The sequence below is a fragment of the Lampetra fluviatilis genome, chromosome 37, assembly GCF_964198595.1.
Source record: "Lampetra fluviatilis chromosome 37, kcLamFluv1.1, whole genome shotgun sequence".
Lineage (NCBI taxonomy): Eukaryota > Metazoa > Chordata > Hyperoartia > Petromyzontiformes > Petromyzontidae > Lampetra > Lampetra fluviatilis.
The window spans coordinates 7,416,939-7,538,252 of record NC_136311.1 but is presented as its reverse complement, the minus strand read 5'-3'; the positions used below and the strand labels follow the sequence as shown (position 1 = coordinate 7,538,252).

Here is a 121,314-nt window from a genome sequence, read left to right as displayed (position 1 = left end):
CCATCTCGCCCGTCCATCTCCACTCGCGTGCGGTGAATGGAGCGCTCCACTCACCACTCCCACTCCCAACCCGGCTCCTCGGTATTAAAGAGCTTTATAGATCATCGGATTCCTCCAACAGTAATATTCTGATGCTGATAGTCCGGGCTGTGCATGATTTATCGCGATACGGGTGACGCCAACAACAACAACAACCACAACAACAGCAACAGCTACGTTGAGCGATGCCTTAGACGAGCTCGCTTGTTGTTGTTGTCGTGGTGGTTGTTGTTGTGGTGGTGCTGGTTGTGGTGATAGTTGTGGTGATTGTGGTGGTGGTGGTGGTGGTTTTGATTAAGGTTGTGGTGGTGGTGATTGTGTTGGTGGTTGTTGTTGTGGTGCTCGTTGTGGTGGTGGTTGTGGTGATTGTGGTGGTGGTTGTGGTGGTTTTGATGAAGGTTGTGGTGGTGATTGTGTTGGTGGTTGTTGTGGTGGTGGTGCTGGTTGTGGTTGTGGTGGTGGTGATTGTTGTGGCTGTGGTGGTGGTGGTTGTGGTGGTGGTTGTGATGAAGGTTGTGGTGGTGGTTGTGATAAAGGTTGTGGTGGTGGTTGTGCGCGCGTGTCTCCTGCCTCCGCAACTTTTCCCCTCGGCATTTAGTGGGATGGCAATTCGTAAAATAATTCATTACGCGCAGTTACAGCGCTAATTACGGGGATCGCGCGCCCGTAATTTGACTCCCAACGACTCTGCGGTCCACCCCCCCCCCGTCTATTGCAGCTCGCCCCGCTCCTGCGGGATAATTGGTTATCGAAATGTGAATTTCCTCAGCACCCCCCCCCCCCACTCTTCTTCGGACTCCCCCCCCCTACCAACCACTTTGACCCCACCCCTCGAGCCTGTGGATTGAATCCATCTGTGCGGAGCTTGCAGGTGCTATGCCACTCCGGTAGCCGCGCATTGCCCAAACATCCCAATGCAATCCACCACCACCGCCACAACCACAACCACCACCACAACCACCACAATCACCACCACCGCCACCAACTAACCCGCACCCAGTCGTGGATGAAACTTGTGCGGGGCCTGTAGCATTTGTTATAAAGGGGCCCTAAATAAATAAATAAAACATAGATATTAAAAGACTTTTTTTTAACTTGCACAGTAAAGTAATTTTATATTTTTACTTGCTATACAGCCAGATAATACAACAAATCGCTAACCTTAAACACCAAGTCGTTCATAAAAGTCGAAGGCGGTATAGTACTATAGCAATAGAGCAAGTGCAGAATCACTGAACCGGAATTGATAGCTTGAAAGCATTTAGCGCGGGGCCCTTGAAAGTTCGGGGCCCGTAGCTACTACACGTGTTGTAGCTACTACACATGTAACTACTACATGTGTAGCTACTACACATGTAGCTACTACACATGTAGCTACTACACGTGTTGTAGCTACTACACATGCAGCTACTACACGTGCAGCTACTACACATGTAACTACTACACGTGTTGGAGCTACACGCGTAGCTACTACACATGTAGCTACTACACGTGTTGTAGCTACTACACATGTAGCTACTACACATGCAGCTACTACACGTGCAGCTACTACACGTGTTGGAGCTACACGTGTAGCTACTACACGTGTAGCTACTACACATGCAGCTACTACACGTGCAGCTACTACACGTGTTGGAGCTACACGTGTAGCTACTACACGTGTAGCTACTACACGTGTAGTAGCTACACGTGTAGCTACTACACATGCAGCTACTACACATGCAGCTACTACACGTGCAGCTGCTACACGTGTAGTAGCTACTACACGTGTAGCTACTACACATGCAGCTACTACACGTGTAGTAGCTGCTTTTGCTACGAGGATAATCCGGCGTTGCCCGCACCTCAGCGCCAACGCTTCCTTCCCTCTGCCAGGTCCCGTGCAGCTGATGCGCGTGAGACACGCAGCTTCTCTTCCGCGTTGCTGACGAGTGTGTTGAGTTTGTTGTTGTTGTTGTTGATGTTGTCAGTGTGGTGGGGGGGTGGGAGCGGCTGGGATGGAGAGTGAATGCGAGGGAGTGTGCGAGTGTGGGATGGAGAGTGAATGCGAGGGAGTGTGCGAGTGTGGGATGGAGAGTGAATGCGAGGGAGTGTGCGAGTGTGGGATGGAGAGTGAATGCGAGGGAGTGTGCGAGTGTGGGATGGAGAGTGAATGCGAGGGAGTGTGCGAGTGTTGGATGGGGAGTGAATGCGAGGGAGAGTGCGAGTGTGGGATGGAGAGTGGATGCGAGGGAGAGTGCGAGTGTGGGATTGAGAGTGAATGCGAGGGAGTGTGCGAGTGTGGGATGGAGAGTGAATGCGAGGGAGTGTGCGAGTGTGGGATCGAGAGTGAATGCGAGGGAGTGTGCGAGTGTGGGATGGAGAGTGAATGCGAGGGAGTGTGCGAGTGTGGGATCGAGAGTGAATGCGAGGGAGTGTGCGAGTGTGGGATGGAGAGTGAATGCGAGGGAGTGTGCGAGTGTGGGATCGAGAGTGAATGCGAGGGAGTGTGCCAGTGTGGGATGGAGAGTGAATGCGAGGGAGTGTGCGAGTGTGGGATGGAGAGTGAATGCGAGGGAGTGTGCGAGTGTGGGATGGAGAGTGGATGCGAGGGAGTGTGCGAGTGTGGGATGGAGAGTGAATGCGAGGGAGTGTGCGAGTGTGGGATGGAGAGTGAATGCGAGGGAGTGTGCGAGTGTGAGATTGAGAGTGGATGCGAGGGAGTGTGCGAGTGTGGGATGGAGAGTGAATGCGAGGGAGTGTGCGAGTGTGGGATCGAGAGTGAATGCGAGGGAGTGTGCGAGTGTGGGATGGAGAGTGAATGCGAGGGAGTGTGCGAGTGTGGGATCGAGAGTGGATGCGAGGGAGTGTCCGAGTGTGAGATTGAGAGTGGATGCGAGGGAGTGTGCGAGTGTGGGATGGAGAGTGAATGCGAGGGAGTGTGCGAGTGTGGGATGGAGAGTGAATGCGAGGGAGTGTGCGAGTGTGAGATTGAGAGTGGATGCGAGGGAGTGTGCGAGTGTGGGATCGAGAGTGAATGCGAGGGAGTGTGCGAGTGTGGGATCGAGAGTGAATGCGAGGGAGTGTGCGAGTGTGAGATTGAGAGTGGATGCGAGGGAGTGTGCGAGTGTGGGATGGAGAGTGAATGCGAGGGAGTGTGCGAGTGTGGGATGGAGAGTGAATGCTAGGGAGTGTGCGAGTGTGGGATGGAGAGTGCATGCGAGGGAGTGTGCGAGTGTGGGATGGAGAGTGAATGCGAGGGAGTGTGCGAGTGTGGGATGGAGAGTGGATGCGAGGGAGTGTGCGAGTGTGGGATGGAGAGTGAATGCGAGGGAGTGTGCGAGTGTGGGATCGAGAGTGAATGCGAGGGAGTGTGCGAGTGTGGGATGGAGAGTGAATGCGAGGGAGTGTGCGAGTGTGGGATTGAGAGTGAATGCGAGGGAGTGTGCGAGTGTGGGATTGAGAGTGGATGCGAGGGAGTGTGCGAGTGTGGGATGGAGAGTGAATGCGAGGGAGTGTGCGAGTGTGGGATGGAGAGTGAATGCGAGGGAGTGTGCGAGTGTGAGATTGAGAGTGGATGCGAGGGAGTGTGCGAGTGTGGGATGGAGAGTGAATGCGAGGGAGTGTGCGAGTGTGGGATGGAGAGTGAATGCGAGGGAGTGTGCGAGTGTGGGATGGAGAGTGAATGCGAGGGAGTGTGCGAGTGTGGGATGGAGAGTGAATGCGAGGGAGTGTGCGAGTGTGGGATGGAGAGTGGATGCGAGGGAGTGTGCGAGTGTGGGATGGAGAGTGAATGCGAGGGAGTGTGCGAGTGTGGGATCGAGAGTGAATGCGAGGGAGTGTGCGAGTGTGGGATGGAGAGTGAATGCGAGGGAGTGTGCGAGTGTGGGATGGAGAGTGAATGCGAGGGAGTGTACGAGTGTGGGATGGAGAGTGAATGCGATGGAGTGTGCGAGTGTGGGATGGAGAGTGAATGCGAGGGAGTGTGCGAGTGTGGGATTGAGAGTGAATGCGAGGGAGTGTGCGAGTGTGGGAGGGAGAGTGAATGCGAGGGAGTGTGCGAGTGTGGGATGGAGAGTGAATGCGAGGGAGTGTGCGAGTGTGGGAGGGAGAGTGAATGCGAGGGAGTGTGCGAGTGTGGGATTGAGAGTGAATGCGAGGGAGTGTGCGAGTGTGGGAGGGAGAGTGAATGCGAGGGAGTGTGCGAGTGTGGGATTGAGAGTGAATGCGAGGGAGTGTGCGAGTGTGGGATGGAGAGTGAATGCGAGGGAGTGTGCGAGTGTGGGATGGAGAGTGAATGCGAGGGAGTGTGCGAGTGTGGGATGGAGAGTGAATGCGAGGGAGTGGGCGAGTGTGAGATTGAGAGTGAATGCGAGGGAGTGTGCGAGTGTGGGATGGAGAGTGAATGCGAGGGAGTGTGCGAGTGTGGGATCGAGAGTGAATGCGAGGGAGTGTGCCAGTGTGGGATGGAGAGTGAATGCGAGGGAGTGTGCGAGTGTGGGATGGAGAGTGAATGCGAGGGAGTGTGCGAGTGTGGGATGGAGAGTGGATGCGAGGGAGTGTGCGAGTGTGGGATGGAGAGTGAATGCGAGGGAGTGTGCGAGTGTGGGATGGAGAGTGAATGCGAGGGAGTGTGCGAGTGTGAGATTGAGAGTGGATGCGAGGGAGTGTGCGAGTGTGGGATGGAGAGTGAATGCGAGGGAGTGTGCGAGTGTGGGATCGAGAGTGAATGCGAGGGAGTGTGCGAGTGTGGGATGGAGAGTGAATGCGAGGGAGTGTGCGAGTGTGGGATCGAGAGTGGATGCGAGGGAGTGTGCGAGTGTGAGATTGAGAGTGGATGCGAGGGAGTGTGCGAGTGTGGGATGGAGAGTGAATGCGAGGGAGTGTGCGAGTGTGGGATGGAGAGTGAATGCGAGGGAGTGTGCGAGTGTGAGATTGAGAGTGGATGCGAGGGAGTGTGCGAGTGTGGGATCGAGAGTGAATGCGAGGGAGTGTGCGAGTGTGGGATCGAGAGTGATTGCGAGGGAGTGTGCGAGTGTGAGATTGAGAGTGGATGCGAGGGAGTGTGCGAGTGTGGGATGGAGAGTGAATGCGAGGGAGTGTGCGAGTGTGGGATGGAGAGTGAATGCTAGGGAGTGTGCGAGTGTGGGATGGAGAGTGAATGCGAGGGAGTGTGCGAGTGTGGGATGGAGAGTGAATGCGAGGGAGTGTGCGAGTGTGGGATGGAGAGTGGATGCGAGGGAGTGTGCGAGTGTGGGATGGAGAGTGAATGCGAGGGAGTGTGCGAGTGTGGGATCGAGAGTGAATGCGAGGGAGTGTGCGAGTGTGGGATGGAGAGTGAATGCGAGGGAGTGTGCGAGTGTGGGATTGAGAGTGAATGCGAGGGAGTGTGCGAGTGTGGGATTGAGAGTGGATGCGAGGGAGTGTGCGAGTGTGGGATGGAGAGTGAATGCGAGGGAGTGTGCGAGTGTGGGATGGAGAGTGAATGCGAGGGAGTGTGCGAGTGTGAGATTGAGAGTGGATGCGAGGGAGTGTGCGAGTGTGGGATGGAGAGTGAATGCGAGGGAGTGTGCGAGTGTGGGATGGAGAGTGAATGCGAGGGAGTGTGCGAGTGTGGGATGGAGAGTGAATGCGAGGGAGTGTGCGAATGTGGGATGGAGAGTGAATGCGAGGGAGTGTGCGAGTGTGGGATGGAGAGTGGATGCGAGGGAGTGTGCGAGTGTGGGATGGAGAGTGAATGCGAGGGAGTGTGCGAGTGTGGGATCGAGAGTGAATGCGAGGGAGTGTGCGAGTGTGGGATGGAGAGTGAATGCGAGGGAGTGTGCGAGTGTGGGATGGAGAGTGAATGCGAGGGAGTGTACGAGTGTGGGATGGAGAGTGAATGCGATGGAGTGTGCGAGTGTGGGATGGAGAGTGAATGCGAGGGAGTGTGCGAGTGTGGGATTGAGAGTGAATGCGAGGGAGTGTGCGAGTGTGGGAGGGAGAGTGAATGCGAGGGAGTGTGCGAGTGTGGGATGGAGAGTGAATGCGAGGGAGTGTGCGAGTGTGGGAGGGAGAGTGAATGCGAGGGAGTGTGCGAGTGTGGGATTGAGAGTGAATGCGAGGGAGTGTGCGAGTGTGGGAGGGAGAGTGAATGCGAGGGAGTGTGCGAGTGTGGGATTGAGAGTGAATGCGAGGGAGTGTGCGAGTGTGGGATGGAGAGTGAATGCGAGGGAGTGTGCGAGTGTGGGATGGAGAGTGAATGCGAGGGAGTGTGCGAGTGTGGGATGGAGAGTGACTGCGAGGGAGTGGGCGAGTGTGAGATTGAGAGTGAATGCGAGGGAGTGTGCGAGTGTGGGATGGAGAGTGAATGCGAGGGAGTGTGCGAGTGTGGGATTGAGAGTGAATGCGAGGGAGTGTGCGAGTGTGGGATGGAGAGTGAATGCGAGGGAGTGGGCGAGTGTGAGATTGAGAGTGAATGCGAGGGAGTGTGCGAGTGTGGGATGGAGAGTGAATGCGAGGGAGTGTGCGAGTGTGGGATGGAGAGTGAATGCGAGGGAGTGTGCGAGTGTGGGATGGAGAGTGAATGCGAGGGAGTGTGCGAGTGTGGGATTGAGAGTGAATGCGAGGGAGTGTGCGAGTGTGGGATGGAGAGTGAATGCGAGGGAGTGTGCGAGTGTGGGATGGAGAGTGAATGCGAGGGAGTGTGCGAGTGTGGGATCGAGAGTGGATGCGAGGGAGTGTGCGAGTGTGGGAGGGAGAGTGAATGCGAGGGAGTGTGCGAGTGTGGGATGGAGAGTGAATGCTAGGGAGTGTGCGAGTGTGGGATGGAGAGTGAATGCGAGGGAGTGTGCGAGTGTGGGATGGAGAGTGAATGCGAGGGAGTGTGCGAGTGTGGGATTGAGAGTGAATGCGAGGGAGTGTGCGAGTGTGGGATCGAGAGTGGATGCGAGGGAGTGTGCGAGTGTGGGAGGGAGAGTGAATGCGAGGGAGTGTGCGAGTGTGGGATGGAGAGTGAATGCGAGGGAGTGTGCGAGTGTGGGATGGAGAGTGGATGCGAGGGAGAGTGCGAGTGTGGGATGGAGAGTGAATGCGAGGGAGTGTGCGAGTGTGGGATGGAGAGTGAATGCGAGGGAGTGTGCGAGTGTGGGATGGAGAGTGGATGCGAGGGAGAGTGCGAGTGTGAGATTGAGAGTGAATGCGAGGGAGTGTGCGAGTGTGGGATGGAGAGTGAATGCGAGGGAGTGTGTGAGTGTGGGATTGAGAGTGAATGCGAGGGAGTGTGCGAGTGTGGGATGGAGAGTGAATGCGAGGGAGTGTGCGAGTGTGGGATGGAGAGTGAATGCGAGGGAGTGTGCGAGTGTGGGATGGAGAGTGAATGCGAGGGAGTGTGCGAGTGTGGGATGGAGAGTGAATGCGAGGGAGTGTGCGAGTGTGGGATGGAGAGTGAATGCGAGGGAGTGTGCGAGTGTGGGATGGAGAGTGAATGCGAGGGAGTGTGCGAGTGTGGGATGGAGAGTGAATGCGAGGGAGTGTGCGAGTGTGGGATGGAGAGTGAATGCGAGGGAGTGTGCGAGTGTGGGAGGGAGATCTGCTCCGTCTCGTCACGCTTGCCCCCTCCCCGCCCAGTAATGATTCTTCAACTCTGCTCCGCTGACTACGCTGAGCTGCGTGCCCCCTCTCACCTCACAGCCCCCCCCCCTACCCCCACTACACTCAGCCCAAGTGAAAGAGGTATGTTGTGTTGTGTGCGTGGTATTTTCCTTCGTATGATGTCCGAGAATCATTAAGGATCGTGGTTACTGAGTAACCGCGCCGCCAGTCACGCGAGACGAACCCCAGACGCGAATTGTGACTCCAGTCGTGACTCTTATTATCTCCGACGTGTGTGTGTGTTCACGTGTGTGTGTTCACGTGTGTGTGTTCACGTGTGTGTGTGTTCACGTGTATGTGTGTTCACGTGTATGATCATGTGTGTGTTCACGTGTGTGTGTGTTCACGTGTATGCGCGCGTGTGTGTGTTCACGCGTGTGTTCACGTGTGTGTGTGTTCACATGTGTGTGTGTTCACGTGTGTGTGTGTGTTCACGTGTGTGTGTTCACGTGTGCGTTCACGTGTGTGTGTTCACGTGTGTGTTCACGTGTGTATGTTCACGTGTGTGTGTGTGTTCACGTGTGTGTGTTCACGTGTGTGTTCACCTGTGTGTGTTCACGTGTGTGTGTTCACGTGTGTGTTCACGTGTGTGTGTTCACGTGTGTGTTCACGTGTGTGTGTGTTCACGTGTATGCGCGTGTGTGCGTTCACGTGTGTGTTCAAATGTGTGTGTGTTCACGTGTGTGTGTTCACCTGTGTGTGTGTTCACGTGCATATGTTTACGTGTGCGTGATCACGTGTGTGTGCGTGTGTGTGTTCACGTGTGTGTGTGTACGTGTGATAACGTGTGTGTGTGTACGTTTGTGTGCGTATGTGTGTGTGCGTATGTATGTTCACGTGTGCTTCTGTGTTTATGTTGGTGCGGTGGTGTAGGGGTCAACGATTGACGTGAGATGTTAACTCCCTCGCCTCGTATGCAGGAGGGCGTGGGATCGATCCCGACCCCTTGACGCCTACTGCTGTGTATTTGGAGTTTGCGTCTCTCTCTCTCTCTCCCCGTGATCGCGTGGATTTTTCTCCGGGTCCTCCGATTTTTCCCACCACGTTCAGAATCAACATCACCACGCGTTTAGAGTATTTGGCTGCTATACATTTCCACACGACGATGTTCAGCCACTTCGTTGAGCTATCATTTGTGGCCAGGTCGCTTCTGAAAAAGAGCCATTTTTTGGGTGGGCCTTACCTGGTAAAATAAAACAAAAGTTAATAGTTCCATAGTTTGTAGCATCCCACATCATCATCAGCAATCACGGTCAATTCACTTTCCGTGGTAGTGTGGAGTTTTTTTCCGGATCCTCCGGTCTTTCCCTCCACGTTAAGAATCAACAACATCACGCGTTTAGAGTATTTGGCTGCTATACATTTTCACGTGATAAGCCAGATAGTAACTGTCACCCGGCTACGGTAAGTCCTCGCTTAACGTGTGGTGTTCACACTACAACGCGTTTGCACCTACAACGCGGAATGCGCCCTCTGTTATAACGCGGTTTCTGAGTGGTCGACGACGAACTACTTTCTTGAGCTGAGCAGTAGTGATACGGTACGCGGAATGATACAGCAAGGCAGCAGCGTACCCTCAGCTGTTTGTCCCGCCATCTCACTGTGCGTGTGCGTGCGCCATATCTCGCCAAACGTTATCGTTGCATTATTTATAGGGGAAACAATTTTCGCTTAACGCGTCTTTCGCTCAACGCGGCACTTGTCAGGAACGGATCCGCCGCGTTAAACGAGGATTTACTGCGCAACCCAATACGCACGCGTGGACGTTGAACTTCTTTCGCACCGTACGTAGCCAACCGCGCGAATAAATTGTAACAAAATATTCGCCCCTCTCCGTAGCTGCGACCACCACCACGCGCCCATCCAATGTGTGTGGGGGGGGGGGGACGAGGACTTTCCCGTCAGCCCCCGCGCCGGGGCCGTCCATAGGACAACGCAGCACGGCTCGGGTCCCGTCTCCACTGACCGTGGAAACGCGGCATCTGCTGCGAGGCGGCGCTGATGATGGGAGGCGGTGGCGACGAGGAAGAGGGAGGAGGAGGGAGGAGGAGTGAGTGTGGTAATCACGGAGACGGAGTGATTTACAATCCCCGCTGCATAATCGGCCGGGGCCTAATCGATGCCTCCATCTCGCGCTCCGGTATCCGTTTTGATTTGTCCCCAAAGAGCGACGCTGCGCGCCCGGCGGGGACACGAGGAGCAGTGGGGGGGGGGGGGGGGGTGTAGGGGGGGAGGAGGTGGGGGCGGGTGGAGGAGGGGGGGGTACAGGGACGTGGCGACCACGAGAAAGCACGGGCAAGTGGGGAGACTGGAACACCACGGGGATGTGGGGGGGGGGGACACGGGGACACGGGGACACGGGGAGACAAGGAGGTGGGGGACACGAGAGCGGAGACGCATCCACACACTTACGTGAACATGACAGGCGGCCACGTGCAGAGGCGTGGCCACCACCACCACCGCCACCACCACCCTCACCACCGCCACCGCTGCCACCACCGCCACCACCACCACCGCCACCACCACCCTCACCACCGCCACCACCACCGCCACCACCCCCACCACCACCGCCACCACCACCCTCACCACCGCTACCACCACCACCGCCACCATCGCCACCGCTACCACCACCACCGTCACCACCACCCTCACCACCGCCACCACCGCCGCCACCCCCGCCACCACCACCGCCACCACCACAACTGTCACCACCACCATCGCCACCACCACCATCGCCACCACCACCGCCACCACCACCATCGCCACCACCACCACCACGACCGCCACCACCACCATCGCCACCACCACCGCCACCACCACCACCGCCACCATCACCACCACGACCTTCGCCAGCCGGCTCAGTGACGGGCTCGCGATTCTCAGTCAGGCCGAGCGCGAGAAGAGCGAATGAACTCGTGGATGTTGTTGCGTGGGGCTCGGGTCGTCAGACTGACTGACGCATCATCTCGAGCAGTGGCTCTTGACCTCGACTGCAGCCTGCTTCTCAATCGTAAGACAACAAAAATAAGTAGAATGTTTCGATGTAAAGCTTTCGTGACTGCAGGGATTCATCTTCTTGGTTCTTTCGGTAAAGTCACGTAGAAGGGAAATAATAAAATAATAAAAATACAATTCTCACGACGTTTCGGCCACAATGCAAGCAGCCGTCCTCAGGTGAAGAACAGGGCTGTCGGAAAGACAGCGTCCTAATGACAGCCCTGTTCTTCACCTGAGGACGGCTGCTTGCGTTGTGGCCGAAACGTCGTGAGAATTATTTTATTATGTTTTATTTTTATAATTGTATTATTTCCCTTCGACGTGACTTTACCGAAAGAACCAAGAAGAAGTTTAATGTTAATAAAAACATGGGCTTTGGTGAAACAAAGTGAGTTGTAACGGACGTGCCCCGCGCTTAATTTGTGTTTCCGATTATTTGCCTTCCTGGCCACGTCTCGCAACCCCCAGAAAAGGCATCTCGCACCCCCAGGGAGTGAAGCGTGCACTCCCAGGTTGAGAGGAATAAGAAGAACCACTACCCTTGAAGATAAATAAGTGCATTCTAGATTTGAAGCTTTCGTGACTGCAAGGATTCATATTCTTAGGGTTTTTTTCGGTAAAGTCACGTAGGTAAATTTTTTTAAAATAAAAATAAAATAAAAATCACGACGTTTCGGAGGCAACACAAGCTTCCGTCTTCAAGTGGAACCGTCACAGCACGATAGCTGTATCAAGTGAGAAAAAACCTAAGAATATAATTAAGTGCAGCCAAAGGCGAGAGATCTCCGCCCGGACGACAACCGCGTGGCTTGGAGCCAGTCCTGAGTTCAGCTCCGTCATGAAACAAACAAAAAATTAACCCGTAAAAACAAAGTTTTTCACTATAAATCCTTTATATGCGTGGCGGCTAGTCCTCTCGTCCTCTGGCTTGAGATGGCTGCCACCTATGGGTCAGATGATTGCATGCCACCATTAAGCAATTGGTAATTAAATATAATATTTTTGTCCTAAAAAGTGTAAAATTTTGGAAAAAAAATTTTCACGAAAAGTAATTGTCACGCACAACGAGTCTGTGTGGAAAATGTCAGCTCGATTGGATCACGGGAAGTGGGTTAAAAAACGACCGAAAGATTTACACGGTCGTAAGCAAGCAAGCATGCACGCAAGCAAGTGAACTTAATATAAAGGATTTAAATAAGTATGACCCGTAAAAACGAAGTTTTTCACTATAAATCCTTTATATGCGTGGCAGCGAACTTAATATAAAGGATTTAAAAATATATTCGCCTGTGGAGGACACGGGGATCGATCCCGCGACCTTTGGCATGGGCAGCGAGGGCGCTACCAACTGCGCTACTCCGCCACGGCCTGTGGAGGGGTTACGCTCTGGGCTCTTACACTGTGCGTTCTATTTGAATATATGTAAAATAAAAAAAATTTGCCTAAAAAGTGTAAAATGTTGGGAATTTTTTTTCACGAACATTAATTGTCACGCACAACGAGTCTGTGTGCAAAATGTCAGCTCGATTGGATCACGGGAAGTGGGTTAAAAAACTACCAAAAGATTTGCACGGTCGTTAGCAAGCAAGCAAGCACGCAAGCAAGCAAGCACGCAAGCAAGCAAGCACGCGAACTTAATATAAAGGATTTTAAAAAACCCGCGGCCGGGCGATGTGGGCCGTGGTCTCGAAGCGTCTCCAACTTGCAACAAAGGCGGCACCGGGACGTGGAACCGGTCCTACTCACCGCACCCCGTCCTAAGCAGATCCTCCTACAAGCGTGGGGGGGGCGGGGTGGGGAAATAACTTTGTCGCTCATCGGATTTCTCCGGTAGAAATAGAATTTCTGGTTAGTCTAATAGGTGCTACTCGCCGCTTTACAGTCTGTTCAAGATACACCGGGAAACTTCACGTCTATATTTGTAAAAACGTATTTTTTACTTCACCAATGCAAACCCATATTCTTATGATTATTAACGAAGCACTCCCTCGTTTGGGAATATTTATTGGGGGGGTTTGAATGGGGGTGGGGAGGGGGGGGTAATCCTTAAACTTTGTGGGTGCCCCAAAAAAACCCGGTGGTGGTTGTTTGACCATACTTCACCACGCTGCTGGGCAGCACGGGACCCGGTTGATGGAATCTTTGTTGAGTTGTCCAGGGCCACGGATACTCGCCGTTGTCAAGGAATCTAATCCGGGTTCAAACTCGTGGCTGGGAAACGAACTCGTGGCCAGGAATCGACCTGGGATGGCTATTGCGGTCCAGGGATCGAACTCGTGGCCAGGATAAGAAGTTGTGGCCAGGTATCGAACTCGTGGCCAGCTATCGAACTCGCATGGCTATTTCAGTCCAGGGATCGAACTCGTGGCCAGGAATCGAACTCGTGGCAGCTATCGAACCAGCATGGCTATTTCAGTCCAGGGATCGAACTCGTGGCCAGGAATCAAACTCGTGGCCAGCTATCGAACTCACATGGCTATTTCAGTCCGAGGGTTCAGAGCGCAGTGCGCCGACCGCTGCGCCACCGTTCACTCCCGAGAATGAACAGATCGGAAGAGGGCAGAGTGAACAGATGAGCAAGCAGCAGTGGCAGCAGAACGACGATCCGACAACAACAAAACAACAACTCTAGAATTCTACAACATTCTAGATTTGAAGCTTTCGTGACTGCAAGGATTCAAACTCTTAGTTCTGTCGGTAAAGTCACGTAGGTAAAAAATGAAATTAAAATTAATAAAAAAATATAAAAAATTGTTTGTTTTTTATTAATTTTATTAATTTAAGTAGGTAAAAAATGAAATTAAAATTAATAAAAAATTAAAATTTGTTTCTTTTTTATTAATTTTATTAATTTAGGTAGGTAAAAATGAAATTAAAATTAATAAAAATTTGTTTTTATGTTTTATTAATTTTAATTTCATTACCTACGTGACTTTACCGAAAGAACCAAGAGTATACAGTAATTCTACAACAGATGCGAGGTTGGAGAACGGCTTTGAAAGACGCGCACGAAGTTTGTTACGCGTCATCGTCTGTAGCCTTCGTCGTCGGTGTCTGTGCGGATAATTATAGGAACACATCCCCCGGTGATGGGGGGGGGGGCAGAAGAGGTGGGGGGGAGAGGGGGGTACAAATGGTTTGAGAGTAAAGTGTGAAGACTGTACGAGAGATTGACAGTGGGGGGCACTTTTTGACTCGGTGGTATGGGGGGGCTGCGGCGGCTGTGGCTGTAGGATTCAATCTTAATTTTAGAACTTTCGTGACTGCAGGAATTTTTTTTTAGGATTGTTGATTGAAGGTGCATAGAGATGGTGGCGATGGGAGCAGGAGGATGTGGGGAACGCGGTAGATGGAGGAGGTGGCTGGAGGGAGGTGGAGGAAGAGGGGGTGGGGGGGGGAGCTGGGATAGGGGGAGGGTTTATAAGGAGGGGTGGATGGAAACGGGCGGGAGGGGTGGTGGGGGGGGGGCAATGAGTAGGATAGAGGGGGGGGCGGTCGAGGTTTGTTTTTATTGGAGGGGGAGAGGAGGGTGGGGGGCGGGGCTTGAGGGGGGCGGAGGGGAAGTGAAGGGGGGGGGAGCTGGAATAGGGGGAGGGTTTATAAGGAGGGGTGGATGGAAACGGGGGAGAGGGCGGGGTGGTGGGGGGGACACTGAGTAGGATAGAGAGGGGGGGAGGACGGGGGGGCGGTCGAGGTTTGTTTTTATTGGAGGGGGGGGGCTTGGGGGGGGCGGAGGGGAAGTGAAGGGGGGGGCGGAGCAGGGAATTTACATTTTAATGAACTCGGGCATCTTACAGCTGCGCTCTCGCTCGCTCGCCCGCGTCTTATTTATAGCCCCCCCCCCCACCAGCCACCCCCCCCACTCCAGCCTCGCACAGATGCGTGCGTGCACGTGGAGGCGTAGGGAGAGTGGGGGGGGTGTGACGGGAGGGGGACGAGGGGGGGCTGGTGGATGTAAGGGATTAAGGTAGAGAGGGGTCACTCCGTGGGCTGCCGCGTGCGCGTTGTCGAGATCGCATTGAGACATCGAGACGTCATCGTCGTCGTCGTCATCACGTATGCTCGATCCACTGCTAGATGAAGGCCTCGCTCCCCCCTCCTCACCCCCCCCACCCACCCCCCGCCAAAGCCTCGGGCCATCACTCGCAATCCACCGAATCCACTTGCACACGAGATTAATGCATCGCTCCATCTCCTCCTTGTACGTACCATATATACACACACACGCGAAAACGACAAAGATCCCCCGTATAGCCTTAACAGACTGCAGGGGCAAGTGCTGTTAGCAAGCACCTATAAAGGCCGGCAAGGCACACGAGGGGGTGGGTGGCCAGCACCACGCCCGGTCGCCTTTGTCTCCCCAGTGGCGATGTTTACACACCACACCAGGTTACTCATCTGAGGCTGAGTCGACCTAGGGGAGGCCCATGACCGGTTCAGATCATCGTCACCGGTATTGGGGGTGTGTGTGTATTTGCGCTGCACGTGCTTGCTAAATTTGGCTCAACTTCGGAACGTGAAACGAAGGATCACAGAATGTCCACTCGTCAGAATCGGAATATTTATACTCGAGAAATCCGATGAGCTATAAAGATCTTTTTCCACAGAAGTCCAGTCGGGGTCGGTCAGGACGTTACAACAACAGACAAAACAAACACACGATAGGAGTCCAAAGTATGGAAAAGAAAAGAAAATCACTTTTTTTTAAATATTTAAAAAAATACGACGACACTATTTATTTTATCTAATAAATGATGATTGCTTGTGTTGCAGTCGAAACGTCGTGAGAATTTTTATTGTTTTATATTTATATTATTTTATTATTTTACTTTCTACGTGACTTTACCGAAAGAACCAAGAATATAGATACTGAGCTGTGAGCGACCTGGCCACAAAATGATAGCCCGACGGAGTGGCTTATCACGTGGACATTTATAGCAGCCAAATCATCTCTAGAAATCTCAACCAATGACCTCTGATTGCCTGACGACCTTTCCAGATCGTGAACTGGTACTGGTTCGGAGTGTCCTCCTCATTCCTTCCCCCGCACCTCCGATCGGCAACGTACGGTGCGAAAAAAGTTCAACGCAGAAACATACCACATCAACATTCTACAACTGTTTTTGTTTTATTTTGCCAGGTAATGCCCACGGCTGAGTTATGTTAGATTTGTTTTTATTTCAGAAGCGACCTGGCCACAAATGATAGCCCGACGAAGTGGTTTATTATCAGTTTAACACGGAGGCTTTCGCGACCAGTATTATTCATAATAAAGGTTTTTTGGGGTTAGATCCGGCAAATCGCCCGAAGATGCTGGATGTAATTACGAGCGAAACGTCGTACTACTCAAATTCTAAATGTTGTAGATTCACTCTTCAAACACACCGGTGGGCTGAATAAGTAACTAATTGGCGTTTTGTTAACGTGACATATTTTTTACTGATTGCTCATGTCGGGTGGTGGAGGATTGCGACACATTTATAATAACGCGATCGAACCCAACAATATTTATCATGGTGTATTATCACTTGCAAATGCAGAAGAGCGGCAGTCAAATACTCAAAACGCACGTTGATTCCTAGTGTGGAGGGGGAGAAAAGCAGAGTAAATTCCAAATATATATGAGTTAAGGGTCGGGATCGAAACCCACGACCTCATGTATACCAGGCGAGGTAGTTAACATCTTAGTGTACCCAGTCACGTGAGCGATGCCTGGGGAAACCAAATCTGCAGCTCGCTGGCAGAATCGTCGTGATCCCGGCTAAATAAACAAACAAGTTCACGTCTCGGCACCCCAGCCCACGTGTGAGTGAGTTGGGGACGGGGCGGGGGGGGCAAGCTACGGAATTCAACCTCTGCCACGATTCATCTTCTTGGTTCTTTCGGTAAAGTCACGTAGAAGGGAAGTAATAACGCAAGCAGCCGTCTTCAGCTGAAGACGGCTGCTTGCGTTGTAGCCGAAACGTCGTGAGAATTATTTTATTTTATTATGTTTTATTTTTATTATTTTATTACTTCCCTTCTACGTGACTTTACCGAAAGAACCAAGAAAATGAATCCTTGCAGTCACGAAAGCTTTAAATCGAAACTCTGCCACAATTGTCTGAGAAATGCTGCGACCAAAGCCCAGTGGGGGTCTCATCAGCTGCACGCACGGCGTATTTGCATGAACGTCGGCGATGGGCTTACTTGACACTTGGCGTTGATTTGTATCTTAACACGGTGGGTTATTGCTGTTGTTGTTGTTGTTTTGCGGTGCGTTCTGCCGTGGGTTTCGTGGTAAATATTCTGTCGTGGTGTTGTGCTCTGTGCTATTTTTTCACATACCCCCCCCCCCCCCAGCTGCCGTCACTGAACACGGTCTTGAGGCCGTCGTCTGTGGGTCTCTATGGGTCTCTATGGGTCTCTGCGTCACTCTACGATCCTCCGTGTAACTCTAATATATCTCTATGTAACGATGTGGGTCTCTATGTAACTCTATGGGTCCCTATGTAAAAGCTGCGAGTTTCTAAGTAATTTCATCGATCTCTACGTAGCTCTAAAGATCTTGATGCAACGCTTTCTAACTCGGGCCAAGATGTCTCAAGGATGAGAAGGTGATGATGATGAGAGGATGATGAAGAGAGGGTGATGATGAGATGATGGTGGTGATGATGATGAGAGGGTGATGATGATGATGATGATAATAAGAGAATGGTGATGATGAGAGGGTGATGATGATAATGAGATGATGGTGGTGATGATGCGAGGGCGATGATGATGAGAGGGTGGTAATGAGGATGAGAGGATGGTGGTGGTGGTGATGATGACAGGGTGATGATAAGAGGGTGATGATGATGATAATGAGAAGATGGTGATGAAGAGAGGGTGATAAAGATAATGAGATGGTGATGATGATGATAGGGTGATGATACGAGGGTGATGATAATAATGAGATGATGGTGGTGGTGATGATGATGACAGGGTGATGATAAGAGGGTGATGATGATGATGATAATGAGAGGATGGTGATGATGAGAGGGTGATGATGATGATTATGAGAGGATGGTGATGATGATAGGGTGATGATGATGATAAGAGGGTGATGATGATGATAATGAGAGGATGGCGATGAGAGGGTGATGATGCTGATGATGAGAGGGCGATGATGCTGACGATGAGACGAGCGAGGGAAGAGATGGAGAAGGAGCGCGCAACAGTGAGCTGCACCTGAGTGGCGTCTGCTTTCACAGGGGGCGTGGTTTAGAGTGGGTGTGGTCACACGGAAGTCACGTGGCTTACGTGTTGCTTGAGCTGATTTAGATATCGATGTTATTGTTATAATGCACGCTGTTTTTTATTTTCACGGGTTTTTGTATTTTCCCATCGGCAGTGCTGTCACTCTTGGAACGGGATAACCAATATAATTACAGAAAATAATTAGATATTTTAATCAATTAGTGAACAAACTACTACCACGGCTACAACAACGAAATACTACCGAACTCATGTATTACCCCTTTTTATCTTTAGAAAAAACTTAAATCAAGAGGGAGTCGTTACACGGAGCTGTATTTAATTATTTCATTCAACGTGGAATACACACTTACACAGTGGTAATAATCATTAGCGAGTGTTTGTGCCTGTGCGCGCACGTGCGTGCGTGTGTATGCGTGTGTGTGCGTGTGGCGTGCGTGTGCGTGCGTGTACGTGTGTGTACGTGTGTGTGGCGTGCGTGTGTGTACGTGTGTGTGCGTGTGTGTGGCGTGCGTGTGTGCGTGTGTGTTGTGTGTGTGTGTGTGGCGTGCGTGTGTGTGGCGTGCGTGTGTGTGTTGTGTGTGTGTGTGGCGTGCGTGTGTACGTGTGTGTTGTGTGTGTGTACGTGTGTGTGCGTGTGTGTGGCGTGCGTGTGTGCGTGTGTGTTGTGTGTGTGTGAGTGTGGCATGCGTGTATACGTGTGTGTGCGTGTGGCGTGCGTGTGTATGCGTGTGTGTGCGTGTGGCGTGCGTGTGTGTGCGTGCGTGTACGTGTGTGTGCGTGCGTGTGTGTGCGTGTGTGTACGTGTGTGTGCGTGTCCGTGCGTGTGTGTACGTGTGTGTGGCGTGCGTGTGTGTACGTGTGTGTGCGTGGCGTGCGTGTGTGCGTGTGTGTTGCGTGCGTGTGTGTGTGTGTGGCGTGTGTACGTGTGTGTGCGTGTGGCGTGCGTGTGTGTAAGCGTGTGGCGTGCGTGTGTGTGCGTGTGTGTGCGTGTCCGTGCGTGCGTGTCCGTGTGTGTGCGTGTGTGTGCGTGTCCGTGCGTGCGTGTCCGTGTGTGTGCGTGTGTGTGCGTGTGTGTGCGTGTGTGTGCGTGTCCGTGCGTGCGTGTCCGTGTGTGTGCGTGTGTGTACGTGCGTGTGCGTGTGTGTGCGTGTCCGTGCGTGCGTGTCCGTGTGTGTGTGCGTGTATGTGTGCGTGTGTGTGTGTGCGTGTCCGTGTGTGTGCGTGTGTGTAAGTGCGTGTGCGTGTGTGTGCGTGTCCGTGCGTGCGTGTCCGTGTGTGTGTGCGTGTATGTGTGTGTGTGTGCGTGTGTCCGTGCGTGCGTGTGTGTGCGTGTGTGTGCGTGTGTGTGCGTGTGTGTGCGTGTGTGTGCGTGTGTGTGCGTGTGTGTGCGTGTGTGTGCGTAGTGTAGCGGTTAGCGCGCTGCGCTATGAACCTGGCGACCCGGGTTCGATTCCCGCTCACGGCTAACACCAGTGACGATTATCTGAACCGGTCCTGGGCCTCCCCTAGATCGACTCAGCCTTAAATGAGTACCTGGTGCGGTGTGTAAACATCGCCACTGGGGAAACAAAGGCGGTCGGGCGTGGTGCTGGCCACCCACCCCCTCGTTCGTGTACCGTTCCGGCCTTCATAGGTGCTCGCTAACAGCACTTACAGTCCGTTGAGTGGCAGCGTCATTCTTAGCGCAATGCCATGCGAACCCCGCCCTGCCTGAGTTCGATTCCCGCTCACAGTCAACATTGGCGGCGAACAATATCTGAACCCCAGTTCTGGGCCTCCCCTAGGTCGACTCAACCTTAAATGGATACCTTGGTGCGTGGAAAGGAAGCATTTATTCCTGAATGCAAATAAGTCTGGATATTGTTGATGGTGTATAAGGATGCAAAACATTTCTGTGTATATATGTGTGGTGTGCGTAACGGTATTACAGGTGGAGTGTGAGTGGATTCATAGCAAGTACAATAATGAATAAGCATTAATACAAATACGTATCCAACACACACAATCACACACGCTGTCATGCTGTCTATACTTTTGATATTTTCTGATATTTATTCACCATTGTCACATGGGTGGAAACGTAATATTAAGTCAAACAAAACCAGTTTGTCAATAACACTGTGTGGCTATGAAAGAAAAGTAACAAATATAACATCGAAGATTATATATTTTAACACATTCGTGAAGAAGGGCCATTGCCCGAAACGTCGAGCACTGCTGTTGTTGACGAGTGTGTTGAGTTGTTTGTTGTTGTTGTTAATTGTGCTAAAGATAAAAAAAAATTGTGCTTGTGCACAATTAACAACGCAGCAGCAGCTGCACCACCACCACAATAATAGGACACTAAGTTGTGCATTTTACATTCTAATTTATTGTGCGTGAATGGACTGATGTGAACGTTGATAATGTTCTGGTCGTAGGGGACTAGAGAGAGAGCTGACATTTGAGTGTATAAGTCAACAAAAGTTAGTCCACTATTAGCTGATATTTGGGAAAAATCCCAAAAACCAAAATGTTGGGCACCTCCCCACCCACCCAAACAAAAATATCCTGCGCGGAGGTTTGCCCCGCGGTTGGCTACGTACGGTGCGAAAGAAGTTCAACAGACAAACTCACATTGGACTGAGATAGCGACAGACGGTACAAAGATATCCCATGCGACGAGAGAGACCGAGGGCCGCCACAGGCAGAGACACAGGCAAACAGCCGCCACGGTTAGACAGCGAGGACGGATGAGCGTATTTGTGTCGATGAGCAAAGCGAGAGACGCACACCGGTTAAGAGAGAGAGAGCGAGAGAGACGAAGCGACACGCAGACTGGCAGACAGACAACCAGACAGAGAGACACACGGTGGGTGAGTGGGGTGAGTGGGTAGTTTGGGTGAATGTTTGGTTCGGTGGGTGTGTGGGTGGTTGTGTGGGTGGGTGTGTGGGTGGTTGTGTGGATGGATGAATGTGTGGCTGGATGGGTGTCTGGTTGGATTGGTGGTTGGGTGTGTGGTTAGGTGGTCGGTTGGGTGGGTGTTCGGTTGGGTGTGTGGGTGGTTGTGTGGGTGGTTGTGTGGGTGATTGGGTGGTTGTGTGGGTGGTTGTGTGTGGGTGATTGGATGATTGTGTGGGTGGAGGTGTGGGTGGTTGTGTGGGTGGTTGTGTGGGTGATTATGTGGGTGGTTGTGTGGGTGGTTGTGTGGGTGGTTGTGTGGGTGGTTGTGTGGGTGGTTGGGTGGTTGTGTGGGTGGTTGTGTGGGTGATTGTGTGGGTGATTGTGTGGGTGGTTGTGTGGGTGGTTGGGTGGTTGTGTGGATATGTGGGTGGTTGTGTGGGTGGTTGTGTGAGTGGTTGTGTGGGTGATTGTGTGGGTGGTTGTGTGGATGTGTGGGTGGTTGTGTGGATATGTGGGTGGTTGTGTGGGTGGTTGTGTGAGTGGTTGTGTGGGTGATTATGTGGGTGGTTGTGTGGGTGATTATGTGGGTGGTTGTGTGGGTGATTGTGTGGGTGGTTGTGTGGGTGGTTGGGTGGTTGTGTGGATGTGTGGGTGTGTGGGTGGTTGTGTGGGTGGTTGTGTGGATGTGTGGGTGGTTGTGTGGGTGGTTGGGTAGTTGTGTGGATATGTGGGTGGTTGTGTGGGCGGTTGTGTGGATATGTGGGTGGTTGTGTGTGTGGGGTGTGTGGGGTGTGTGCGGTGTGTGTGGGGTGTGTGCGGTGTGTGTGGTGTGTGTGTGGGGTGTGTGTGGTGTGTGCGTGCGGTGTGTGTGTGCGGTGTGTGGTGTGTGTGTCTGCGGTGTGTGTGTGGTGTGTGTGTGGGGTTTGTGTGGTGTGTGGGCTGTGTGTGGTGTGTGCGTGCGGTGTGTGTGTGGTGTGTGTGGTGTGTGTGGTGTGTGTGTGGTGTGTGTGTGGGGTTTGTGTGGTGTGTGGGCTGTGTGTGGTGTGTGTTTGTGTGTGTGCTATGTGTGTGGAGCGGTAGTGTGGGGGTTAGCGCGCTGTACTACGAACCAGGCCACCCGAGTTCGATTCCCGCTCGCGGCCAACACCAGTAACGTCCCGGGCTTCCCCTAGATCGACTCCGCCTCAAATGAGTAGCTGGTGCAGCGGTGTGTAAACATCGCCACTGGGGAGACAAAGGTGTCGGCCTTCATAGGTGCTACCTGCCCAACAGTCTGTTAAGGCGATATGGGGGATCGTTATGTTGGTCTCTTAAAGAGAGCCCCACGCCCGCTCGCCTTCGTCTCCCTCGTGGAGACGTTTACAAATCAGGCGACGTATTTTTTTAGCAGGGTGCTAACCGTTGCACCACCGCTCCCCATATAAGACACCCCCTCGTATAGCCTTAACGGATTAGCTACGTACGGTGCGAAAGAAGTTCAACACACGTACAGACTTGTTTGGGGCCACATCGTCACGCACACATAAACATAATCGTGCATATGTGCGTTATTACGAATACACACTAACGCGCAGATTACATGCGTGCATTCCGTACAGGTAAACACAGATGCACACGGAGAATACGTGTACATATGTACACACACACATTGATAACTGTAGATAATACATGACGCCTGGACACCTGAGTTCGAGTCTCGACAACGGCTAACACGAGTGGCAAGTGATATGCGAATTGCTTCTTTTCCAATTTTGAAGAGGGCTATGAATACCGCCACGGCACGCGAGGGTGTGGTGGGTGGACAGCACCACGCCCGGCCGCCTTTGTCTCCCCAATGGCGATGTTTACACATCGCATCAGGTACTCATTTGAGGTCGAATCGACCTAGGGGAGGCCTAGGACCGGTTCAGATAATCGTCACTGGTGTTGGCTGTGAGCGGGAATCGAACCCGGGTCGCCAGGTTCGTAGCGCAGCGCGCTAACCTGCTTCACTACCGCTCCCCTTACACACACACACACACGTGCACACACACGCGTGCACACACACAAACACACACACACAGACACACACACAGACACACACACACGTGCACACACACAGACACACACACGAGCACACACACACGTGCACATACACAGACAGACACACACACAGACACACACACACGTGCACACACACACACGTGCACACACACACACTTGCACACACGCAGACACACACACGTGCACACAGACACGCACGTGGATCGACAGCTGTCGTCGAGTAAAAGTAAAGGGATGTTCGCCCTGGCCGGGAGTCGAACCTGGGCCTCCGGGAATGTGCGAGTTTGTCTGTAAAAAGCACTGGTCAACGATCCGAGTCAAAACATCACCATTGTTTCCTCCAACTCCTCCTCCTCCTCAAATGAGCAATCAGCCCTGAACCAGTGGCGGACATTCCACGTTCATATGACGGGCGGCGAGTCCGTCCAGAGAACATAACCAACGTTGAACTTCGCCACGAAGTGGTACGCGCGCTTATTTTTGTATCGACCCCTGCAAGGGATGATGGGCTTAGAATCCAACCACCTACCCTCGCCCTACCAGGAGTTGAACTCGCATCATCTTGCAGTTCGCCAGCCGCTCGCTCTCCTGCAGAGGAAACTCGGCCCGGCAGGTGATGCGGTCCGTGACGTATCACTGATCCCCAACACATTCCTGCGGAGGGAGCTGGTAGGAACGTTGGGTTGCTCGGTCAATGGCCAGGGTCAACGGCGGCGTGGTGTATTCCGCAAATATGCCCGACTGTGAGGGCGGGCACAAGCCGGCGTGAGTAGGTTAAACGTTGAGTTTTATAAGGGCACCACGGGGTGACCAGCCCCTCCCCACCCAGCCCCACCCCTCCCACACCCCACCCAGCCCCTCCCCACCCAGCCCCTCCCCACTCAGCCCCTCCCCACTCAGCCCCTCCCTCCCCACCCAGCCCCTCCCTTCACGACGGACGGACACAATAATCCCCTGTGGGCTGGTGTAACCAGGAGGTTCCTACCAGTATAAGGCATCCCCCACTATGCAACGTGCATACAGCTCTCCCACACACACACACACAGGCGCATTGATGTTAGCGAGCACCTAGTGATGTTGCTGAATTGCACGCGAGGTGGAACTCTGAACCGCCGTGCCCGGTCACCTTGATTTCCCCCCATTCCTGATGGCTTTGTGTTCATATGTAAATATATATACTCATTAAAGGCTGAGTCGATCTAGAGGAAGCCCAGGACCGATGTAGACATTCCGCCACTGGTGGTGTTCGCGAGCGGGAATCGAACCCGTGTGGCCGGGTGCCCGTCTCAGTGAGCTAAAGCTCCCCACGTTGCACACAAACGCACGCATAACAATCCTTGATTTGATCATGCACACAGTCTGCACATTTACGCCGCAGTAAATACATGTGCACATACTCGCAAGTAGCGTGTTACAATTGTGCAAAGACAAAGGTCCCCCGTGTAGCCTGCACAGACATTTGGGGGCAAGTGCTCTTCAACGGGCGCCTATGAAGGCCGGCACGGCACACGCAGTCACGCGCGCGCAACAGAGACATAACACAGACACACGTGAACACACACACACAACAATATTGTACGCAAATACACGTACGTACGTGCGGTAACATGTTTAGATTATATACACGCAGACCCACCCTAGTATGAACACCAAAGAAAAAGACCTCCCGTATAGCCTGGAACAGACTGTTGGGGCAAGTGCTGTTAACGAGCACTTATGAAGGCCGGCACAGCGCACGAGGGGGTGGGTGACCAGCACCACGCCCGGCCGCCTTTGTCTCCCTCGTCGCGATGTTTACTACACGCCGCAGCGCGTGTTCATTTTGAGGCTGAGTCGACCTAGGGGAGGCCCGGGACCGGTTCAGATAATCGTCACCGGTGGTGGCCGTGAGCGGGAATCGAACTCGGGCGGCCGGGTTCGCCGGGTTCGTAGCTTAGCGCCTAACCGCTACCCCACCGCTCCCCCCACACACACACACTTATGCACACATACATACATAAGATAAAGATAAAGATCCCCTGTATAACCTTAACAGACTGTAGGGGCAAGTGCTGTTAGCGAGCACCTATGAAGGCCGGAACGGTACACGAGGGGGTGGGTGGCCAGCACCACGCCCGACCGCCTTTGTCTCCCTAGTGGCGATGCTCACACACCGCAACAGGTACTCATTTGAGGCTGAGTCGACCTAGGGGAAGCCCAGGACCGGTTCAGATCATCGTCACCGGTGTTGGCCGTGAGCGGGAATCGAACCCGTGTCTCGCCGGGTTCATAGCGCAGCGCGCTAACCTCTACACTTCCGCTCCCCACATGATGATTATAATCATCATCACACACACACATACATACACACACATACACACACATACACACACATACACACACATACACACACATACACACACATACACACACATACACACACATACACACACATACACACACATACACACACATACACACACATACACACACATACACACACATACACACACATACACACACATACACACACATACACACACATACACACACATACACACACATACACACACATACACACACATACACACACATACACACACATACACACACATACACACATATACACACATACACACATACACACACATACACGCACACACACACATACACACATACACACGCACACACACACATACACACATACACACACATACACACATACACACACATACACACATACACACATACACACACATACACACATACATACACACATACACACACATACACACATACACATACACACACACACATACACACACCCCGGCACGTGACCCCCACCTGAGTGGGGGAGCGAACCCAGTCGTCTGTCCCTTCGCTGTCGCCCTGCTGCTCCCGCAGACGCCGCCGTTGTCTCTCCGCTCTGCGACCGGCGCTTTGTGCCCGAGTCTCGCGTCGAGTTGTAATGAAAACAATACAAATAGACGCACGTTACAGGCCTTGCGCATACACACACACACATACACACACACGTACACATACGTACACATACGTACACATACGTACACACACGTACACACACGTACACACACACACGCACATACACACATACACACGCACATACACACGCACATACACACATACACACGCACATACACACATACACACGCACATACATACACACATACACACGCACATACACACGCACATACACACACATATACACACATATACACACATATACACACATATACACACACACACATACACACACATACACATGCACACACATACATACATACACATACATACACACACGCAAAGAGAATGATCACCTGTGTAGCCGACGCAGACGATTGGGGCAAGTGCTGTTGGTGGCCGTGAGTGGGAATCGAACTCGGGTGGCCGGGTTTCGTAGCTCAGCGCGCTAACCGCTACACCACCGCTCCGCATCGCATGGACACAGGCGCACATGCACACGCACACACACGTACACACACACGCGTACACACACACGTACACACACACACATACACACACGCACACACACGCACACACACACGCACACACACACACTTACACTCACGCACACACACGTAGACACACACACGTACACACGCACACACACACACGCACACACACACACGCACACATGCACACGCACAAATGCAAATATCTCCGTATAGCCTTAACAGACTGTTGGGGAAAGTGCTGCTATAGCGAGCACCTACGAGGGCCAGAGACGGCACACGAGGAGGGGTTGGTGGTCCAACACCACGCCCGGCCGCCTTTGTCTCCCTCGTGGCGACACACACACACACACGCGCGCGTTGGCGGTGTTTATCGCACTGCGCAACGGATGTGTCCGCTTCTTCGTGTAATTCCACGCAGATGCTGTTCACAATGACACAAACATTGAGTTGTGAAAGCGCGTCCCGAAGCAAATCACGACTTTTAGTTTTTCACAGCCGTGACCCACGGCCACGCGCAGTGGTTGGAGGGCTTCTGTGGACGACCTGATGGGTTCACATCCCGGACCGGCTACAGCGCTTTGTGGTGTTCCAAAAAAACATGCACTGCTTTCCACGTCGAGGGTGATGATTGTGATGATGATGATTATGGTGATGTTGATTATGATGATGATTATGATGATTATGGTGATGATGATTATGATGACGATTATGATGATGATTATGGTGATGATGATGATTATGATGATTATGATGATGATTATGGTGATGATGATTATTATCAAGATGATGATTATGGTGATGATTATGGTGATGATGATTATTATCAAGATGATGATTATGGTGATGATGATTATGGTGAGGAGTGTGATGATTATGATGATTATGATTAAGATTATTATGATGTTGATGATGATTGTGATGATTATTATGATGATTATGATGATGATTAAGATGATTATGATGTTGATGATGATTATGGTGATGATTATGGTGATGATTATGATGATTATTATGATGATTGTGATGATTATGATGATTATTATGATGATGATTATGATGATGGTGATTATGGTGATGATGATTATGGTGATTATCAAGATGATGATTATTATGATTATGATGATGATTATGATGACGACGATTGAGATTGTCTTCATCACCGTCACCGCCATTGTCATCACCACGTATTCGGGTCGATAAAGTGAGCAAAGCACCCTTACCGAAGGTTCGGCATTCGGTTCGTGTTGTGGGTTAGCATCGCGCTTGCCATAGGAACGTGGACATTTCCACCGCACGATACGTACACCACCGCATGTACGTGGGACATAAATAATGCCCCTAATACGCGCATGCAAATAAACACATACTGACAGCACGTGTACTGTATAAACACAGACACACGTGAACACACACACACAACAATATTGTACACAAATACACGTACCTACGTGCGGTAACATTTTTAGATTATATACACGCAGACCCACCCAAGTATGAACACAAAAGACAAAGATCCCCCGTATAGCCTGTGACAGACTGTAGAGGCAAGTGCTGTTAGCGAGCACCTATGAAGGCCGTCACGGCACACGAGGGGGTGGGTGGCCAACATCACGCTGAGTCGACCTAGGGGAGGGCCAGGACAACGGTTCAGATAGTCGTCACCGTGTTGGCCGTGAGCGGGAATCGAATTCGGGTCGCCGGGTTCATAGCGCAGCGCGCTAACCGCTACACTACCGCACACACAAACACACACACAGACACACACACAAACACACACACACACACAGACACAAACACACACACAGACACACACACACAGACACACACACACACACACACACAGACACATACACAAACAAACACACACACACACACAGACACACACACACACAGACACAAACACACACACACACAGACACACACACAAACACACACACACAGACACATACACAAACAAACACACAAACACACACACACACAGACACACACACAGACACACACACACGCACACAGACACACAGACACACACACAGACACACACGCGCGCGCTAAGCGAAGGTCCCCCGTGTAGCCCCACAGACCGTTGAGCCAAGTGCTTTTGGCCCGAGCTCCGCGCTGAATGCGTTTCAGAACGAGCACATCGGTCGGGTGGCGTGGCCGCGTTTGTCTCCCCACCGTTGATGTTCAGCATTACTCGTCGGGCCCAGCACGTGTATCGACGGCCGGGTCTCGACCTCGGGTTGGTCGGCTTTTTGTTGTTGTTGTTGTTGTAGCGCAGTGCGCTAACCGCCGCGCCACCGCTCCGCACACGCGGACAGATGCACAAACCGCATTCGCGCTCCGATCGGGAGCGAGAACGAGATGCCGACACCGCAACCACCACTATCACCACCACAACCAACACCACCATCACCACAATACCATCACCACCACAACCAACACCACCATCACCACAATACCATCACACCGCTACATCCATCATCATAACCACCACCACATCACTACCACCACAACCACATCACCACCATGTCACCACCACCATCACCACCACCACCACATCACCACCACATCGCTACCGTTCCCTGCGCTACGCCGCCACGACAGAAATAAGAACAGGATGATGCACGCTGCATTTCTTTCGCACCGCACGTAGCGAACCGTGTTGACGGCTGGATGAATGAATGAATGAACGAACGTTGGAACGAACGAACGAATGAGAATGAGAGAAAGAGACCCTGGGACTCACGGCATCCGCCTCTGCCGACCCACGGGGCCGCGGACTTGGGAGGCGAGGCGAGTCGGTGGGGGGAGAGGGAGCGGCGCGGGGTGGGGGGGGGCACAGACGCCTGGTGCGTAAGAGCGTGAGACGAGCGTGAGACGAGCGTGAGAGAGAGACAGAGAGTGAGTGAGTGAGAGAGTGAGTGAGAGAGAGAGTGAGAGAGAGAGAGGCGATGCTAAACTGGAGGTGGTTCAATTATCGCGTTTCCATGGAGTCAGCCACAGCGCGACATTGCGAGCGGACGACCGTGGCGGCCTGGTCTCAAATCCTGACCGCTCCTCCATCTCTCGCCCTCTCTCTCCATCTCTCTCTCGCTCCCTCCGGTTTCTCTGCCTACCTCGTTCACCCCCCCCCCCCCCCGTTCTATTTTGCATTTCACGTCGCGTCCCCGAGACCCCTTCACCCCCCCCACCCACATCACCCCCACCCCGCGCCCCTCCCAGCCCTGCCACCCTCCCTCCCTCCCTCCTGCCCTCCCTCCCTCTCAAACCACCCACCCACCCCACCCCCCAACTGTCCCCTACCTACTCCTCCCTCCTCCTCCCCCTTCATTCTCCCTCCCTCCCTCTCTGCTCCCCCACCCCCCGCACCACTCCCAACCCCTCCACGTACCCCTCCTCCCCCTCTAACACACCCATACCCCCCCCTCCCTTGCGCGCGCACACACAGCGAGATATACACGTGCGTGTGCCAGTCGCGGGACACTGACTGCCGAGTGAGAGAGGGGAGGAGAGAAGCTGGGGAGAGCCACAGAGAGAGAGAGAGAGAGCGAGCAAGCGAGAGACAGAGCAAGCGATAGACGGAGCAAGCGAGAGACAGAGCAAGCGAGAGAGAGAGCCAGAGAGACGCTCCACAACACAGAAGCATTTAGAGAAGCGACCAGATTCAATAATCGCGTCTCTCCCGAAGACGTGGAGCGTTGACGGGAGGAGAGCGCGAAAGACGCCGAGAGCCGAGACGAGCGAGCGAGCGAACATCTTCCTCGATTCGGGGTCCTATTCAAGGGAAGCTCGTGTAGAGACTTCAGCCGGCCCACGTCAGCCGTACGCCGCGCGCGTGCTCGTTACACGGCGCGCGTGCGCGTGAACACACCACGTGAACTCACCGCGTGAACTCACCGCGTGTCCACACGGGCAACGCGCGTGGTTCGTCGCGTACGTGGCCTTGAATCCGTCTTGCCGCTTCTGTGCCATCGCTCTCGCTCTATCTCGTGCCACAATCTCTCTGTGGGGAGGAACTCGAGCGAGAGGAGGAGAAGGAGGAGGAGAAGGAGGAGCGATGTTGCCACGTTCCATCGCCCCCACCATCACCACCACCACCATCACCACCACCACCATCGCACCGAACCGCGCCACGCTGCCGCTTAGCTAAAACTCAAAGCGCGAAGAGAGAAGAGGAGAGAGGGGGGCGAGCCAGTTTGTTGGGAGAAGCGCTAGAAGAGAGTGTCGATCCGAGCGCGCGCGAGAGAGAGAGAGAGACGCCGACATCGTCAAGAGATCTACTCCCAAGACGCTCCGTTGCTCGCCGTACTCCCGGCCCCAGACATCTCCTTGAAGTGTCGCGTCCGCGTCGACTGCTGCTCACTGCTGCTGCTACTGCTGCTGCTACTGCTGCTGCTGCTGGCGGGGCCGAGCCGGGCTACGCGGCCCCGCTGTACGGACAGAATGGTGCACTGCGCTGGCTGTGAGAGACCCATACTCGATCGCTTTCTGCTCAACGTCCTCGACCGGCCGTGGCACGTGAAGTGTGTGCAGTGCTGCGACTGCAAGTGCCACCTGAGCGAGAAGTGCTTCTCCCGCGATGGGAAACTCTACTGCAAGAGCGACTTTTTCAGGTACGGGGGGTCGTGGTTGGTGGGTGGTTGGTGGTGGTGATCAATGTGGTGGTGTTGTTGGTGATGATGGTGGAGATGATCAAGGTGGTGGTGGTTGTGATCAAGGTGATGGTGGAGATGATAAAGGTGGTGGTGATCAAGGTGGTGGTGGTGTTAATGGTGGTGATCAAGGTGGTGGTGGTGTTGATGGTGGAGATGATTAAGGTGGTGGTGGTTGTGATCAAGGTAATGGTGGTGATGGTGGAGATGATCAAGGTGGTGGTGATCAAGGTGGTGGTGGCGATGGTGGTGGTGATGGTGGTGGTGGTGATGGTGATGATCAAGGTGGTGATGGTGGTGGAGATTATCAAGGTGGTGGTGGTAGTGGAGGTGGTGATGAATGTAGTGTTGGTGTTTGTTGTTGTTATTGTGGTGATGATGGTCTCAAAGTTCACCTGGCCTGGCACAAGTGCCGTGGTCACGTCACCGCCACTTAGTGGCGAATGACAGCTGTTGATGATCATGGTGGTGAATGTGGTAGTGATGGAGATGATTTAGGTGGCTGTGGTCGTGGAGATGATCGGTGTGGCGGTGGTGGTGGTGGTGGTTATTATTGTGGTGATGATCGAGGTAGTAGTTGTAGCGTAGTTATAATTGTGATGATGATAGTGATGATGAAGTTGGTTGGTGGTGGTGGTGGTGGTGGTGGTCGTGATAATAATTATGGTCGCGTGATGATCACGATTATGATCAATGTGCAGCTAGTGCTCGTGATGAGTCTGGCTCCTGGTGCTACTGATGATGATGGTGCTGATGAGTGTTCTGATAAGAATGATGATAATGGTGATGATGATGAGAATGCCGCTGAGGATGATGATCGTGGTGATTTTTCTGGTGCGTATGTTGGTGATGATGATGATGATGATACTGATGAAGGTCGTGGTGGTGGTTTTGATGGCTATCCTGGTACAAGCTCCGTCTCGTAGTCTCCCGCCGCTTGCCACTGACGACCGGCCGCGCAAAATTCGCCGCGAGCCTCTTTCCCCATCCGATCCCAATCGCCAACCCGCGCCACTGCGGCACGGCAAGGACTGTCAAAGGGTTTAAACATCTCCCGTGTAGCCCCCAACGCACCGGCGTGGGGCCTATGGTGCGTTCGCGTTCATCGACGCCACGCACGGCCGCCTTTGTCTCCCCGCAGTGTACTTTTGTGTCGAGGTTAAAGAGGAGAAACACAGGGCCCGGTCGTGAGCGGAGCCATCTAGCTCGGTAGAGCGGTGCGCCGGCCGCAGCAGCGATGTTACAACCTCGACACACAAAGATCGCCCCCCACCCCGTATCGCCTTACACGGACTGTTGGGGCGAGTGCTGTTAATGAGTAGCACCTATGAAGGCCGGCACGGCATCGGTCTCTGCACAACGCACAGCACACACACACATCACCTACACACCGTTACCAGCGACACACACACACATCACACACACATCACCTACCCACCGTTACCAGCGACACACACACATCACACACATCACCTACCTAACGTTACCAGCGACACACACACACATCACACACACCACCTACACACCGTTACCAGCGACACACACACACATCACACACACATCACCTACCCACCGTTACCAGCGACACACACACACACATCACACACATCACCTACCTAACGTTACCAGCGACACACACACACATCACACACACCACCTACACACCGTTACCAGCGACACACACACACATCACACACACATCACCTACCCACCGTTACCAGCGACACACACACACACACATCACACACACCACCTACACACCGTTACCAGCGACACACACACACATCACACACACCACCTACACACCGTTACCAGCGACACACACACACATCACACACACATCACCTACCCACCGTTACCAGCGACACACACACACATCACACACACCACCTACACACCGTTACCAGCGACACACACACACATCACACACACATCACCTACTCACCGTTACCAGCGACACACACACACGCACACACGCGCGCACTTGCATTATCACATAAACAAAGACATACGCACACACACATATACATACAAACACACACACATATACATACACACAAACACACACACATATACATAGCGATGCACGACGAGCGAATATCGTCCCGCTACCTGTGGGCTTCAGCGTCACACTCCACGGGAAGCGAACAGTCGACATGGTCGGCTGTATTTATGGAATCGATGCGATTTTATTATTTGTACCTTCTTGTCGCATATACATGTATATCGGAGGGTTAATGTTGGGCGTCAATTGCTTGACGAAGAGCATTTGCAACATTCATATAATTGCATGGTCGTGAGTTCCATTCCCGCTCACGGCCAACGCCCGGCGACGTTGATTATGTGAACTCGTCCTGGGCATCGCCTAGGTCGACTCAGCCTCAAATGTGTGAGCATCGCCACGAGGGAGACGAAGGGGGGGGGGGGGCTCGTGTAGCCGTGCCGGGTTCCATTTACATTCACGAGTGCTCGCTAGAAGCGAGTGCCCCAACAGTCTGTGTCGTGAAGGGCGCGATCTTTGTCGATAGGCTGAGTCTTTGTCTTTTCTTGTTTAACATACGCATGGATACTGCATGTTGCGCGCCCGAGCATGTAACATATATGTTCACGGGTGTGTGCATGCGCTTTTGTTGAGCGTTGTGTTGTTTGCGTGCGCGCGTGTGCGTTTGTGTAGAGTTTATTGTGTTGGTTGCGTGTGCACGTGTGCGTGTGTGTACAGTTTATTGTGTTGGTTGCGTGTGTGTGCGTGTGTGTAGAGTTTATTGTGTTGGTTGCGTGTGCGTTTGTGTGTAGAGTTTATTGTGTTGATTGCGTGTGCGCGTGTGCGTTTGTGTGTAGAGTTTATTGTGTTGGTTGCGTGTGCGCGTTTGTGTGTTGAGTTTATTGTGTTGGTTGCGTGCGCGCGTGTGCGTTTGTGTGTAGAGTTTATTGTGTTGGTTGCGTGTGCGTTTGTGTGTAGAGTTTATTGTGTTGATTGCGTGTGCGCGTGTGCGTTTGTGTGTAGAGTTTATTGTGTTGGTTGCGTGCGCGCGTGTGCGTGTGTGTAGAGTTTATTGTGTTGGTTGCGTGTGCGCGTGTGCGTTTGTGTGTAGAGTTTATTGTGTTGGTTGCGTGTGCGCGTGTGCGTTTGTGTGTAGAGTTTATTGTGTTGGTTGCGTGCGCGCGTGTGCGTTTGTGTGTAGAGTTTATTGTGTTGGTTGCGTGCGCGCGTGTGCGTGTGTGTAGAGTTTATTGTGTTGGTTGCGTGTGCGCGTGTGCGTTTGTGTGTTGAGTTTATTGTGTTGATTGCGTGTGCGCGTGTGCGTGTGTGTAGAGTTTATTGTGTTGGTTGCGTGCGCGCGTGTGCGTTTGTGTGTAGAGTTTATTGTGTTGGTTGCGTGCGCGCGTGTGCGTTTGTGTGTAGAGTTTATTGTGTTGGTTGCGTGTGCGCGTGTGCGTTTGTGTGTAGAGTTTATTGTGTTGGTTGCGTGTGCGCGTGTGCGTTTGTGTGTAGAGTTTATTGTGTTGGTTGCGTGCGCGCGTGTGCGTTTGTGTGTAGAGTTTATTGTGTTGGTTGCGTGTGCGCGTGTGCGTTTGTGTGTAGAGTTTATTGTGTTGGTTGCGTGTGCGCGTGTGCGTTTGTGTGTAGAGTTTATTGTGTTGGTTGCGTGCGCGCGTGTGCGTTTGTGTGTTGAGTTTATTGTGTTGGTTGCGTGCGCACGTGTGCGTGTGTGTAGAGTTTATTGTGTTGGTTGCGTGTGCGCGTGTGTCAATAATTGATACACACGTGTTGGTTGTAAGGACGCGCGTCTTCACGTGTGTGATTATGTGCACACACACACACACGTGTGCACGTGTGTTTAGACAATATTAGTGGCACATTTTAACTGCGCAGCGCACACGAAACACGCGACGGCAACGCTTGCATTTTCCCCCGATGCATCTGCTGTTTAAAAGATACCATTGTCAACGATAATATTACCGACGATAATAGTACACATTAATTTACATTTTCAAGTGCCAGCGAAGCCCAACAATAAATATGATTAGCGCTGCTGCGTGTTGGATGTGCCGTTTTGTGTATCAGCGAAACACACAAATCGTGTTAAATCGTTTTTTTTTAATCATATTTGTTGCTCGTTTCATAACTTTTTTTGTTATTACAAAATTAAGTCCGTATTACGACAGCAACAACATGCGTGTAAACACACGTAGAAAGATAATGGTTTTAAAATGTCATTTAAATATACAGTACACTATATATGCATATATTTAGCAGATTAACCAAGCACTGATTTCCTCATACAGCAGTGGATTGATCATGGCTGATGATGATGATTGATTGATGATTGATGGACGATGTGATTAAGAGAAACCCGGACATGGATTTAAAACAAACGGGCTTAATATTCACTTCTAAATTTTATTCCGCTTGTTTTGTACGCACATAGACGAAGCGAGGTTAATTTCGTTAATTAAGTGTGCGAGTTAGCAGCGGTTACCATGGTGTGAAAGTTTACAGAAGTTACCATGATGTGAAAGTTAACAGCGGTTACCGTGGTGTGGGAGGTAACAGCGGTTACCATGGTGTGAGAGGTAACAGCGGTTACCATGGTGTTGGAGTTAACAGCGGTCACCGCGGTGTGAGAGGTAGCATCGTCGTAGTAAACATCACCCGCTAGGGAGACAAAGGCGGCCGGGCGTGGTGCTGGCCACCCACCCCCTCGTGTGCCGTGCCGGCCTTCATATGTGCTCGCTAGCAGCACTTGCCCCAACAGTCTGGTGAGGCTATCCGGGGGATCTTTGTCTTTGTTTGTTTGTTTGTTCTTGTTGTGTATTGTTATGTATTGTGTTGTTTATTTGTACGTACGTGTGTACATTCGCGTGCACGTGCGTGCGCGCGTGCGTATGGAGGCGTCGGGTGTAAGGGTGACCGTGGGGAGCGGTGGCGCGGTGGTTAGCGCACGGGCGCTACGAACCCGGCGTGCCGCGTTGGATTCTCGCTCGCGGCCAACAACAGTCGCGGGTGTTAGGACCGACTGCGCACCTACCCCAGGTCGACTCAGCGTGCGAACACTTTAGCATTGAATAGGGCGACCGATTCGGTCGGACGTGCTGTGCCAGCCTCTGGCGTGCCGTGCCAGCCTCTGCCGTGCCGTGCCACCCATTGGCGTGCCGTGCCACCCTCTGCCGAGCCGTGCCAGCCTCTGCCGTGCCGTGCCACCCTCTGCCGTGCCGTGCCACCCATTGGCGAGCCGTGCCACCCTCTGCCGAGCCGTGCCAGCCTCTGCCGAGCCGTGCCAGCCCCTGGCGTGCCAGCCCTTGGCGAGCCGTGCCACCCTCTGCCGAGCCGTGCCAGCCCCTGGCGTGCCAGCCCTTGGCGTGCCGTGCCACCCTCTGCCGAGCCGTGCCAGCCCCTGGCGTGCCACCCCCTGGCGTGCCGTGCCACCCGTAATAGGCGCTCGCTAACACGTTCCCCAACAGTTTGTTAATGGCTCCACGGGGGACCTTTGTCTTTATGTAAGTGTGTGTGCGTGTGTACCCCGAGGCGTGGTTCACGCGTGTGTGTGTGTGCGTGTGAGTGTCTTTGTCTTTGTATGGGGAGCGGTGGGGTAGCGGTTAGCGCGCTGCCCCACGGGCCCGGCGACTCCTCGAGTTCGATTCCCGCACGCGGCCAACATTATCCGACGCTCATCGGGAACGGCGATTCTTCGATTGTACTTATCGGAACCGGTCCTGGGTCTCCCCGAGGTCGACTCGGCCTCAAATGAGTACCTGACGCGATGTGTAGTCGTAATTGACTCGCTCACGGTACTTGACACAAAAGCCCGTGAAAGCTTTACGGGGATATTTGTCTTTACATTTTGAGTGATTGAAAAGGCGTCACGTGTCTTAGGCGGGGCGGGCGGGGGGGCGGGGGGGGGGGTGCGTTCGGTTTGCGATCCTGCTGCAGCCGAAACGTCTGACATCCCCCGCGGGCGAAAGGCAAACGGGGCCGCCTTTGTGTTTTGTAACTCGCAGGATAATTGTAGGGCGCGCAAACCGATTACGCGAGACAAAGCCGCCGACGACGCCGCCGACGACGAAGATCCCTCTGGGAAGGCGACCAACACTGCTCCGAGCAGCGCGCTCGACTTACGCACACAGACAAAGGTCCCCCCGGAATAGCGCCAACCGACTGTTGGGGCAAGTGCTGCTATTGGCGAGTAACAGGCGCGAGGAGGTGGGTGGCCAGCGCCACGCCCGGTGCCGCCTTTGTCTCCCCAGTGGTGCGCTCGACACAAAGATACGCAACACAGGCACGCACGTACGCGTGCGAGTGTTGACTTACGTATGTACGCACATACCTACGATGGGACATCACGTACACGTGATGAGTCGTTCAGTATGTACTATGTACTATTTAGATATGTAGGTACATGTAGCACTATATAACGTACCTGTGATAGGTGTACGTGCTTAGTAGGCACTAACGTGTGTATTTGTGCGTTCACTTGTAATGCAATATTACGTAGGAATGCAGGACGTGCTGTTTATATAGTAGGTATGTACGATTGATGCGTGTGTATGTGTGCGTGTACTTGTAATGCAGGACGTGTTGTTTATATAGTAGGTATGTACGATTGATGCATGTGTATGTGTGCGTGTACTTGTAATGCAGGACGTGTTGTTTATATAGTAGGTATGTACGCATGATGCGTGTATAGCACACACGGCACGGGTACTTCATAGCAGCAGGATAAGGGACTTATGGCTATCAAGGTGGGACTCCAGATTCAACTTTTACTTTATCTCCTGCTTAATTGTTCTAAACTAATTTTTTTGTTACCAGGTAAGGCACCCTGGGCTATAATAGCGATTTTTTTTTTTTCAAGCGACCTGACCATCGCAAACGATAGCTCAACGAAGTGGCTTATCGCGTGGACATTTATAGCAGCCAAATGGCCGGAACGCCGCGATGTTGATTCTAAATGTGGAAGGGAAATACCGGAATAGGAACCGGAGAAAAATCCACGCGATCACGCGGAGAGAGAGAGAGACACACCACAAACTCAACATATACAGCAGCAGGCATCGTCAGGGTCGGGATCGAACCCACGACCTCCTGTAGACCAGGCGAAGTAGTTAACATCTCCTGGCCACAGTGATGATAATGAGAGAAAGAGAGACACGCAAACTCAACATATACAGCAGCAGGCATCGTCAGGGTCGGGATCGAACCCACGACCTCCTGTACACCAGGCGAGGTAGTTAACATCTCCTAGCCACCGCGATATACGATTACAGAGAATGGTGCCGCGTGGCTGATGGAATGTGAAACGAAAAAATGAATTCTCGTTTGCGTATACGTGAAAAGCGGCCGTGTGTATTGTCCGTCTGCGAAATCGTATTACTTGTGATTCTCTACCCAGCCTGTTTCCCACGGGAATGGCCGTTCGACCTCGATATTCCTGAAACCTTCCGACACTGATTGGAGCTCAAATGCAACGTTAACCCAGGGAACTACTTCCCCTTAATAATGACGACCCCCCCCCCCCCCCCTATCGCTACGAGTATATGATGTAAATATTTTAGTCTTGGTTATTCACCTATGTCGACGCATTTGCGCGAGTACTTCACATCAAACGATAACGCCCGCGTCTCTGATGACCATGTGTAGCTGTGCCGCGCGGGCAAAAGTATTCGTCGGAGTGGCACGGGTGCGCATCACGACAGCGGTCACACGGAATGGCACGTGTAGTCATCACGACAGGGTCACACAGAGTGGCACGTTTAGACATCACGACAGGGTCACACAGAGTGGCACGTGTAGTCATCACGACAGGGTCACACAGAGTGGCACGTGTAGTCATCACGACAGGGTCACACAGAGTGGCACGTGTAGTCATCACGACAGGGTCACACAGAGTGGCACGTGTAGTCATCACGACAGGGTCACACAGAGTGGCACGTGTAGTCATCACGACAGGGTCACACGGAATGGCACGTGTAGTCATCACGACAGGGTCACACAGAGTGGCACGTGTAGTCATCACGACAGGGTCACACAGAGTGGCACGTGTAGACATCACGACAGGGTCACACAGAGTGGCACGTGTAGTCATCACGACAGGGTCACACAGAGTGGCACGTGTAGTCATCACGACAGTGGTCACACAGAGTGGCACGTGTAGTCATCACGACAGGGTCACACAGAGTGGCACGTGTAGTCATCACGACAGGGTCACACGGAATGGCACGTGTAGTCATCACGACAGGGTCACACAGAGTGGCACGTGTAGTCATCACGACAGGGTCACACAGAGTGGCACGTGTAGACATCACGACAGGGTCACACAGAGTGGCACGTGTAGACATCACGACAGGGTCACACAGAGTGGCACGTGTAGACATCACGACAGTGGTCACACAGAGTGGCACGTGTAGTCATCACGACAGGGTCACACAGAGTGGCACGTGTAGTCATCACGACAGTGGTCACACAGAGTGGCACGTGTAGTCATCACGACAGGGTCACAGAGTGGCACGTGTAGTCATCACGACAGGGTCACACAGTGGCACGTGTAGTCATCACGACAGTGGTCACACAGAGTGGCACGTGTAGTCATCACGACAGGGTCACACAGAGTGGCACGTGTAGTCATCACGACAGTGGTCACACAGAGTGGTACGTGTAGTCATCACGACAGGGTCACACGGAATGGCACGTGTAGTCATCACGACAGGGTCACACGGAATGGCACGTGTAGTCATCACGACAGGGTCACACAGAGTGGCACGTGTAGTCATCACGACAGGGTCACACAGAGTGGCACGTGTAGACATCACGACAGGGTCACACAGAGTGGCACGTGTAGTCATCACGACAGGGTCACACAGAGTGGCACGTGTAGTCATCACGACAGGGTCACACAGAGTGGCACGTGTAGACATCACGACAGGGTCACACAGAGTGGCACGTGTAGACATCACGACAGGGTCACACAGAGTGGCACGTGTAGTCATCACGACAGGGTCACACAGAGTGGCACGTGTAGTCATCACGACAGGGTCACACAGAGTGGCACGTGTAGACATCACGACAGGGTCACACAGAGTGGCACGTGTAGACATCACGACAGGGTCACACAGAGTGGCACGTGTAGACATCACGACAGGGTCACACAGAGTGGCACGTGTAGACATCACGACAGTGGTCACACAGAGTGGCACGTGTAGTCATCACGACAGGGTCACACAGAGTGGCACGTGTAGTCATCACGACAGTGGTCACACAGAGTGGCACGTGTAGTCATCACGACAGGGTCACAGAGTAGCACGTGTAGTCATCACGACAGGGTCACACAGTGGCACGTGTAGTCATCACGACAGTGGTCACACAGAGTGGCACGTGTAGACATCACGACAGGGTCACACAGAGTGGCACGTGTAGTCATCACGACAGTGGTCACACAGAGTGGCACGTGTAGTCATCACGACAGGGTCACACAGAGTGGCACGTGTAGTCATCACGACAGGGTCACACAGTGGCACGTGTAGTCATCACGACAGTGGTCACACAGAGTGGCACGTGTAGTCATCACGACAGGGTCACACAGAGTGGCACGTGTAGTCATCACGACAGTGGTCACACAGAGTGGCACGTGTAGACATCACGACAGGGTCACACAGTGGCACGTGTAGTCATCACGACAGTGGTCACACAGAGTGGCACGTGTAGTCATCACGACAGGGTCACACAGAGTGGCACGTGTAGTCATCACGACAGGGTCACACGGAATGGCACGTGTAGTCATCACGACAGTGGTCACACAGAGTGGCACGTGTTAGTCATCACGACAGTGGTCACACAGAGTGGCACGTGTAGTCATCACGACAGGGTAACACAGAGTGGCACGTGTTAGTCATCACGACAGGGTCACACAGAGTGGCACGTGTAGACATCACGACAGGGTAACACAGAGTGGCACGTGTTAGTCATCACGACAGCGCTAACACGGCCCCTTGCATATCTGCGGTAATCCGCGGGGAACAGCGCATGCATCGCGATGCGCTACCACCGTTGTTATCCGCACCGCTTGCAAAACGTCTCCGATCCACGCGTCCTTGTGCGTACGCGGGTCACGTCCATGAGACGAAGATCCCCTCTCGCCACGGCCTTCGACACACACTGCTGGGGGCAAGAACTGTCGGCGAGTATCGCCGACGGAGGCCTGCACGGCGCACGAGACTCTCCACTCGCGCTGATATTTGTGTCCACACCGCAGCGGCTACGAATGTGCACGCCGCGACATCGCACACGCACACACACACAAACATATATATATGATGAAGCATATACATCTATACAGGGTAAGAAAGCAGCGAGCCGATAGGGAGCACACACAGGGAGCGAGAGTGAATCGCGATGCGCGGCCTCAAAGCGAGATTCACGTTTTCTCTCTCCCCTCCGCACAACGCGGGCGGCGATCGTCTCGGCAGAGGGCCTGACTTGCGTGCACTTGCGTGTAGAACTTCGTGCGCACCGCGCGTAGCACAACGCGCTCATCAATACTTCTCATCGCGCGCACGCACACACACATGCATACGCACGCACGCATACGCACGCATACGCACGCACGCACACATACACAAAGTCATAGATCCCCCGTATAGCCTTAACAGACTGTAGGGGCAAGTACTGTTAGCGAGCACCTGTGAAGGCCGGAACGGTACACGAGGGGGTGGGTGGCCAGCACCACGCCCGACCGCCTTTGTCTCCCCAGTGGCGATGTTTACACACCGCACCAGGTACTCATTTCAGGCTGAGTCGACGTAGGGGAGGCCCAAGACCGGTTCAGATAATCGTCACTGGTGTTGGCCGTGAGCGGGAATCGAACCCGGGTCGCCAGGTTCATAGCGCAGCGCGCTAACCGCTACACCACCGCTCCCCATACATACACACACACACGCATGCACGCACACACGCACCTCATGCGTACACACACGCTATACACATACGCACACGCGAAGACAAAGATCCCCCATATAGGCAGTAACAGACTGTTGGGGCAAGTGCTGTTAGCGAGCACCGGCTAACGCAGGCACGGCGCACGAGGGGGCGGGTGGCTAGAACCACACACACACACGTGCATACACACACACACAAGCATAAACACACACGCTTACACACACACACACGCGCATACACACACACGCCCACAAGCATAAACACGCACACACGCTAACACACACGCTTACACACACGCATGCACACATACACACACACACGCGCATGCACACACACACCCATACATACACACATACACACACACACGCATACATACACACACATACACACACACACGCGCACACACACAGGTTCGTTCTTTCGTCCGCCCGTGAATTCGTTCGCGATTTTGTTCAACAGTCGGGCATAAGTTATTCCGTCCGTCTGTCGTTCCATTCCCTCTGTCCGACCGTTAGTAACCCGTGTCCGACAATAATAACGACACGAATTGTATTGTATTAACACACACATTTATATACTACATATATACTACACTATATATGTGTGTGTGCGCGCGCGCGTTCTGCTGCCCAGCGCAGAATTTGTCTTGCGCCGCGGGCAGGGAAGGGACAGTGGGAACAACGCCGGATGTGGCGCTACCAACAACTATCCCCGGAGCTCTGCGGACCCATAGGCTGGGGGATGCTTCAGCGACCGACTCCGTCTCTCCCCTCCCTCTATCCGTTCGGTCGTGTTCTCTGCGTCGGTAGCCGTTCGGGTTTTTTTGTTTGTCGTGGAACGCCCGCGGATATTTAAACGCGGAAGATTCCTCTGATGGTGTCGCCTTGGCTGACTTGTTTTGGGGGTAAGTCCTGTTAGCGAGCCCCATCTGTTACCACGCCCGGCCGCCTTTATCTCCCCAGTGGACGAGGTTTTGCGTCACACCGCACCAGGTACTCATTTGAGGCCGAGTCGACCTAGTGGGATACCCAGGACCGCTGCTTCAGGCGCTCGTCACTGCCGTTGGTGGCCGCGAGCGAGCGGGGAAACGGAACTCGGGTCGCCGGGTAAACGTAACGCAGCGCGCTAATCGCTGCGCCACCGCTCCCCCGCACACGCCTTAGCAAGTACACGCACGAACACATTTGTGGGGAGGAGTGGGGGGGAGTTTGGTGTTTACGCAGTGTTACAAAGAAACCTCAAGGTCCGTGGCGTGAATCCACGGGGCCTCTTAAATCGTCGAGTCGCTCATCCAGTCTCGGCGGCGACTCCATTGTTCTATACACCACGCGGCGTTGTGCTTCGTTCGCTGTCCTGCCCCACCCGCACCTACGATTAGCACGCTTGGCTACGTACGTTACGAAATTATTTCTACATGTATACAATATTGTGGGGGGTGGGGGGGGGTTGATATCACCGCCGCTGTCACCAGCAATAAGATGGGCACGCGCATCCTGTCTGCTGCGCGCATTTGAATTGGGTTGATGTTGCATGGCGCTCACCGCAGTGGCGATGGTTGGTGCGGGGGTTAAACCGGGGCTGTGTGTCCACGTGTTCGTAGCATGGAAACGCGCGCTGAAGAAGCTCCCCTGATGAAGGTGGTTGCGACGAAACGTCGGACATCATCTCGAAATCACCACATGGGAGGGCTTTAATCGAGGGGGGGGGCGGGGGGTGGCTGGAATGTTTTAGCCACGGCGTGAAATGCGTTACGGTCAGAGATGGATTTTCATCTCTCACGCTCGATATCTTCCCGGAACGCTGCGAGGATGACCGCTTGGAGCATGAATTATCGGCGTAAGGCACTACCACTAGAGTTACAAGGTTACGCCTCTCCATAATAATAGTACCCCTATATGACTGTACCCTATATGCGCCTGTGAGCCTATGAATTAATACATTTTAAAAGAATATTCATTGTGCCGGAACAGCTTTCTGCACTCTCCCGGCGGAAAACTGAGCCAATGCCTGACAACGCACGCGACACGATGTTGCTACCGGTGCACAAGCGGCTCTCTCGCCAATCCACTGCTGGATGAGGGCCCCCCCCCCCCGCGCATGGTGGTCGTTGCACGAACCACGCTCTCGTACCCCACGCTGGCTTAGCAATGGCTTGAGTGCATTGCGGGGGGAGCCATGTGCGTTGGAGCGTAGTACAGTATAATAACTCGGCGGTGAGACAGCAGATGGCGGTACAAGCAGCGTCACCGCGTGGTGAGACACGTGGTGGACCACTTGATGAGCCTATGACGCCTGTCATCCACGTAGAGGACCACGTGATGGGCCACGTGGTGAGGCTATGACGCCTGTCATCAACGTGGCCCACCACGTGATGGGCCTATAACGCCTGTCATCCACGTGGTGGGCCACGTGATGAGCCTATGACGCTTGTCATCCACGTGGTGGACCACGTGATGGGCCACGTGGTGAGCCTATGACGCCTGTCATCCACGTGGCCCACCACGTGATGGGCCTATGACGCCTGTCATCCACGTGGTGGGCCACGTGATGAGCCTATGACGCTTGACATCCACGTGGTGGACCACGTGGTGGACCACGTGGTGAGCCTATGACGCTTGTCATCCACGTGGTGGACCACGTGGTGGACCACGTGGTGAGCCTATGACGCTTGTCATCCACGTGGTGGACCACGTGGTGGACCACATGGTGAGCCTATGACGCCTGTCATCCAGATCGCTCTCCAGACCCCTGCTGTGCCTTTACAGCTCTGTGACGAGATCGGGTGCATTGTGGGTGATTTTTGTCACACGCCGCATATACAACAGTGTTGCTTATATGGATAGACTGGCGCTCGTCATGGTAATGTGGAATTCAACTCACTGCTTGCTCGGAGATCCAGCGATGCGCGCCTCTATTGCTCCACGCTTGGATTGTGATGGGAGGGGGGGTAATCTGGCGTTTGACCGAAACGTACGGACATGTAATTTGCATATTATTTGCATACCCATTTACATATTCTCGTTATAATTTTTTCCTTTGATGTGATGAAGCGTAAGTCAGGAGAGTTAATTTGGCGCGTTGGCAGTGGTGGAATGTTAAGTATAAAGACGTACAATTTATCACGATCACCATCATCATCATCATTGTCACCATCGTCATCATTGTCATCATCATTTTCCATCATCATGATGACTGGATCAACTTTACGATCATCATCAACACCGTTATCAATGTCATCATCATCATCTTAATCATCAACATCGATGTCCACGTCATCATTATCATCGTCAACACTGTTATCAATGCCATCATCATCATCATCATCATCTTAATCATCAACATCGATGTCCTCGTCATCATCATCATCATCGTCAACACGGTTATCAATGTCATCATCATCATCATCTTAATCATCAACATCGTTGTCCACGCCATCATCATCATCGTCAACATCGTTATCAACGTCATTATCATCGCCAACATCGTTATCAATGTCATCATTATCATAATCAACATCGATTTCAATTCCATCTTTATCATCATCAACATCGTTTTCAATATCATTATCATCCAAATCGTTATCAACGTCATCACTATCATCATCAACGTCAGTGCATCGACAAATTTTCGCGTAATTTTCCCTCTCTGTCCTGAATAAGGGTCATTGCTCAAAACGTAAAACAATATATGTGATGCAATAACCCGGTGTACCCCCCTCCCCCCCCGTCAGTCCACGGCCGAATGAAAGCCTTTAAATACCGCGTAGAGTCACGTGGGAGGTGGTGGAGCCATACTTCACCACACCGGCCAATGCCCGTTGGTGATGGACGCTGGGTTCAGATGTCACCCCTCGCCATGGTTGATGTCCGTTGGACGACGAGACCAGGAGTCGAACGTCACCTTCTCTCTCTCTCTCTCCCCACTGCACCCATTACCATTGCGGAAGATTTAACTTGTAACGTGTAGAGTGTTTAATTACGTCACTAAACATATACCGGATATACATATGAAGTTGTATTGACGGGGAACGGAAGATGAAGGGCGAACAGAATTATAATTGTAAAACAACATTCACGTTTTGCACACGCGTGTTTGTGTTTTCGTACTTTGGTGGGATCTATCTTTGATGGGCTATATCACGTGCGTTGCTCAGCATGACGCCCGACGTTTCGCAGCCGGGTGCGGTACAAACACGAAATCGCATCGGAGAGTTCCATTCGTGTCCGACACGGCCCTTGGAAACGTACGCGGTCGACCAATCACAAATACGATTCAGCAGACGGAGAATAAATCCCTCAGATTTCCCGTATCCGTGGAAAGTAATTGTTTTGTGCGCGTCCCATCAGCACTACTCTCTGCGAGTGTCAAATGTTTGACGAGATGTTTACTAGCTCGCCTGGTATACGGGAGGTCGTGGGTTCGATCGATCCCGGACGCCTGCTGTGTGTATTTGGAGTTTGCGCGTGTGTCTCTCTCTCTCCCCGCGTGGTCGCGTGGATGTTTCTCCAAGACCCTCCCGGGTTTTCCCCTCCACATTTAGAATCGACGTCGCCCGTCTCGAGTATTTGACCGCTGTACATTTCCACACGCTGATGACGAGCAACTTCGTTGAGCTATCATCTGTGGCCCAAATCGATTCGAAGCTCTGATTGGCCTTACCTGGTAAAATAAAAATAAAATAGCAGTATCACAGAATAACGTCAGCAGAATTTGATAGGCTCGAACCTACATCCGTATCGGTTTCGACATTCAACGTCTCATCGGCTTGCATAGGGGACTGCCAGGATGTTTATATATATAGACCCACAGTGTGTGTGCGTGTGTTAGATATGGGGGTCTCCGATTTAGACACAAAAGAGCAACCAAATACGGCAAAGATATCCGATTGACGTTGAACGCGGCGCGTTTGATTCGAGTTGGGTTTCCCCGTTTGCGGGATTCCGATATTGCAAGAGCTGTGATGTTATTTACGCAACACATTATTACAAAGATCACCCATATATATAGCTTCCACCGGTCTGTTAGGGCAAGTGCTGTTAGCGATTGAAGGCCAGGCAAGGTAGGGGGGGGGGGTGGCCAGCACCACGGCCGGCCGCCTTCGTCTCCCCAGTGACGACGTTTTAAACGTCGCAACAGGTACTCATTCGAGGCCGAGTCGACCTAGGGGAGGCTCAGGAACCGGTTCAGATAACCGTCACCGGTGTTGGCCGGGTTCGGAGCGCAGCGCGCTAACAGCCACACTACACACACGTGTACACACACACGGCGCTTGTGCCAGGCGAGGTGCAGCTCGAGTACAAACACACACACACACGCGCGCATTTCATGACTCTCGGCACGTTGGAGGTAGCAGCAGCAGCAGCAGCTGCGAGGGTTGGTGGATCACGCAGAGATGTTGCGAGACCGTCGTGGGAGGCGGTGCCGTACCCTTGGCTCGCCAGGAGAAGGCGGTGCAGCAAATGGCACCAAAGTCGGCGTTCGTTTCCATCGGAGTCGACCTAGGGGAGGCCCGGGTGGCCGTGAGCGGTAATCGGAACTTCGGGTCGCCGGGTCTACGCTGCGCTACCGTTCCCCCCACCCCGCAAAGACAAAGATCCCCCGTGTAGCCTTAACAGACTGTTGGGGCAAGTGCTGTTAGCGAGCACCTATGAAGGCCGGAACGGCACACGAGGGGGGTGGGTGACCAACACCACGCACGGCCGCCTTTGTCTCCCCAGTGGCGATGTTTTTACACACCGCACCATGTACTCATTTGAGGCTGAGTCGACCTAGGGGAAGCCCAGGACCGGTTTAGAAAATCCTCACCGGTGTTGGCCGTGAGCGGGAATCGAACTCGGGTCGCCAGTTTCGTAGCGTAGCGCGCTAACCGCTGCACCACCGCTCCCCACAGCCATACACACACGCGCACATAACGCATGCATATGCGCATACACACACAAAGACATAGACCCCCCCTCCCTCCCTCCGTATCGCCTTAAATACATTTAAATACGCGCACTCGCGCACACAAACAAAGACTTAACGCGCGTTCACAATCACATACAACAACTCACCGCACAAAGACAAAGATCCCCCCGGATAGCCTCAACAGACTGTTGGGGCAAGTGCTGATCGCGAGGGGCAACTTTGTCGGGCTGCAACGGCACACGAAAGGGGGTGGTGGATGGTGAACACCACGCCCGGCCGCCTTTGTCTCCCCAATGCCGATGCTTTTACACACCCCCCCCCCAAGCGCAACCGGGGTACTCGTTTTAGGCTGAGTCTACCCATGCGAGGTCCGGAGCTCGGTTCAGATATTCGCACTCGGGTGGCTGGGTCCGTAGCGCGGGGCGTTCGCATTTAACGCGTTTCTTCTTGTTGTTTGGGGCTCGCTATGTTTTATATATACATCTATGTACGTCACGCAAGGTGTGTGTGTGTATATGTGTGTGTGCGTTGTATACATGCGCGTGGTTATATTTATACGTGGGGGTTTATGTATGGCGAGTAGAGTGTGTGGGGGGGGGGGATCACGAACACGTTACACATTCATCAGTAACACGCGCAGACACACACACAGACACGCAGTCGCTCAGCCACTCTGACAATTGCCTCCTGTCATCGTCCCGTTAAGACGGAACGAAATGCCCCGATAGATATTTCTGTATGTACAGGGAACATGAAAAATAAAAACCGGTAACCGTTTTTTTTTTGTTTCCTTGTGGGTTACCGGTAATGGAAAAAAAAACGATTCGTGTGTCTGTGTGTATATATATAGGTGCTCGCTAACAGCACTTGCCCCTGCAGTCTGTTAAGGCTATACGGGGGATCTTTGTCTTTGTATAGATATAGCGCTACGAAGCTGGCGACCCGCGTTCGATTCCCGCTCACGGCCAACACCGGTGACGATTTTATCTGAACCCGTCCTGGGCCTCCCCTAGGTCGACTCAGCCTCAAACGAGTACCCGGTGCGATGTGTAAACATCGCCACTGGGGAGACAAAGACGGCCGGGCGTGGTGTTGGCCACCCACCTCCTCGTGTGCCGTGCCGGCCTTCATAGGTGCTCGCTAACAGCACTCGCCCCAACAGTCTGTTAAGGCTACACGGGGGGTCTTTATCTTTGATGTACACACGTTATGTTGCTGATGCAGCTATTTCTAGCGTTCGCAGTGGGTGCACAAGCACAATGAACAACAACAAACTCAACACGTGTGTCAATAACAACAACAACAACGCCGTGACATTAAAAGAAGGAAAGTGATGTTTCGGTCACAAAATATGAAGGGGCATTGCCCGAAACGTCGTCAGATTATGTGCCGTCATGCTCGTGGTCTTCTCGCGATCCCGTCTGTACCCTGGACACCATCTGCTAATTTATGCACGAATATATATTCTGTAGAAATAATTCGCTTAATCACGTAAATAAGAGCACGCATTTAAATGAACCGTGGGTCAGTCCTCTGCATGAATCACTCCCGTATCTTCCGTGTCGTTATCTATACATCTATTCTTCAATTCAATTCAATGTTCATTTTGTTACACGGACAAAAACCAAATCGCGTGTAGCCAGTTACCCAGCTAGCTTCGGCGGTGGTGGTGGGTGAGGAGTCCAGTAAGCAGCCAGCCAGAAAAACTCGAGGCACAGATTATAACATTCTCACAACACAATATATATGTATAGACACATACGTGTGTGCTACTGACGAATACAACATGTACGCTTTCGCACACGCGTAATGCATGCACGTGCGTATTACATATCGGTGTGTCGATGAACGCGTGCACACGTGTGCATTTGTAAACATCGCCAATGGAGAGACAAAGGTGTCCGGGCGTGGTGCTGGGGACACGGCCTTCATAGATACTCGCTCCTACTAATTGCCCCAACAGTCTGTTAAGGGTGTACGGTAGACTCTTGTTTTCTGTATACACACACACGCGCGTGCGTGTACATGTGTGTGGATATAATTAATGCGTATACATACACGTGTGCAGGCATGTCGGTATATTCAGGAATGCATACACACACGTGTACGCGCATGCATTCATATGCATGAATGCGTATACTGTACACACACACACACACGTGTACATGCATGTAGGTATATTCAGGAATGCATACACACACACACGTGTACGCGCATGCATTCATATGCATGAATGCGTATACTGTACACACACGTGTACAGGTATGTAGCTACAGTATATGCATGAATGCGTCTCCACACTGGGGAGACAAAGGCGGCCGGTGCGTGGTTGCTAGTCACACCACCCACTCGTGCGGCGTTGCGGCCTTCAATAGGTGCTCGCTAACAGCACTTGCCCCGACAGTCTGTGAACTGCTACACGGGGAAAGGGGGAGGAGGAATCATTGTCCTTGTGTGTGTGTGTATGTGTGTGTATGTGTGTGTATGTGTGTGTGTATGTGTGTGTGTGTGTATGTGTGTGTATGTGTGTGTGTGTATGTGTGTGTGTGTATGTGTGTGTATGTGTGTGTATGTGTATGTGTGTATGTGTGTGTATGTGTGTGTGTATGTGTGTGTGTGTGTATGTGTGTGTATGTGTGTGTGTGTATGTGTGTGTGTGTATGTGTGTGTATGTGTGTGTATGTGTATGTGTGTATGTGTGTGTATGTGTGTGTGTATGTGTGTGTATGTGTGTGTGTGTATGTGTGTGTATGTGTGTGTATGTGTGTGTATGTGTGTGTATGTGTGTGTGTATGTGTGTGTGTGTGTATGTGTGTGTGTGTATGTGTGTGTGTGTATGTGTGTGTATGTGTGTGTATGTGTGTGTGTATGTGTGTGTGTGTATGTGTGTGTATGTGTGTGTGTATGTGTGTATGTGTATGTGTGTGTATGTGTGTGTATGTGTGTATGTGTGTATGATTGTTATGTGTGCGCGTCCGTGTGATGTCAACCCCCTTCAAACAATTATTCACAGAGCCCTGGTGAATTGTGGGTAAACACTGGCGGGGTACATCTACCCGCGATGACAATGAGATCGATGGATCAGCAAGATCTGATTTGACAGATTGACTCAATCCCTATAGACCCGGGGCCTATGTATATGTAAGTATATATGTATCTACATACTGTTTACGTGCGCATCGCGTATGTGAATATATTATGGACGCGCGCGTGTCTATGTGTATCATCAGCTATGCTCAATCCACTGCTGAGTGAACCCCAACGCCGTATAAGGAAGGGGAACAAATACAAAAATCCATAAAGCGTTCTGCAACGGCGAGCGAAATCTCTATCTACGCCGCGATTGATGGCCCTCATCCCTTTGGCTGCCACTCCGATGTTAGTCTCGGCCACCGCTTCATCATCATCATCACCAATCCGCCGCTATAGCGGACGAGTCACAAGATAAAAGTTCCCCCATGTCGCCTGAAGTGTCGTTAGCGAGCAGCACACGAGCGCGTGGGTGGGTGCCCAGCACCACGCCCGGCCGCCTTTGTCTCCCCCACCCCCCGCCGCCGCCCCCCAAGTGGCGGTACACACCGCTCGCATGTGAGGCTGAGTCGACCTAGGGGAGGCCCAGAACCGGTGCAGACATTCGCCGCCGGTGTTGGTGGCCGTGAGCGGGAATCGAACTCGGATCGCCGGGTTCGTAAGCGCAGCGCCGCTCCTCGCCACGTGCGGGAGATCGCAATAGCAGCACCGCTGCCAACGCTGATTACAAATTGATCGTGGGACGAGAGCCACGAACGAGCATGTGGTGGTGGTGAGAGGGGGAGCGGTGGCGCAGTGGTTAGCGACACTGCGCTACGACGCCGACGAGCCGAGTTCGAGTTTAGCTCACGAACGAAAACGAAGAATTATTGAACCGCTCGTACAGAGGGGGAGGAGGGGGGGGGTCTGCTCCCCTCTTAGGTCGACTCAGCCTCACTAGGGCTAGAGAGACAAAGGCAGCCCTCGCGAACAGCACTTGCCCCAACAGTCTGTCGAAGGCTATCCGGGGGAAGCTTTGGCTTTGCATGAACAACACGTGCCACGGCTAACGCCGGTCTCTCAGCAGAAGCGGCAACAACAACGAAGCCAATTTAATCGCGGCAGTCTATTTAAAAACCAATTAAGAGTGCTAATTATGCCCGTCTCCACCATCGTTTCGCGTGAAAATAAATGCCTCGCTGTGGATTCGTGAATCCGTCTGTTCGGATCTAGGTAGTATTGTTAAACCCTCCCCTCCCCCCCAGTGTGTGTGGTGGGTATGGGTGGGTATTCTACGGGTACCCTCCCTTCGTGTATATCTGATTCAGCCGTCTATGACAGTGCACGTATCCACACATATGTGCACGCGTGTGTGTGTGTGTACTAGTGTGCTGTGTGTGATTCCTGGGGAGGCCCAGGACCGGTTCAGACAATCGTCACTGATGTTGGCCGTGAGCGGGAATCGAACTCGGGTTCGTGGTGTCGCTACGTGTCGCTAATCACTGCGCCACCGCTCCCCCGTATTAGTACAACAATACACAGACAGCTGCCACACACCTGCCCACATGCGCGCGCGCGCCTGCCACACGCAACAAAGGCAAAGGTCCCCCGTGTAGCCCTAAACAGACGGTTGGGGCAAGTGCCACACAAGACAAAGAGCCCCCGTATAGCCTTAACATGCTGTTGGGGCAAGTGCCTTTAGCGCGCGCACACACACACTAGTGCACACACACAGCTAGTATGCACACACACTAGTACACACACACTAGTACATACACACACACACACTAGTACACACACACACTAGTACACACACACACTAGTGCACACACACACTGGTACACACACACACACTAGTACACACACACACTGGTACACACACACACTAGTACACACACACACACTAGTACACACACACACTAGTACACACACACAGCTAGTACACACACACTAGTACACACACACACTAGTACACACACACACTGGTACACACACACTAGTACACACACACAGCTAGTACACACACACACTAGTACACACACACTAGTACACACACACAGCTAGTACACACACACTAGTACACACACACACTAGTACACACACACACTGGTACACACACACTAGTACACACACACAGCTAGTACACACACACACTAGTACACACACACTAGTACACACACACAGCTAGTACACACACACACTAGTACACACACTAGTACACACACACAGCTACACACACACACACACTAGTACACACACACACACTAGTACACACACACACTAGTACACACACACACTAGTACACACACACACTAGTACACACACACACTGGTACACACACACTAGTACACACACACAGCTAGTACACACACACACTAGTACACACACACAGCTAGTACACACACACACTAGTACACACACTAGTACACACACACAGCTACACACACACACACTAGTACACACACACACACTAGACACACACACACTAGTACACAAACACACTAGTACACACACACTAGTACACACACACACTAGACACACACACACTAGTACACACACACACTAGTACACACACACACACACACTAGTACACACACACACACGCTAGTACACACACACACTAGTACACACACACACTAGTACACAAACACACTAGTACACACACACACTAGTACACACACACACACTAGACACACACACACACTAGTACACACACACACAGCTAGTACACACACACACTAGTACACACACACACTGGTACACACACACTAGTACACACACACTAGTACACACACACTAGTACACACACACACTAATACACACACACAGCTACACACACACGCACTAGTACACATACTAGTACACACACACACTAGTACACACACACACTAGTACACACACAACTAGTACACACACACTAGTACACACACACACACTAGACACACACACACACTAGTACACACACACTAGTACACAAACATACTAGTACACAAACACACTAGTACACACACACTAGACACACACACACTAGTACACACACACACACTAGACACACACACACACTAGTACACACATAATACCATCGCGTTGGGAACCGGCATGGCCGAAGAGGGCGAGTAAAGGATTCCTGCGCGCTCCGAGCACCAACCACAATCACAACAACTACGACAGGCAACCTCGTACACTGGGACCACCACCACCAACAACAACAACAACCACCACCAATACCACCACCAACACCACCACCAACACCACCACCAACAACAACAACCACCACCAACACCACCAACAACAACCACCACCACCACCAACACCACCACCAACAACAACAACCACCACCAATACCACCACCAACACCACCACCAACACCACCACCAACAACAACAACCACCACCAACACCACCAACAACAACCACCACCACCACCAACACCACCACCAACAACAACAACCACCACCAACAACCACCACCAACAACAACCACCAACAACCACCACCACTAACAACAACAACCACCACCACCAGGATCATCGCAACCACTTAGAGGCACCATTGCTACCGCTATTGTCAGCTCTATTGTTCCCCCACGATATAACGAGAGCTATTGCCCGGCGCTGTTAGACTATTGCCTGGCGCTTTCACAGCCTGCAGCAAACCCGGCCCATTCCGTGCCGACCCATACGCTTCAGCGCGCATTCTTGTCCAGGGAAACTGAGTTCTTAGGTCCGCACGGCGTACAGACGGCTTCTATGCGGGCCACATAACACGTTCCTACGGAGTGGGCAGGTAGCAACCTGGTTGGACAGCGCATTCGTGCACGGCAGACCAAATATGCAGAGAGGGCGGGTGGGAGAGGGGGGGGGGGCGAGAGGGGGGGGGTGAGGGTGAGCGAGAGGGGGGTGGGGGTGAGCGAGAGGGGGAGGTGGGGCGAGAGGGGGGGGGTTGGGGGGGGGGGCGAGAGGGGGGGGGTTGAGGGTAGCGAGAGGGGGGGTGGGGGACGAGTGGGGGGCGAGAGGGGAGGTGGGGCGAGAGGGGCGAGGGTGGGAGCGAGATGGGGGGGAGCGAGAGGGGGGGTCAGACTCCACCAAGGTCACGCACGTGACACGTTCCGGTCATTTTCCGCCAAGACGCCGTAAACACAAAGACAAAGATTCTACCCCCCCCCACCTCCCGTATAGCCTTGACAGACTGTTGGGACAAGTGCCGTTAGCCAGAGCCTATGAAGGGCCCGGGACTGCAAGCGAGGGGGTGGGTGGCAAGCAACCACGCCCGGCCGCCTTTGTCTTCTCCCAAGTGGCGATGTTTAATACCACGCCGCTCACTTTAACATTACACTCGTTTAGAACATGACACTCATTGCGTCACCCGTACGACATCGCACACATGATAACGGCAGACCCATTGTAACGTAGCACTCATTATTACATCACACTACAACATCACATTCATTATGACATCACACTCATAACATGACACCAATTATAACGTCACCCTCATTTTGACATCACACCCATTATCCTATAACACCACCGGTATTGCGACAAATACACAGCGTGGACACACACACGCACGCATGAACACACACACACACGTGAACACACACACACACGCACACACGTGAACACACACGTGAACACACACACACGTGAACACACACACACACGTGAACACACACACACACGTATGGACAAACGTTTGCAACATCAGTAGTGCCGCTTGCTCCTGGCCGCTCGGCGCTTTAGGCGGTCGTGACAATGTTTTAGTAGATCTAACTACAATATTACACAGTCTATGATGTTCTAGAAGATCTAACTACGATATTACACAGTATATCATTTTATACAAGATCTAAATACGATATTATACAGTATATGATGCTCTAGAAGATCTAACTACAATATTACACAGTATATGATGTTCTAGAAGATCTAACTACGATATTACACAGTATATGTTGTTTTAGGATATCTAACTACGATATTACACAGTATATGATGCTCTAGAAGATCTAACTACGATATTACACAGTATATGTTGTTCTAGAAGATCTAACTACGATATTACACAGTATATCATTTTATACAAGATCTAAATACGATATTACACAGTATATAATGTTTTAGAAGATATAACTACGATATTATACAGAATATTATATTTTAGAAGATCTAACTATGATATTATACAGTATATGATGCTCTACAAGATCTAAATACGATATTACACAGTCTATGATGTTTTAGAAGATCTAAATACATTATTATACAGTATATGATGTTCTAGAAGGGCTGTGCGACGTTTCAGACAATGACCCTTCTTCATAGCAGATTAATATCGGAGGGCCATTGCCCGAAACGTTACATGCACGTACACATATACAAGTATTTCCTTCCAAGGCCACAGTGTTGTTATTGGTGAACGTGGTAAGATTCTTGTTATTTTCATTGAGTCTTTCGTTGTCTGTACGTGAGTCGATCAAACCCACGTGTCGTTGCAGAGCATTGTGGGTAAGCGCATATTACGTCTCAACATGTAATAATAATTGTAATATATACATAACGTTTTCCTCCATCAGCCTATTTATTGGCTTCCCAGGCCAATATTACCCAGCAGCATTTGTCTTAAGCAACCAAACTGTGGAACGGTTTCGACATTTATGGGTTTCATCAGTAGTCTGAGGCTTATTTGAAGAAGAAGAAAGCATCCGTCGGTCTGGCATTTGTTAGTGGCCAACATCACGCCCAGTCGCCTTCGTCTCCCCCCCTCCCCCCAGTGGCGATGTTTACACACCGCACCAGGTACCCATATTGAGGCTGAGCCGACCTAGGAGAGGCACAGGACCGCTTCAGATAATCGTCACTGGTGCTAGCCGTGAGCGGGAATCGAACTCGGGTTACCGGCGTTCCGAGCGCAGTGGGCTGGGTGTGTGTTGTTTATTAATTATCCTTAAACTTGATCTGGAGCTTTGTAAGAACGCAATCAACCAGATCGGGTGCTGACCGTTATGTTAGCCGACTCTCTTTGTTATATTTCATTATATTTCTAAGTTTACTAGGTTTTGTTCCATTCATTCGTACCTGATGATGATTGCCCGTGTTGCAATCGAAACGTCGTATTCTATTATTATTATTATTTTTCTACGTGACTACTGAAAGAACCAAAAAGTGCATTCATTATCCTTGTTGCACCTCTGCCCAACAACGCAACAGCAGTAACAGCGACAGCCACGGATCTTAATTTGTAACGCAATTCCTTCCGTCGCCAAATGTATCTTTGGCGTCTTCGTTATTGCTGCGTGTGATTTGCTAGTGCTCAAAAAAGCTCGCCGACAATTATACATTTTGCGTTGTCTTTTAAAGGCCTCGGCATTGTTCATGCCACTCTCATGCACGTCAAACCGTCCATGCGGACCTTTAAGTGTGATTGGCCAGAGGAGGGTGGCGAAACATCCCCAGATGCAGGATCATCCTGCCAAAGGGAGTCTTGAGACTCAGCTCTTTCCTGGCTCGGCATGATTCCTGTACACACTGTTATGTGTACACCATCGCTGTCAACCCCTTATCAGTGCCCTACCTCATTACGGACCGATTCAGACATCGCTGGTCACCCCGTGCCCCCTTATAACTCTCAACGTTCATCCTACAAATTACCATCTCAAGTGAGAAACACAAACACATAGACAATGTGTTATTGCCCGTATTGAAACGGCTGCACTCCGTATTGACCTGAAAACTCAATTTCCCTGTACAAGAATACGGAGTACGGATAACAACTCTATGCATTCTTGACGAATACGGCACTGTACGTCGAGTGTGTTGTGCGAGTAAACCATCGATTGGTTCGTTTGTGTTCTGCGAAGTGTCTCGTCGCTTGTCTGGACACGGGATGGAATCGTTTCACCATTGCGCCCCAATTTCCCGAGCCGTGAGTCGTTCATTCACACCGAGACGTGGAGACTTCACGGTCGCCTGTGCGCTCCTCTTGGCCATGATGCATCGTCACCCCGTTGGCGCGACACGATTCGAACAGCGGCGTAACGAGTGCGACGAACTCGGCGTTATAACGAATTCGGCGTTATAACGAGCGCGACGTTCAAACGAGCGCGCGTTATAACGAGCGCGCGTGTCGTAACGCGCGCGACGTTGGAACGCGTGCGTTGTCATCTCGAGAACAATGTAACGATCAAGCGCCGTTCCCCCCATACGATCTATTTATACGGCACATCTCTCCGCATACCGTCCCATCTGCACTGCTGCGCTTGTGCTGTGCGTGCTGCCACTTCGGCTCGATCCCGTTCGCGCCCTGCCTTGTCCCTACGTCGAGCGCTGCGCTGTGCGTGCGGACTGCCCCGACCGTCACGTCTCGTCTGCGCTGAGCAGTTCCCATCGTGCTCTCGAGTTGCGCTGGGGCGATCATAGTTCGCCTCGGGCTAGTCCGTCCCCACACCGAGAGACAAAGGTGCCCCGTGGGGCGAGTGCCGCTAGCGAGCGCCTTTGAAGGCCCGTCACGGCAAAGGGCGGGGTGCAGAGGCGTAGCTAGGGGGGGGGGCAGGTGGGTACATATGTCCCCGGGCGCCAAGGTAAAGGGGCGCCATAATGAGGCTTGCAACGTTACATTAGAACTTATTGCGGCGGGCGCGGCAGCCTGAAACTGCTGCACAAATCTACACCTCAACCTAAACGTTTATATATCCCGCCACACGCAGCCTACATGTCATGTAATTACATTTTGGTATGTGATTAAACGGGAGGGGGGGCGCGCCAATTTTATAGTTCGTCCCCGGGCGCAAAATATCCTAGCTACACCACTGGCGGGGTGGGTGGTCGGCACCACGCCCGGCCGCCTTTGTCTCCCTAAAAAACCCGCGTTAACCCACGTGAATCGGCGCTATGACAATCTCGCCCCGTCTCACGAAGCTCGATTTTTTTTTTTGGGGGGGGGGGGTCTTTGTTGTTGTTTAAATTGAGAGAGGGTGGGGGGGGGGTTAAGTGGGGGGGGAGGTGGGAGAGGCGGGGGGGGGGGGCTTAGAATCGGTGCCACGGGGGGAGCTCTCGGGAGAGATTCCGTGACGGGCGAGGGTCGTGGCGGTCCAGACCTCCCTTGCCCTGGCGACAGACTCTAGCTCTACATTGCTATATACTGCTACACTATACACTATACTGTACACTACACTATACACTACTGTACACTATACACTACACTATCCACTACTATACACTACTATACACTGCTACACTATACACTACTATACACTACACTATACACTACTATACACTACACTATACACTACTATACACTACACTATACACTACTATACACTACTATACACTACACGATACACTACTATACACTACAGTATACACTACTATACACTACACTATACACTACTATACACTACTATACACTACACGATACACTGCTATACACTACTATACACTACACTATACACTACTATAAACTACACTATACACTACACTGTACACTACACTATACACTGCTACACTATACACTACACTATACACTACTCTACACTACACTACTATTCACCACGGTAAACTACGATACACTACACTATACACTACTATACACCACGATACACTACTTTACACTACGCAATACACTACACTATACACTACACTATACACTGCTATACACAGACTCTGTCTCTTCCTGTTTAACTCCCTGGCGTTGCCCAGGCCAGCCGAGCGACATCGCCCCGCCAGGGGCCTCGTGTCCTGGGCCGGTCACATGCAACGTGGCGAGTGCGAGACCGCGTGGCACCTTCACGAATACATAGTAACGTGACGCAAGGAGGTCCCTAAAGAGCCGCACGCAGCTCCAGTACCGCACGATTTGCCGACCCCTGGGCTCGATGCGTCGCGCGGTTGTTGTTGTCGTTGTTGTTGTCGTTGTTGTTGTTGTTGTCGTTGTTGTTGTTGTTGTTGTTGTCGTTGTTGTTGTTGTCGTTGTCGTTGTTGTTGTTGTTGTTGTCGTTGTTGTCGTTGTTGTCGTTGTTGTCGTTGTTGTTGTTGTTCGACCCGCACCTCCAATTAGCACGGTTGGTGCGAAAGGAGATCCAACATTTCGATTTAAAGCTTTCGTGACTGCAGGGATTCATCTTCTTGGTTCTTTCGGTAAAGTCACGTAGAAGGGAAGTAATAAAATAATAAAAATGAAACATAATAAAATAATATAATAAAATAATGTAACATATTTTATTACTTCCCTTCTACGTGACTTTACCGAAAGAACCAAGAAGATGAGATCCAACATGCATACACATAGTAATAGTGATAGGTTTATACCCTTTCAACTGGTACAAAAACTGACACCTTTATACAAGGGATCATGTTTGCAATAACCACAACACAAGCAGTCAAAATGCAAACAAAAAGAAACAACTCTGATAATGATATGCACTATCTTTGAAGTTGATTGGTCCACACCCAAGACAGCTTTTCTTAGAGCAGAGTCTCCATTGGTGTTGGACCAGATGACGCCAAAAGGCGTACACATACATACGTACAGATAGACATACCGATGTATTGTATTGGCAAGGTTATCATAATAACAATACTGTAATCATCAATGGTATATATATTGTTTTTGAATCTCGTTTTATATTTATAGAGTGACTTTGATCAAGGCGCTTAGCATAATAATTAAAACAACGGTATATACAGAGATGTTATTTAGATGGCAGGGGCGTGACATTTTTTGAATCAGAATGTGTATTTATACTGGAGGAATCAGAAAAGCTATAAAGCTCTTTTGCACAGATATCCAGTCGGGGCGCGCCAGAACGTTCCAGCAACAAACAACACAAACGCAGGGAGAGGGTGTTCACAATATATAAATGTAAACAAATCACTTTAAAATATACAAATTAAACTCAACTCATTTTACTTGAACAGGTAAACCCCGCTGAGCGATTAGCTTCTGTTTGTTGAGAAGCGACCTGGGCCACAAAGAAAATTGGCAGCGGCCAAACAATCTGAATGATCAAAAGGCACGTTGATTCTAAACGAGTGATGGGTGACCCCGACAGAAGGGTTCAAGTTCATTTCAAGTTCATTTATTAGGTATAGCCCTGTGAGCCATTCGGCTCTTGAATCGGGTGCAACCGCAACAAACAAAACAACAAAAACATGAACAAGAAAACATCTTAAAGTGACTATGTGACTGAGTGCAAACAGAAAATCCAAGAAAAGACAGCAAAATATTGCAGAAAAAAGCACCGTGCACCAACGCTGTGTGCAAAAATCCCAGTGGGATGCAAGTCAAACAACAACAACAACAACAACCACAAGACAACTTAGATTAAGGCCATCAGTCTTACTCCGTACTACAACAAACAAAACATAGCCAAACCAGTAAACTTTTCGAAATCACCAAAATAAAGCAATGAAACAGTGATCATAGGAACTGACGGAATTTTCACAATAAACGACAAACAACATGTACCACCAAAACCCTGCAGCCACAGCTGGCTGCACGAGTCACTCCACAACAGCAGGAGCATCAGTCGGAGTATTATCATTTTTCAATGCCCCTTTAAGATCAGCGCACTAAATCAAAACACAGGTCATAGTGTTAGTTCGGGGAGGGCACGTGAGCGGGGGGGGGGGGCAGGAATGAGTGGAGAGGCGAGAGGGGAGGGAGGGGGGAGACAGCGGGCGATGGAGAAGAAGTGATGGCTTCAAGAGAGAAGCAGCGGAACGAGGTTCGGGAGGGGAACTGCTTCATGAGAGCCACTTGAGTCGTTTGGGGGGGGGGGGGGTGGTTACGGTGGCGTGATGTTAACTACCTCGCCTGGTATACAGGCGGTCGGGGGTTCGATCCAGACCCCGACGCCTGCTGCTGTATATTTGGAGTTTGCGTGTGTCTCTCTTATCATCATCACGGTGGCTAGGAGATGTTAACTACCTCGCCTGGCATGCAGGAGGTCGGGGGTTCGATCCAGACCCCGACGCCTGCTGCTGTATATTTGGAGTTTGCGTGTGTCTCTCTTATCATCATCACGGTGGCTAGGAGATGTTAACTACCTCGCCTGGCATGCAGGAGGTCGGGGGTTCGATCCAGACCCCGACGCCTGCTGCTGTATATTTGGAGTTTGCGTGTGTCTCTCTTATCATCATCACGGTGGCTAGGAGATGTTAACTACCTCGCCTGGCATGCAGGAGGTCGTGGGTTCGATCCAGACCCCGACGCCTGCTGCTGTATATTTGGAGTTTGCGTGTGTCTCTCTTATCATCATCACGGTGGCTAGGAGATGTTAACTACCTCGCCTGGCATGCAGGAGGTCGGGGGTTCGATCCAGACCCCGACGCCTGCTGCTGTATATTTGGAGTTTGCGTCTCTCTCATTATCATCATGGTGGCTAGGAGATGTTAACTACCTCGCCTGGTATGCAGGAGGTCGTGGGTTCGATCCAGACCCCGACGCCTGCTGCTGTATATTTGGAGTTTGCGTGTGTGTCTCTTTCTCATCATCACAGTGGCTAGGAGATGTTAACTACCTCGCCTGGTATGCAGGAGGTCGTGGATTCGATCCAGACCCCGACGCCTGCTGTTGTATATTTGGAGTTTGCGTGTGTGTCTCTTTCTCATCATCACAGTGGCTAGGAGATGTTAACTACCTCGCCTGGTATGCAGGAGGTCGTGGATTCGATCCAGACCCCGACCCCTGCTGCTGTATATTTGGAGTGTGCATGTCTATCTCTCTCTCCCCGTGGTCGCGTGGATTTTTGGCCGGGTCCTCTAAAATCAACAGCACGCTATAAATACCCACATTGTGAGCCACTTCGTTGGGCTATCATTTGTGACCAGGTCGCTTCTGAAAAAAGAGCTACGTAGCTCAGTGGGACCTTAGCTGGTAAAATAAAATAAAACACTTTTATAGTTTTGTTGTTGTTGTTGTATGGCTCGTTGTCAGGAGGGTCCTGCCTTTGCCACCCTGGCTGTTTCAGTGATATATTTGTAAGACGGTTTGATTTGTAAGATGTTTTCATTTGTGTTCAGCCAATTAACGATGAGGATTTGTGTTGATCGTTGTTCATGTGGGGAGGGAGCCAAACCAACCGGCGAAATCCCTCCCCACGCGCCTTGCGCGACCGAGGGTGGGTGGCAGCAGCAGCAGCGGTCCTGGGCCTCGCCTAGGTCGACTCAGCCTCAAACGAGGGAGACAAGCGCGGTCTGGCGTGGTGCGGGCCACCCCACCCCCTCGTGTGCCGTGGCGACCTTCCTAGGTGCTCGCGAACAGCACTTGCCCCAATAGCCTGTGGAGGCTATCCGGGGGATCTTTGTCTTTGTGCGCGCGTGTATATAAATGCTTGCGCGTGTGTTAACCCATGTGTGGGTAAATCAGTGGAGATGCTCTATATACTGTGTGGCATGTCGCTATCACTTCCCCTACAGTGCTGTAAATATATGCAGCATATATGTGTGTAGAGGCTTACACACTCCTATCACATTTTATACCATTAGCACACGCATGTGTGCATGCGTGTGCGTGGTATGCTCTTGAATGCCTTCATAGATTAGTGCAGAGCACACACTCCGCTCGAATGTCGATTAATTCCGCGCAAGGACAAAGATCCCCCGTATAGCCTTCATAGACGTTTTGGGCAAGTGCTGTAAGCGAGCGCGCAGGTATGTACACTTGCATTTATAGAACTACAGCCAGTTATTGTAGGAAGATTACGCGCTTCGGTGTTTTGTATTTGCAAGTGCTGCTATGCGAATCGCTACGCACACATGGCGATGTTGTTTATAGTGATTATTAACTGTGTGTGTGCTATAGCGGCAGTGTAGCGGTTAGCGCGCTGCGCTACGAACCTTGCGACCCGAGTTCGATTCCCGCTCACGGCCAATACCACCGGTGACGATTACTTTAACCGGTCCTGGGCCTCCCCTAGGTCGACTCAGCCTCAAATGAGTACCTGGTGCGATGTGTACACGTCGCCACTAGTGAGACAAAGGCGGCCGGGTGTGGTGTTGGCCACCCACCCCCTCGTGTGCCGTTCCAGCCTTCGTAGGTGCTCGCTAGCAGCACTTGCCCCAACAGTATGCTAAGGCTACACGGGGGGTCTTTGTCTTTGTGTGTTATATATATGTGTGTGTGCATGCATTGCGCGTTTGCGTGAATGCGCTATATCCACAGCACTTGTCCCATAGTCTGTCAAGGCTATACGGGGGGTCTTTATCTTTGATGAACACACGTTATGATGCTGATGCAGCTATTTCTAGCGTTCGCAGTGGGAGGAGGGGGAGCGGTGGCTGAAGAACACGTTTTGGCCCAATGAAATTCCATTTCCGACGATTGGGCCCAGCAGCGTCAGTAGACCGTCTGTGAATGACCCATCAACGTGGAGGCGGCGGCAGCAGCAGCAGAGGCGAGGGTTGGTGGATCACCGCACAGATGGGTTTGCGAAACCAACCCTTCCTTCACCACGTGCGCGTCGAGGAGGGTGCAGTCCGTCTGGTCTGGCCAGGCGGTGCGGCGAAGTCGACGACATCGCCATCGGTTTCCATCTGTACGGGGTGGGAGCGTGGCTCGCGCGTGGCGTGGTGGTGGGGTTTCTCTCCGCGGTGCTTCTGTTTGCTCGCCACGTGAATGATAAAAATAACGATCAGCGCGGTCATCTCCGAAGCGGCAGCAGCAGCAGCAGCTTCTGGCTCGCCGTCGAACAAAAGAAGGGTCACCGCATCGCGCGGCGCTTTCGTGTGCGCTTTTTGCGGCCGTCTGGAACGCTCTTCCGTTCTATTTTGCGAAGCCACTGGAGCTACGCACCACGAGGAAGCCACTGGACCTCATGCACGTCGAACTTCTTTCGCACCGTACGTAGCCAACCGCGCTCATCGGAGGTGCGGGGGAAGGACGACAACGAATAGAAAACACAGAAAGCAGTTCTAAAGAATTGAGTTCTCAGTCTGGGTGATTTAAAAGTGCCAGAGCTCCAAAGTCTTCCTAACAGCGGAAGGGCAGAGCGTTCCAGACGGCCGCAGAAGCGCATCTGAGAGCGCGCGGATGCGGTGACCTCCGCCTTTGTTCGATGCTGCTGCTGGGATGGCTGGCGGTCACGTGATGGCTGGCGGTCACGTGGCGGCTGGAGTTCGCGTGGTGGTTGGAGTTCACGTGGTGGTTGACGCTCCTCGGTTCCCTCGCTCCATGCCGGTTCGGTATCTGCGATATATATAGATACGGCAGAACGTATTTGCGAACCGAAATTCGCTCTACTGTGCGGCTTGAATTCACTCAACATACGGCTATGGGGTCGGACGTGGGGACAACGTTGTGTGTGTGTGTCCTGTGTGTGTCTGCTGTGTGTGTCCGCTGTGTGTCCTGTGTGTGTCCGCTGTGTGTGTATACTGTGTGTGTCCGCTGTGTGTGTCCTGTGTGTGTGTGTCCGCTGTGTGTGTCCGCTGTGTGTGTCCGCTGTGTGTGTCCGCTGTGTGTGTCCTGTGTGTGTGTGTCCTGTGTGTGTGTCCTGTGTGTGTGTCCTGTGTGTGTGTCCTGTGTGTGTGTCCTGTGTGTGCACTGTGTGTGTCCGCTGTGTGTGCACTGTGTGTGTCCGCTGTGTGTGTCCTGTGTGTGCACTGTGTGTGTCCGCTGTGTGTGTCCGCTGTGTGTGTCCTGTGTGTGTGTCCTGTGTGTGTGTCCTGTGTGTGTGTGTCCAGTGTGTGTGTCCTGTGTGTGTGTCCTGTGTGTGTGTCCTGTGTGTGCACTGTGTGTGTCCGCTGTGTGTGTCCGCTGTGTGTGTCCTGTGGGTGTGTACTGTGTGTGTCCGCTGTGTGTGTCCGCTGTGTGTGTCCTGTGTGTGTCCTGTATGCACTACTCGGCAGGCAGCTGTCTCGCACAGAGATACACGCAGAAATGCATACATAGAAATACATACACGCAGAAATACATACGCGCAGAAATACATACGCGCAGAAATGCATACACGGAGAAATACATACCCTCTCATCATCATCATCATTACCCTCTCATCATCATCACCGGTACCCTCTAATCACCATCATTATCATTACCCTCTCATCATTATCACCCTTTCATCGTCATCACCACCTCATCATCACCCTCTCATCATCATCACCGGTATTCTCTCATCATCATCACCACCCTCTCATCATTATCACCCTCTAATCAGCATCATTATCACCCTCTCATAATCATCATCATCATCATCCTCTCATCATCATCATCACCACCCTCTCATCATCATCACCATCCTCTCATCATCATCACCGTTACCTTCTAATCACCATAATTATCATCACCCTCTCATCATCACCACCACCCTATTCTCATCACCCTCTCATCCCCGGGACCGATCTTGGCCCAGGTGATGCCTGTGCCAAGTTGTCATGACCCCTTGGCTCTCGTCTCTCCGTTCCTTTCCCATTCTTTTTCCTTCTCTCATTTCTCACCCTTATTTTTTTTACATTTTTATTAAATATTTTTGTTCCCATTACATGCCACATCCTTCACTCCCCTCCCCCCTCCATTGCCTGTGGTGTACACACAACACGGGCTGCATGCAGCAGCCTTGCTGATATTTACTCAAATTTCTGCATAGAAATTGCATCCCTCAATCGCCCTCCTCTTTATAAACGGAAAAGCAGCTGATTTAAAGACGCGTGTGGGGTAGCAGTGTGTTGGGTGAGAGGGGGTGTGAGTGTGTTATGTGTGGTGTGTGTGTGGTGTGTGTGTTGTGTGTGTTGTGTTACTGTGGGGAGCGGTGGTGCAGCGGTTAACGCGCCGCGCTACGAACCCGGCGATCCGAGTTCGATTCCCGCTCACGGTCAACACCGGTGACGATTATCTGAGCCGGTACCGTGCCTCCCCTAGGTCGACTCAGCCTCAAATGAGTACCTGGTGTGCGGTGTGTTAACATCACCACTGGGGAGACAAAGGCGGCCGTGCGTGGTGCTGCCCACCCACCCCCTCCGTGTTGCCGCGCCGGCCTTCATAGCAGAGGTCGCAAACGGGTTTTGATTCCTTACCCATAACCGGCCGCACCAGGGTCGAAAACGGGTACCCGTACCCTACCCGATACCCGGCTACCCGTACCCGGCCGGGTATCGGGTAGGGTACGGGTACGGGTACCCGATTGCAACCTCTGGGATGAAGCCATGTTGCAGGCGCGGGTGGGTTGATTCTAGGAACTTGAATTGTGAGAAGAGACAAGACGTTGGGAAATGAGTGACAAACGGTGACTCACCAGTGACTCACGGCCTACCCGTACCCGTCCGCACCAGGGTATCGGGTACCCGGTTGCGACCTCTGCTTCATAGGTGCTACTCACTAACAGCACATGCCCCAACAGTCTGTTAAGACTATACGGGGATGGGGGGAGCTTTGTCTTTGTCTTTGTTGTACCGCTGTGGTGTTTGCAGTGGTTCCCGTTGGTGGCGGTGTTGGTGCACGCCGCCGTGTTTGTCTCTCTCTGCTGCTGCTGTCTGCAGAGGAGGCGGGGATGCGGTCCCGGGGTTTTGGTCGCGGACTAATGGCTGCCCCGCAGAGAGTGAATCGCCCGTAATTGAGAGGGGGTCGAGGAGGCATTGTGTGTGTATGTGTGTGTATGTGTGTGTATGTGTGTGTATGTGTGGACATGGGTGGGATGTGTAAACATCGCCACTGGGGAGACAAAGGCGGCCGGGCGTGGTGTTGGCCACCCACTCCCTCGTGTGCCGTACCGGCCTTCAAAGGCGCTCGCTAACAGCACTTGCCCCAACAGTCTCTTAAGGCTATATGGGGGATCTTTGTTATTGTACCGGGGTGGGATGTGTAAACATCGCCACTGGGGAGACAAAGGCGGCCGGGCGTGGTGTTGGCTACCCGTCGTGTTGCCGTGCCGGCCTTTATAGGTGCTACTCGCTAACAGCACTCGCCTCAACATTCTGTTAAGGCTAAACGGGGGAGCGGTGGTGCAGCGGTTAGCGCACTGCACTACGAACCAGGCGACGATTATCTGATCTGGTCCAGCAGCGGGCAGACAGAGGGGGCTGTTGGTGGTGCTGGCCACCAGATTACAACGTCTGATGTTTGAAATTTGTACATAACAAGTACATTGTACAATATATACTGTTGGATACCGGCCCATATAGACTGTAGTATTAATCATAATATAATTAATTGCATTGACGTTCAAACTTTGGGGAGAGATTTTGGATTGTGCAGCTTTAATATTACGCCGCTATAAACACAACCCGCTACTATTTGGTTGAATAACTTTGAGTTAATATAGATACCGTGTATACACACACACGGTACGCGTTTATATATCATCATCATCACCGTCACCCTCTCATCATCATCATCACCCTCTAATCATTATCATCATCACCCTTTCCTCCTTATCATCATTACCCTCTAATCAGCATCATTATCATCATCCTCTCATCATTATCGCCACCCTCTCATCATCATCATCACCCTTTCCTCCTTATCATCATTACCCTCTAATCAGCATCATTATCACCACCCTCTCATCATCATTATCACCTTCTCATCACCCTCTCATCTCCGAGACATCTTGGCCCAGGTGATTCCTTGACCAAGTTGTCCTGACCCCTTCGCTATCGTTTCACACACACACGCACACACACACACGTACATACACACGCACACGCACGCACACACACGTACACACACGTACAACAACAACAACCGCCATTCGCCACTAAGTGGCGGTGACGTCACCACGACGCTTATGCCAGGCCATGTGCACCTTGAGGCCACGTGAAGTGTCGAACGCCCGCTGGCAGGAGGTCACGGGGCAGACCCAGGTGCCACGGGTCGACTGACCGAGATGACCGAGATGACTGGCTGATGCACCACCTGTGCCCCCTACTGTACCAACTTGCTGTGCTTTAGCCACCCGGCGCTCCGCTCGTTGTACACACACGTACGCACACACACGCACACGTGGTACGCGTTTATATATCCACACAGCCGTGATGACGCAGGGTAATCAATGCATGCGCTTACACGCGAACTCAAATCAATTAATGAAGCCATTAAATACAAAGATACCCCGTTTCGCCTTTAATAGACTGTTGGGGCAGTTAGTGAGGAGCACTTATGAAGGCCGGTGCGAAACACGAGGGGGTGGATGGTCAGCACCACACGCCCGGCCGCCTTTGTATCCCCAGTGCTGATGTTTTAAACGCCTCGCCGGGTACTATTTTTTTAGGCTGAGTCGACCTACAGGGAGGAACCAAGACCGGTTCAGATAATCGTCACTGATGTTGGTCGCCCTGAGCGGGAATCGAACTCGGGTAGCCGGGTTCCTACCGCAGTGCGTTAACCACTACACCACCGCTCCCCCTAGGACAATTAACACATACCTGAAACACACACACACACACATCCAATATCATAATGTTACGCATTCTAACAAACAGTGAAACGTGGACATCCAGGATATCGCATAATTACTGTATATATATGTATGTTACACATACATCCTAAAATAACTCCATACATTCTTATTCACACACACACACACGTGCAAACCAAAATTATATAAAGACAAAGATCCCCCGTATAGCCTGAACGCAATGTTGAGACAAGTGCTGTTAGCGAGCACCTATGAGGGTCGGCGCGGTGCGCAAGCGAGTGGGTGACCGGCGTGGTGAAGTATGGTCAAACATCCTCCGATTAACACGGTTGACTACGTACGGTGCGAAAGAGGTTCTACATACGTACCTCTCATTTCATTCATTAGAACTTCATTGGCATCATGGCAACGACCAACCCAGTCACCGTCCACCCGTCTCTCCCTCCAGCCAGTCAGCGAGTAAAGCGTGTTTTTTTTCTTTCTAATACAGTACAGTATCATATTTTACCATTTTTATATAAAAGAGACGCACACACACGCACATATATACTTTGGGTCCACTACTCAAGAAGAACGTTGTATTTGCAAGAAAGACCTGGCGCGCGAAACAATGAATGTACTCTACGATACGCGTGAAACGAGCATCACAATCTATACAGTATATACATTTGCATCGGAATAACTCGGCCAAATCCAGGGTATATTTTTGTTCACACCGATGCATCAACTCGATTGTGTTTCTCAACCCAGAACACCACGATAATTGACATCTTCTTGGTTCTTTCGGTAAAGTCACGTAGAAGGGAAATAATAAAATAATAAAAATAAAACATAATGAAATTAAATTCTCACGACGTTTCGGCCATAACGCAAGCAGCCGTCCTCAGATGAAGAACAGGGCTGTCGGAAAGACAGCGTCCGCCGAAACGTCGTGAGAATTGTATTTTATTGTGTTTTATTTTTTATTATTTTATTATTTCCCTTCTACGTGACTTTACCGAAAGAACCAAGAAGATGAATCCCTGCAGTCACGAAAGCTTTAAATCGATTATTGACATCTCTCACTCAGTCTCACACCTGCCTAGCCGTGCGGTGTATCCGTGTATTTTTTGTCCGGGCAAATTGAGTTTTCAGGCCCCCACGGCGCACAGCCGTTTCGATACGGCAAACAGAAATGTGTTGTGTCTATTTGTTTGCGAATTCTCCCTCTTGTGACGGGACTTTGTAGGATGCACGTTGAGATTTATAAAGGCACGGGGGTGACCAATACGGTCTGAATTGGTCTGTAATCGGGTAGGCACTGGCACACGGGTGCAGTCACGATCGCCTTTGTAACCGCGCATTCGATATACACGGGAAAGGGCTCCTCGGTCTCTCTATCTCTGAGTGAATCAACTAAAAACAAGAAACTATGTTTTGCTTTACCAGGTGAGCTCCACTGAGCTATATCGCTCTTTTTCAGAAGAGACCTGCCCACAAATGAGAGCTCAACTTTCACGGCTTATCATCATGATCATCATGATCATCACGTGGAAATGTATAGCAGCCAGACACTCTAAACGCGTGATCTTGATTCGGAATTTGGGGGACCCGGAGAAAAATCCACGCGACCACGGGCAGAGAGGGAGACACCACCGCAAACTCCAAAATATACTTCTAGATTTGAAGCTTTCATGACTGCAAGGATTCATACTCTTGGTTTTTTCAGTAAAGTCACCATGTAGGTAAAAAATGAAATTAAAATTAATAAAAAAATAAAATAATAATAAAAATCACGACGTTTCGGAGGCAACACAAGTCTCCGTCATCAGGTGGGACCGTCACAGCCAGATTTGCTGTATCAAGTGAGGACAATATACAGCAGGAGTCAAGGGTCGGGATCGAACCCACGACCTCCTTGCATACCCGGCGAGGTAGTGAACATCTCGCAAACCGTAGAGATTGAAGGGATTCTAATTGATCGCGATTGTCCACGATCCATCGAGTCGATGTGAAACCCTTCGTCCGATGTTGTCAGTTGTGTCAATTTACATACCAGAGTCACATAGTCCAATTGTACGTGTGTGTTGTGTGTGTTGTGTGTGTGTTGTGTGTGTTGTGTGTGTTGTATGTGCTGTGTGTGTGTTATGTGTGTGTGTTGTGTGTGATTATAAACACAGTCACAGTCCGATTGTACGGGTACGATTATCTGAACGGGTCCTGGGACTCCCCTAGGTCGACTCAGCCTCAAATGAGTACCTGGTGCGGTGTATAAGCGTCGTCGGTGCTGGCCACCCACCCCCTCGTGTGCCGTGCCGGCCTTCATAGGTGCTTGCTAACCAGAACCGGCCCTAGACCTTTGGGGGCCCTAAGCAAAATTTTTTTGGAGGCCCATTTGATGTATGATTTTCTTCACCCACTAGCTAGCAGTGACTCTAGGGGGCCCTCTGCTGGCCACGGGGCCCTTTGCAATTGCAAGGGTCGCTTAGTGGCTGGGCCGGCTCTGTTGCTAACAGCACTTGCCCCAACACTCTATGAAGGCTATACGGGGCACCTTTGTCTAGAAAACACAGTCCAATAGTGCGACTGTAAATGCGTGTGTGTGTGTGTTATAAACTGTCTCCCCTCCGACTGAAAAATCATCGTGCCATTTTATTAATATGCTTAGGTTTTTTCGGTAAAGTCACGTCGGTAAAACATCAAAATTAATTTGTAGGTTTTTTCGGTAAAGTCACGTAGGTAAAACATTAAAATTAATTTTTAGGTTTTTTCGGTAAAGTCACGTAGGTAAAACATTAAAATTAATTTTTAATGTTTTTTTTACATACCAAAACATTAAAATTAATTTTAATGTTTTACCTACGTGACTTTACCGAAAAAACCTAAGAATATGAATCCTTGCAGTCACGAAAGCTTCAAATCTAGAATCGATTTTATTAAATTTGCGAGCCGATAACGCGTGCAAGTCGCGATGGCAAATGTGGTTTTTTTGCCCGCATTTAAACTTTGAATTGTGGATTTTAACGATAACAGTGATTAATTACCTCGATTGTAATTATACTGAACATGTTATTTCGGCGGTGGTGGTGATGCTGCCGCTGCTGCACAATTAACAACAACAATGGGCCGTTTCCCGAAACTTAGTCGGTTGTAATTGTTAAGGCCATAAAATGATTGTTTTTGATGGTAATTATTCGCTTGGCCAACATTCGTATCGCGCACGCGCGCGCGGATGTACATTAACAGTCCACACGTTCGCACGTACTTGCACACATACACAAATAGGTAGAACACACACAAAGACAAAGATCCCCCGTATAGCCTGAACAGACTGTTGGGGCGAGTGCTGTTAACGAGTAGCACCTGTGAAGGCCGACACGGCACACGAGTGGGGGTAGCAACCACGCCCGGACGCTTTTGTCTTTCGCGATGTTCCCACCGAACCAGGCATTCGGTTGAGGCCGAATCGACCTACGCAAACACACAACGCGCCTCCACGCGAACATACACATACATAGCAAAATTAAAACGCATTTGTCACTCACACCGTGGCCTTAAAGGGGGGCAAACCCCATGTATAATAGGCGACGTTTCGGGCAATGGTCCTTATTCAAAGCACACAAATAGATCGGCCAGAGAGATGGAGACTGCATTAAACTCCACGGGACCGCATGCGAATTAAATGCACGGATCGCACTCTAACGTCAACACGAACACAATGGATATCCTCATAACCAACGTACATAATATGGCTCTTACCACTTAATGGCATTGGAAATATATTATTACTCAGCGTATCGTCGTAGATGTTTAGTTAAGCGGACAAGTTAAAGTTTCAAGTTTATTTAGTTTCGCCGGGTGAAAACTAAAAAAAACTTAGGGTGAATCTCATTCGCGTGGGTGAGTGAGTGAGTAGGTGAGTGAGTTAGTGGGTGAGTGGATTAATTAGTGAGAGAGTAGGTGAATGAGTGGGCAAGTGAGTGGATGAATTAGTGAGTGGGTGGGTGAATGATTGAGATGATGGGTGAGGTAAGTGAGTAGGTGGGTGAATGGATGAATTAGTGAGTGAGAGAGTGGGTGAATGAGTGGGCAAGTGAGTGAATGGATTCACGAGTGAGTGAGTAATAGATTGAGTGAGATGATGAGCGAGCGGGTGGGTGGGTTCAAGTCGATTTTATCGAGGTAGCTACTCAGGATAGAGTCTCGTTCCCAATAAGTCGCCTGGAGCACGGAAATGACGAAGCCATATTTTTTTTTAAAGTACAGACATAAAGCGAACAGCAATCTTCACAAAAACAACAACAACGCCGCCGTACCGCGTGAAGAATCGATCCCTCTCATTATAACAAATATCCAACATATACTGTATATACAGTACATTCATACGCAAAGACCCCCTAAAAAGAGACTTTTAAGGGCAAGTGCTGTTAGCGAGCACCTATTGAGATCGGCGCGGGGCACGAGCGAGGGGCTGGTGCGTCCAACAGCACGCCGGGCCGCCTTTGTCTCCCTCGCGGCGATATTTACACAAACCCCCGTCAGGTAGCCCGTTTATTGCGGCCGAGTCGCCCTAGGGGAGGGCCAGGACCTCTTCCCTGATGTTGGCCGCACGCTCACGTTGGCTCGCTGTCTCCCAGCGCTTCAACGAACGCGGCTGTGCTCATTGATGAATATGTCACGTGCTATGAATAAGAGCATTGCCCGAAACGTCGGCTATTGAATATTTATTATTATTATTATTATTTTAAAGGCCACGGTGTTATTGACGAACGCCTTGAGTGTTTGTGTCTTTTTTTAATAGTAATATTAGCGTCTGTAGCTCTCTCATGTCCAAGTTAGTTGACATTAAGGGGGTGGAGCGGTGGGGCAGTGGTTCGCGCACCGCGCTAGAGAAACCCGGGCGACCTGCGGTCGATTCGCGGTCGCACGCAGCCATCAAGGTCGGGCCAACGTTCGCCTGCTGCTGTTGGAACCGTGGGACCCAACCTTGGGCCGACGTTGGAACGATGTTTGCCTATTAACCGGCTTCTTGGCAATCAACAGGGACGTCTCTTACGGCTTGCCTCATTTTCTCCAGGCCAATTTGCGCTTCTTCGCTGTGTCTCGGCGTGACGTGAACGCGGTGCGCGCGTGGCGACTTTGTGGCGACGTGGTCGTGTCGTGTACCACCATGGCCCTCCACCACCCGGACAGAGCCGACCAAGTCGAAATGTCACGCCGTGGCCGGAATGTCTCCTAATTATTATCGTTGTTGGTTGTCAAGAAAGGAAAAATGTTGAAAATCAAGCGGAGCGGTTTATTTTTTACACTTTTGTCCGACGTTTCGCTCGAGATTCCATCCGGCGTCGTCAGGCTCTGCGCGCGAGAGCTGTTTCCAACCGCGGCACCACCGCTCCCCGCCTGCAAATACCTGGACAACACACAACACACACACACACAACAATACACACTTGAGCTTCCCCATCTCCCCTTCAAGACAAAGATCCCCCGTATAGCCTCGACAGACGGTCGGGGCAAGTGCTGTCCGCGAGCAACACCTCACGAAGGTCGGAAAGGCACACGAGACGAGGGGGAGGGGGAGGGGGTGGGTGGGTGGCTAGCAAACACGTCCGGCCGCCCTTTTCTCCCGAGTGGCAATGTTTAGCACCACCACCATCACCACCACCATCACCATCACCACCACCATCACCACCACCATCACCATCACCACCACCATCACCACCACCACCACCATCACCACCACCATCATCATCATCATCATCGTCATCATCACCACCATCACCACCACCACCATCATCATCATCGTCATCATCACCACCACCACCACCACCATCATCATCACCATCACCACCACCACCATCATCATCACCATCACCACCACCACCACCATCACCACCACCACCACCACCATCATCACCACCACCACCATCACCACCATCATCATCATCGTCATCATCATCATCATCACCACCACCACCACCACCACCATCATCATCACCATCACCATCATCATCACCACCACCATCATCACCATCACCACCACCATCACCACCACCATCATCACCACCACCACCATCACCACCACCATCACCTGAGGCCGAGTCGACATAGGGGCTGCCCAGGAGCGGTTCAGCGAAACGTCGGACAACATTTTTAAAAAAATGTTCGCCTTCATCATTCCTCCTCCTACTACTAATCCGGTTTGTTTTTTTGGTAAACCAAATCAATTGGCTCATTTGGCCCATGTGCCACCACGACTTGATGGGCTGTGTGGTGGTGGGGGGTGGGGGGGCGGTTCGAGTAAAACCAAAAACGTCTTTGATGGACTCGACACGGCGATCTCGCCCGAGCTAAACTCATTGGGCATCAAAAACCATTTCGTCAATCGGACCACGGTCCAAATCGGACGTTTCTTTGAGGATTGCGGGAGAAATTTTTTCGTTTAAAAAAAAACCCCCAGATGAACGAGATACGCACGCTTGCACGAGATAGTCCGGGTTTTCAAATTAAGATGCGAGATATGCCGGTAAGTAATTGTAGACGCGGATTCATGCGTGTGACATAATGTTAATAATACGGTAGTAAGAATACTAATATCGGTAAGGTAAAATATGAGTAAAGCAGGGCATACGATAGAATGTGTGTACACGTGTGTGTGTGTGTCTATGTGTGTCTGTGTGTGTGTCTGTGTGTGTGTGTCTGTGTGTGTCTGTGTGTGTGTGGGAGCGGTGGTGTGGTGGTTAGCGCGCTGCGCTACGAACCCGGCGACCCGGGTTCGATTCCCGCACACAGCCAACACCAGTGACGATTATCTGAACCGGTCCCGGGCCTCCTCTAGATCGACTCAGCCTCAAATGAGTACCCGGTGCGGTATGTAAACATTGCCACTGGGGAGACAAAGGCGGCCGAGCGTGGTGCTGGCCACTCACCCCCTCGTGTGCCGTGCCGACCTTCATAGGTGCTCGCTAACAGCACTTGCCCCAACAACAACAACCTGCCAGAACGCTATATGGCGGCGAGGAGGTCTTTGACTTGTGTGAGTTTTGTATAGACGACTACAGTCACTGCACTCTGCGTTTACAATTCGCATCTAAATCTGCTCAAGCCTCCCGTAAGTCACGTGACCCGCCCTCCACGCCGCCTTCTGCTGCTCGCTCCTTCCCTCTCGTCGTCGTCGTCATCATCGTCATCATCGTCGTCAATGTTATCCGATCATCATCATCCTTCACCCGCACCTCCGATTACCGCGATTGGCTGCGAAAAAAGCTCATCACCCTCTCATCATCATCATGATCATCCTCTCGTTATCACTCTCTCACTCATCATCATCATCACCCTCTCATCATCATCATCATCATCCTCTCGTTATCACTCATCATCATCATTATCACCCTCTCATGATCATCCTCTCGTTATCACTCACTCATCATCATCATCACCCTCTCATCATCATCCTCTCGTTATCACTCATCATCATCATCACCCTCTCATCGTTATCACTCATCATCATCATTATCACCCTCTCATGATCATCCTCTCGTTATCACTCACTCATCATCATCATCATCCTCTCGTTATCTCTCACTCATCATCATCACCCTCTCATCCCCGACATCTTGGCGGTGTCATTCCTTCTTGAGCCCTTGAGCTCCCGTTTCGCTGTTCTTTTCCCATCCGTTTCCTCCTCTTACTTACCACTCTGTCTCTCTCTCCTCACTTCCCTTTTCCCTTTTCCTCCATCCGTTACATCGGTGTCTCTACCTGCAGAATCAGCCTTCAGTATCATGCAAAACCACCAGTTCCTGAAGAACTGATTTGTGCCCACCTCGCATTGAGGTCACCGTCAGTGAATTTGTGCATCCAACGGCCTATCTGTTTGCAATGAAGGGGCATTGCCTGAAACGTCACCTATTGTTTACTTACTCTTTAGTTCTTTCGGCAAAGTCACGTATGGATTCCTGCAGTCACGAAAGCTTCAAATCAATAGTGTTTACTTGTTTATTCATTATACAGTATTGTTATCGATTACATGTGTCGAGTCTATATTGTTGTTGTTCATTGTGCTTGTGCACCACTGCCAACGCAGCAGCAACGTCACCAAAGCATGTGGTCCAAATGAAAAAAAACGCGTCACAATAGCAAAATAATGGCGTCCGTCCACGTGGAGGTGGCGTGCACAACATACCGTCGTGTGTCCGCGTGCGTCTCGGTTTGTCTTGCGGGTCCGTCTGGTCGTCTCCGCGTCTGAGTTTACCGTCTGGTCGCCTGCGTTGAACCACCACGCCAGTCCCCGGAACCCAACCACGTCGTGGCATTTGCGTGACCTCCGACCTTTTTCAATCGGTCGTAGGACGCCCACGATATCGATTATAGAGCCGAACAGCTCGTTGGACCCTTTCTGATTCAATAACGAACACCGTCTATCAGCTGGAATTGGCAAATGTAGCAGCAACACGCTGCACGCGCCGGATTGTTGACAATCGCGGAAAGCTGCGTCGTGTATGAATCCGTCTGATGGGATTTGTCTGACGCCTGTCTGTCCGTCTGTCTGCGAGTCCGTCTGTTTGTCTCTCCGTGTCTGTGTCTGCCAGCGTGTTTACCTGTCTGGCTTGTGTGTCCGTCTGCCGCGTGTTTTATCTGCAAGTCTCACCGCCCGTCCCACTCTCTCGTCTCTCTCCACGAGGAGCGGCCACCACCACCGCTCTCCCCCATCTCCCCCATGTCTCTCCCTCCCTCCCGCTTCTCCCTCCCCTCTCTCCCTACCCCCCTCACCCTTACCCCCTCTTCTCACAAACTGCGCCTTTCATACCGAGTGTGCGTTTCTGTAGATGTGCGTTTTATTTGTTTACTGTGCTTGTGCGCTTAAACGGTGTGTGTGTGTGTGTGGTATCTTTAATGTGTGTGATTAGTGTGTTTGTTTATAAGTACTCGTGTTTAGTGTGCGTGCTCGGAGTGCGTGGTGTATGCATTGTGTGTGTGTGATGTGCAATGCGAGGAGTGTTTGTTCCAACTGTGTGCTTAAAAGTGCGTGCGTGCGCGTACGTGCGTATTGTGTTAAGCGGTGTGGGGAGCGGTAGCGTAGCGGTTAACGCGCCGTGCTACGAACCTAGCCACTCGAGTTCGATTCCCGCTCACGACCAACACCGGTGACGATTATTTGAACCGGCCATGGGCCTCCCCTAGGTCGACTCGGCCTCAAATTAGTTCCTGCTAGCGGTGTGTAGTAAACATCGCCACTAGGGAGACAAAGGCGGTCGGGCGGGATGCTGGCCACCCACCCCCTCGTGTACCGATCCGGCCTTCATATTTGCCCACTAACAGCACTTTACCCAAAAGTCTGTTCAGCCTATATGGGGGTTCTTTGTCTTTGGTGCGTTAAGTGTGAGCGGTGGTGTATCGGTTAGCGCGCCGTGCTACGAACCTTGGCCACCCGAGTTCGACTCCCGCTCGCGACGACAACAGAACCAGTGGCGATGCATTTGAACCGGTCCTAGGTCACCGCTCGGTTAACTCGGCCTCAAAACTGAGTGACTCGTGGGGGTGTGGAAGACATCGCCACTGGCGAGACGAGGGATCTTCTTCTCCTTCACAGATGTCCAGGAGAGGCGGGTTACAACAATGAAACAATACAAAAAAAAACACGATCGCAGTGCGACGGATAGGATAGGTAAACAAAGCAATGGTTAATGCGACTTCCATATCAAGATTCCATGTAATATTTACTTGGTTTAGCACGTAGGCTTTCGCGGCCAATGTTCATGATGAAAGGTTTTTGGGTTGGATCGAGTAAGGATCTAAAGTATACTTACGCGATAGAACCCAAATAAAAATATTTTGAATATTGGTCGCGAAAGCCGAAGTGTTAAATCAAGTAAATATTATACTTACACGATCGGACCCAAACCCCTTGATTGTGAATCATATTTACTTATTTGTCGCCGAGGATGCTGTCAGCGGTCGGCCAACGTCGCTTGCGAGTGGCGCCCTCCTCCCAGGGGGCTCCGTGAGTCGAGGCGACCCGCACGCGATTCGCTTTTAGCGGCCCAATGTTGAGTCTTCAGTGGGAGGGGGGAAGGAAGAGGGGGAGGAGGGGGGAGGGAGGGGGGGAAGGGGCAGGGGGGAGGGATGGGGGAAGGGGGAGGGAGGGGGAGACGCACCGAAGCCACTCCACCTCCATCCTGCAGCAGCAGTAGCAGGGGCAGCGGTAGCCACCACCACCCCCACCACCACCACCACCCCCATCACCACCACCCCCATCACCACCACCACCATCCCCACCACCACCCCCATCACCACCACCACCACCACCCCCACCACCACCATCACCACCACCACCCCCATCACCACCACCACCCCAACCATCACCACCATCACCCCCACCACCACCACCAGCACCACCCCCACCACCACCACCACCCCCATCACCACCACCCCCATCACCACCACCCCCACCACCACCACCACCACCATCCCCACCACCACCCCCATCACCACCACCACCACCCCCACCACCACCATCACCACCACCACCCCCATCACCACCACCACCCCAACCATCACCACCATCACCCCCACCACCACCACCAGCACCACCCCCACCACCACCACCCCCATCACCACCACCCCCATCACCACCACCCCCACCACCACCACCACCACCATCCCCACCACCCCCATCACCACCACCACCACCCCCACCACCACCATCACCACCACCACCCCCATCACCACCACCACCCCAACCATCACCACCATCACCCCCACCACCACCACCAGCACCACCCCCACCACCACCACCACCCCCACCAACACCCCCACCACCACCTCCACCACCACCCCCATCACCACCACCCCCCACACCACCACCCCCACCACTACCCCCACCACCGCCACCACTACCACCCCCACCACCACCCCCACCACCACCACCACCCCCACCACCACCACCCCTACCACCACCGCCACCCCCACCACCGCCACCACCACCACCGCCACCACCGCCACCACCGCCACCACCATCCCCCCCACCACCACCACCGCCGTGTTTGTTTTGCGCAGCGTCCCCCGGTCTGACCCTAATTATCGCCTTGGGTCAGAGCGATAGAAAAACAATGTGTGATGGTCGGGGTCACGACTGCGTGTGTGTGTGTTTGACAGTTGTGTGTGTGCGTGACAGTTGTGTGTGTTTGTGTGTGTGTGGCTGGTTTGTGTGTTTGTGTGTGTGGCAGTTGTGTGTGTTTGTGTGTGTGGCAGTTGTGTGTGTGGCTGGTTTGTGTGTTTGTGTGTGTGTGTTTGACAATTGTGTGTGTGGCTGGTTTGTGTTTTACAGGTGTGTGTTTGTGGTTGGTGTGTGTTTAACAGTTGTGTCATGTGTTTGTGGTTGGTGTGTGTTTGTGTGTGTGTGTGTTTGTGTGTGTTTGTGGGTGGTGTGTGTTTGACAGGTGTGTGTGTGTGGTTGGTGTGTGTGTGTTTGACAATTGTGTGTGTGGTTGGTGTATGTTTGACAGTTGTGTGGTGTGTCTGTGTGTGTATGAAATAAAGGCGGCCAGGCGTGGTGCTGGCCACCCACCCCCTCTGTGTGTGCCACAGTGCCGGTAGCCTTCATAGGTGCTGCTCGCTAACAGCACTTGCCCCTACAGTCTGTTCAGGACTAAACAGGGGACCTTTGTCTTTATGTGAGTCAGTGTGTGATTGTGAGTGTGTATGTTAGTCGGTGTGTGATTGTGAGTCAGTGTGTGATTGTGAGTGTGTATGTGAGTCAGTGTGTGATTGTGAGTGTGTATGTGAGTCGGTGTGTGATTGTGAGTCAGTGTGTGATTGTGAGTGTGTATGTGAGTCAGTGTGTGATTGTGAGTGTGTATGTGAGTCAGTGTGTGATTGTGAGTGTGTATGTGAGTCAGTGTGTGATTGTGAGTCAGTGTGTGATTGTGAGTGTGTATGTGAGTCGGTGTGTGATTGTGAGTCAGTGTGTGATTGTGAGTGTGTATGTGAGTCAGTGTGTGATTGTGAGTCAGTGTGTGATTGTGAGTCAGTGTGTGATTGTGAGTCAGTGTGTGATTGTGAGTGTGTATGTGAGTCAGTGTGTGATTGTGAGTGTGTATGTGAGTCAGTGTGTGATTGTGAGTCAGTGTGTGATTGTGAGTCAGTGTGTGATTGTGAGTCAGTGTGTGATTGTGAGTGTGTATGTGAGTCAGTGTGTGATTGTGAGTCAGTGTGTGATTGTGAGTCGGTGCGTGATTGTGAGTGTGTATGTGAGTCAGTGTGTGATTGTGAGTCAGTGTGTGATTGTGAGTCAGTGTGTGATTGTGAGTGTGTATGTGAGTGTGTATGTGAGTGTGTATGTGAGTCGGTGTGTGATTGTGAGTGTGTATGTGAGTGTGTATGTGAGTCAGTGTGTGATTGTGAGTGTGATTGTGAGTGTGATTGTGAGTCAGTGTGTGATTGTGAGTGTGATTGTGAGTGTGATTGTGAGTGTGTATGTGAGTCAGTGTGTGATTGTGAGTGTGATTGTGAGTGTGATTGTGAGTCAGTGTGTGATTGTGAGTGTGATTGTGAGTGTGATTGTGAGTCAGTGTGTGATTGTGAGTGTGATTGTGAGTGTGATTGTGAATGTGATTGTGAGTGTGATTGTGAGTGTGTATGTGAGTCACGGCTAACATCAGCGGCGAGTGGTATCTGAACCGGTGCAAGGTTGATTACGGTGGCGGGACCCTCCTGAGCCATACACAAAAAAAAAAACTATACAACTTTATATTCTTTACTCTTTGGTTCTTTCGGTAAAGTCACGTAGAAAGAAAATAAATTAAATAATAGAATACGACGTTTCGATTGCAACACAAGCAACCGTCTTCAGGTAGAACTCAATTTGCGTGTGTGTCTGTTTGTGTGTGAGTACCTGGTGCGGTGTGTAAACATCGCCGCTAGGGAGACAAAGGCGGTCGGGCGTGGTGCTGGCCACCCACCCCCTCGTGTACCGTTCCGGCCTTCGTAGGTGCTCGCTAACAGCACTTGCCCCTACAGTCTGTTAAGGCTATACGGGGGGGTCTTTGTCTTTGTCTCCGTGTCTGTGTTTCGTCTCTCTCTCAAATGTAGTTCTACCTGATGACGATTGCTTGTGTTGCAATCGAAACGTCTTACTCTATAATTTAATTTCTTTCTACGTGACTTTACCCAAAGAATCCAAAGATTAATTCCTGCAGTCACGAAAGCTTCAGATCAAGTTTTATATCTATTTTTTTTATTTTATTTTAGCAGATAAGGCCCAACCGGGTTTTGTAGCTCAGAAGCGTCCTGGGCCGTACGCAATGATATCTCGGCCAGGTGGCTCATCGCCACGTGGAAATGCACTGCGGCCCAACGCTCTTCAAGGCGTGGACGTGGATTCTAAACGTGGAGGGAGACGGGTGGAGCGGGCCGGAGGACCCGGAGAAAAATCCACGCGACCATTGGGGAGAGAGACACCTGCAAACACCAAATACTACAGGCGCTAGGGTTGGGGTCGAGCCCACGACCTCCTGTGTATACCTGGCGTGGAGGTTAACATCTCGCCACCGCGGCTTTACTCTAGCGGGCAATCATACCGGCAAAACGGGGCACGTATATACACTGAATGGAGGTACAGTACAACATCATACATATGGATGACATTGTAAGGGGCAGCTCCCAATCCACAACTTGTGGTGGCCAACAGTCGAATACGTTTGGAGTATACTGCACTGTAGACACACACACACACGCGCATATATATAAACATTTCGAAACAGCGCAAATATGACATCCGATTATTCCATCGCAAAACCAACATCGCAGAATGATCGAATTACGGCTCCACGGGGTTGACCCTTGACCCACGACGCTCGGTGGGTCCGAAGTAAGTCGGCGGCGTTGGAAGAAGAGGCCCCCGAAGACGAAAAACGTTCAACCACTTTTATTCTGGTGGTGGTTTCGTTTTTTTTGACCGCGAGTGTGGTATTTTTTGGCCGCGAGTGTGACGCTAAAGCCGACACAAAGCTGCCGGAGCCTCCAGTGTCAACGACGCTGCAATCAGCGGTCGCAGGATGGGGCCCCCACCCCCCCCATAATGTAAAGCTACGGCAGTGCCACAGTTAATACATATGATACAGCTAATTCTCTTTGGTTCTTTCGGTAAAGTCACGTAGATAGAAATCAAATAAATCAGGCGACCGCTTGTGTTGCGATCGAAATGTCGTGCTTTGTTTTAGCTAATTGTATTTATAACCACGTAACTTTACCGAAAGAACCAAAGAGTATGGATTCCTGCAGTCACGAAAGCTTCAAATCAAGATTGATACTGCTCATTATTAATAATATCGTTTTGGTAGGCTATGTGTAACGCTGAGTTGTCGACGTGGAATTTTTTAAATATTAGTTTTTTTATGATATACAGAGGAATTTTTTTTTGCTGAAATAAACTCCATGTAATCTTTACATTTTTTAACATTTCGTTGCATTTATTATTTTAGTATCGCGTCATATGACGGGCAATTATAATAGTTAACGATAATAATCATCATCTATGCCTCGAGTTTCCTGGCTGGCTTCTGGCTGGGATCCTGTTGACTACCGCCACCACCACCACCACCACCACAACAACGATAACTCTGTTTAACACGTAGATGGCCGTTCGCGACCAATATCATCATCCATAATACAGGGGGGGGGGGTGGGTTAAATCGCGTAAATATATTAATGTGTCGTTAAACCCGCCACCACCCGACACAGCCGATTAGTAAGGTTTGTCACGTAAACAGAACGTGCCAATTCGCTACTAGTACAGCACACAACCGGTGTTGCTGCGCTGGTAACGAATTGGCCACGTTCTGTTCACGTGACAACCCTTTACCATTTGTCTCTGTCGGGTGGCGGCGGGTTTAACGACACATTTATATTTTACGCGATCTAACAACCCAAAAAACAAACTTGGATTGTGGGTAATTTTGGTCGCGACGGCCAATACATGTTAAACAAGCAACGCCTTCTCGAAATAATGACATGATTAAGGTGCTAACTCGGCAAGCGGGTAACTGCAGGGTAAGCGGGTAACTGCAGGGTTAAGGCGTGTTGCCTCTTGTTATACGAACTGCATCGACCGCGTTTGTCTCCACATACAAAGAAAAAAGGTAAATGTGTGTTTTAAATTCCATCGATCTATTGAGTCTTCATGACCAATATTATTGACTTTTCATGACCAATTTATTGAACAGATATTAACGAACTGTAGACGTTGAGACGATTACACGGAGTTCTGCGTGTACTGCATATACTGTACTGTATGTGCAACATCCCAGCAAAATATCTTATCGTTTTGCTTTTCACATACGTTCTTTTACTTAGTGACACTCTGCGGTTGGTTAGGGGGTTTGTATGGTTACTTAAATCTGGCGAATTGCCCGATGATGCTGGATGCAATTACCAGCGAAACGTCGTACTACTCAAAAATTGTAAATGTTGTGGTTTCACGCTTCAACACACCGGTGGGCTAAAGCAGTGAACTATTTGTCTTTTGTCAACGTGACACTTTTTTGCTGATTGGCCGTGTCGGGTGGTGGAGGGTTACGACACATGTATAAATAACGCGATCTAAACCCAAAAACGTTGATTATGAATAATATTGGTCGCGAAAGCCTACTTGTTAAACTAAATAGCTACCGTTGGCATAGCCACTACTACTGAATTCATAACATCGCCAATTTATTCACGAAAACCTGATCATCAGAAGCAAGAATGTGTTCCCATGTGATTGTGGAGTGTCCAACTCCAATTGTTCCACGACGTCCGTCGAGTGGCCTCTTTATTTACGCGCTATGAAGAAGGGCCATCGCTTGAAACGTCGCCGATTTACTTTCCCTTTGAAGGCCACGCACAGTGCTGCTGCTGCTTCTGTTGTTGTTATTGACGAGTGCGTGGAGTGACTTTGTCGATGTCAATTGCTCTTGTGTGCCCACTGCCAACGCATCAGCAGCATCAGCAGCAGCATCGCGGCAATGATCTGCTTAGTTGCTCTGTTTGCACGTAATTGTTGCCCCACAATAGCGCGTTCATAATGAGGCTGTTGTACATCTCTTCGTGTTCGGTTGAGTGGAGGGAATTGGTGATAGGGGCGAATGGATGGCGAGTTTCAGGAGCGCGTGTGCGTGTGCGCGCGCCATAGTTTCATTAAGTTGTCAGAATACACTGTGAGACCTCCTTTACCAGTAGCAAAATAGAGTAATAGGTTTTTACCCTTTTATCTGGTACAAAAACTGACACCTTTATACTACTGATGTCAAAATAGTTGCGTCGACCAACGCGCGCGCGCGCGTGTGTGTGTATCTCTTTCTTCGTGAGTACTTGGTGCGGTGTAGTATACGTCGCCACTAGGGAGACAAAGGCGGCCGCGTCTGTGCATCTCTGTCTTTGCGTGTACCTGGTGCTGTGTATTAAACATCGCCACTAGGGAGACAAAGGCGGCCGGGCGTGGTGCGGCCTTCATTGGTGCTACTCGCTTACAATACTTGCCCCAACAGTCTGTTCAGGCTATACGGGGGAGCTTTGTCTTTGTCTTGGGGAGCGGTGGCCCAGCGGTTAGCGCACTGCGCTCCGAACCCGGCGACCCGAGTTCGATTCCCGCTCACAGCCACCAACACCAGTGACGATTAAATGAACCGACCCAGGGCCTCTCCCCTAGGTTGACTCAGCCTCAAATGAGTACGGCGTGTTAAAAACATGAGCCCTGGGAGAGACAAAGGTGGCCGGGCGTGGTGCTAGCCAAACCCCCTCCCCCCACCCCCGCTTCGTGTGCCGTGCCGGCCTTCATAGGTGCTACTCGCTAACAGCACTTGGCCCAACAGTCTGTGAAGGACTATACGGGGGACCTTTGTCTTTGCGACCCCCAACGTTCTCCTCTTAGCCCCACCTCTCTAATTATGTGGCCCCGCCCCTCCTTGATTGATCAGCCCCCCCCTCCATCCCCATAGCCCCGCTGGAGCTGACGCCGATTATTTAATCGTGTTACACAGAGAAGATGACCCTCCACCTACACACTCACAAATGACAACAACAACAAAGACATTGCTCTGACACATTCGTCAACAACGCGGTGGCTAGGAGATGTTAACTCCCTCGCCTGGGATGCAGGAGGTTCGTGGGTTCGATCCCGACCCTGACGCCCGATGCTGTATATTTGGAGTTTGCGTGTGTCTCTCTTATCATCATCACGGTGGCTAGGAGATGTTAACTCCCTCGCCTGGTATGCAGGAGGTTCGTGGGTTCGATCCCGACGCTGACGCCTGCTCTATATTTGGCGTTTGCGTGTTCTCCCCGTGGTCGCGTGGTTTTTCCTCCGAGTCCTCGTGTTTTTCAATTCAACATTGATAAAGATGCGTTTTAAGAGTATTTGTCTGCTATATGATCATTTCAACATGATAAGCCACTTCCTTGAGCTATCATCTGTGGTTAGGCCGCTAATAAAAACGGCCTACATAGCTCAGTGCGCCTTACCTGGTCAAATAATAATAGTTTAATAACGCTGTCGCCTTAAAACGACAAATACATGACTACATAGGTGACGTGGGTTTTCTTCACAGCGCGTACAATGTGCGAGGGATAAGGGTCCTTGCCCGAAACGTCGCTTTTTTTCAGTAAGGCCACGCAGACCTTCATATTCTTGCGTGTCAGAATCCGAATATGTATTCACACTGGAGGAATCTGAAGAGCTATTAAGCTCTTTTCACAGATGCCTAGTAGACAGCAGCAGGAGTCTGCTGCTGCTGCTGTTCGCCACGACGAGAGGGCTTCAGCAGACAGAGAGAGACAGAGAGAGACAGAGAGAGACAGACAGAGACAGACAGAGAGAGTTTGAGTCGTTTTGCCGTTCCTCCTCCTCCTCAGTTGAAGCAGCACAGACCACAGTCGCTGTTTTACTCTGTGATCCATATATTGTTGTTATTGACGAACTTTTAAAAAAAATCTTATTGTAGTTTTGAATAGCTAAGGCGCCCCCTATATAACAAAGCTTCGATGGCAAGGCTCGTGCATGGCGGGGGGGAGGTGGTGGGTCACAAAGGGCTATAGGGGAGGGATGGGACGGAGTGGGGGGGGGGAGATGAGAATGGGCGATGGAGAAACAGGTGACCCTTGGGAGAGGAACGAAGGGAGGACGACTTTGCACCACCGCCAACGCAGCCACGTGGCAGCAGCAGCAAGCCATCGACAGCACAACTGGCCCTGTACAAACGCGACAATACACACATCGTCACTACTCTCCTGGACGTTACACAAAACAAGCTGAACCTTGGAACTCTCTCTCTGCACCCCCCCCCCTCCTTTCCTCCATTCGCTGCCCCCCACCCCACCCCCTCCTCCATAACCCCCCCCACCCCGCCCCTTACCACAGGAGGTTCGGAACGAAATGCGCCGGCTGTCTGCAGGGCATCTCGCCGAGCGATCTGGTGCGGCGAGCCCGCGGCTCCGTCTTCCACCTCAACTGCTTCACGTGCCTAGTATGTCGCAAGCAGCTGTCCACGGGCGAGGAGCTCTACGTGCTCGACGAGAGCAAGTTCGTGTGCAAGGAGGACTACCTGAGCAGTAGCGGACTCAAGGACACGGGCGCCAACTCGGGTGAGAGGCCGGTGGTTCAAGTTCATTTATTAGGTATAGTCCTGTGAGCCATTCGGCTCTTGAATCTTATGACGAGCTGCGCTTCGAACCCGAGTTCGATTGCCGCCCACGGCCACCCAACGGCGGTGGCGATTGTCTGAAGCGGTGCTGGGCCTCCCCTAGATCGACTCGGCCTGAAACGGTGTGTGAGCATCGCCACTTTGGGGGCAAAGGCTGGTCTCGCGTGGTTGCTGGCCACCCTAACCCGGCCTTCATAGGCGCTCGCTAACAGCACTTTGCCCAAGAGTCCGTGAAGGCTATGCGGGGGATCTTTGTCTTTGGTGGCGGCAGGGGATGGTGAGTGGAGGGAAGGAGAGGCGTGTTCGCATATCGGTGGTTGGAGGTCGTGGCGGAGATGTTGGTCATAATGAAGATCACTTTTGACAACGGTAGTCGTCGTTGTGGTCGTCGTGGTGGTGCGTGGGTGTTTGTGTGTATCCGTGAGTTTGTCACACGAACTGCATACCGCCGTGCGCGCTGTGTAGGTCATTGTGTGTACACGGGAGTGTTGGTAGCGGTGGTGGTTTGTGGTGGTTTGTGGCGGTGGCTGCCAGCGAGCAGCACCTACGAAGGCCGGCACGGCACAGCAAAGGGGGTGGGTGGTCAGCGCCACGCCCGGCCGCCTTTGTCTCCCAAAAACGCTGATCTCTACACGCCGCACCACACACATATACTCATTTACGACCGAGTCGACCTAGGAGAGAGGCGCGGAACCAGCTAACAAAAATATCGCCACCGGAGGAGGGGGGCGTTTGCGGCGGGGGGCGGCGGGGGGGTCGGGGGGATGGTCCGTCGCTCAGCGCGCGGCGCTAACCGCTGCGCCACCGCTCCCTTTCTTTTCCCCCCCCCCCCCCGCCGCCACCACGCAGTGACCACGTGCAGCGACCGTAGCATGTCGCCGGACCTGCAGGAGCAGGGCGCCGACGAGGCGAAGGAGGGCGACCAGTCGGCGTCGTCCGACAAGGAGGCGGGAGCGGGCGAGACGGAGGAGCAGAGCCTCGGAGCCAAGCGGCGCGGGCCCCGCACCACCATCAAGGCCAAGCAGCTGGAGACCCTCAAGGCGGCGTTCGCGGCCACGCCGAAGCCCACGAGGCACATCCGCGAGCAGCTGGCGCAGGAGACCGGCCTCAACATGCGCGTCATTCAGGTAGGCTGATGATGCCTGCTGCTTCCTGCTGCTGCTGATGCTGCTGCTGCTTGCTGCTGCTGCTACAGCTGCTGCTGCTACTGCTGCTGCTAGAGATAGCGTCTCAACATGCGCGTAATACAGGGAGCCTGCTGCTGCTGCTCCTGCTGCTGCTGCTACCTCTTGCTGCTCCTGCTGCTGCTGCTCCTCCTGCTGCTGCTGCTCCTCCTGCTGCTAGAGATCGTGTCAACATGCGCGTCATTCAGGTAGACTGCTGCTCCTGCTGCTGATGCTACTGCTACTTCCTGCTGCTCCTGCTGCTGCTCCTGCTGCTCCTCCTGCTGCTACCTCCTGCTGCTACTTTCTGCTGCTACTTCCTACTGCTCCTGCTGCTGCTGCTTCTGCTGCTGCTGCTGTACTGCCTCCTGCTGCTGCTAGAGATTGCGCCTCAACATGCGCGTCATGCGGGTAGCCTGCTGCTGGTGTGGTACTAGGATGGCCGGGGCAGGTATGCAGGTGCTACTGCTGCTACTGCTGCAGCTGTAGGAAGTACAGTACTGCATGGGGACAGGTGGAGAGCGACAGACTGCTCGAGGACTGGTAAAGCACGAGAGGGAGGGAGTGCACACAGGTGTGTGTGTGCGTTGGGTCACACAGGTAATGGTACCTGGGCTACTGTGGGGAGCACAAGGGTGTGTGTGTGTGTTGGGTCTAACAAGTAATGGTACCTGGGCTACTGTGGGATGCACACAGGTGTGTGTGTGTGTGTTGGGTCACACAGGTAATGGTACATGGGCTACTGTGGGGATCACACAGGTGTGTGTGTGTTGGGTCACACAGGTATTGGTACCTGGGCTACTGTGGGGATCACACAGGTGTGTGTGTTGGGTCACACAGGTGTGTGTGTGTTGGGTCACACAGGTAATGGTACCTGGGCTACTGTAGGAGCACACAGGTGTGTGTGTGTTGGGTCACACAGGTGTGTGTGTGTTGGGTCACACAGGTAATGGTACCTGGGCTACTGTGGGAGCACACAGGTGTGTGTGTGTTGGGTCACACGTGTACTATGGGTGGGAGGGGGCACTCAGCACAACCTCCCCTAACCGAGCTCCCTACAACACCTGGCAAGCCCCGGGGTGGTGGCGGGGTGGTCACAAGTCCAAGTTCTCGCCAGGTGCACGCCTGCTTAGCTTGCGAGGTCCGGCGAGTTTGTTTGGTGTGAGAGTGGATTGGTTGCAGTATAATAGAGTAGAAACACTTCTTAACGGCCACTAATCGCTTCACGACGAACCTCCGTAGAGCCCAATGTGTCGTGTGTAGTGGAGTGTATGTTATTGTAGTGTATAGTAGTGTATAGTGTAGTGTATATAGTAGTGTAGAGTAGTGTAGTGTCTAGTAGTGTAGTGTATAGTATTATAGTGTATAGTGTAGTGTATATAGTGGTGTAGAGTAGTGTAGTGTCTAATAATGTAGTGTATAGTATTATAGTGTATAGTGTAGTGTTTATAGTGGTGTAGAATAGTGTAGTGCCTCCATAGAGCCCAATGTGTCGTGTGTAGTGTAGTGTATGTTATTGTAGTGTATAGTAGTGTATAGTGTAGTGTATATAGTAGTGTAGAGTAGTGTAGTGCATAGTATTGTAGTGTATAGTGTAGTGTATATAGTAGTGTATAGTAGTGTAGTGTATAGTAGTGTAGTGTATAGTGTTATAGTGTATAGTGTAGTGTCTATAGTGGTGTAGAGTAGTGTATAGTATTGTAGTGTATAGTGTAGTGTATAGTAGTGTAGTGCATAGTATTGTAGTGTATAGTGTAGTGTATATAGTAGTGTATAGTAGTGTAGTGTATAGTAGTGTAGTGTATAGTAGTATAGTGTATATAGTGGTGTAGAGTAGTGTAGTGCTTCCATAGAGCCCAATGTGTTCGCTTACCGAACATTCCCCTGTTAACGTTATAGGTATGAATTAATGCATTTATTAACCATGTTTATTTTAATAGTGTGTGTTTATCGTGTTGTTTGGTATCTGTACGTATTGATATCCATTGTTTACACATCATAAAGTGCGTTTTGGGGGTGAAAAGGGGCAACTTTCGATGCGATCGGAACGAATTTATTTGGTTCTTTCGGTAAAGTCACGTAGATAGAAAAATAATAATAAAAATAAAAGTGAATAAAATAAAAACTACGACGTTTCCTAGACTCGCTGAACGACCCAATCACTGAACCAATTGCGGTCGTTAAGAGGGGTTCTACTGTACTGCGTATACTTGATGTGTTTACACATTCACATACCTCTCGTTACACATTATCACCTCTAGACATTCAAATAAATACCTGTGTATGCGCGTGCATTTGCACGTGCAGCACTGTGCAGACGCTTGAGCAAACATTCCAATTAACACACAGACACTTGTGTTGGCAGATTGTGATTGAAGCACACACACACGATCAGTCACCTTGCAACAAAGGCAGTGTCCGATTGTTTGGCGTTCATTATCAGACTGTAGCTCGACACACACACACGCGCTGACGCAGACACGCAACAAAGATCCCCCGTGTAGCCTTAACAGACTGTAGGAGCAAGTGCTGTTAGCGAGCACCTATGAAGGGCGGTGGGTGGCCAATACCACGCCCGGCCGCCTTTGTCTCCCCAGTGGCGATGTTTACACACCACTGCGCACCAGGTACTCATTTGAGGCTGAGTCGACCTAGGGGAGACGCAGGACCGGTTCTGATCATAATCGTCACCGGTGTTGGCCGCGAGCGGGAATCGAACTCGGGGAGCCGGGGTCGCAACGCAGCGTAGCGCTTAACCACTGCACTACCGCTCCCCAAAGACAAAGACCCCCATATAGCCTGGAACAGACTGTTGGGGCAAGTGCTGTTAGCGAGCACCTATGAAGGCCGGAACGGCACACGAAGGGGTGGGTGGGTCAGCACCGCGCCCGACCGCCTTTGTCTCCCTAGTGGCGATGTTTACACACCTCACCAGGTACTCATTTGAGGCTGAGTCGACCTAGAGGGAGGCCCGGGATCGGTTCGGATAATCGTCACTGGTGTTGGCCGTGAGCGGGAATCGAACCCGTGTCGCCAGGTTCATAGCGCAGCGCGCTAACCGCTACACTACCGCTCCCCACACACACACACACACGCGCGCGCAGACACACACACGTGATTAAGAATAATTGCCTCTCAAAATCTAATAGACTTCAAGCAATGACAATCACTTACTCGAATCGTCTGCGATCATTATGCCACTCGGAGTGCGGTCCCCGCCTCTCCCTTCATAACTCTTCAACTCAAGGGCGGGGGTGGTGGGGGGGCTCCCTGCAATTTTGCCCGCGACCTCAAAGACCGCTCTGGTAAACCGACTCGCGCGCGTGTTTACGCAGTTTTTGTTTTCATTCATTTTTAAAAAACAAACAAACAAACACGCAAAAAGACGAAGGGCAAAGGTGCCCCGTATAGCCTGAAAAAGACTGTAGGTGCAAGTGATGTTAGCCAGCACCACGCCCGACCGCCTTTGTATCCCCAGTGGCGATGTTTACACACCACACCATGTACTCATTTGAGGCTGAGTCGACCTAGGGGAGGCCCAGGACCGGTTCAGATAATTCACTGTGTAACAAACATTGTTTTGTTCCTGGGTAGTAAGTGTTATTTTCCAATTGCTTATGCCTCAAAAGTACAGAAGATGACTATCATTACCCACACACTTTGCTTTTGTGACCAGGACAGTGATATTTAGAAATGTGCCTATTTTCAATGAGAAAACGTGGTGTGCATGTGTGTCATTCCTTCACGTAAAGTCCTGGTCACAAAAGCAACGTTTGTGGGGAATAATAGCCATTTGCTATACTTTTGAGGCATAAGCAATTATAAAATAGCACTTACTACCCAGGAACAACAAGTCGTGTTACACAGTGATATATAATCGTCACTGGTGTTGGCCGTGAGCGGGAATCGAACTTGGGAGTCCAAGTTCGTAGTGCAGCGCGCTAACTGCTACACCACCGCTCCCCCCCCCAATCACTCAACTCATTCGTCACGGAACACTGCTGTGTGGCATTAGATTTGTTTTTAAAGAATATATATTTATAATCGTTGCAGGTAATGGCCCTTCTTCGGAGCACATACAACATTATTGTTGTTATGTGCCACGCCGTTTTATATGCAATGGAAGGCCCATTACCCGAAACGTCGGGCTATTCCATATTTAATTATATAAACGAGTGTTTGCTGTTGTTAACTGCTCTTGTGCGCCACTGCCAACGCAGCAGCAGCAGCGGCAACATGAAAATATAGTTTGTTTTGTAATTCAATCTCCGCTTATTTATTCATTCATATCAAGCAGGTGAAAAGACAACGGTCTAGCACGCGCGAAAACATTTAATAGAGAAAAAAACAAGTAATACGATAACGAGGAATGCAATGCACCAATATTAGTCTGCGAATCGTGACGTCGTCCAGACAACGGTGCCTCTCAATCGATGTGGGGGGGGGGGGGGGGGGAGTCGATGGCTGGCGCGGATCTTGCATTTAAAAGCAAAATGCTTGCCCTGGCTTCGCTTGCCGCGAGTGTCATCAGCACGGCGTGGCCTCGTTCCTCCGCTCGCTGCCAAGCGTCTTGTTCGTGTCTCCCCGTCGGTTGCGACTGTGTCACTTGCTCGGGCGTGCTCACTGAGCTCACTTAAAGTCACTGCCCACCAACGCTTGTTTTATTTTCAGCCAGGAAATTGCTCCCCCCCACCCCACCCCCACCAACATCCCTGCCCCCCCCCCCCCCCCTTGTTTGGGGTGCAGAGGGGGGAGGGCGTTGATGGCAAAGGAGTTCTCTTCTCCAAACAGTCACAATCACCGTACCGACCGCGCACGTGGCCCTGTGTAGGTTTGGTTCCAGAACCGGCGCTCCAAGGAGCGGCGGATGAAGCAGCTGAGCGCCCTCGGGGCGCGCCGCCACGCGTTCTTCAGGAACCCGAGGCGCATGCGCACCCTGGGAGGTCGCCTCGACGAGGCGGAGATGATGGCGAGCGGACCCTTCAACTACTACGGCGGTACGTTGGGAGGGGGGGGTGGGTCCGGGGGACGCGGGGGAGGGGGGCGGGCATGGAGACACAGAGGGGACACGCGGGTTTGGGCGGCGTTGAGACAGTCAGGATACTGGGAAATGGTAACACGGGGGACATGTGGTCATGGGGATGGGGGGAAGAATGGAACAAGAGGATATGGAGACGCAGGGATATGGAAGCAGATGGGGAAGGGGGCATCGGGACAGGGAGAGGGCTAGGGGGGTAGAGGGGGGGGGGGCATGGGAGAATTGTCGGCACCCGAGGACATGGGGGGGGGGGGGTGCATGTGGATATGGATAAATGGGGACGTTGGGTCATGGGGGTACAGGGTGTTTGGACCGATGTTGGAATATGATGGGAAGACGCAGGGATTTGGATGCGTGTTGACACAAAGGCGCAAAGACACGGGGTGCATGGCGCATGAGTGGGCAGAGGGGAGAAGGGGGCCGTGGAGACACGCGTGTTTAGAGACACGCGTGTTTAGAGACACGCGTGTTTAGAGACACGCGTGTTTAGAGACACGCGTGTTTAGAGACACGCGTGTTTAGAGACACGCGTGTTTAGAGACACGGGTGACGCGTGGATCAGACGCGGAGGTGATGGGGCGATGGGTTTGGTGTGCGGTGGGTTGGCGCGCCGTGAGAGCGAGTGCGGTTAGCGAGCACCTATTAAGGGCGGCATGGGCGTCACAACAAGCGGGGCACACCCGGCCGCCTTTGTCTCTCCGCGGCAGTGCCGAGATGTGTGTTACACGACGGACTCGGTCACTCATTTAAAACAGCGAGTGGACCTCGGGAAGGCCCAACACGGGAGCAGGTAACGGGGTTTGAGTTATTAACTCGATCCACCGGGTTTCGTAGCGGAGTGCGCTAACCACTGCGCCACCCACCCCTCCCCCCACACACACATCCCCGTCCCCACTTCCCCCAACACACGCGCGCGCTCAAACCTCAAATCCACCCACTCACTCAACCAAACCTCTCCCCCTCCCTGCCTGAACACATCCCCCCACCACCCACAACCCTCCTCCACCCCCCCATACACAAACCCGCTCGTATGAATGGACGCGCTGTGTTGTGTTGCCCGCAGTCTGTGTGTCGGGAGGGGGTTGGAGTGGAGGGTTAGAGGGGGGTAGAAGTGGGGGGGGGGGGGGTAGCAGAGGGGGGTAAGAAGGGGGGAGGGGGGGGTGTAGCCGGGCCCTCGGTGGCCGTGATAATATCCGGACAAAGCCGCATCTGCGGTCCCTTTTTGTCGCACATTCGGCGTCGGATTTGTTCCAATTACGCGCGACACTTCAAACGCAGTGGAGGTCAGTGTTCCCCCCCCCCCTCCCCCTCTAAGCTCCCTCTTCCACCCCCCCCCCCCACACACACATTGCCCCCTCCTCCTCTCCCTCCTTCCCCCACCTCTCCACCCCCACCCTCACTCACCCTTCCCAAATCCCAACTCTCTCCTTCTCCCAAACCCTCTCCCTCCCATCGCTCCCCCCGCCCCCACCTCGCGTGGGCTCTCTCTCTCTCTCCTCACGTACAATAATTATATAATTAACAGCGCTTTGTCGATCTACTGCTGGATGAAGACGTCCCCGTACCTGGCCTCGTGTTGAGCCTCGGGGTTGTTTTGACCATACTTCACCAGGCTGGGCAGTGCGGGTTGGTGACCAGCAGCAGGTCGCCACTGATGGTAGCCGTGGGCCGGGGAATCGAAGTCGCTTTTACCAAATGTGCTAACCACTGCGCCACCACTCGTTTTCCAGTCGCCTCGTGGAATTCACGGTCAGACCTCCCGAGCGTAGCAGGACCCTCCCGAAAACGAGTCTCGAGACTCGGTGAGGCTTTGCAGGGATGTCGATGCCTCGCGGGCCGATGTCAGACGCGAGTCTGATTTTTCTTCTTTCGTGTGAACCCTAAATAAAGACGGGAATAATAATATGATAAACAATGTTTCTGATGAAACACCACGAGGCTATGAAGTTACGTCAAAATGGCGCTGTTGTGACGTCATCGGGGACGTGGTTGAAGGGCGGGCATCGTAGATTTCACACTGTGCGTGGCCTTCAAACACAAATGAATATATATAATCGGCGACGTTTCAGGCAATGGACCTTCTTAGCACAGAAACAAATGTTGTATTTTCTTGGTTCTTTCGGTAAAGTCACGTAGAAGGGAAATAATAAAATAATAAAAATAAAACATAATAAAATACAATTCTCACGACGTTTCGGCCACAACGCAAGCAGCCATCCTGTCTTTCCGACAGACCTGGTCTTCACCTGAGGACGGCTGCTTGCGTTGTGGCCGAAACGTCGTGAGGATTGAATTTTATAATGTTTTATTTTTATTATTTTATTATTTCCCTTCTACGTGACTTTACCGAAAGAACCAAGAAGATGAATCCCTGCAGTCACGAAAGCTTTAAATCGAAATTAAAAATTTTATTTGTTTACTTTTAAGGCCACGGTGTTGTTATTGACGAGTGTGTTGAGTTGTTGTTGTTGTTGCTGTTAATTGTGCCAACGCAGCAACCAACGAAATTTGTTCAATTACGTATCGATGTAGGAGCATAGGAATTGAGTACAACAATTAGATTGTCCTTGCACCGCCCGCAGTGTCGCTCCCGCAGCCTCTAACACCTGTTATGCACGGCGCTCGCCTCGTCCTCGTGCGACGCAGGCCAAGCTCTGCTTAGCTTGTTTGCTTTCGCATCTTCCACCCTGCAATGCCGCTGTGACTTGGGCTGTGATCTATGGGTCTCTATGTGACTCTATATAGCTACTTAGCTCTATGGGTCTCTGTCTAACTCTGTAGATCTCCAAGCAGGTCTATGGGTCTCTAACTCTATAGATATCCAAGCGACTTGATGGGTCTCTATCTAACTCTGTAGATCTCCAAGCAGGTCTATGAGTCTCTGTCTAACTCTATAGAGCTCCAACAGACTTGATGGGTCTCTATGTAACTCTATAGAGCTCCAACAGACTTGATGGGTCTCTGTCTAACTCTATAGATCTCCAGGCAAGTCTATGGGTCTCTAACTCTATAGATATCCAAGCGACTTGATGGGTCTCTATCTAACTCTGTAGATCTCCAAGCAGGTCTATGAGTCTCTGTCTAACTCTATAGAGCTCCAACAGACTTGATGGGTCTCTATGTAACTCTATAGAGCTCCAACAGACTTGATGGGTCTCTGTCTAACTCTATAGATATCCAGGCAGGTCTATGGGTCTCTAACTCTATAGATATCCAAGCGACTTGATGGGTCTCTATCTAACTCTGTAGATCTCCAAGCAGGTCTATGAGTCTCTGTTTAACTCTATAGAGCTCCAACAGACTTGATGGGTCTCTAACTCGACAGATCTCTATGTAACTCTGTGAGTCTCGAGGTGACTCTATGGAACTCTATGAGTCGATATGTGACCACGATGTCCTGTCACTGCCGTCACTGCTGACGGCCCTGGACTTTGGTCTGTGGGTCTCGATGTATCTCCATGAATCTCTGCGTCACTATGATGTGTAACTCTGTAGATCTCTATGCAGCTACATGGGTCTCTATGTAACTCTATGCCTCTGTATGTTAATGTATGGAAGGCCCATGACCGGTTCAAATGATTCGTCACCGATGTTGGCTGTGGTGAGCAGGAATCGAACTCGGGTCGCCGTGTTCGAAGCGCATTGCGCTAACCATTGCGCCACAGTTCCCCACACTCGCATCACCACCAACAACAACACCATCATCACCACCACCACTGCTACCAAAGACAAAGATCCCCCGTAAAGGCTGAACAGACTTTTGGGGCAAGTGCTGTTAGCGAACACCTACGAAGGCCGGTACGGCACACGAGGGGGTGGGTGGCCAACACCACCCCCCGGACGCCTTTGTCTCCCCAGTGGTGATGTTTAAACACCACACCAGGTACTCATTGGGGGCTGAGTCGACCTAGGGGAAGCCCATGACCATCACCACTACCACCATCGCCACCACCAACCACCACCACGTCCGTCACCATCATCTTCGCATAATTGGAACCCCCTGTGAATGTAGCCATAGCTTTTGAGACTCAACCGCTGCTCATTATATCACGGGGGGGGGGGGTTCTGTTTGGGGGGTGGTGGGATGAGGGGGGGGGGTGGTTGGGCGGTGGATGGGTGGGAGGGGAGGGGGGGCGTCCCCAAACATGTTGGGTGATTATGCGTTTCTGGCCCCAATTTGGGTTCAAAGATACTTTGAGGGGTAGCGAAGTGGGGGGTGCGTGTGTGCGTGTTTGTGCGTGTTTGTGCGTGTGTGTGCGTGTGTGTGCGTGTGTGTGCGTGTGTGCGTGTGTGTGTGCGTGTGTGTGCGTGTGTGCGTGTGTGTGTGCGTGTGTGCGTGTGTGCGGTGGTGTAGCGGTGAGCGCGTGTGCGCGTGTGTGCGGTGGTGTAGCGGTGAGCGCGCTGCGCTACGAACCCGGCTACACGGGTTCAATTCCCGCTCACGGCTAACACCAGCGACGATTCGCTGAACCGGTCCTGGGCCTCTTCTAGGTCGACTCAGCCTCAAATCAGTGCCTGGTGCGGTGTGTAAACATCGCCACTGGGGAGACAAAGGCGGTCGAGCGTGGTGCGGGCCACCCACTACCATGCATACCGTGCCGGCCTTCATAGGTGCTCGCTAACAGCACTTGCCCTAACAGTATGTTAAGGCTATACGGGGGCGTGTGTGCATGTGTGTGTGTGTATGCGTGTGTGCGTGTGTGACGTGGTGCTGACCACCCACCCCCTCGTGTGCAGTGCCACCCTTCATAGGTGCTCGCTAACAGCACTTGCCCCAACAAGTCTTTTGAGGCTATATACGGGGGGCGGGTGTCTTTGTCTTTGTCGTATGTGTGGGATTTTCTGGGTGAGAGGAGGGATCTACATCGCTCCGTCCGGGGTTATTTCGCGAAACGGAGCCGCCAGGCGCAGGGCCTAATCCCACAGGGTTTTTTTTTATTTCGTTGGCGCCAAAGCCCCGTTGAGTTTCGCCGATTTAGCTTTTGCTGTGTCCCACCAATCTACCCACCTCCCCGCCGACCCACACACCCACCCACCCACCCACCCGCTACCCACTCATCCACCAACCCGCCCACCAACCCGCCCACCAACCCGCCCACCCACTCACCCACCCACCCACTCACCCACCCACCCACCCACTCACTCACCCACTCACTCACCCACCCACCCACCCACTCACCCACCCACTCACCCACCCACCCACCCACTCACCCACCCACCCACCCACCCACCCACCCACCCACCCACCCACCCACTCACCCACCCACCCACCCACCCACTCACCCACCCACCCACCCACCCACTCACCCACTCACCCACCCACTCACCCACCCACTCACCCACCCACTCACCCACTCACCCACTCACCCACCCACTCACCCACCCACCCACTCACCCACCCACTCACCCACCCACCCACTCATCCACCCATCCACCCATCCACCCACCCACCCACTCACCCACCCATCCACCAACCAACCCACCCACCAACGCGCCCACCAACCCTCTCTCCCACTTGCCCGTTCGCTCGCTCGCTCATCCACTCATCTACCCACCACCCACCTACCCATCCACCTGACTGCTCGCTCGCCCACACACTCGCTCGCACCTCCACCACCCCACTAACTCACTCGCTCATCCACCTACCCACTAACTCACTCGCTCATCCACCTACCCACTAACTCACTCGCTCATCCACCTACCCACTAACTCACTCGCACCTCCACCACCCCACTAAGTCACTCGCTCATCCACCTACCCACTAACTCACTCGCTCATCCACCTACCCACTAACTCACTCGCACATCCACCTTCCCACTAAATCACTCGCTTATCCACCTACCCACTAACTCACTCGCTCATCCACCTACCCACTAACTCACTCGTTTATCGACTTGCCCACTAACTCACTCGCTCATCCATGAAATCTACCCACCCACCTACTTATTCGCTCGCTCACACAAGCTCGCTCATCCACCGATCTACATACTCATCCACCCATTCACCAACCCACTCTCTTTCTCGCTCAGTAACTCACTCGTACAATCGCTCACTCAACCGCTCACTCACTACAATAATAGTAGTAAAACAACTTGAAACGCTCAACATTTTCGACAACGTGCGAATGTTGAGTGCGCAACGGGGAAGGGAACCCATCAACACACTCACCCACTCAATCGCTCACTCAGCAACACACCCAGCCACCCATTCAATCACTTGCTCATCCATCGAATCACAGGCCCACCCATCCACTCACACACGCACTCAATCACTCACTCACCTATTCACCTACTCACTCATACATCCATCCATCCACTCACTTCACTCGCTCATCTTATCCATTCATCCACCGACTCACAAATGCAGCCACTCGCCCATTGGCTCACCAGGTCATCCGTCCACTCACTTATCCATCTATCTACTCACCCCACGCATCCACTCACTCACTCACTCGCCCGTCCACCACCGCAATTCACTCAACCATTCACTCACTCACTCGCCCGTCCACCACACTCACTCACTCACTCTCCCACCCCTACAAGACAAAGATCCCCCGTAGCCTTCAAAGACTGTTGGGGCAAGTGCTGTTAGCGAGTAGCACATATGAAGGCCGGCACGGCACACGAGGGGGTGGGTGGCCAGCGCCACGGTCCGGCCGCCTTTGTCTCCCCAGTAGCGATGTTTTTACACAACGCACCAGGTACTGATTTGAGGCTGAATCGATCTAGGGGAGGCCCAGGACCGGTTCAGATAATAGTCACCGGTGTTGGCCGTGAGCGGGATTCGAACCCGGGTCGCCAGGTTCGTAGCACAGCGCGCTAACCGCTCCCCAATACGCCTACACACACGGACACACAAACACAGACACACAAACACAGACACACGCACGCACACCTAGTAACCCTAAACCCCCACCCACCCATCCCTCTCCTCCCTCCCACCCCCAGTGAGATTTGCATGTGAAGTGAAATACAAGAGAGAGAGAGAAAAAAATTATCAGAACTGACGATAATGGCAGGAGCCCTTTCTCTGCGGTGCTTGTAGGCCGCGCAAATCCGCGTGTTATTCGCTTAATCTCCGTACAAAATTTGGCCATTCCTGCTCTCACTCCCTCCCCCAACCACCCTCATCACCCTGAGCCTCCCTAAACCTCCACCCCCCCCCTCTCTCTCTCTCCCCTTCAGCTCCCTCCGCGGCTCTCTCCGAAACTCAGCAAAGGCAGCGTCGTTGTTGAAAATAACAAATAAATAACCAATAGGCCGCAGATTAGCATCTGCAGATGAATTGCGCCTTACAAATGTCAACTATTATTATGTATCTCCCCTCTCCCTCCAATGCCCGTCTCTCCGCATACAAACAATCAACAACGATTGTCGCAAAGCCAAATCAGGCCATATCCTCCTGTGAGTGCACGATCCCAGCGCTGATTCAGGACAAGCAAAACTCCGCATGGACCCGTTTCGACACGCAGCGTCTCATCGGCAACAGCCACCCATTGCTATTCTGGGCGGCTCCCTCCCCCCACCCCTCACCCCCATCCCCCACTCCTCACCCCCGCCTCCCCAGCCTCCCCCCCACCGCACCCTCGGCTTTTTAAATCGATCTCCAATTGAGAGCGGGAGATGCCAAACAGTCTCCCTGACGACACATGAAGATCTTACGGGCGCGGCAGCTGAATGAATGAAGTGGCTTTCTTACCCCCCCCCTCCCCACCGATCTCCCCTCTTCATCCCCCTCCGCCCCCCCCCTCTCCCCCTCTCACCCCCACTTGTACCCCCCCCCCACGCCCGCCCCCCCCTACAGATCCTCGCACCCTCCCTAACGAACCCCCCCCCCCGCCCCCCACTCTCATATTCTTTGGGTCATTCGGTAAAGTGACGCAGATCGGTTCAAAGAGAATAACAAAAACAACGACGACGTTTCGATCGCCACACGAGCGGTCGTCATCTCCACCACCACGAACTTCCACTTCTCTCGATCCTCGTTCCAACCGCACCACCACCACCTCTTCCCCTGTTCAGTTTCATTCATTATTTATTTTATTTGTTGACAAATCATAACGCAACTTGGTGGGAGGGAGCGGCGAACAACCGCCATGACAGATACGCCATCCAGCAGTGGATTGTGTGTTTTTGTAGCGGGGGGGCGGTGGGCCGAGCTTGGCGGTGTTGTGGTGCAATTGGCGGATGGAGGCGACTCGATTCAGACAGATCGGTGCCCAGGGGGCTACTGTAATTTGTCGGGATGACTCGATGTACGCACGCATCGATTAATCGATTGGATAAAACGAACAAACTAAAATCCCCGGACATCTCGCGCGCGAGAACCGATCGTTTATTTACGTTCCGTGCCGCGTGTCCACGCGCTGACGTGCATGATGTGCACATGTTGCCGCGATCGGAGCGAAAGAGCAAACGACGCTTCATCAGGAAGAGGGGTGGGGCCTAGAGAAGAAGGGGGCGGGGCTAACAGGCAGGAGGCGTGGCCTAGAGAAGAAGGGGGCGGGGCTAAACGGCAGGAGGCGTGGCCTAGAGAAGAAGGCGCGGGGTTAATTGGCAGGAGGTGGGGTCTAGAGAAGAAGGGGCGGGGCTAATCGACAGGAGGCGTGGTCTAGAGAAGAAGGGGGCGGGGCTAATAGGCAGGAGGCGTGGCCCAGAGGAGAAGGGGACGGGGCTAATAGACAGGAGGCGTGGCCTAGAGAAGAAGGAGGCGGGGCTAACGGGCAGGAGGCGTGGCCTAGAGAAGAAGGGGGCGGAGGCTGCAGAGGTTGAAATCGCCATATTCTTAGGTTTTTTCGGTAAAGTCACGCAGGTAAAAAAAATTTAAATTCATAAAAGTAAAATAAAATATCAAGTGATACAGCTATCGTGCTGTGACGGTTCCACCTGAAGACGGAAGCTTGTGTTGCCTCCGAAACGTCGTGATTTTTTTTTACTTATATTAATTTTTATTTTTTTACCTACGTGACTTGACCTAAAAAACCTAACAATATGAATCCTTGCAGTCACGAAAGCTTCAAATCTAGAATTAAATCGCCCTGTTGTTGGTGGCATGGATCAGATCACAATGAGACTTCTTCATTTGGACTGGAGGGAGGAATCCGATGAGCTATGAAGCTCTTTCGCAAAGGGTCAAGTAGGGGCGGGGTCGGCAAGTTACAACACCAATCAATGCACTAGAAATCAATAAACAACCTCGAGTGTGTGTACGAGTACAAATTGCGTAAGTCGATAAATTGTCGCCAAATTTTTTTTATCACAAAACGCAAGCTTGGGCGATTTATCAAAACAACAAAAACAGTCTCCCAGACCAGGCACCAACACGCGATCATGGGCCGACTCGTGTTCGTTTCGAGACGCTGTCATATTTGCATGACGTGCTACGTGGTAGACACGTTTATAGACACACAAAGGCGGGTGGGGTGGCCAGCATCACGCCCGGCCACCTTTTCCTCTCGAATTGTGATGTTTACACCACCATCATCATCACCATCATCGTCATCATCATCGTCATCATCACCATCATCGTCATCATCACCACCATCATCGTCATCATCATCGTCATCATCACCATCATCACCACCACCACCACCATCATCACCACCATCATCGTCATCATCACCACCATCATCGTCATCATCATCGTCACCACCACCACCATCACCACCATCATCGTCATCATCATCATCATAACCACCACCACCACCATCATCACCACCATCATCGTCATCATCACCACCATCATCGTCATCATCACCACCATCATCACCACCATCATCGTCATCATCACCATCATCGTCACCATCACCGCCCGCTATGTGTAGTAATTTAAAGGCGCCGCTGAACTGTCCTGTCGTATGCTCGGGACGATGACGCTAATCGGGACGACATCAACTAGTTGACCTCAACAATCCAGCGTGGGTTTGTGCAGTTAACAGTGCCGAGTGACAGCCACCGAGAACACACGGAGATGATGTTTAAAACAGGCGGAGGTGATCTGTGCTTCTGGTGTGTTCAAATCCTCCTGATTGGTTGCGTTGGGGCGGGGGGCGGGGTTGACTCAGCCAATCATCCTTGCGAGGGTCGATACAATTAGTAGGCCAATCCTTGCCACGGCACTTGCAAGTGAATGCGGTGGCAGCTCCAGAGGTGTTTGTTGATTTTCCTTGACGTCGCTCCCGCTTGGTCTGCCAAGCGGTGCGTCTTTTCTCCTCGCCTCTCCTGAGGCCTGCTTTCACAGCCTGCTGCCAGCTGAGTCGGTCGCCGGCAGTTTCCCCCCCCCCCCAGTCATTTGGGTTGATGTCGCAGCTCTTCACGTCCCGTTTACAGACAAAGACCTTCATAGCTCATCGGATTCCTCCAGGCTCAACGGAGACTACGTTGCTGAAATACTAAACTTGACCCCCCACCCTTCTCACCCCCCCGTATTGCCCACAGACTACCAGGGTGACTACTACGTCCCAGGCAGCAGCTACGACTTCTTCCCGCAAGGGGGGCCCCCGGGGCAGCCGCAGAGCGCGGCCGAGCTCGCCTTCCTCCCCACGGCGGGGGGGCTCGCGGGTCCCGGCGAGCACCCCCACCACGCTCACCCGCACCCTCACCACGCTCACCCGCACCCTCACCAGCACCCCCACCACCCCACCAGCATCCCCGGGCCCGACGCCGGAGGGGTGCCTCGCTTCGCAGACATGCTGCCCCACGGGGGCGCGGGGGGACCCGGAGGCGGAGGAGGTGGCGGAGGTGGCGGAGGAGGAGGTGGGGGCGGTGGAGGAGGTGGAGGAGGAGGCGGAGGAGGAGGTGGGGGCGGTGGAGGAGGAGGAGGAGGTGGGGGCGGTGGATCCGGACCAGGAATCCCGTCGGGTCCCGGGGGAGGAGGTGGGGGAGCGGACACCCCCAGCCCGGAGCCTCAACCCGGAGGGGGCCGCCCCCACCGCCGCACCTGCACGCCATGGAGTCCCACAGGGGGACGTGTACGTGAGCGCGGGGCCCAGCCCCCCATTCCACATTCCTGGTGCGGGACCTGGGCCCTATAACGGTCACCCGCTGGCGCACCCGGAGATGGGCGAGGGCACGGTCTGGTGAAACGAGAGGCGAAACATCAACAACAACAACAGCAACAACAGCAAGAAAACTGTAGCACAGTGATGATGATGATGGTGATGATGATGACCGACACGTGACTCACCCGACACGCCCTCCATCTCTTATTCTTCTTCTTATGAACTTCGACTCGTCAACCTCGTTGTCCGCTCACGCAACCGAACCAAAACGCAAGATGATGGAGGGCCCGTCCGGGAGTGGTGGGGTTTGGGGGGTGGGAGGGGAGGGGCGGGGGAGGAGATGGTGGGTGGGTGGGTGGGGGGGGAAATAACAAAACAAAACCTTTTAGAAGCCAAAATCTGGAGCTGCTGACCTCTATAACTGCTCGGGAATTCGTCCGTCCCGATGTTCATTGAAGATTTAAAAAGAAACCTCGACTCGAAGCCGCGATGAGCACGTGCGACGATGCGCGCGCGCGCGTTGTGTGTGTGTGCGAGTGTGTTTTGAAGAGGACTTTGTGACGTCACGAGTGGGCGTCGTGAGGGGTGGGGGGGGGCGACTTGCGGGGGCTTTGGGGGGGAGGGGGGAGGGGCGCGTTGGGGGGGTGAACAACCAAGCAAAGCGACAAAACTAATAAACAAGCAAAAAGCAAATTATAATCATCAACATGATTCACAAAGCAAATATAATGACTCGTAAAACTCGAACAAACCCTTCGTGTAACAAAACAGTGCTGAGCCGGCCGGACGAGAGCGTTGGAAGAAGACCCGACACTTGAGCAGAACGAAGAGACCTCCTTCCAATCTGTCACGGCGTCACATTTATCAAACCTCCAGTGTTTTTCGCTCCCGCGGTGAGCTCGTTTATAGCCATTATGAGTCTATTGCGCGCTCGTATACGCGCGCGCGTGCGTGCGTGCGCGCGCGCCTGTGGGTGTGTGTGCGCGTGTGTGTGCGCACGCGTGTGTGTGTCTGTGTGTCTGTGTGTGGGGGGGGGGGAGCGGTGGTGTAGCGGTTAGCGCGCTGCACTACGAACCCAGTGACCCGAGTTCGATTCCCACTCGCGGCTACCAACACCCAGTGACGATTATCTGAACCGGTCCCGGATCTCCCCCTGTCGTCGACTCAGCCTCAAATTGGTGTGTGTGTAAAGATCGCCACTGGGGAGACAAAGGCGGCCGGCGTGGTTCTGGCCACCCACGCCCTCGTGTACCGTGCCGGCCTTCGTCAGGTGCTCGCTAACAGCGCTTGCCCCCAAAACAATAATAATCTGTTATGGCTATACGGGGGGAGGGATATTTGTCTTTGTGTGTGTGTGTGGGCGCGTGCGCGTGTGCGCGCGTGTGTGTGTGCACTTCTTATTTAGCGAATTTCTCTCGGGGCGCACAGCATTCTGGTCGGATGGAGACTCCCCCCCCCGCCCCGATCAGTCGCACACCCCCTCGGAACAACGGAGCGAGAGGCGGTCGAGCTGAAGGGTCGGAGTCCGTTCCTCTGCCGTTCGCCCACCGGGTTCGCGGTCGCAACTCTGCCTGTCTGTCTGTCTCTCTCTCTGTCTCTCTGTCCTCCGTCTCTGTGTCTCTCTCGCAACTGGTTGCAGGAGACGTTCGCACACGGCATAAGCGATTCGATCGCGTGGAACCGCGAGCATCTGCAGCAAAAACGATCGCTCAGGCGTGGACTGCGGCTCTTTTACTCGCGACTTCAGTATTGAGATTTGACGGATTATTGAGATGTATCTCCGGTTTTTCTTGGGGGGTGGGGAGGGGTGGGTGGGGGCGGAGGGGAGGGGGTCGAATGTTTATTCAGTAATAATCACCACCACCACCACGACGACGATGATGATGATGATAGTAATATTATGTTTTTTTTACGTTTTGTGTTGACGCGTGAACAGCAGCATTACGAACACGGCAATCGTCTCCGCAGTATTATTATTATTATAATAATTACATTGTTGTCGTCGTTGTTGTTGTTGTTGTTCTCCGCATCGCCACTGCCGTCGAGGGTTCCCTGCCATCGAACCGTCAACCACAATTTCCCCCCCCCCCCCCCCAATTCACGGCGCCATCCCATGGATTTAATTTTGTAAGTCTCACTTAGCGTTTTTCCGGTCTCTGTTATTGGAAAGGAGACGCAGGGCTGTGATCGGCGAGGGGTGGTGGCGGGGGTGGCGGTGTAGAGGTTTGAAATCCTCGATCGCACGGCCGATCCGTGCCGCGTGCTCGCTTCAGGCCTAATGGTCAACAACAGGTCGCCGTCGTGAGTTACGACGAAAAACACTCGGATTTGTTACGGCAAACTTACGAACGTTTTTGCCTGCGCGCGGTCCGTGCGGTTGCGTGCGTGCGTGCGTCTGTGTGGAGCTTCTTGCGGGGCTGTACCGCCTTGTCGCTCGCACACGATGATAGCAGCGGTGGTGGTGGTGATGTCCGACGTTTCGCACCACCGCGGCTGGCTGGCTGGCTGCCTGGCTGCGAGCGAGAGCCGTGCCCCGGGAAGCGAAACGTCGGGCAATGGTCGATGCGCCGAGATGATCGCGCGGTACGACCCCGGAAGACGACGCGGGGAGAACCAAACCGGTTGTGCAGCGATCGATAATTGGGTTCTTTTGGGTGGTGTCATCGTGCAGAAATGTGTGTGTCGTAACCCCTCCTCCACCCGACACGAGCGGTGAACAAGAGTGTCGCGTTAATTAACACGTGGCCTAATGTATGACCGGTTCAGAAGCAATCCCGATTGTTTTTGTTGTTGTTGGAGAGTAATTAATCTCGCAGCATTTGAATGGGCGCGAGATTGCAGCCAGCATCATCAGGTTGATAACAGGAGCTCAGTTCAGCCTGCGTCGGGTGGAGGACGCTCTACGACACAACATTGTTACTTTACACGATTACGTAGCCGCCAGCAGAAAAAAAAACAACCCCGATTATCAATCGTAAAATGGGTCGAGAAATAACTGCACAGTGTAAAACCAATTGCGCAGAGTATCGATACAACGACAATTACCGCTACAACAATTTATTTTTTTTAAAGCAGCATTACAGACTCGCCCTTACGCTGTGTGGTATCTCTCCGTGATATGGCATCTCGCTTTCAGTATTAATCCGTTACTCATCACTCATCGCGGACACGAACGTAACTTTGTGTATTTTTTTTTTTAAAGACCGATATTGACTTTCAGACATTCACAAATCTGCGGCTAATTGCGCAAATAAACTAATTTGGGGGGAGGGAGGGGGCATAGAGGGTGGGGGGTGGGGAGAGGTGGCGGTTGTCACCTCCATCGATCCGGTGGTGGGAAATTCCACGTTATCATGGTGGGTGGGAGATTTAATTTAATCGAATAAAACAGTAACCGTCAATGGAAATCATTTGTTGAAACTTCCAGTGTTACTTTTTGCTAAGATCGTACGATTATAAATGATCACTTACAGTCTCTCTCCCTCTGCCTCTTTGCCAAAGCGCTGAGATAAGAACTTGGAAGAGGGGAAAGTGGCGATGGCAGCGAATTCTAACGGTGAGGTCAGTGCCAGGAAGTAAGCGGCTGCCGGTGGAGGTGATGTGAGTGGTGGGTGGTGGTTGTGGTGGTGATGTGAGTGGTGGGTAGTGGTTGTGGTGGTGGTGATGTGAGTGGTGGGTGGCGGTGGTGGTGATGTGAGTTATGGGTGGCGGTTGTGGTGGTGGTGGTGATGTGAGTGGTGGGTGGTGGTTGTGGTGGTGGTGATGTGAGTGGTGGGTGGCGGTGGTGGTGATGTGAGTGGTGGGTGGTGGTTGTGGTTGTGGTGATGTGAGTGGTGGGTGGTGGTTGTGGTGGTGATGTGAGTGGTGGGTAGTGGTTGTGGTGGTGATGTGAGTGGTGGTTGTGGTGGTGATGTGAGTGGTGGTTGTGGTGATGTGAGTGGTGGGTGGTGGTTGTGGTGGTGATGTGAGTGGTGGTTGTGGTGGTGATGTGAGTGGTGGTTGTGGTGATGTGAGTGGTGGGTGGTGGTTGTGGTGGTGATGTGAGTGGTGGATAGTGGTTGTGGTGGTGATCTGAGTGGTGGGTGGCGGTTGTGGTGGTGATGTGAGTGGTGGGTAGTGGTTGTGGTGATGATGTGAGTGGTGGGTGGTGGTTGTGGTGGTGATGTGAGTGGTGGTTGTGGTGGTGATGTGAGTGGTGGGTGGTGGTTGTAGTGGTGATGTAAGTGGTGGGTGGTGGTTGTGGTGGTGGTGATGTGAGTGGTGAGTGGTGGTTGTGGTGGTGATGTGAGTGGTGGTTGTGGTGGTGGTGGTGGTGGTGGTGATGTGAGTGGTGGTTTTGGTGATGTGAGTGGTGGCTGGTGGTTGTGGTGATGGTGATGTGAGTGGTGGGTGGTGGTTGTGATGGTGATGTGAGTGGTGGGTGGTGGTTGTGGTGGTGATGTGAGTGGTGGGTGGTGGTTGTGGTGGTGGTGATGTGAGTGGTGGTTGATGGTGGTGTTGGTGATGTGAGTGGTGGGTGGTGGTGATGTGAGTGGTGGTTGATGGTGGTGTTGGTGTTGAGAGTGGTTGGTGGTGGTGGTCGTCGTGATGTGAGTAGTGGTGGTTGTGGTGGTGGTGATGGTGGTGGTGATGGTGGTGGTGGTGATGGTGGTGGTGATGAGAGAGATGCTCACGTGATCGGGTCTCACTCGCGATGTCACCTCCACGCCACACAACTCCACAACTCCAGACCTCACCAACTCACCAGCTTACTCGCTCACCGCTAGATCAACACCTGATCACTTGCTCACCAACTGCCCACTAGCTCACCACCTTTCCACTAATTGACCACCTAACTACTAGCTTCACCAGATTACCAGCTCACCACTTCATAATCACCTTAACTACCAGATCACCACGCGAACCACTGCATCCTGCACACTTCACCACCTTTCACGATCACGACCACCACCACCAACAACCACAACAACAACAACCACCATCACAACCACCGGGGCATAATTGCTCACTCGATAGTGTCATGAAGTAAGGGGATGAGTATGGCGTAAGGCACTACCACGAGGGTACAAGGTGACGGCCTAGCCATAACACAACAATAACAAGAAAGAATCCGATATCATTGTATCATATATTGCTGTAATCATAGACAAAAAACATACCTAGGACAACGTTAAATGCGAGCAGGGTGTAAACTGCGTGCCAACATCATTCCCGCTAACTGTGTCTCCTGGACTGTGCCGACTGAAAGTCACCATTTGATCATCACTGCAACCACCACAACCACCACCACCAACAACATCCCCCCCCACCCGCGCCCCCCCCCCCCCCCCCACCAATCTCAAGAAACTGTGAGGACAATTGAAGCACAAATGAAGTCGATCGGCCATAGAAACAAAAACAAACGACAACAAAAAAAACTGCTCGCTGCACCGTGAAGCTGCCACGACACGTGGGGGCGTGACGCGACCCCCACGTGACGCGACCCCCACGTGGTCTTGGCGGGGTTTTCTCGTCGAATTGAGGAGGGGGCGGGGGGGCGTTTCTTGGGGGTGTGGGAGGGGCTAAGGCATTGTGACGAACGCTGAGGGGGGAGGGGTCGGGAGTGGTGGTGGGGAGGGGGAGATTTGTGGGTTGGAGGTGGAGGGTTGGGAGTGGGTGTGGGGAGTGATGTTGACTCGACTTTAAGAAGTTGAACCTCAGCGATGTTGACCTCGGCCTCGTCGCGCGCGCGATGTCAACAACAACAACAACGAGAGAGAGAGAGAGAGACGGAGAGAAGCGAAGGAACGAAAATCGGAACGTGCAAAAAGAAAACCACTAAAACGGCGTCTATCTCACCTGGGAAAACGTTCACCTGCGTTTCCTTCTGGCAACTTCCCTTGCTCGACCTCCTCCTCGACCGGCTTTCAAAAGCGACCTCTGACAATCGTGAAACAATGACCTTGACACCCACCCCACACACGTCTTTCCCCACCAACCACCCAACCAACACGCAATCACCATCATCACCACCACCACCACCTAATCCTGGGACGCAGTGGATTGGCCACCAGGGCCACTGATGACGACGAAGATCACTAAACCAGCCTCGTACCCCCCCCCCCACAGGCCCCCAGCCCTCGCCATGTAAATCCTTTTATAATTATATTTAAGGGGTTTTGTCTTATCTATGGGCGCTTTCTCTGTCGGGTTCACCCACGCGCAAGGCGCCCTCCGTGGAGGTGTTTGTTGTTCGCGAAGGCAGTGTTAGCCCTTCCGTGTGACTTGGTCTGGTTATTAAATAAATCAATAAAACAAATCTTTATCGCTGGACAGAGTACATTCTCTATCATCGTCATCATTGTGATGTGCTCGTTTGATTGTTGTTTGTTTGTTGTTGTTGACGTTATTAAGTAAAGTCACGTAGGTAGAGAAACAGCTCTCTCTCTCTCTCGCTCGCTGTGTTCTCCCTAGCTCAGCAGTTCCACTGCTGGATTATTTTATCCGCCTGAGGACGACCGCTCGTATTGCGATCGAAACGTCGTGATTAAATTTTTTAAATTTGTTTTTATTTTATTTTTCTACCCACGTGACTTTACCGAAAGAACCAAAGAGTAATGGATTCCTGCGGTCGTGAAAGCCTCAAATCAAGAGTGACGTTTACACCATTGGTACCTCATTTGGCAGTAAAAAATATGATGATTGTTTTTTTTTTACCCTTTTATCTGCCAACAAAACTGACACCTTTTTTACGAGGAGTCATGTTTGCATAGACCACAATACCTGCAGTCATAATGCAAACAAAAAACATAACTCTGATAATGTATGCACTGTCCTTGAAGTTTATTGGTCCACACACGAGACAGCATTCCTTAGAGCCTAGTCTCACATGGGTTGGACCAGATGACGCCAAAAGGTGCACAACTCAAAGACAATGCACCATCAGAGTATGAGAGCTCGGGGTAAGCATTTACACCATTGGTACCTCATTTGCCCGTAAAAAGTATGATAATTGGTTTTTTACCCTTTTATCTGGCAACAAAACTGACACATTTTTTTTTCTTTCTCGGGTGTGGACCAATCCACTTCAAGGACAGTGCATACATTATCAGAGTTATGTTTTTTTTTTGCATTATGACTGCAGGTATTGTGGTCTATGCAAACATGACTCCTTGTAAAAAAAGGTGTCAGTTTTGTTGCCAGATAAAAGGGTAAAAAAACAATTAATTCTAGATTTGAAGCTTTCGTGACTGCAAGGATTCATACTCTTAGGTTTTTTTCGGTAAGGGCACGTAAGTAAAAAATAAAATTAAAAGTTAATAAAAGTAATAATGGAAATAAAATAAAATAATAAATCACAATTGTATACACCGTCCTTAAATTGTGATTTATTATTTTATTTTATTTCCATTATTACTTTTATTAACTTTTAATTTTTACCTACGTGACTTTACCGAAAAAAAACCTAAGAGTAAAAAAACAATTATCAAGAGTGATGTTATTAAGCGCGCGCACTTCACGCAATAACCGCGTTGGCACGTGGCACTCTGTGCGCACACGACTCTGCCACGGTTCGTGCAGCGGTGTGGCCACGACGAAAAACACCGCAACGCGCGTCCCGACTGCTGAGGCCACCCCCGTGCAGCTGCACCGCCCATTATGACGGTTGGCTGTGTACGGTGCGAAAGAAGTTCAACATACATATACCACAGTGGTGGTGGTGGTGGCATTGATCATGGCCTTCACGAGTTAGTTCCAGCAGATGATAATAATAATACTAACACCAGCAACCTTGCACGTGATCCCAGGACGTTACGATCCTTTGGACGTGACTATTACAGGCGAGAGGATAATAAGGGGAAAGCAGCCAGCCAGCCGGCAAAACTTTTTTTCATACTATAGTCTAATACATAGATGTTCGTGCATGATTAGGATTCGGATAAAGTTCTAACAGAAGGATCATGACATATTGGGACTTCGCTCGGTATTGATTCAAGCAATGGGCTGACTCCTGCTGATGAGACACTGGGTTGTCAAAACCGGTCAGTGCAGACGTTTGCTTGTCCCGAGTCAACGCTGCTGAAATTAAATGAAGCACTCCCAGGAGGATGGCCGTGCGGCTGATGAGACGTGTAAGAAATGCCTTTTTAGCGTTATTTTTAGACAGCTTCTCAATCTGGCACGCAAATAGAGTCCAATCTATGGGCACGACTGGAAATTATCTGAAATATCTAACTTAGAATTTGCCCCCCGTCACAACAGTGAATTGGAGGGAGTAGGTCATGTTGTTTTTGTGAACTCAAATTATGATGTGTTTTTAATTCGATCATTAAAATAGTCCACACAGACACACAAATAAAACCCGTATAGCCGTCACAGACTGTTGGGGCAAGTTCTGTACGCGAGTCGCACCCATGAAGGCCGGCAGGGCATACGAGGGGGTGTGTGGCCAGCACCACGCCCGGCCGCCTTTGTCTCCCATGTAGCGATGTTTACACACCGCACCAGGTACTCATTTGAGGCTGAGTCGACCTAGCGGAGGCCCAACACCGGTTCAGATAATCGTCGCTGGCGTTGGTGCCCGTGAGCGGGAATCGAACTCGGGTCGCCGGGTTCGTAGCGCAGCGCGCTAACCGCTACGCCACCGCTCCCCACGCTCGCACACACATGTTCACACACGTGTGCGCAAAGTCGCTGCACCCCCAAACTGACAACGAGTGGCGGCCAGGAGTGGGTGCCAAGGCGCGGGTTTGTTTACACGCGGGGCGAGTTGGCAACAGCCAGAAATCGCGTAAACAGCGACGAGGCAACAGCGGCGCTCAGCCAACCACCGCTCCCCCTCCCTCCTCCTCCTCCTCCTCAACACCCCAAAGACAAAGATCCCCCATGTAGCCGTGACAGACTGTTGGGGCAAGTGCTGTTAGCGAGTGGCACATATACCGGCACGGCACACGAGGGGGTGGTTGGCAAACACCACGCCCGACCACCTTTGTCTCCCCAGTGTCGATGTTTAACACACCGCACCGGGTATTCATTTGAGGCTGAGTAGATCTATGGGAGGCCCATGACCGGTTCAGATAATCGCCACTGTTATTGGTCGCGAGCGGAAATCGATCTCGGGGTCGCCGGGTTTCGTAGGGCAATGCACTAACCATTGCGCCACCGCTCCTCTCTAAACTCCGCACTCCCCCACACAGTCATCCCGACGCAGCCATAAACAGATGTTGTGTTCAATGATGCACGTTGAGGAAGTACTTTTGTCTCTATATATATGTAATAAAGCTCGTTGAGGCGACTTCTGGAATCCGTCTTTTATTCAACTTGTATTACAGCTTTCCTTCACGCTGCTGACAGGCAGCGTGAGAGGGACAGATAGAGAGAGAGACGCACTGCCACGTGGCAACCCGGAGCCCCGCTCCCGCGTGGCCCCCTTCCTCCGTTCGTTCCCGTTCTGACCACGTGTCGTTCGTCTCCACCCCGATTTAATACCCGGGTCACGTGGTACGTTTCCACCAGTCCTGGTTAGCCTCCATGGAATATTCCAGGCTCCCTCGTAAGCTCCCGGGACCACGCCCCTGACTCCTCTCCCCATTGGCTGTGGCCAAAGCCAGCAGAACCAATCCTTACAGCTGTCACCTTTCCATTACGTCAGGGCCACGCCCCCAGGCTTCCCCCCATTGGCTATAAACCAGGACCGGCAGAGCCAATCATCATGACGAGTTGTGATACGTCAGTGAGCCGGATATATCCTCACATTACATACACATGTATGTATGTATCCGAACTAGCAACTTTCTATCCGTGGCTACACCATCACACGAAGGGATGTCGTGTAATGGACTACAAACGATTTTAACATTTATTTTTTATGTTGCCAGGTAAGACCCACTGCGCTCTATAGATTATTTTAAGAAGAATGGAAAGAGTGAAATGAGCGTGAGAGGGAAGAGAGAAGATGTGAGGGGTAAATGATGGCATCGCGACGGAGAAAAGGGAGCGAAGGGGGTGATGATGTGGAGCGAGACGAGGCTGCATCACGGCCTCGGCCGCCGCCGCTGCTGCTGCTGCACGGAGGAGCGGCGTCTGTTTCCACAGTGGGTGGGGACAGGGGAGGGGTTCAGAGTGGGCGTGGTCACGCACAAGTCACGTGGTAAACACGAGGCATGAGTGGTGTGCAAAGGTAGTGTGTTGACGATGACAGATACTTCAATACAATCAAAGTGTGTGTGTGTGTGCGCGCGTACACACACACATACACACGCGATATCGGGGAAGCGGTAGTGTAGTGGTTAGCGCGCTGCGCTCCAAACCCGGTGAACAGAGTTCAATTCTCGCTCACGGACAACACCAGTGACAATTATCTGAACCGGTCCTGGGCCTCCCCTAGGTCAAATCAGCCTCAAACAAGTCCCTGGTGCGGTGTGTAAACATCACCACTGGAGAGACAAAGGCGACCGGGCGTGGTGCTGGTCGTCCACCCCTTCGTGCCCTGTTCCGGCCTTCACAGGTGCTCGCGAACAGCACTTGCCCCAACAGTCTGTTAAGGCTACACGGGGGATCTTTAGTCCTTATCATCCAATGTCACCTCGACACAAAACCCCCGTCTCCATTCCTCCTCCCGACGCTCGCCCCTGCCGCTGTGTACATCACCAGCAGTGTGTTGATGACGACGACGGCTAATTGTATCTTATAATGCGGCCATCCGTCAGCACGTGTCCATAGGGCGCAATCACTCCTCCGACTCGTGTCTCTCCATCAACCACATTTTTTTTTGGCTCGCTCTCCGTATGAGGTCACGCACTTTCCGACAAAGCAAAAAAACCTTTCATTTTTGTCAACAAGAGCCATTTGCGGAATGTCGAGCGCGATGACACGTGTCTTGAGAGACATTGAAAGTAACACGTTTACATGAACGTTGATGCAAATACTGTGTCCATTTCACGGTGTGTGCCACTGAGCTTCTCGTTATACATCAAGTGGGGGCGCCAAGGTGGCTGGGAGATGTTGACTACCTCGCCTGGTATACAGGAGGTCGTGGGTTCGATCCCGACCCTGACGCCTGCTGCTGTATATTTGGAGTCTGCGTGTCTCTCTCTCTCTCATCATCATCACGGTGGCTAGGAGATGTTAACTACCTCGCCTGGTATACAGGAGGTCGTGGGTTCGATCCCGACCCTGACGCCTGCTGCTGTATATTTGGAGTATGTGTGTCTCTCTCTCTCTCTCATCATCATCACGGTGGCTAGGAGATGTTAACTACCTCGCCTGGTATACAGGAGGTCGTGTGTTCGATCCCGACCCTGGCGCCTGCTGCTGTATATTTGGAGTCTGTGTCTCTCTCTCTGATCATCATCACGGTGGCTAGGAGATGTTGACTACCTCGCCCGGTATACAGGAGGTCGTGGGTTCGATCCCGACCCTGACGCTTGCTGCTGTATATTTGGAGTCTGTGTGTGTCTCTCTCTCATCATCATCACGGTGGCTGGGAGATGTTAACTACCTCGCCTAGTATACAGGAGGTCGTGTGTTCGATCCCGACCCTGACGCCTGCTGCTGTATATTTGGAGTCTGTGCGTGTCTCTCTCTCATCATCATCACGGTGGCTAGGGGATGTTAACTTCCTCGCCTGGTATGCAGGAGGTCGTGGGTTCGATCCCGACCCTGACGCCTGCTGCTGTATATTTGGAGTCTGTGTGTGTCTCTCTCTCATCATCATCACGGTGGCTAGGAGATGTTAACTACCTCGCCTGGTATACAGAAAGGTCCTACCAGTCCAATCCCCTGTGGGCTGGTGTAACCAGGAGGTTCCTACCAGTAATACTGTATTCTCTTGCGCGTGCTGGCATCCGTCTCGTTCAGGAGCTCGATGCCAATGTTTCTGCTGCGTCGATGGGTCTCTGTGTCCCTATGATAGGTCTCTATTCATCTACGTGACTTTATCCAAAGAACCAAAGAGTATGGATTCCTGTGGTCACGACAGCTTCAAATCAAGATGAATAATAACGATTACATGTATATAGGGATTTTTTAAATCAAGATCTCAAAGCGCTATACAGCATCAGGAGACACTCGCCATTCAATGAATATTATAAATACATCTTAAAAATCATTTACTAAACGAACTAAAAGTTGAATAAGCGGAAGCGCATAACTAAGGTTTAAGTGTCTATACTGTTGGGTTTTTTTCTGTAAAGTCACGTAGGTAAAAAAATAAAATTAAAAGTTAATAAAAGTAATAATGGAAATAAAATGAAATAATACATTTAATACATGTATTATTTATTATTATTGTATTTTATTTCCATTATTACTTTTATTAACTTTTAATTTTATTTTTTTACCTACGTGACTTCACCGAAAAAACTTAACAGTATGAATCCTTGCAGTCACGAAATCTTCAAATCTAGAATTTAGGTGTCTATGTTGAACTTCTTTTGCACCGTACGTAGCCAACCGTGGTGGGGGGGGGGCGTCATAGGTTGGGTTGGTCCATAGGTCGGGTCGCGTGGCCACAGTCTTTATATTTGACGACGACGACGACGATCTTTGTTTACGATGCATCCTCATGGCTCCCGTCACATTCTCCACCCAGCCCCTGCAAAGGCCTCATCTCCTCTCCAGCGCGACCCCACGCACTCACCCCTCCAGACTCACGAATCTCTCAGCCGCATGTCACCTCCGAATACAAACAAGAACAACACAAAGACGCGACACACAGTACCTTCATCCTTGAGGCTTTCATTATATGTGTTTTTTTCTGTATGTGTGTGTTTCTCCCCCCCCACTCCTCCTCCCTCTCTTTCTCTCTGCCTCTGTAGCGCCCGTCTATATTTTTCGTGTTCTCTTTTCGAAAATAAAGAAGCAAATAATGAAATAAAGATACACACACACACACAGAGAGAGAGAGAACAATAGGAAATGTGCAGGAGTGAAGAGAGGGGAGGGACACGTGCTCGCAGTGTCTGCTACACCATCTGCGGCCTGATTCAAAGGCGAGCCCGGAGCCCAGTGGAGACGGGAGGAGACAGCCGAGAACAAGGGCAGGAGACACGAGGAGACACGGGAGACGCAGAGAAACAGCTGTGCCTCTCGCAGGGAGACGCCTGTCCGTCAACTCTCCCTCCCTCCCTCTCTCTTTGGCTCTCTCGTTCTCCCTCCCTCCCTCTCTCTCTCTCTCGCCATCTGTGTTCTCTCACTTCTCTTTGTACCGGAGCCGAGGTCTCGATTTGGTCGTGGATGGAAGAGGCGTGCGGTGCGGTTATGCGGTGGCGGCGGTGATGCGTGGGTGGTAATGTGGTGGTGGTGCGGTGGTGGTGGTGGTGGTAATGTGGTGGTGGTGCGGTGGTGGTGATATGGTGGTGGTGATGTGGTGGTGTAATGGTATGGTGGTGGTGTAGTCGTGATGTGGTGGCGGTGGTGGTGGTAATATGGTGGTGTGGTAGTGATGTGGTAGCGGTGTGATGGTGATGTGGTGGTGGTAATGTGGTGGTGGTGGTGGTGTGGTGGTGTCAGATCCCATTAAATATTCACGGAGCTCTCTGCCTTTCCCTCTCTCTTCATCTGTGTGCGTGTCAGCAGTGTGCTTGTCTATGTGATGCGTCTGTGTGTCCATGCGTGTCCCTGTGTACGACTATGTCTGTGGAAGTCTCCCCTCCCGTGCCCCCCTCCACACCATCAAAATCCCCCTCGGAATGAACTAACCAATCAGAAACCTGTACCAGCTCTAACCCTAACCTCACTAGCCAGCCAGACCCTAACACTAACCTCACCGGCCAACCAGACCCTAACACGAACCCACTCTCCAACCAGACCCTAACACTAACACTAACCCCACTAGCCAACAAGAAGACTCTAATGCTAACCCTAACCCACCTAGCCAACCAGACCCTAACACTAACAATAACCCACTCTCCAACCATACCCTGACACTAACCCCAATCTCCAAACAGACCCTAACACTAACCCCACTCTCCAACCAGAAGACCCTAATACTAACCCTAACCCACCTAGCCAACCAGACCCTAACACTAACACTAACCCACTCTCCAACCAGACCCTAACACTAACCCCACTCTCCAACCAGACCCTAACACTAACAATAACCCACTCTCCAAACAGACCCTAACACTAACCCACTCTCCAACCAAAAACTATTTTTATTTTACCAGGTAAGGCCCACTGAGCTAAATAGCTCTTTTTTCAAAAGCGACATGTCCACACGTGACAGCCTAATGAAGTGGCTTATCACGTGGACTTTTCTAGCAGCCAAGTACAATGAACGCATTCTCATTCTAAATGTGGAGGGAGGACCCGGGGAAACATCCACGCGACCACGGGGAGAGAGAGAGAGACAGATAGACAGAGCGAAAGAGAGACACCGCAAACTCCAAATATACAGCAGGCACATCAGGGTCGGGATCGAACCCACGACACCAACCTCCTGTATACCAGGCGAGGGAGTTCACGTATCGGCCACCGCGGTTGAGAGCCCATCGACGTTTTCGCCGGTCAAGAGATGGGGTCACAGGCGAGCTCCGACGCCCACGGGGGTCAACTCGTTGCTACCTCGGGGATCGGGATATTGTCCCCGCACGGCCGCGGGGGGCAAAGGGGGGGGGGGGTGGAAGCTGCCGTCTTTGTTTTGTTTCGCATCCGAGATCCATATTTTGAACAAGGCTCACGCGACAACCAAGAAAACAACTCAAGGCGTGCGTCAATAACATTTACCAACAGTGTGGCCTTAAATCAAATAAATATATACATCCACGAAGTACAGACTATGACCATTAGTCATTGGGCGTGCTGAGAAAGTAGGGCCGTTGCCCGAAACGTCGCCTAATATTTTCGTCTTGCTGAGCCGGCTGGCCAGGATTGGGCAAAATCTCGTCACAGGCAGCGAGTGTAGAGGTGCACAGACACTAACCGAGCATTACAAACTAACAATCACATTTTGAAGAATCACAATCAACAGACACACAACACGTATGCAATTAAATATAAATTAAATAAAACATATTCTTGGTTCTTTCGGTAAAGTCACGTGTGATGCAGTCGAAACGTCGTGAGAATTTTGTATTGTTTAATATTTTCATCATTTTATTGTTTCCCTTCTACGTGACTTTACCGAAAGAACCAAGAATATGAATCCCTGCAGCCACGAAAGCTTTAAATCAAATTAAACATTTTAGAAATATAATTTAACTTTGAAGGCCACACACAGTAGTGGTGTTGTTGACAAGAGTGTTGAGTTTGCATTGTTAATTATGCTTGTGCACGAATAACGCAGCACCACCACCACCATCACAGCTCTCTTCTCCACGATGACAAAGTCCTTCCTCGAAAAAACACTGCGACCAAGCACTTCCTTCCAACGATATTCACTCAGCAAACTCTGCATCGGACACTCCTCCCAGTTGCGATCCCACTGTTCAAATTGCGTACAGTCTACACTGAGTTCGCCATATTTACCCATACCTCGAATGTTCCCAGTCAAAACACAGCCTCGTGTTCTCTCACTTAGGGGCCGTCCATAAATGACGTCACGCGATTTTGGACGATTTTTGACACCCCCCCCCCCCCTCGTCACACGGCGTCACAAAAAGTCAGACCCCCCCCCCTCAGATATGACGTCACAAAGCTCTGCCAACCCCCCCCAAAAAATAAAACATGCTTCAAATCGCTTTAAACTATTGTCATTGTAGTGCGTATTTAATGTGGCGTTGCACTCTGATGTTGTAGGTGAAAACATTTATTAAAAAGTATATTAAATTAAGTAGAACGTGTTGTCTATATTTATTTAAAGCTGCGCATTTTGATGTGACGTCACACTTCTCAACCCCCCCCCCCCTAGGTGCGTGACGTCATTTATGGACGGCCCCTTACGTGTCCAAGAAGTCTAACTTTACCTTTCTCGAATTATCCTCACTCTCATATGCTGCACCCTGCGACCATCCACAAATGCGGTTGTGTCGCTCATCTATCCGTGACACATTAAACATCCTCGTTCTTAAAACAAAGCAATCAAAAACACATTTCTGCTGCCTCGAGTTTACTTTGTCGGACCTCTGCAATCGTCCGCCTTGCATATCGAAATGAATAAATGAGTGAGTGAGTGAGTGAACGTCAGTGCGAGCGAACGAATGAATGAGTGAGCGAGCGAGCGAATGAGTGAATTCTAGATTTGAAGCTTTCGTGACTGCAAGGATTCATACTCGTAGTTCTTTCGGTAAAGTCACGTAGGTAAAAAAAAATGTAATTGAATTTTTTTTTACCTACTTGATGCAGCAAATCTGGATGTGACGGTCCCACCTGATGACGGAGACTTGTGTTGCCTCCGAAACGTCGTGATTTCATTGCTTTATTTTTTATT

The 121,314-nt window shown here is 51.7% G+C and overlaps 1 protein-coding gene across 1 annotated transcript; it reads left to right on the top strand.

The window, feature by feature from the left end:
• The first annotated feature begins 29,722 nt into the window (after nucleotides 1-29,722).
• On the top strand, nucleotides 29,723-105,048 carry LHX1 (LIM homeobox 1). The gene is made up of 6 exons (XM_078873974.1): nucleotides 29,723-30,881; nucleotides 87,484-87,707; nucleotides 88,616-88,893; nucleotides 93,761-93,926; nucleotides 104,404-104,739; nucleotides 104,864-105,048. Exons 1-6 carry the CDS (start codon nucleotides 30,712-30,714, stop codon nucleotides 105,046-105,048), a joined length of 1,359 nt encoding a protein of 452 aa, XP_078730100.1. The 5' UTR covers nucleotides 29,723-30,711.
• Nucleotides 105,049-121,314: the final 16,266 nt, after the last annotated feature.

What these genes read in the sequence shown, in the direction of transcription:
- LHX1 (XM_078873974.1), top strand. Translation starts at nt 30,712, where the DNA reads ATGGTGCACTGCGCTGGCTGTGAGAGACCCATACTCGATCGCTTTCTG. An exon ending in TGCAAGAGCGACTTTTTCAG is followed by an intron (nt 30,882 to 87,483) that starts GTACGGGGGGTC and finishes CCCTTACCACAG; the next exon opens with GAGGTTCGGAACGAAATGCG. An exon ending in TCAACATGCGCGTCATTCAG is followed by an intron (nt 88,894 to 93,760) that starts GTAGGCTGATGA and finishes GGCCCTGTGTAG; the next exon opens with GTTTGGTTCCAGAACCGGCG.